The sequence below is a fragment of the Myotis myotis genome, unplaced genomic scaffold (assembly GCF_014108235.1).
Source record: "Myotis myotis isolate mMyoMyo1 unplaced genomic scaffold, mMyoMyo1.p scaffold_m19_p_10, whole genome shotgun sequence".
NCBI lineage: Eukaryota > Metazoa > Chordata > Mammalia > Chiroptera > Vespertilionidae > Myotis > Myotis myotis.
Genome location: NW_023416314.1, coordinates 737,212 through 856,356, shown reverse-complemented (window position 1 = coordinate 856,356; position 119,145 = coordinate 737,212). Strand labels below are relative to the sequence as shown.

General features: G+C 53.3%; 3 protein-coding genes and 2 non-coding genes across 14 annotated transcripts; 2 read left to right on the top strand and 3 right to left on the bottom strand.

Moving 5' to 3' along the window:
* The first annotated feature begins 472 nt into the window (after positions 1 to 472).
* Positions 473 to 32,156, top strand: ARCN1 (archain 1). Of its 2 annotated transcripts, XM_036324108.1 has the most exons (11): positions 478 to 628; positions 13,700 to 13,805; positions 14,792 to 15,055; positions 17,122 to 17,301; positions 17,435 to 17,640; positions 18,638 to 18,802; positions 20,944 to 21,109; positions 23,898 to 24,045; positions 24,342 to 24,450; positions 27,445 to 27,649; positions 30,199 to 32,156. In XM_036324108.1, the coding sequence occupies exons 3-11, from the start codon at positions 14,858 to 14,860 to the stop codon at positions 30,286 to 30,288; spliced, it is 1,467 nt and encodes a 488-aa protein (XP_036180001.1). In that variant the 5' UTR covers positions 478 to 628; positions 13,700 to 13,805; positions 14,792 to 14,857; the 3' UTR covers positions 30,289 to 32,156. The 2 variants fall into 2 exon arrangements, with proteins under 2 accessions (XP_036180000.1, XP_036180001.1); XM_036324107.1 differs by lacking the exon at positions 13,700 to 13,805 and having other exon boundaries at positions 473 to 628.
* LOC118665538 lies at positions 24,879 to 24,980 on the bottom strand. The gene has a single exon (XR_004970652.1). It is a non-coding gene; the product is annotated as a U6 spliceosomal RNA (small nuclear RNA).
* Positions 32,157 to 36,406: 4,250 nt separating the features above from the next.
* On the top strand, positions 36,407 to 87,592 carry PHLDB1 (pleckstrin homology like domain family B member 1). Of its 9 annotated transcripts, none has more exons than XM_036324098.1 (22): positions 36,413 to 36,501; positions 41,419 to 41,615; positions 42,523 to 42,646; positions 43,582 to 43,752; positions 53,003 to 53,128; positions 54,069 to 55,414; positions 59,885 to 60,166; positions 61,121 to 61,261; positions 61,366 to 61,503; positions 64,221 to 64,349; positions 64,664 to 64,819; positions 71,598 to 71,708; positions 71,845 to 71,934; positions 75,870 to 76,007; positions 76,140 to 76,242; positions 77,258 to 77,549; positions 77,653 to 77,743; positions 79,252 to 79,398; positions 83,409 to 83,525; positions 83,798 to 83,900; positions 86,358 to 86,443; positions 87,450 to 87,592. In XM_036324098.1, the coding sequence occupies exons 2-22, from the start codon at positions 41,556 to 41,558 to the stop codon at positions 87,588 to 87,590; spliced, it is 4,092 nt and encodes a 1,363-aa protein (XP_036179991.1). In that variant the 5' UTR covers positions 36,413 to 36,501; positions 41,419 to 41,555; the 3' UTR covers positions 87,591 to 87,592. The 9 variants fall into 9 exon arrangements, with proteins under 9 accessions (XP_036179998.1, XP_036179991.1, XP_036179992.1 ...); XM_036324099.1 differs by having other exon boundaries at positions 36,422 to 36,501; positions 41,536 to 41,615; positions 61,124 to 61,261; XM_036324101.1 differs by having other exon boundaries at positions 36,422 to 36,501; positions 41,536 to 41,615; positions 79,258 to 79,398.
* Positions 87,593 to 87,855: 263 nt separating this feature from the next.
* On the bottom strand, positions 87,856 to 99,658 carry TREH (trehalase). The gene is made up of 15 exons (XM_036324096.1): positions 99,128 to 99,658; positions 93,784 to 93,884; positions 93,521 to 93,665; positions 93,357 to 93,444; positions 92,236 to 92,336; positions 92,037 to 92,129; positions 91,799 to 91,915; positions 91,575 to 91,697; positions 91,290 to 91,339; positions 91,008 to 91,202; positions 90,347 to 90,564; positions 90,011 to 90,122; positions 89,733 to 89,845; positions 89,423 to 89,476; positions 87,856 to 89,198 (listed from the first exon to the last, which is right to left on the bottom strand). The coding sequence occupies exons 1-15, from the start codon at positions 99,214 to 99,216 to the stop codon at positions 89,058 to 89,060; spliced, it is 1,740 nt and encodes a 579-aa protein (XP_036179989.1). The 5' UTR covers positions 99,217 to 99,658; the 3' UTR covers positions 87,856 to 89,057.
* A 5,069-nt stretch (positions 99,659 to 104,727) lies between these two features.
* LOC118665518 lies at positions 104,728 to 104,834 on the bottom strand. Its single transcript, XR_004970637.1, has one exon. It is a non-coding gene; the product is annotated as a U6 spliceosomal RNA (small nuclear RNA).
* Between the last annotated feature and the right edge of the window lie 14,311 nt (positions 104,835 to 119,145).

The window sequence follows — 119,145 nt, the reverse complement described above, 5'->3', positions numbered from 1 at the left end:
TCCCCAGGAGGCAGCCAATAGATAAGACACCCATATCTCTGTCTTTTCCTCTCTCTTCCACTCTAAAAAATCAATGGAAAAATAGCCTCGGGTGAGGACTTAAAAAATAGTTTATTGTTTAAAGTATCACACACGTCCCCTTTCTGTGCCCATTGACCCCCTCAGCCCGCCGTCCTGCGCCCCGGGGCTCGGGGGAGGATTTTTAAAAACTGGATTGTCTTTGTGGTTGAGTTGTGAGAGCTCGTTATATATTCTGGACACTAGTCCCTTGGCACCCGGTTATTTCCAACATTAAATGAGATAATGGTCGTGAGAGGTTTATAAACGGTAAGAGTTCGTAGACTACGCGAGGGCGCTAACAAAGGGGAGGGACAGGCGCCCGGCTCGCGGCCCCGGCCAAGCCTCCGTCCTGCGCCCCCGCCCCCGCCCCGCGGCCGCCCCGCCCCCCGCCCTTTGACCCGCGCCGCTTCCGGTTGGAGACGTGGCTCAGGGCCGCCATCTTGGCAGTGGGTGAAGCGGCCGAGGCTCCTGTCAGGGGCAGCAGGTCCCGTCTCCCGGTGCGCCCCGTGCCGAGCCCGCCAGCCCAGCCCCGCGGAGCCGCCGCGAGCGCAGCCGCGTCCTCAGGATGGTAGGTCCGAGCCCAGGCCCCGCCGGCCCGACCCCTCCCGGGCCGGGAACCCGCCTTCCCCCGCCGCCCGGGAAGCAGTCCTGGGCCTGACCTCCCCGGGGTCCCGGACCCGACTCCACGGCCTCGGTCGCGGGGCCCGCGCCCCTCCCCCACCCCGGGCCCCTCTGCCGCGAGCCGGGGCCGGGTGTGCGGGAGCCTCCAGGGGTGCCCCCTGGACCCGCGCCGCGGCCATCGCGCCCATCCCGTCCGCCCGTGGGTGCCCGGGCTCGGCAGGCAGTGTCCGCCTTCCCTGCCCTCCGACCTCGGCTCGCCTCCCTCCTCGGTGTCCGTGGGCGCCGGGACGCCTTTTGTTTGTTCCGAAGAGGCACACGGGCGCGCTAGGGAGGAGGCGGGACGGAAGGCGTCACTTCGACCCGACTCTACGGACCCGAGTGTCCCCGAGACCTGCGCAGCCCCCCGAGCCTGTCGCGCGGAGGGGGTGCGGGGGCGCCGCCGCGGGAGACGGGGCGGTGGTGAGGCGCGCAGGCTGGGGCCGGGGGGCCGGGGGCCGGGAGGCTCCGGTGACGCAGGTGTGTGGCGGGCCCGGTGCGGAGGGGCCCGCGACCTGCCCTCCCCGGAGGCCTCGCGCTGTCCCGGCCGCTGTGCGGACAGAAGCCGCCGTGGGCGGGGCCGCTGCTGGGCGTGCGGGCCTTCACGGAGCGGGAGAAATGCTTCGGTTCCCAACGAGCTAGTAATTCATTTTTAGTGCACTTTTATGTCAGTCTTTTGTAGGGAGTTCTTTTTCTTTTTTATTCTATTTTTGTTAGTAGATTACTTGCTTTAAGCAGTGGTTCTCAACCTTCCTAAATGCCGCGACCCTTTAATACGGTTCCTCATGTTGTGGTGACCCCCAACCATAAAATTATTTTCGTTGCTACTTCATAACTGTAATTTTGCTACTGTTATGAATCGTCATGTAAATATCTGATATGCAGGATGTCTTTTCCGGGGTCGCGACCCACAGGTTGAGAACCGCTGCTTAAAGGCTCTTCCTACACACTGAAGAGAGCACGGTGTACAATCCGGTGCAATCGTGTTAAGTCCTATCGACAGCCTTTTACATGGGGACTGGATGGGGGAATTCATGCTTGGGCTTTTAAACACTGAAACTTTTTTTTTTTTAGCTTTAGGCATATAAACTGCATCAAGCAGGTTTGCCTCATAAGACTTTACTGTTGGACATAAAAATTTCCAAAATCTCCTCTTTTCATTTTCACTAGGAGGCTCAGTATTTGGATAATAATTTTTAAACTTCTTTTACATCCAGGTTGTATTTGTAGGGCATTTTAGAGCATATTCTAATTTTAATAGAAAAATTAAAGCATATATATATTTATATACGTAAAGGTAAATCTTTACAAAACGATGTTGGAACGTTCTTGGCACTTAGTACAGTAACTTCTCACTTAATGTCATCAATAGATTCTGGGACTTGAGGTGAAATGACATAAAGAAACCAGTTTTACTGTAGCTCCTCGATATAAACAGGAGTTAGGGTCTCATGGCATCTCATCAACATTTTAATGAAACAGTCTAGAATGAAACAATGTTATTTGGAGACCTATATTTTTAGTTCATTGATAACCAAGGGATGGTAAAGTTCTAGGTGTTGGTGATAAAGCATAAAATAAAAAACTGCATGTTATTTGGACACGTGTGCATATATATACAGTTGTGTCATGTTTAAATATGCATATGTCTCTGAATTATTTTGGACTTGGTATGAACTAGATACCCTAAGATTTGTGTATTCTGAAGAACATCATCTCAGTACATTCTGCTCTGTTGAGTCGTAATACTATTATTTCTGTGTAATGTTTTTGGATCCTATTCCTTTACAGAGTTATCCCTGGATAGTAAAAATGTCCAAATAAGGTGACATTTTATAATATTTTTTGGATCTAAAACTTGTTTGTGAGCCGTAACCGGTTTGGCTCAGTGGATAGAGCGTCGGCCTGCGGACTGAAGGGTCCCAGGTTCGATTCCGGTCAAGGGCATGTACCTTGGTTGCGGGCACATCCCCAGTGGGGGGTGTGCAGGAGGCAGCTGATCGATGTTTCTCTCTCATCGATGTTTCTAACTCTCTATCCCTCTCCCTTCCTCTCTGTAAAAAATCAATAAAATATATTTTAAAAAAAATAAAATAAAACTTGTTTGTGGAAGTTGATTTCCCCCCAAACATTTTATTTAAAAATTTTAAGTATCTAGAAAAGTTGAATTTTATAGTGAACACCCCTATAACCAGCTAGATTCTATAATTAACATTTCATTATACTTGTTAAATCACACATCTAATCATCCATTCCTTTATACATCTTCTCATTTTATGTTTCTCTATTTTTATATACATCTTTTTAAAAAGTGCATTTCAGAGTAAGTTGTAGACATCAGTTGATTATTTTTTAAGAATTCTTTATTATTGAAGGTATAACATATGCCCTTTTTCCCCTCTTTGAACCCCCTGCAGTTCCCCCTCTCCCCCCAGGCCTTCAGCACCCTATTGTGTGTGTCCATGGGTTATGCATATATGCATACAAGGTCTTTGATTGATCACCTCCCACCCACACAGCCTCCCCCGCCTTCCCTCTGAGATTCCGCACTCTGTTCCCTGCTTCCATGTCTCTGGATCCACTCCGTTCATCAGTTTATTTTGTTACTTAGATTCCACATGTGAGTGAGATCATGTGACACTTGTCTTTCTCTGACTGACTTTGTCACTCAGCATGATACTCTCCAGGCCCCTCCATGCTGCCTCAAAGGGTAAGAGATCCTTCTCTTTTACAGCTGCATAGTATTCCATGGTGTAAATGTACCCCAGCGTTTTTATCCACTCGTCTGCTGATGGGCCCTTGGGCTGTTTTCAGATCTTAGCTATTGCAAATTGTGCTGCTATGAACACAGGGGTGCATACATTCTCTCTGATTGGTGCTTTGGGTCTCTCAGTATATATTTCTAGAAGTGGGATTACTGGGTCAAATGGGAGTTCCATATTTAATTTTTTGAGGAAACTCCATACTGTTCTCCACAGTGGCTGCACCAGTCTGCATTCCCACCAGCAGTGCAGGAGGGTTCCTTTTTTCTCCACATCCTCGCCAGCACTTGTCATTTGTTGATTATTTGATGATAGCCATTCTGACAGGTGTGAAGTGATACCTCATTGTTGTTTTGATTTGTGTTTCACTGCTGATCAGTGACTTTGAGTATTTTTTCATGTCTCTTGGCCTTCTGTATGTACACTTTGGAGAAGTGTCTATTTAGGTCCTTTGCCCATTTTTTTTATTGGATTGTCTTCCTTTTGTTAAGTTGTATGAGTTCCTTATATATTTTGGGTATTGACCCTTTACCAGATGTATCATTGCCAAATATTCTCCCACACAGTGGCTCCCTTTTCGTTTTGGTGATGGTTTCTTTTGCTGTGCAGAAGCCTTTTATATAGATGTAGACCCATTTGTTTATTTTCTCCTTAGTTTCCTTTGCCCTTGGACAGTGGTTGGCAAACTGTGGCTTGTGAGCCACATGCGGCTCTTTGGCCCCTTGAGTGTGGCTCTTCCACAAAATACTGACTTCTGCGCATGGGCCACGAAGTTTCAATCCCACTGTACGTGCGCGCCCTCACGTGGCATTTTGTGGAAGAGTCACACTAAAGGGGCCAAAGAGCCGCATGTGGCTTGCGAGCTGCAGTTTGCCGACCACTGCCCTAGGAGATGTATTCGTAAACATATTGCTATGAGAGATGTCTGAGATTTTGCTGCCTATAGTTCCTTCTAGGATTTTTATGGTTTTTTTACTTATATTTAAGTCTTTTATTGATACCAGTTGACTTATGAAAAAAAAATTTATTTTGCCAAGCTGGGTCGCTCAGTGGTTGAGCATTGACTTATGAACCAGGAGGTCACAGTTCAATTCCTGGTCAAGGTACATGCCCAGCTTGCTGCTAGATCCCTGGTGTGAGATGTGCTGGAGGCAGTTGATCAGTGATTCTCTCTCATCATTGATGTTTCTCTCTGTCTCTCTCTCTCTCTCTCTCTCTTCCTTTCTCTCTGAAATAAATAATAAAAATAGATTTCCTTTGGCTTTAGTCACTGAAATTGGTACCAAACATCCTATGCTGTGAAGTCCTAGTAGAGAAATAAATGAACAAATGCAAAAACACATGGCTTATGATGACCTTGTTATAAAAAAAGAAATAGAAGTATAAAAAGGGCATCATTTTTCCGAGTTTTCTGTAAATTAATCAGAACATGTTCTTATTTTCTTAACATTTATAAAGTATTATAGTCATTTTTTTTCTTAGTGAACTTGATATTAAGTCTCATCGTAGCACCAGTCTGTAAAATATTTGCTTTTCTACAGAGTGCTGTTTTTTCTTATTTAAGTATAGGCATTGAGTAAACTTACTATAGTGTCCACGTTAAGTAAAAGTGATCACATAAAGTTCGGTTCCCAAAAGTTATTAGAAAGCTAGATTTGTTGCCCTAGCCAGTTTGGCTCAGTGGATAGAGCGTCGGCCTGCGAACTGAAAGGTCCCAGGTTTAATTCCGATCAAGGGCACATGCCTGGATTGTGGGCTCGGTCCCCAATGGGGGACTTGCAGGAGGCAGCCGAGCCATGATTCTCTCTCATCATGTATGTTTCTCTCTCTCTCCCCCTCTTCTTCCTCTCTGAAATCAATAAAAGTATATTTAAAAAAAAAAAAAGATAGATTTTGGGTTTGTATGATTGAACTACACATGATGGGGAAGAAACTGAAATCCTGTACAGTATTAACTGTTCCCAATTAGGGGATTATTGCTTTCTCCCCTCTTTTTCATTTATAATACAGCAACTGCACAGCTATTGTATTCTTGATGTATCTTTTTTTATTGTTTGAGAGGACAACAAAAAATGAAAGCGATTTTTTTGAGTTTCTACTGATTTGCCATTTATTTATTCTTCAAATAGGAAGTTCACTATAGAAGCTAAGAATGATGTCCTTTTATTTTTGTCCCCTACAAGCTTTTGTTTCAGAACAAAAACTTGTGATTAGCTTAAAACTCTCACTGAGTGAATTTTCAAGTTATAGGTTTTGTATATGGTCTGGATTTTATTTTAATCTTCCCTTCTTTTTTAAAATCTGTGATTACTTCATACAAAGATAAAATGGTCCTCCACTATCCTTAATATGATCATGAATTATGATGGAAAAAGTGGCTACTTAATTCTGGAAATGAGGAATACTGAAGCAAGGGATTGGAGAATGTCCTTGACATTTTTCTTTAGCGAATTGTGCATATATTTATGATGAATTACTACCTGTTATTCTTGGACCGCTATTATTGGTAGGGATGAAGGGATGATAGGCACCTATCTCTATCCCACACAAATACTATTCGAATACACATGATTTGTTTTGGTTAGGCAGTTTGCCATCTAGCAGCTTAACATTAATGTAAAATAGGTTCCAAAGTAGTTACTATTAGAGCAATGAGTGTGAAGTGGAGATATTGTACATTTTCTGTTGCTGTGAAGTTTTCAAATACTCAGATTTTTAGAATGTTAAGGATGCAAAGGCATGTTAGATTTCATATAAGCTAACCTCTAATTTAGGGATATTTCAAGAAGCAATTAAGTGACTTATTCAAGGTCATATAATTAGTAGCAGAGCAGAACAGAAACCTAATTCTCCTTGTTTCTTTACTCAAAGAACTTTCTGATCCATATAGTTAGGTCTGGGTAGGAGAGAGTTGTTATTTAATCCATAAACAAAGGACTAGCAAACACACACCATTGTATATATTAAGAGAAAAGCTGTTTGACAAAGCTCAACTCAATGTAGGATTTTTTAAAAATACATTTTTATTGATTTCAGAGAGAAAGGAATAGCAGAAACATCAATTATGAGAGAGAATTATTGATAGGCTGCTTCCTGCACGCCTCCCTACTGGGGATTGAGCCCACACCTGGGCATGTGCCCTTACTGGGATTGAACCGTGACCTCCTGGTTAGTGGGTCGATGCTCAATTATTGAGCTACACTGGCCGGGCGAGGAGAATTTTTTTTAACCATCCTGCAGAGATCATTTAACTTCTGTGACCTAGATTTTTTCCATCTTTAAAACAATCAAGGGCTCTTGAAAGTTTCTTATAAGTGTAAATCTTCTTTTCCCAAAATGTAAACAATAAGTGAAACAATTTTATGGGAATCATAGTCTTCCCCAAAGAAAATCAGATCTAGTTATAGTAGGAAACATTAATTTACCTTTTAGCATGTACTATATATTTTTATACTGTATCCTAATATATAAAAGCCCAGGGTTGTAACGACCAATCAGGAGGGAAGGCTGACGAACCCGGAAGTCCTTCAGTCAGCGCTGGGCTGCTGTGGTGACCCAGCACTGACTGCCCAGGGTGCTGAGACCCAGAGAGAGAGTCAGGGTCTGATCCGCGGCCTCAGTGGCAGCTGTTGATCAGTACTTGCCTCTCTCTCTTTCTCTTTCTTTCCAGGCTTTGCCAGCAGCCAGGCCTTTCTTTCTCTCCCAGCCTGGAGGGGCTGATGTTCAGCCCCACTGCCTCTCTGATCAGGCCGGAGATAGGCCCGGAGATGCTGACTGGCATAGGAACTGACCAATCAGAGCCAAATCTGGGTGCTGTGGGGAGCCAATGGCTGCCTAGGAGGTGGAGCTTTTGACGCTGACTGGCATTGAAACCGACCAATCAGAACCAAAATGACCAGCAGAGGAGGGCAGTTGGGGGTGAGATCAGGCCTGAAAGGGGGGGGGGGGCAGTTGTGGGCGAGATCATGCCGGGAGGGGAGGGCCATTGGGGGCAAGATCAGGCTGGCAGGGGAGGGCAGTTGGGGGCAACCAGGCCGGCAGAGGAGGGTAGTTAGGGGCGATCAGGCAGGCAGGCAGAGGCAGTTAGGGGCAACCAGGCCGGCAGGGAGGCCAGTTAGGGGCAATCAGGCAGGCAGGCAGGTGAGCAGTTAGGAGCCAGCGGTCCCAGATTGCGAGGGGGATGCCCAACTGCCAGTTTTCGGGCCTAAATCGGCAGTTGGACGTCCCCCAAGGGATCCCCTATTGGAGAGGGTGCAGGTTGGGCTGAGGGAACCCCTCCTTCGTGCACGAATTTTGTGCACTGGGCCTCTAGTATTATAATCATTATTAAACATCAGTAAACATTTATGTGAAGAGGAGTTTTATTACTTCAAAGCATTTAAGAAAATGAATATTAATTTAGAATAGGTTAAATTTATCTTGTTTAGAGAGGACCATACCTTCCAGCCATGCATAACTCAGCGAATAGAAAACTTAAAGCTTCATGGACCCTATAATTGTGGTATGTGGTGTCTTGGGTTTTTCAAGGTTTAAAGTCATACTTAGTGGGGGAGCATTTTGGTCTTACTTTGGGAGCCTTATTTTGCTTGAATGTGGATAAAGGAATGACCCAAAGAGAGTTTCAGAGCTTTCCTGCTTAGAACCTACTTTTTTGCCCATACTGTTCCCTCAATTCATCAAGCATAGTTTAAATGCTATTTCTTCTATCAAGTCATCCCTGATCTTACCATTTTGAAGTACTCTCTTCCTCCTCTGAATTCACATAGCACATTACTTGACAGTCTGCCTACCTAGTATTACAGTTTTTTAGGTTTATCTTACCCCTATTAGACTTTTTTTTTTCATTGAGGTATAACTGAGATATAACATACTCGTTTTGGGTGTACAATGTAATGTTTCAATATTTATATATTTTGGGAAATTATCACAAGTCTAATTAACATCTGTTATGATGCTAATTAGTTATGAAAATTTTTATAGAAAATTTGAATTTAAAATTGTTTATAGCCCTGGCTGGGTGACATAGTTGTTGGAGCTTCCTCCCATACACAAAAAGGTTGAGTTGCAGGTTTGAATCCCTGTCAGGGGACATGCCTAGGTTGCGGGTTCCATCCCTGGTCATGTTCGGGAGGCAACCAATTGATGTTTCTCTCCCCTCCCCCCCATCAGTAAAAAAAAATATCTTCTGGTGACGATTTAAAAAAAATTTTTATGTAAGATGAGGGTAGAATACCAAGCTAGTTCCTCTTAATATTCTCAAAGAACATCTAGTGTGTATAGTAGCTGTTCAATAAATATTTAGTTAGTTCTAATAATATTGCTAAAGTGAAATTCCCAATAAAACGAAGTGGATGAATTGCCCCTTTCCATAGCATACAACTTTCTGGTTATAGGTTGCCTTTTGTTCCTTTTTCCCTTTTATGTTGGCAATGATGTTATTTTTTATCTAAATTCTGTCTGTATGGTATGGAGGCATTTTTAATTTCGGCTACTGAAGAACTACCCTGAAACCTACAACATTGTTTCTCTCTCTTTTTTTTTTTTTAAATGTTTTTTTTTAAAATATATTTTATTGATTTTTTTACAGAGAGGAAGGGAGAGAGATAGAGAGTCAGAAACATCAATGAGAAAGAAACATCGATCAGCTCCTCCTGCACATCTCCCACTGGGGATGTGCCCACAACTCAGGTACATGCCCTTGACCGGAATCGAACCTGGGACCCCTCAGTCCACAGGCTGATGCTCTATCCACTGAGCCAAACCGGCTTTGGCTAAATATTTTTTAATTGATTTTAGCGAGAGGGGTAGAGAGATAGAAACATCTTTTTAAAAAATGTATATATTTTATTGATTTCAGAGATGAAGGGGGAGAGAAAGAGATAGACAGAAACATCAATGATGAGAATCATCAATCGACACACCCCTCACCCGGGATCAAGCCCACAACCCTGGCATGCACCATGACCAGGAATTGAACCGTGACCTATTGGTTCATAGATGATGTTCAGCCACTGAGCCACCCCAGCCAGGCAACATTGTTTCTAACAGGATTATTATTAGACTAGAGGCCTGGTGCACAAAATTCGTGCATTGGCGGGGGGTGGGGGTTCCTCAGCCCAGCCTGCACCCTCTCCAATCTGGGACCCCTCAGGGGATGTCTGACTGCCAGTTTAGGCCCAATCCCTGTGGCAGTCGGACATCCCTCTCACAATCCGGGACTGCTGGCTCCCAACCGCTCGCCTGCCTGCCTGCCTGATTGCCCCTAATCGCTTCTGCCTACCAGCCCGATCACCCCCTAACCCAGCCATGGGCAAACTATGGCCCGCGAGCCGGATCCGGCCCGTTTGAAATGAATAAAACTAAAAAAAAAAAAAAAAAAGACCGTACCCTTTTATGTAATGATGTTTACTTTGAATTTATAACAGTTCACACAAACACTCCATCCATGCTTTTGTTCCGGCCCTCCGGTCCAGTTTAAGAACCCATTGTGGCCCTCGAGTCAAAAAGTGTGCCCACCCCTGCCCTAACCACTCCCCTGATAGCCCGATCGCCCCCAACTGCCCTCCCCTGCCAACCTGATCCCCCCAACTGCCCTCCACGCAGGCCCAGTTGCCCCCAACTGCCACCCCTGCTGGCCTGGTCGCCCCCAACTGCCCTCCCTTGCCAGCCATCTTGTGGCTGTGGGTGCCGCCATCTTTGAGGACGTGGCAGTCAATTAGCATATTCCCTCCTTATTGGCTGTGGGAACTGCCATCTTTGAGGGTTTGGCAGTCAGTCAGCATATTCCCTCATTGGCTGTGGGTGCTGCCATCTTTGCAACGGTATGAGGGTCAATTAGCATATCCCCTCTTTATTAGATAGGATATTTTAGATATGGCCTTTTTATTTAAGCAGCATACTAATATATGTCTGAGAGTTCAATCTAAGCAGTACTTTCTCTAGATAGACATTTGATTTTATGTACGTAAGTTGTGCTATGGTTAGTATCCTTACTTAATAGGGACTTATTCCCTGGTCAGTGTGGCTCAGTTGGTTGAGTGTCATCCCATGCACTAAGAGGTCACCAGTTTGATTCCAGGTCAGAGCACATGCCCAGGTTGTGAGCTCAATCCCTAGTAAGGGGTGTGCAGGAGGCAGCCGATCCAGTGTTTCTCTCTCTCTCCCTCTCTCTTCCTCTGGCTCTAAAAATCAATTAAAAACATTTGTTCGTTTGTTTTTTAAAGCACAGGGACTTATTTATTTATTTTTTTAAAATATATTTTATTGATTTTTTACAGAGAAGAAGAGAGAGGGATAGAGAGTTAGAAACATCGGTCAGCTGCCTCCCGCACGCCCCCCAGTAGGGATGTGCCCGCAACCAAGGTACATGCCCTTGAATGGAATCGAACCTGGGACCCTTCAGTCCGCAGGCCGACGCTCCATCCACTGAGCCAAACCGGTTCGGCACAGGGACTTATTTTATTCCTTCAAAACCTAAGTTAGGGGACCATAACTTCCTAGGATTGTAGTTCTCAGCTGTGTGTGTGTGTGTGTGTAGGGCTGGCCCTTACAAGGATTACATTTACAATATGCTCTCATTTATTAGTACTGTTTCTCATTGCATAAAGTGATTCTCTATGGGCCATTTGAGAATTACTGTTTTAGGGGATCTATGAATTCCCAGAAATTTTAAGTCAAATTTTGTAGGGAATCTGTGTCCATTATTCGAATATCAAAATATTGACAAACCCATAAAAGTAAAAATTTGTTGCCTTGAAGTGACATAATTTTTTTTAATGAAATGCATTTCTTGGCAAGTTTATTATTAGTAATGGTGCTATTTTACATTGTGAATATGTGATATAAGTTGTATAATACTTTGGCTTATGGTTTCATCATATTCATTTGGCCCTCATAATAGCTTGTTAGGAAGGTAGTTAGATGATGCTCCATTTTATAGGCGAAGAAACTGAGTCTAAGAGAAGTTGAGTAACTTAAGGTCAGACAGTAAGTAGAACAACAAAAACTAGAATCCAGTCTTCTCGCTCCCAGTCATTTGGTTTTTCTAGTATATCAAAGTGGTTCTTTGCAAATTCAGAAGACTATTCTGATTTACTTAATTGTTGGGAAAAGGAGAAACCAATGTGAGCTTATCCTAAATATCTGAGCATTCTTCCATTTTCCTGATGAGAATATTAAGAAAAGTTTTTGTTCATTGGAATATATAAACTTTTAGGAGTGTAGCACAGATAGTCAAATGTATTCTTAAAGTATTTTAAAACTTACTTATCCCACTCCTAGGACTATATCCCAAGAAACCAGAAACACCAATCAGAAAGGATATATGCACCCCTGTGTTCATAGCAGCACAATTTACAATAGCTAAGATTTGGAAACAGCCTAAGTGCCCATCAGCAGATAAGTGGATTAAAAAACAGCGGTACGTCCGTACAATGGAATACTACGCTGCTATAAAAAAGAAGGAACTTTTAACATTTGCAACAACATGGATGGAACTGGAGAACATGCTAAGCGAAATAAGCTAGTCGGAGAAAGATAAATTTCACATGATCTCACTCATATGTGGGATATAATGATCAATATAAACTGATGAACAAGAATAGATAGATCTAGAGACAAATGGTAGCGGAGGAGGGGTTAGAGAGCAACCAAAGGACTTGTATGCATGCATATTAGCATAACCAATGGACACAGACACTGGGGGCTTGCCCTGGGTGGGAATGGCTGGGTGGAGGGGTGTCAGTTGGGGAAAAAGGAGACATATGTAAAACTTTAGACAAAAGGAAAAAAATAAAAGAAAAAACCACTTATAGATACATGTTTTATATAAAAATTCTAGAAAAGTGGTAATTCAAGAAGTGGACCTGGTGATTATGATGGTGATGCTTGTGAAGAATTTGGATACATTTTTTTCATGAATATAAGAATGGAAAGAAGTAATTATTTGTAAATTAAAATTTTTTAAAATATATTTTACTGATTTTTTACAGAGAGAAAGGGAGAGGGATAGAGAGTTAGAAACATCGATGAGAGAGAAACATCGATCAGCCGCCTCCTGCATACTCCCCGCTGGGGATATGCCCGCAACCAAGGTACATGCCCCTGACCGAATCGAACCCGGGACCCTTGAGTCCGCAGGCCAACGCTCCATCCTCTGAGCCAAACCGGTTTGGGCTAAAATTTTTTATTTTTTGTTAATTCTCACCCGAGGGTATTTTTTCCATTGAGGGAAAGGGAAGGAGGAAGAGAGAGCGAGAGAGAAAGAGAGAGAGAGACATTTATGTGAGACAGACTCATGCATTAGTTGTCTCCAGCATACACCCCGACTGGGGCTGGAAACGAACCTGCAACCCAGGTACATGCCGTTGACTAGGAATCAAAGCCAAGGCTGATGCTCTAACCACTTATCAACACTGGCCAGGGCTCAATTAAAATTTTTGTATAATTTTTATTTATTTATATTTTTTGTTAATTCTCACCCAAGGATATATTCCATTGTTTTTTTGTTTTGTTTTGTTTAAGACAGAGTGGGAAGGGGAGTGACAGAGAGAGAAACATTAATGTGAGAGAGATACGTTATTTGGTTGCCTCTGCATGTGCCCTGACCAGGGCTGGGGATGGAGCCTGAAATGGAGGACGTGCCCAGGAATGAAACCTGGGACCTTTCTGTCCACGGGCTGACGTGCTATCCACTGAGCCAAACCCGCTAGGGCAGGACAGTTGATTGGAGGTAAATCAATCAGTAAAAATAAAAATCTCTCAGTAGAGGGAAATATTTATACAAGATAACAATCACTTTTCCAATATAAATTATTTACTTAGCTGCTTGGAAATACAGTAAAGCATGATGGTAATTATTTCCTAAATAGCATAATTGATCAATAAGGACATTATGTTCTCCTTTGGTTATTTTTTATTTTTTTTAAATATATGTTACTGATTTTTTACAGAGAGGAAGGGAGAGAGATAGAGAGTTAGAAACATCGATGAGAGAGAAACATCGATCAGCTGCCTCCTGCACATCTCCCACTGGGGATGTGCCTGCAACCCAGGTACACGCCCCTGACCGGAATCGAACCTAGGACCTTTCAGTCCGCAGGCCGACACTCTATCCACTGAGCCAAACCAGTTTCGGCTCCTTTGGTTATTATAAAACTGTATTGATATATTGAAACTATAAGAATATTTATTTGAAATAACTAACTTGTTTTTTCTTCAAGCTCCTCACCTATACAAGACAGGTTTCTGTAAAGCTGGGAAGCCTCACCAGTAGGATGTTGACATTTCAGTGGTCGTATCTTAGCATTGAGGCTTCTTCCCTAATGTGTAAATAATCTTTCTGTTACTTGTACTTGTGAATTCTTGGGTTCCCTCACTGAAAAACTGTAAACATTGTACTTAATTTTCTTAATCCCCTACCAATGGCATTAGAGTTCTCCTCATCTTCCTTTGGTGCTTTATTTATTTTGTTTAATGAAATGCCAGACTCCAAAAAAAAAGGCTGTTGGTCTTGATCTTTGCCCAGTGACAAGACCTGTGTGGAACATTGAGTTATTTAGATTTTCATTTTACAGATTGTTTACATATCTGGAGTAGGATAGGGTGGGATGGGAAAGTTAATCAAAGAACAGGAGATAAATTTAAACTTGCTAGATTGGTTCCATATTCTAGGTAAAAATGAAAACAAAGGCCAGGGTCTTATAAACCTTTAGTCTGTGTGATCAGACCTCTGTTTTGGCTGTGGAAATCTCTGTTCTTAGAAAAAGTTCAAGCTATTCTTTAAAAAAATTTTTTAATGTATTGATTTTAGAGAGAGGGAGGAAGGGGGAGAGAATCATTGTTTTGTTGTTTGATTTATTTATGCATTCATTGGTTGATTCTTGTATGTGCCCTGATCAGGGATCAAACCTGCAACCTTTGTGTAGCTGGATGATGCTGTAACTAACTGAGCTACCCAGCCAGGGCTAAACTATTCTTTACGAGCCTGCCCAAGCAGAGAGCAGCCCAGTTCTGGAGTCACAGGAAGCCCGTTAATGTATTTATAGATTTGGAAAAAGTTATTTCTTTACTAAGTTTGCTTTAAGTATATTATTGAAATATAGGAATAATAGCTTCATTTTCCTCTACTTTAGCTTTGTCTTATGAATTACTATAATTAAAAGAACTATGAAGTAGAGTTTGAAAGTCATTCTAATAGTAGTTATGCCAGTAAATAACTGAGTATGTCATTCTATGGAAGATCTAAAAATGTTGAGAAAACAGATGTGAAGAAATAATTAATTATTACTTATTTGTTTGTGTGTTACTGGCAGGTGCTGTTGGCAGCAGCAGTCTGCACAAAAGCAGGAAAGGCTATTGTTTCTCGACAGTTTGTGGAGATGACTCGAACTCGCATTGAGGGCTTGTTAGCAGCTTTTCCAAAGCTTATGAACACTGGAAAACAACATACATTTGTTGAAACAGAGAGTGTAAGATATGTCTACCAGCCTATGGAGAAACTGTACATGGTACTGATCACTACCAAAAACAGTAACATCTTAGAAGATCTGGAAACCCTCAGGCTCTTCTCAAGAGTGGTAAGAGTCCTTCTGTAATAGTAGGTTACAGTCTTTTGCTTTAAGTTTTCTGTGTGAAACTGTTTTTACCGAAAGCAACTGATTGCATGCTCCATGCTCCCTCACCCCTCCCAGCAGCTTACTGCTACCGGCTCTATTCATTCAGCAAACACTTACTGAGGGTCCTCATGGGCTATAGGTTCCCAAAAGAGAATGTGGGCACTTTCCTTTCCTAGTTCTTAAGTGGTTACTGTAATCTGCCTTTGTTTGCCTGAATTATGGGATAATGTCCTTTACATAAGACTTACTAGCCAGTGGCCAGGCAGCCCAGGTTTGCAAAGGCTCTCCCCATGCCGTGGCCCTCACCATGATACCCAAGAGGAAGGTCAGCTTTGCTGACGTGTGGCAAAGGAAGAGCCCAAAAAGAGGTCAGCGAGCTTGTCAGCTAAACCTACTCCTGCAAAAGCGGAAATGAAGCCAAAAATGGCAGCAGGAAAGGATAAATCTGTAGACAAAAAAGTGCTAACAAAGGGAAAGGGGGGCAACGGGGTAACTGGCCGAAGTGGCTGACCAGCAACCTAAAGAAAATCTACCTGCAGGAAACCAGGAGAGCCCAGCCTCGGATGAAGCCGGAGAGAAAAAAGCCAGGGCTGGTTAATGTCATATACCTGTCTCATCAGGGTTCCTGTCTTCCCTTCTTGCACAATCCAGAGGGGTATTTTTATCACTTATTTTATAAATGCAAGTGGTTTTTTTTTTGTTTTGTTGATTTTTTACAGAGAGGAAGGGAGAGGGATAGAGAGTTAGAAACATCGATGAGAGAGAAACATCAATCAGCTGCCTCCCGCACACTCCCCACTGGGGATGTGCCCTTGACCGGAATCGAACCTGGGACCCTTCAGTCTACAGGCCGATGCTCTATCCACTGAGCCAAACCGGTTAGGGCAATGCAAGTTTTTAATAGCTCTAGAAACACTTTTTAAGAAGGAGGGACTTCTGCCCTAGCCAGTTTGTCTCAGTGGATAGAGCATCGGCCTGCGGACTCAAGGGTCCCGGGTTCGATTCCGGTCAAGGGCATGTGCCTTGGTTGTGGGCCCATCCCCAGTAGGGGGTGTATAGGAGGCAGCTGATCGATGTTTCCCTCTCATCGATATTTCTAACTCTCTGTCCCTCTCCTTTCCGCTCTGTGAAAAAGCAATAAAATATGTTTAATATATGTATATATACATATATATATTTTTTTATTTTTAAAAAAAGGAGGGACTTCTACCTCGTCCAATTTTTTTTAAGTGTAAATGCTTTTTTGAAAAAGGTGAAATCATTTGCTGGTTGTTTTTTGGTACAAACATCAGCATGTATTGGCTACCTCCTACACACATTGTACTGGGGATGGAGCCCGCAACCCCAGAATCGAACCAGCAACCTCCTGGTGTGAGTCGATACTCAACCATTGAGTCACACTGCCCGGGCTAATATGTCTTGAACATTTAAAATTCTATTCACATGTTTTTGGTAGGACTGTTTCCTAAAGAAAACCACTCCTAATCTTGGCTCTCCTTGTCAGAATTGTGTGCATCTGTAACATCTTCAGTGTGGTAGTCCAGCTTTCCTAGTAACTTTGTTAATGTGCTGGGAAAGATTTGAATTTGACTGTAGAGTATATGATATTAAATTGTGAATTAGTGGGACTTTGATGTAACAGCATATCAACATTTGAAGATATGGGTACTTGCTACTCTATTAAGGCAAATTAGCTTCCAATTTTTAAGCTGGAAAGTTACTGGAATAACTGTTTAGAAAAGAATCACAACTACATGATTCTTTATGTTAAGAATTGAGTACAAATGGAAATGTCTATACATATCCTCAAAACAATCAATAAAATCAAGTATGAATACAGTTTTAAAGCACACACAAAAAATACATTGATATAAATACACACAAAGACTTTATGCCAGAATCTTGCTTAAAATAGAGTTAGAAGGAGTTAATGAAGGGATTCAGGTTTATTGAAATTTGTGTAAAGAATAAGACCTGAAAAACATAACTGCTCATAATCTTTCTTTTCCATTGCTGTCCATGATTAGATCCCTGAATATTGCCGAGCCTTAGAGGAGAATGAAATATCTGATCACTGTTTTGATTTGATATTTGCTTTTGATGAAATTGTTGCCCTGGGATACCGGGAGAATGTTAACCTGGCACAGATCAGAACCTTCACAGAAATGGATTCTCACGAGGAGAAGGTGTTCAGAGCAGTCAGAGAGGTAAATAGTTTCTCCTCTGGGACTGCCAGTTTGTTTGTCTTTCTTTCATCTTCACTATCTGATTTTCCTGTTTTTATTTGTTGTATAGACTGTACTGAAAGCCACATCCATATACGTATGTCTCTTTTCGTAGACTCAAGAACGTGAGGCCAAGGCTGAGATGCGGCGTAAAGCAAAGGAATTGCAACAGGCCCGACGAGATGCAGAGAGACAGGGCAAAAAAGCACCGGGATTTGGGGGATTTGGGAGTTCCACAGTCTCTGGAGGCAGCACAGCTGCCATGATTACAGAGACCATCATTGAAACTGACAAACCAAAAGTGGCCCCTGCGCCAGCCAGGTAAAATCCAGGGTATCACCAGCAGCCCTAGATTGGCAGGTGAAGGCTGTGTGTGTCTTTTTTGGAGTGATACCAGATTTTTAGGCAAGCTGTAAATAACGAGTGACTTGATGGAGTAAGATGTAATACTGAATTTGTTACATTATATGGGGATAAAGGAGAAATCTGAATGTGGTGTTTTCCTTTTGTGCAAAGCAGAGTTCTTTTCTAAATTATACCATGACCTCAGTTTCCTCTGAGAGTTGCCCTATTTTGGGAGAGGAGGGAAATTTAACTGTTTATGGAATTTGGGTTTTAAATTTTTATTTTTATTTATTTTTAGCTAATTCTCACCTGAGGATATATTTTCCTTTGATAGTTAGAGAGAGTGGGAGGTAGGGAGGAGGCAAGAGAGGGGTGAAGGGAGGGAGAGGGGAAGGATGGAGAGGGAGAGTGGCAGACAGACAGATGGACATTAATGTGAGAGAGACACATTGATTGCTTGCCTCCTGCATGATCCCTGAATGGGGCCGGGGGTTGAACCTGCAACCCAGGTACGTGCCCTTAACAGGGAGTTGAACCATAGGCCCTTCGGTTGGGAGGGCTGAGCAACACCGGCCAGGGCAGGAATGTGGATTTTTGATCTGGAGTTCATGAATGGATTTCAAGGAGAATTTGTGACTGCATGAAATTATATGTAAAAGTTTATTAGTATACAGGTGTATTTACCTGGATGGACGATACAACGTTTTCATCAGATCATGCTTGCTTATAAAAGTATAGCTTTGGTCTTCAGGTACTTAAAGCTTACATATTAATAGTGACTCAGCTGCCCGTTCGGGCAGGGAATAGTCTAGTCTACTAACTACTAGGTCACTTGGGTTTTCCCCTTGAGTTCTTCACATTCCTCTTAAAGATCAGCTTCAGGGACAGCTTCAAAGATAGAAGGTTATTAATTAATTGTGGTTTTTTAAAAATTAAGTGTATATCTTTTCTTATTTTGTATTCTTCCACTTAGGCCTTCAGGCCCCAGCAAGGCTTTGAAACTTGGAGCCAAAGGAAAGGAAGTAGATAACTTTGTGGACAAATTGAAATCTGAAGGTGAAACTATCATGTCCTCCAATATGGGCAGGCGTACCTCTGAATCCACCAAAGTGTATGTTCCACCCATTAACATGGAAAGGTAAGTAGTAACCTTTTCAGTAAGAACAACCACATAATGTTTAAAAATATTTCAGTGACTGTAAATTCTTTCTTTCTTTTAATTTTTTCAGATTTAAAAGACTTACCTAGAGTATATTCTAGGTTATTAACATGAAGTCTTTTTTATTATTATTTTTTTTTTGTATACTTTAACCATGATTAGGGACTCTTAACTTCTCTTTTCAGTGAAGTTTAAAACTTACCTTTTGCCTGGTCGATGTGGCTCAGTGGTTGAGCTTCGACCTATGAATCGAGGTTCAATTCTCTGTCAAGGCACATACCCTGCTGCATGCCCCCCACCGGAGGAGCCCGCAACCCGGGCATGTGCCCTAGACGTGAATCAAACCCAGGACCCTTCAGTCCGCAAGCAGACGCTCTATCCACTGAGCCAAACCAGCTAGGGCTTATCTATTTTTTTGTGTGTTATCTTTCTGAGGAGAATAGACTATATCTAGGTGAATAAAAATACTGTGTATAGTCTGTTTTCTCCTTTTTATATGTAAGTGATAGCGTACAAGACATTTTCCAGTTGCTTTTTTCACTTGATTATTTTGGAGACAAGAATTTCCTTAATTTGAAGCTCCAGAGACGACATCGAAATGCATTGCCTTACCATAAACTGGATCTTGTACTACTACTTAAAGGACATCATTAGGTCAATTAGGACTAAATTGGCATATAGATAGTTCATTAGGTAAAAGTATTGTACCAGTATAAATGTGTGAAGTTAATAACAGTACAAAGGTTATGTAAAAGAATATCAATAGTCTTAAAAAATGTACTCTTAAGTATGTAGGGGGAAAGGCCATGATGTATATTATCTGCCTCTAAATGGTTCATAGGAAAAAATCAAATATACAGTATTTATGGAGAGAGAGTATGCAAACGATAAAACAAATGGGGTAAGATGTTAATCATGGATAAAATGACTATACATGTATTCCTGGTATAATTTTAATTTTTTAATATTTGAAATTATTTTTTCTTTTTTAAAAATTATTTTAAAATAGAAGCTTTTTAAGTGGTCATCCACTTTTCTTCACAACTGCCTAATACTTTTTTTTGTGGTTATGTATTTAAGCGCTGCCCTATTGATGGGCATTTGAATTGTTTCCAAACCTGCATTTTTTTGTGAATAACTTACTGTATTGTTTGCATGGGTAAGAATTTAAATGTAGGATGAGAATTGCTGAATTGAGGGTATAATGCTTTAATTTTTGATACATATAGGGCAGGGCAAAAGTAAGTTTACAGATTGTTGTATGGAAAATAATACAATAATCCTATATAATGGAAGGGTAATATTCAAACTGACCCTAACAGCAGAAAGACTGGGAATGACTGGTCACTATGACACACACTGACCACCAGGGGGCAGACACTCAATGAAAGAGCTGCCCACTGGTGGTCAGTGTGCTCCCACAGGGGGAGCTCTGCTCAGCCACAAGCCAGGCTGATGGCTGCCAGTACAGCGGTGGTGGTGGGAGCCTCTCCCGCCTCCTCAACAGCGTTAAGGATGTCTGACTGCAGCTTAAGCCTGGTCCCCGCTGGCAAGTGGACATTCCCCGAGGGCTCCTGGGCTGCCAGAGGGATGTCTGACTGCCAGCTTAGGCCCAGTTCCCCAGGGAGCGGGACTAAGCCAGCAGGTGGACATCTCCCAATGGGTCCCAGACTGTGAGAGGCACAGGCCGGGCTGAGGGACACCCCCTCCCCCCCAGTGCACAAATTTTTGTGCACCGAGCCTCTAGTTAATAAATAATTGCCCAGCCGGTGTAGCTCAGTGGTTGAGTGTCGACCCATGAACCGGGAGGTCACAGTTTGATTCCCAGTCAGGGCACATGCCCAGGTTGCGGGCTTGATCTCCAGAATGGGGAGTGCAGGAGGCAGCCAGTTCTCTCTCATCATTGATGTTTCTATCTATCTCTCCCTCTCCCTTCCTCGCTGAAATCAATAAAAATATATTTAAAAATAAATAAATAATATAAGAATTAACTGATTTGTGTGCTCACAGCTGTAGGCCTGCTTTTCCCCCACCCTGTATAGCAGCAGCACCTTAAAATAAGTTGTGGATGGCTAATCACCCACAACCTTCTTGAACAAATTTATTATTTTTCCTTATAGTGTGCACATGAAGATTGAGGAAAAAATCACACTAACCTGTGGACGGGATGGAGGACTACAGAATATGGAGTTGCATGGCATGATCATGCTTAGGATCTCGGATGATAAATTTGGCCGAATTCGTCTTCATGTGGAAAACGAAGATAAGAAAGGGGTGCAGCTACAGGTGTGTAGAGACTTCTGATAAGGGAGTATTAAGACTTTTGTTTGAATACTTAACACAGTCCTGCCAACTGGAGTTCCTCATATGAACCACAGAACACAGAAAATTATTACAGTTGTATAACTAGTGCCATTCTAGATGCATAGGTAAGAAGTTAATTTGTTGCATATAGTGGGTGCCTTGAGGCAATATATCTCTTCTCAAGCCGTTTGTGATTGACAGCAGCTCTATTTTATTTTTTTACAGCAGCTGTGTTAAAATGGCCTTTTAATGTTGGAATTGAATGGAAAGTCATTTTAAAATCTAATAAAAAGTAAAATCTAATCAATGGCTTCATACTAACAAAGGTGCAGAGAGACACTTATCTGTTACTGTTATGTAAAGAATAAAATTATTTAGGATATTACTTGAAATACAGTTTGTTTTTTTTAAAAAGTCTTTAAACTTAATAAGGAAGTATTTTATTAAAACAGATTATGATACCAAATTTACTCTTTCTGCCCTGTTTTAACTACCAATGCTTGTTTTATTATCTGAAGGGCAGTGTCTAATGGCATAAAATCCTTATGAAATAAATGTGCGTGTCCCACCTACCTGAATGGGTATGTGATGTCCTTTATATTATTACAGTTGTTCTTGTCAGGCTTTCTTTAGATGGTTGATTTTATTTCTCTTATCACAAGAATGTATTCTTCGGGGAAGGATGTGTTTTTGTCAACTTCGTGTTCTGAAGTAGTGCTTCTATTATTTGACACCAGTTTTGCTGGCTCTTAAAATACATGTAGGTTGTTACCCAAAAGTTATTTTTCCTTTTTTCTCCTAATACGACTTCTTTTTATTTTATTTTGTTGTTGTTAATCATACCTGAGGATATTTTTCCTTTGATTTTTTTGGGGGAGTGGAAGAGAGAGGGAAAGATAGAGATAAGCCTCAATGTGAGAGAGACACATTAATTGGTTGCCTCCTGCATGAGCCCCATCTGGGCTTGGGCCAGGGACGAGCCTACAACCAAGGTACGTGCTTTTGACCAGAATCAAACCCAGACCCTTTGGGCCACAGGCCGATGCTCTATCCACTGAGCCAAACCAGCCAGGGGTATGACTTCTTTTTAAAAGATTAGACCATCTTACTTGGCCTGAGTTTAGTGCTCTGGGCAAGATTTCAACTAAACTTTCCACGGAGCTTTTTCCTCTCTTGCCTCTTTAAGTATAAAGCCAGGACTGCTATGTGACCCAGGCAGCTGATCAACGTGTGACCCTTAGTTTTGTTTGTATGTTTGTTTTTTAATATATTTTATTGATTTTAGGGAGAGAGAGAGAGAGAGAGAGAGAGAGAGAGAGAGAGAGAGAGAGAGAGAGAAAGAAATATCAGTGTGAGAGAAACATTGATCGGCTGCCTCCTGCATGGCTCCTACTAGGGATTGAGCTGCAACCTGGGCATGTGCCCTGACCAGGAATCTAACCTTGGACCTTTGAGTGCAAAGGGGCTGATGCCCAACCAACTGAGCCACACCAGCCAGGACAAGCCTTAGTCTTTTACTTGGCAAGCTTACCCCACCATGAAGCTGCTCCCTGTGAAGTATTTTTGGAAAGGACTTCCTCAATTACAAAATTATTAACTTGTTTAGTTACAAATAAAATGGCTTAGAGTTGAAATCACTTTTTTAAAAAATATTTTTAAAAATGTCTTAAATCTTAAAAATCTTTAAGGAAGTGAAATCTTTCTTTAAAATCAAAAGGAGCCCTGACCAGTTTCGCTCAGTGGATAGAGCGTCTGCCTGAGGACTGAAAGGTCCTGGGTTCAGTTCTGGTCAAGGGCATGTACATTGGTTTCAGACTTGATCCCCAGTAGGGGGGCATGCAGGAGGCAACTCATCAGTGTTTCTCTTGTGGATGTTTCTAACTCTATCCCTCTTACTTCCTCTCTGTAAAATCAATACAAATATATTTTAAAAAGAAAAGATAGAATTGGTCTGGCTGGTGTGGCTCAGCGGTTGAGCGTTGACCCATGGACCAAGAGGTCGCTGGTTCGATTCCTGGTTGGGGCACATGCCTTGGCTGTGGGCTCAATCCCCATTGAGGGGTGGGAGGGAATGCAGGAGGCAGCCGATCGATGATGTTTCTCTCTCACTGAAGTTTCTATTTCTCTCCTCTCCCTTCCTCTCTCTCTCAAAAGCAATAAAGGGAAATATTTTTTTTTAATTTTAAAAATATATTTTTATTGATTATTTTGCAGAGAGGAAGGGAGAGGGATAGAGAGTTAGAAACATCGATGAGAGCGAAACATCGATCAGCTGCCCCCTGCACACTCCCCACTGGGGTTGTGTCCGCAACCAAGGTACATGCCCTTGACCGGAATTGAACCTGGGACCCTTGAGTCCACAGGCCAACACTCTATCTACTGAGCCAAACTGGTTAGGGCAGGGGTGGGCAAACTTTTTGACTCGAGGGCCACAGTGGGTTCTTAAACTGGACCGGAGGGCCAGAACAAAAGCATGGATGGAGTGTTTGTGTGAACTAATATAAATTCAAAGTAAACATCATTACATAAAGGGGTATAGTCTTTTTTTTTTTTTAGTTTTATTCATTTCAAATGGGCCGGATCCGGCCCACGGGCCGTAGTTTGCCCATGGCTGGGTTAGGGCAAGGGAAATATTTTTTACAAAAATAAAAAAGAATTGGAATGTTTTAGGCACCCTATTTGAGATGTTTCTATTATGAGCCATGGAAGGTCAGAGGAAATTTATTTTGTCTTATCTCTAAGCCTCAGAAACTCTCATTTTTCATTTCAGACCCATCCAAATGTAGATAAAAAACTTTTCACCTCAGAATCTCTAATTGGCTTGAAGAATCCAGAGAAGTCGTTTCCAGTCAATAGTGACGTAGGGGTGCTAAAGTGGAGACTACAAACCACAGAGGAGTCCTTTATTCCACTGACAAGTAAGTGCTTCTGGCTAGTCCCACCAAGTTCGTCTGCATTGAGAACTAGAAATAGCCCTGGCTTACACTCTTCTCTCCATTGTTGTAACAAAATCCTTTTTGAGAAAATGACCTGCTGCACTGTGTTTTTTTAGTCATTAGCTTTATTTTTTTTAGTGGCTTTAATGTCAAAACTGTTATTTAAGTAGTTTACATTCAGATGTTTAAGGTCCACAGCTGTTAGCTTTGATTTGCCATCTGAACTTTTCTCTACCGTTTTTTAATGTCCTAGTATGCCTGCTCTGTTCTCTCCTCAGTTAATTGCTGGCCTTCCGAGAGTGGAAATGGCTGTGATGTCAACATAGAATACGAGCTACAAGAAGATAACTTAGAATTGAATGATGTGGTTATTACCATCCCACTCCCGTAAGTGGTGTCCCCCACATAATTATTTCCTATATTGGGCTTATAGAGCTAGTCTTTTGGAACTTGTTTTGGAAGCAACAGTTAGCTGGCTGGTCATTCTAAGATACTTGCTTCTTCATAAGACCAGTTGTGAAAGAAGCCAGATATAAAAAAGGCTGCATGCTATATGGCTTCATTTATATGACATTCTGAAAAGGTAATAAATACTCTTGGGACAGAAATCAGGGGGTAAAGAAGAAGGTGTTTGTTTTGTTTGTTTGTTTGTTTGTGTTTTTTAGAAGAAGGCATTTGCCTGCAAAGGGGCACAAGGAACTTTGGGGGATGATGGAAAGAAATGCTTTATGACTTGATTGTGACGGTGCTTACAAGGTTACAGACCTTTGTCACAATGCATTGAGCTGTACACTTTATTTTATTTGTGTTTTTTTTTTAATGTGGAACGCTTCACGAATTTGTGTCATCCTTGCGCAGGGCCATGCTAACCTCTGTGTTGTTCCAATTTCTAGTGTATGTGCTGCCGAAGCGAGCACTGAGCTGTACATTTTAAAAGGCGTGTGGAGCTGCTTACTTGAAAACCAAACCATGCAAATAGCCGGTTGCCGTGCTAGCGCTCTTTCAATTTGTTCAGGTTGTAATGAAGATTCCAGGATTAGCCACTGCGCGCTTTCTGTTTGGTTTTGTAACTCTTTTTTTTTTTTTTTTTTTAAATATATTTTTATTGATTTCAGAGAGGAAGGGAAAAGAAGGAAGAGATAGAAACATCAGTGATGAGAAGGAATCATTGATTGGCTGCAACCTACACACCCCCTACTGGGGATCGAGCCCACAACCCAGGCATGTACCCTGACCAGAATCGAACCCGGGACCCTTCAGTCCACAAACTGACGCTCTATCCACTGAGCCAGACCAGCCAGGGCTGTTTTGTAACTCTTAAAGAAATTTAGCCCTAACCTGTTTTGCTCAGTGGATAGAGCATCTGCCTGTGGACTCAAAGGTCCCAGGTTCGATTCCAGCCAAGGGCATGTACCTTGGTTGCGGGCACATCCCCAGTGGGGAGTGTGCAGGAGGCAGCTGATTGATGTTTCTCTCTCATCGATGTTTCTAACTCTCTATCCCTCTCCCTTCCTCTCTGTAAAAAAAAAAATCAATAAAATATATTTTAAAAAAAGAAAGAAAGAAATTTAGTCCTAAGACTGAATTTTTCTTTTTCATTTTGCTCTCTAAACTTCCAGCTAAAGATGAGAGTGTTTTCAAGGGAGCTATTGATTCTTACTCTAAAACCAAGTCTATGTTGATTTCAGTAAATTTCTTAACCGCTTTATTGAGGTCTGATTGACATGTAGATACACTACACATATTTAAATTGTATAGTTTATTAAGTTTTGACATGTATATACCTGTGAAACCATCACAACAGTTAAGCTAATGAAAATGTCCATCATCCCCAGAAGTTGTTCTTGTGCGCTTAAATGACCTACTGTAGGTTCATCTCCTCCCCGGCATGTCCAGTGAGTGTATACTCTTACTGCTTTACCAGTGAGTCCCAGCTCTGTCCTCTACCTCTCAGCCCCCTGCCCCCATGAGCACCCAGTAAATGTATTTTTAGTGCATCTTCACTGTTGTGTTGCTTTGTTATTGTTTTTTTTTGTTTTGTTTTGCTTTTTTTGCTTTGTTATTGTTGCAGAGAAAATGGTACTTAGTTTTGTTCCCTTTTTGATAATTCAGGCCTTTACATGGCGAGGTCTGGTTTTAGTCATTCTTATTTCCATTTTTAAAAATATGCTTTATTACCAGTATCTCCTTTAATTGGGTAACCATCTTATTCTTCACAGTTTGGTTATTCTTTCAGAACAATAGATGGCTGCCTTGAACGATTGTAGGTCTTGGGCATGGGTAACAGGTGTGGGATTTGTTTTGTTAGGACTTACTTTACTAGACTATTTTTAGTCCTCTCCATCTACCCTATAATTGTGGTTATGGTGGTTTCCTGTGTCTTAGCTCAAGTTTTCAATAGTCTCCAACAGAGACCCTTAAACAACATTTTACCCTATTGTCTAGAACTGATCCAGTTAGAAATCAGTATCGGAATTGGAACAGAGCAAAGAGAAGACCATATATACAACTGGGGCCATAAAATTGATAGGGAAGAGTTCATTGTGTTATATTACCCCTAAAGTTTTCTTTGTCTCTACTATTTACCCTGCCCCTAATACAAGCATTGACTGTCCCTAGTGAGTTAAAAGATGGTAAATTTAGAATGTGTAGGGGTAGGCGACGCTGCCTGTCAGCATGTGTGGGGATGCAAAGTACATTCTAACTAGTTCTTCTGCAGATTAGATAACTGTGTAGTCTTTCTCCCATCCATTCGAATGTTGTCAGGGGGTAACCGTCTTTCACTTAACAGCCAAAGTCCACTTACCGGATTGTAAATCAAATAAGTCACTGGCTTCAATTACAGTAAGTTTGGAAACATTCTAAAATATTTTGAAAACATTCTCTCAAAGGTTCACTCCATTCTAAACAACTACATATTGGTGTTTAAAGTTCCCCCCCACTATTACCAACCTGTTCTTTCCCCATTGTCACCTGTACAGAGAGCTGCCTTTATTAAAATTCCTTCTTGACACAGCAACAAACCATTGGTGCAGATTTGTTAGAAATACATCCCACTTCATACATTTGTCAGTGTCATCCCCTGTTAGCTTCAGATCTAGTCCACATGTTGCAGCAGCCCACAGGCATATTTGCCAATTACCTGTGGTTGCATATACCTGGATCTACAAAGGGAATGAACAAGAGCCTGGGTGCCAGGACTTTTGATTCTTGAAGTTATTAGGGAACCTAATTTTTTCTGGCACAAAATGGTCTTTTCACAACTGGTCTTATAAAAGTGGGTAGAATTTGAGGAGCATAATCAAATTTGGGACTGGTTTTCCTTGGCAGAGTTCTTCCAGCTCTGGACAACTAACTTGACATGGATGTTTCTCATGACAGCTCTGGTGTTGGCGCACCGGTTATTGGTGAGCTTGATGGCGAGTATCGACACGACAGTCGACGAAATACCTTGGAGTGGTGCCTACCAGTGATTGATGCCAAAAATAAGAGTGGCAGCCTTGAGTTCAGCATTGCTGGGCAGCCCAATGACTTCTTTCCTGTTCAAGTCTCCTTCATCTCCAAAAAAAATTACTGTAACATACAGGTACCCCATTTTACTGGAGAGCCTATATGGGGAAAGTGGTAAGACAGATGCCATATATGTAGCATGGCTTTGTGGTCAGAGCAGAACATCAGAAAAGCTGGTGTCCCCGGCCCATTCCATTGCTGACTCCTTGTATGACCTTGGCCAAATTTCTCATCTCCTTTACCTCAGTTTTCCTCTCTAGATCAGACAAAGTAAAGACATTGAATATAAATACATATTTAAAAATTATGGGTTGTGCAAGATTTATATCTCTTCGTTGCCTATTTTTTACATAATTCATATATTTTTATTTTTTATTTTATTTTTTTAAAATATATATTTTATTGATTTTTTACAGAGAGGAAGGGAGAGGGATAGAGAGTTAGAAACATCGATGAGAGAGAAACATCGATCAGCTGCCTCCTGCACACCCCCCACTGGGGATGGGCCTGCAACCAAGGTACATGCCCTTGACCGGAATCGAACCTGGGACCTTTTAAGTCCGCAGGCCAACGCTCTATCCATTGAGCCAAACCGGTTAGGGCTAATTCATATATTTTTAAATCTTTTTTTTTTAAGTATATTTTTATTGATTTCAGAGAGGAAGGCAAAGAGAGATAGAAACATCAGTGATGAGAGAGAATCATTGATTGGCTGCCTCCTGCATGCCCCACACTGGGGAATGAGCCCACAACCCCGAGCGTGTGTCCTGACTGGGAATTGAACTGTGACCTCCTGGTTCATAGGTCAATGCTCAATCACTGAGCCACGTCAGCTGGGCTTAAAATCTACTTTTCAAAACACCCAACATGATTTTATAATGCCTTTGTATTGTAATTTGGTTTGAACCCAAGGAATGAAAAAGTTTTTTTTTAGAAGACAAAATTACTAAAAGTGATTCTATAATACAAATGGATACAATTTTTGGATTTTTTATGTCACAACTTCCCTTTATTATCATGAGCCAGTTCTGTTGCAGATCTTGTCTTTTAGGTAGGCAAAGCAATAGAAATTTGTGAACTGTTCTTTTGAGTTGTTTTTAACTCATTGTTCCTCCATTTTTTGAATTTGCATTACAGGGACCCAGTTTATATTATCGTGTTCCCCTCTGACTCATTGATTTGCTTATTATTCTGGCACTATCTTATCTTCCCAGATGGTCTCTGTCTCTCCTGTAAGAGCTCAGGAAGTTATAATTTCCTCTGTTGGATGATTCCAAGAGCAGTTCCCTCTCCCCTCTCAGTTATTGGCATAAGTACCTCAGTATTGGGAGCACATTGTTGAACCCAAGACATTAGATAGAAATGGGTACATTTTCCTGTTTGGGACCATTTGAAGAGTAGGACAGAATAATAGGCCTCTCAAAACCTCATTAGAAAATATAAATCAACTAGAGGCCCAGTGCACAAAATTCATGCACGGGTGGAGTCCCTAGGCCTGACCAAGCAATCAGGGCCGATCGGGGCCAGGTCGATCAGGGCTGGGCTGGAGAGGAGGTGATGGTAGCTGGGCTGGACGCCAATGCTGTCATCGTTGGCGCCTCACCACTGCATGATCCTCCCCCCCCCTTCCCACGCTGTCGTGCCGCCACTGTGGATCAGGGCCTGCTGACAAGGGGGAGGGACGGGGCATGGGAGGTTGGCCGCTGGCCCCGAGGAGGGAGCTGGCCCTTGGTCCCCCCTGGGGAAGGGGCCACATCTGCCACCACCCACCCCTGGTTTCCCGTCCCAGCTCGGGGGCCAGCCCCGGGGGAGGGACCATGGGAGGTTGGCCAGCCGGGGGAGGTTGGCTGTGGGAGCGCATTGACGACCAGGGGGCAGCTCCTGCATTGAGTGTCTGCCCCCTGGTGGTCAGTGTGCATTGTAGTGACCGGCCATTCCGGTTGCTTAGGCTTTTATATATATATCTAGTTCAAGTATTATGTTGGTGCCATTATAGGCACCGTTGTTATAGGTAATTCATTAAACTAGGCATTTTTTATCACTAAAAAGAAAAGTCTATCTCATTTGGAAGATCCACCTATATCTAGAAAATAAGTATGATAGAGCCAGCTTAGTTAGATTTTGAAAGCAAATCAAAGAAATAATTTTGAAGAGTTACATTATTTCATTTGGGGTCAAATGTTAATTGAGCATCCTGATAGAATGTCTATGAACTTCATAGATTTTATGTGGCAGGGTCTGGGCAGTGGCCACTCTTGATTTCAGAGAGGAAGGGAGAGAGAGAGAGGTAGAAACATGAACGATGAGAGCGAGTCATTGATCGGCTGCCTCCTGCACAACCCCACTGGGGATCGAGCCCACATGTGCCCTGACTGGGAATCAGACTGTGACCTCCCGGTTCATAGGTGGACGCTCAACCCCTGAGCCGCGCCGGCCGGGCCAGGTTGAGCGTGCTGATGGGGAAGAGTGATGCTGTAAGCTGCAGATGTGAAGTGTGTTTCTTGGCACTTCTGAGTCACTTTTAGTACTGCTTGGAGGAAATGTGATCTGTTGTAACTGAGAATTCAGTTAGCACCTTGGAGACTCCTCTTCCTGCTTTACCTTACTCTTTGTTTGTTTTCCTAGGTAACCAAAGTGACCCAGGTGGATGGGAACAGCCCAGTAAGGTTTTCCACAGAGACCACTTTTCTGGTGGATAAGTATGAAATCCTGTAATACCAAGAAGAGGAAACCGAAAAGGAAAACTCTCAAATTAATAAAGAAGAAGCCAACAGTGGCTGAAGAATTTTTTTTTTCCAAATCTACAAGCCATTGGAGACCCTTTTTTTCTAGTATAATGCACGGTTCTCGGCGCTCAAGGACCCTCAACTCACCCTCAGTGTTTCATGTCACAGACACATTCTTTGGCAAAGAAATGACACAAACAGAAAGGGAAAGGCTGCTAATTTCTTTGGCAGATTTTACTGGCCAGCAGGAAAGCAAGCTCCAGAGAATGCCCCCTGTTCAACCAACACCATCTCTGCTGGGCCTAGGCTGCTCCTTCATTTTATCCCTAAGTATAGGTAGTTATGTTTCATACTTAGTTTTTTAAAAGTTTTCTCTGCAGAAAATTTTAATCTTTCATACTCCTTTTCTTTACCTTCAGTTTTTTTCTTTCTATACATTCAAGCACTGGGATCATCTGTATATAAGTGTTGTATTTATTGGGTACTCCTAGACCAAGTTGATCTAATCCAGTCTTGATTTTTAGACTATACAGGTGAATTGTTTAAGGTGTTTGGAGTTTAGAAGTTAAAAGATGAGGGTATCTCATGTTCTTTTTCTATATCCATTTATTCTTCCACTCCTTTGACAAGTTGTTTTCCTTTTAGGCTGGCCCCTGCAGTTTAGACAAGTGCTGTGACTATTAAAGACAGCTGAGAATCAGTTTCAAATGGCCTACCTAGCCCCACTAAAAGACGTCTGGGAGGAGAGTGATTGTGTCCAGCTCGGGGTTTCACACCCACAGGCAACATGTCTGCTTCGGGTGCTACCAAGGCTTTCCGTTCTCCCCATTTTGGGTACTTCAGCTAAAACATAATAGTTCATGGTCTTTGTAATCCATTCATATTCCTCCGATTCACCACCTCCTTCCTACTGGCTGTTGTCTGTGTCATCAGTCCTTTCTTTTCTAGCAGAGACAAGGTTATGATTTTGGAGGGGTGGGTTCAGTGAGTCCTTGTGCCAATTCCATTGGCCCTAAACTATCCAGGAGACTGCATTGCCACCAGGTTTGTAGCATTTCAAAAGGCAGCTGATTATACTGGCATGTGTTAGGTTGCTGGCATCTACTCCCACTATCTTCTGGCCTGCCCAGCCTTTTTTCACCAGCCTGTCTGTCCCTGTCTCTGAAATCCATCCATTTCCTCTTCCAAGTCTTTGCCAATGAGTGTCATCATGTAGTAGTTTTTTCTTAGCCTCATCTTATCCATTACTTTTTCAACTGAGAGGACTACACCAGCCAGCCCATCTGTGGCCTTTAGCTCAGTATCGCGCCCAGAAGGGTTGGTGTAGCTGCTGGGGGTGGCAGCCACAGGCGGGAGGAGGCAGGGGACTGGATGACTCTGCACTGTCCGCTGGTGGAGAGCACCACACCCACTCGGAGGCGAAGAGTGTGCTGTACTTGAAGCAAAGCAGTCACTCACCAATGGTCATGGATGGAGTTGTTTGCCAAAGAAACATCTGGCCTTTCCCTTTCCCCTGACCGCAGCAGGGAAGAACCTTATCTCCAGCTTGGTTTCCACCTGGGTTTTCTTGTTTGTGTGTTTTTTTTTTGTTTTTAGGAAAGGGCCTGGGACAAGAAATTTGTCATGTAGTTAAATAGGCAAATCTTATTAATCTAGTTTTGTTTGAGAGTTGCTTGTCCATATGATTTTTTTAAAGTCAAGTTTAGTTTTACAAAAACTTTTTCTGAAATTACTTTTGGGGTATTATTTAAAATGAGAGATGTTTTGTAACCCTGTAAAATACATAGGGAATATAACATTCCAGTGTACACAGAAAAGGCAAATTCTTTAATCAAATAAATAGTATTATAAAATGAATTTGTTAGACTCTTATGCTTTGGTGTCTGCTTGTGGATTCAGGATAATGTAATGGGATCTAAGATTAAAAATTAATGATGTATATATTTTTAAGAGGAATACTCTCCGAGAGTATTAATTGCCTTTTAATTTATTGTTGAAAGTATTACAGATGTCCCCTCCCCCCATTAACCCTCTCCACCTTGCACCCGCATCTCCTGCACTTGAGTTGCTTTTGAATGAATCTAATACTACTCATGGACTTTTGGTCTTAATTCTTTCGGCAGTTGTAGAATAAGGAAACTGAGGCTTCATCTGTAAAGATAAAGGTTCGTGATATGTGAAGCCTTCTCCTCCCCAGTAGACTGGTAAGAAGTAGCAGGGGTGAGAGGTGAACACCTTGGGCGGTGTTGATAATTCCCTCTGAAGAAGCTTCACTTATTTAACTTAAAAACGAACATCAGTACATTGGGAGGCAAATTATTCTAATGAACAGTAAGTGGAATGAAAAAGGTTTTATCTTAATGGTGAAAGCCAAGATTCTGAATTCTTTCCCCTTAGAAAGTATCTGGTCTAATGTTGCTGAAATGTGGCTTGGCTCTGAGATTGTAACTTTAACCCAATGAAACGAAGCATACCAAACCCATGCCATACCCTGCCTGGCAGTCAGTCCCTCCATGGCAGAAGCGCACTTTTTGGCCTCTTGTGAGGGAGACTGGCACAATAATTAGGTCTGAGCATTATGCTTAATGGAGGAGGCTTGTGGTCCCCCCCCCCCCCCCCCCCCCCCGGTTTAATTCCACAAAGAGGAGGTAAGGGGCACACCTCCATTGTGGTCAGGAGTTTCTTTTTAAATAGATCTGTTACTCAGTTGCTCACAGTAGTTTCAAACCCTAAATCTATTGGCTTGTGCATCTCATGGGAAACTTTGTCCTCCATTAATTTGAAATTGATTTCCAGGGTTGAGATAGAATAGAGTTTCTTAAAAGTCCACCTTTTGCAGGCCTCATTGGAGGAAGACAGGAGAAAATACAAAAAGCCCCCACCCAAAAGGTAATTACAGACATTGTTTCTAGTTAGAATATAATAAATTCCAACTAGGAGCAATGTCTGTAATTACCTACACAGACTTTTTCTAAGGTAGACAAGTGTTAACGATAACTAGTGATAACTCCACATGGGTCTCAGGGCCGCTGAGGAATAGAGCTTGTCTTACAGGCTGTAGAAGAAAGCAAACATTCAGAATCCACTCCCTTTAGTCTGCACCTCTTTCACTGCAACCCTTTCCCCTGCTCACTTTGGGGAATATATTTGCAGCTGTAGAGCTTTCAGTCTGGCAGGTCCACAAGGAGGCCGATTGCTACGCATTGCTCTCACCCAAGGGCAGACAGCATCTCTACAAGTGTCAGTTTCATTTACCCTGGGGAGTTAGTGATGTGGAGGCAAGCCTTTAGGGAAAAGACTACCTTTTTTAAAAATTGATTTATTTTTTTAGCGAGATAGTTTGTTGTTCCACTTATTCATTCACTAGAGGCCCAGCAGTCGTGTTAGGAGGCGCCCCACCTCCCACCGTGCTGGCCAGGACCCTAGCCTGCTGTTTGGTTGTCTGTCTGGTCATTTAGGTCATGACAGCCCCTGGCTTTTTATATATTAGGATTGGACATTGCTCCAACTAACTGAGCCACCCGGCCAGGGGAAGACTCCCTTTCTAAAGGAAGCTGTTGCCCCTCTCTCAAACACAAGAGATAAGCAACCAGACAGTTTTTAGAATCTTGGGTTACTTCTACTACCCCCACCTAAAAGGAAATTTTTGGCCTTGCTTTTCCTACACAGGGGCTACATGGTTATTGAGGGCTTAGTCCGTTCTGGAAAGCTTCCATAGGTGCAGTGCGATAAGACTGATTACCAAAGAGGGGCTGTTTGAAAAAGGCATTCCCAATTCCAGACAATGAGGGAAATGGAAATAGCTCTTGTTCCCCATTCTTTTTCCCAAATGAATGCTTGTTAGGAAGGTCCTAACTTACAGGAGCCACGGAGGTAGGCAAGACCAGTTTCTGTCAGACCCAAATTTCCCACCCTGCTTGGATGTAGCTTCAGGATGAAGTGGGCTGTGTAATTCCGAGGACAAGCTGAGTAGAGAGCTCCTTGCAGCTGCTGAAAAGGTTTGACTTTTCCCCCAACTTGGATGTGGTGAGGGATTACTGGGCATCACACCTTCTCTAATGATACCTGAGTTCAGGATCCAGAGGCCAGAAAAGACCTTTTGGGTAGGGTGTGTACTAGTATCTCCAGGGGTTACTTGCTGTGATGAGCAATCCACTGTTCGGGCTGGAAGGTGAACCATCTGAGAGGAGGGACAGGGTGGGCCATGTGCCAAGCCACTGCTGAGTGAGGAGGGCCTAAAAAACCCTCTCCCTCCACACTCAGCGTGGCCCCGCCCCCGCCTCCACTTAGGAAAGTCTGAAGCATGCTTGGAAAGTTTTCTGTTTTTCTCTCTTCCTCCCCCTCTGCGAAGCTCCCAGCTGCTCGACCTCTTGCATAACTGAGAGCACTGAGGTTTGATGCACTCCAGATGTGGGGAAGGGTGGGGTGGCCTGTGAGGCGTGGGCCTGAGTCCCCTGAGTGCTCTAACTGTGGGAACTTAGGGCCCTGACAGCAGGAACTGGGACACACTGCACAGCCTTCAGTAGGGGGCCCTGGGCCGGGAGGATAGAGAAAAGCTGATGCTGTTTTAACTCCCTGCCTCAGCACCAGTTGCCTCTGTGGCAGGCGTGATGATTCCGAGATTCCTCCCCACCAAGACTTTCAAGAAGAGCTGGACACTGTGACTTACACGCAAAGCCTCTGAGGTTCCCAGTCTGAGCTCCTCCCTGCAAATGCTGGGTCTTGGCACATAGGACACACAGTTTTTTTTTTTTTTTTTATTAAGGTATTACAAATGTGTCCTCATCCCCCCCATTAACCCCTAACCTCCCCCCCCCCGTCCCCCCAGGACACACAGTTTTGGTTTTTCTTTTTCTCTGACTAGAAGAGTCTGAAAGAGTCTGAAAGTACTCTAGAGTCTGTTATGATCTGTCTCATGTAAGGTGGCCAGAGTCAAAATACTCTCATGAAGCTCCAACATGAAGAGGAATTGGAAGGGGCTCCCCCCGCATCCTAGGGGTGAGCTCTGGCCTCCTGTGTGGGGCCCCTGCTAAAGCTGGCCCTGCCAATGAGTGACCCGAGGTTCCTGCAGGTCAGCCTCCCCTCTGCTCCTGGGTTAGGCAGAGAGGGCACAGACTAAAGCCCATCCCAAAAAAGACAAGTTACGTTCTGCTCCACCCAGCTGCCATTGCTGCCGGCCTTGGGTCTTTCTGCTCCCTCCTGCAGCGTGGGAGAGTCTCAGGGGTCCCTCTGGTGCTGTTAAAGGGGTTCAGTCGAGCTGAGTTCAGCTCCCCAGGGCCTCCCAGTCAGCCTCTTGGGGCAGGAGCTGGCCTTGCCAGGTAAGGATCCACTGTCAGTGTTGGGTTTCGGGGTGGGGGTTGAAGAATGACTTCAGGCTGTTTCTAGGCTACTCTTAGGTGCTTAGACCCCCCTTTTCTCCCTTATTTTCTCCCCTGCTCCTACAGAAACCCAAACTGCTCTGGGATAGCACGCGCAACTGTATTCTACAGCTTGTCTGCCGATTGTCCCCGGGAGGTTGGGGTGGGGGGGGCAACATGAAGCTTGTGTTTTACAGCCTACGTGGCCCTTGCACATGTTTCTTGTGCCGATCTCCAGAGAAACCGTGAAGCCTGATGCGCAGGGTTATCGACCCCACCTACAGCTCTTCACGGTGGGACTTGGAAGAGGGTGAGGATAAGGGGTGACAGGGTCCCCGCAGCAAATGTTCTGGAGAGGGTGCGGAGTACGCTGAAGGGCCGGGACCGGGAGGTTCCCTGGGAGCCCATGGAGATCCAGGCATCTAAGGTTAAAACGGGGAAAGGTGGAGGGGGGCGGGGGAGAGAGAAACTGTCAAAAACACCCTCAGAAGAGCCTTGAAGCCTAGGGTTGGAGAGTGGTCAGAGGGGTGGGGAGGGGAGGGAAGGGTGCGGGGTGGTGGAGAGCCCAGCTGCAGAAAGGAACAAAGCGGTCGCTGTGCAGGCGAGGGTGGGGGTGCTGCTGTGGGAAAGGGGGGGTGGACCTTGGGCTCCGGACCCACAAGGGCGTCTTCTCCCGCTGGCCTAGCCGACCGGACGCGGGCCGGGGGCCGGGGGCGGGGACTAGCCGGAGGGGCGGGGCCGCTCCTTCTCCACCTACTCAGCGGGCTCCCGGGGAAAAGCAACAGCGTCCGGTCTGGGGCCGCGCGGCCTGGCCAGACCCGGGGCCGGCGCGCCCTCTCCTCGAGGTAAGGACACCCTCTCCCCCTACGCCCGCGGGTTCCGCGTGCTGCGCGGGCCCAGGCCTGGCGGAGCCCACAGATAAGCTCTGGGCTGGGGGGCCCGGAAGAAGCCCACGGGGGGGAGGCAGGGGACTGCGTGGGGCGAAGGGGCTCTGTGGGGAGTGGGCTCTGCCCCCCGCCCGCGCCGCCGCCAGGGGGAGCCCTAGCGCTCTGCCCCAGGAGGGGCGCTGGACCCACCCCGTCCAGACGAGCCGACGACACTCGGGTCCCTTCAGTCTGAGCCCCGCCGCCACCCCGCTGTTGCCCACGGCAGGACTGAGAGCCCTGCACCGGGAGGGGGCCCCCTGGGGCATCTCCGCTCCCATTCCGGTCGGGCCGCCCCGAGGGACCAGGAGGGGATGCGAGGCCGCTCGGACGGAGGCTGGGGGTCCGGGAGGGACTCCTGGGTGGACTCAGGACATGGGGAGCACGTCTGGGACCTCCCGGCCCCCCCGAGGCCCCGCGTTCTTTGGCGTCCGGGAGGCGGGACGGGGCACCGGGAGAGCCCCAGCGCCTGGCTACGCGCGGCCCGGATCCTGTCCCCGCGGGGTTCCCGCTCCGAGGAGGGTCAGGGCCTTCCGCCCGGCGGGGGCGAGCGGGGACCCGGGCGCCGGGCGCGGCTGCCTTCGGGTCCGTTAGCTCAGCGGTGCCGACGCTGCCCGAGGCTGAGTCATCGCGGCGGCCACACAGGCGGCTCCCACACGTCAGAGGTCCGCCCGCGCCCCGCGCCGGCACCCACGCGCGCCCGGTCTCTCTCGGCCCGGGCCGCGTGGAGCCCCCTGCACCCCGCGCCCACGCAGTCCCCGCGGCCCTCGGACACGCGCGCCCCTCCCTGCAGCTGCTCCGCGGGGCGCGGGGGGGTCTGGGCCGCGTGTCCCCCGCGCGCAAACAAGCGGCGCCTTCTCCTCGCTCCGCAGAGAAAGGCCGCTTGTCCCGGGCGGGCGGCGCCCAACACTGCGGCCTTGTCCCACCTGGCGGCCCCCGCCCGGGACGTGGGAGAGGGCGCTTGCCCGCCCGCCCGCCCGCCCGCGGCAATGAGGCCGGGGCCCCGCCTGCTGGCGCCTCCCCACGGCGGGGACCCCTGGCCGCCGCGGCCTCTGCCTTCCAGCCCCCGCGCCCCTCCCCGCGGTCCCCTCGGTGCTTCGGCCGCGGCCCAGACCCTCGGGGACCCCTCCCGCTCAGTCTCCCCACCTCCTGCCCCCCTCGCGCGCTCCTGTCCCGCTTTCCCTCCACGCACCTTCCCGCCCCGGGCTCCCAGCCTCAGTTTCCTCCTTTCCCTCGCCCTCCTCGGGGCGGCGGCGGCGCACGGGCCGGGAGGCTGGGGACCGGGCCGGGCGCGGAGCCTGTGGGGCCCGGAGGCGGCAGTGGCCCGGCCAGAGCGGCACCTGCTGGCGCCCGGCCTCGCCCACGGGGGTCACTCGCGGACGCCCAGCCTCTGCGCCCCGCGCCCCGCCCTCCCCGCCCGCCCGGAGCCCCCGCCGCTGGGGCTTTTTGGCCGCGAGGAGAGGCGGGGTTTCCCCGAAAGGCCCGGAGGCTCGGGGGCGGGGCGGGTGGGTGTACCGCCGGGTCCGGACGGCCCGTCGGAGGGAGGCCGGTCGGCCCCCCGGGCCCCGGGGTGCGGTCCGGGGGCCCCCAGGTGGCGGCTCCCCGCCCTCGTCAAAGCCCCGCCTGCCGAGCTCGGATGCGTGGGCCCTGGGGTACCTTTCCTCCCTCCGCACCTGACCAGGTGTCCCGCCGGCCACAGCCGCGCACCCCCATGCGCCCATCTTCCCTGTGCGCCTCTCTCCCTACCGCTCCCTCTCCTCTCCTCTCCTCTCCTCTCCTCTCCTCTCCTCTCCTCTCCTCTCCTCTCTCCTCCCCTCCCCTCCCCTCCCCTCCCCTCCCCTCCCCTCCCCTCCCCTCCCCTCCCCTCCCCTCCCCTCCCCTCCCCTCCCCTCCCCTCCCCTCCCCTCCCCTCCCCTCCCCTCCCCTCCCCTCCCCTCCCCTCCCCTCCCCTCCCCTCCCCTCCCCTCATTCCCTTCTCTTCTCGCCTCGCCCTGGTTCCCTCAGCCTCACCCCTTCACAATCTTTATCTTCACTTGAAAAGAAATTTAAATCTATTTTTATTGATTTCAGAGAGGAAGGGAGAGGGAGAGAGAGAGAGAAACATCCATGATGAGAGAGAATCATGGGTCGGCTGCCTCCTGCACGAAGAGCAAGCCTGGAACCCGGGCACATGGGCTCGAACCCGGGACCGTTCCGTTCGCAGGCTTAGACATCACTGAGCCAAACCGCTAGGGCGTTCACTTGAGAATTTTTGGTTTAAATAAGCGAACATACCCACAGCCGCCTCGCAAGGTAATAGTGACACGTTGGACGGATGAAGAAACCGAGGCGCACAGAGGTGAAGGGACTTGTGCAAGGTCATGAAACACAGGAATAACTTTATATTTGTATGTTGTTTATAGTGCTCTGCACCTCACAGCGTCTCATTTGATAAAAACCTGAATCTCCAGACAGTCTTTTTCTAAACTAACAGTTTTATGGAGGTGTGATGTATATACCATAAGATTCACTTAATTTAAGTGCACATTCGATTATTTTTAGTATATTTACAGAGTTGCACAGCCATCATCACGATTTAATTTTAGAGTATTCCTATTGGGCAAGAAAGAAATCTTGTGTCCATTTATTTATTAGTCCCTCCCCATTCTAGGCAAGCACTAAATCCCTACCTTTTTAAAAATCATTATTCCAGTTTTATAGAGAATGACCTGACAGAGACAAGTTAAGTAACTTGTCCAAGATCTCACAGCTAATAAATGATAAAGAACAGGATTAGCCCGGCCGGCGTGGCTCAGTGGTTGAGCATCGACCTATGAACCAGGAGGTCAGGGTTCAATTCCCAGTCAGGGCACATGCCCAAGTTTCGGGCTGGATCCCCAGTGTGGGGCGTGCAGGAGGCAGCCGATCCATGATTCTCTCTCATCAATGAGGTTTCTATCTCTCTCTCTCCCTCTCCCTTCCTCTCTGAAATCAATAAAAAATAAATATACACATATATAAAAGAACAGGGTTAGATGCTAAATGATGTGCCTTTCCCTCACCTTAATGTTTTGTTTTCCTTACCCCTGCTTTTAGAGAAATTACCCATTCTCAACCCATGGTCTCTTGCCTCTCCTCCCGCCCAGAATGCCGACGGGTTTCCCTGAGTTGAGAGTAACAGTATGGCACCCTCCGTCCCTGGAAAGTGTTTCCTGTCACCAGATGCTCTGGGAGGTGCCATGCCAAGTTGGCCTTGGTGCAGGTTAATGGCCTTTGCCTTCCCTCTCCCCAGGCAGACTTGGGGTGGGCCCAGGCGCTGTTCTGGCCTGGCCTCTCTTCCCCCAGCTGGGGTGGAGATGGTGGCCGAGATGACACCTGGCAGGTGGAGGCTGGGAGGGTGAAATTGGTAACTGCCCTCGGGCCCACTGCCGGGGCAGACCCTCCCTGGAGTGTGGCTCCTGCCCCGACTGACTTCTCTCGGCACCCGGAGAAGCTGGCAGAGAGTGGAGGGGATCCCGTCGGCAGCCATGTTCTCCTCAGCTTCCCAGGACATGTCAGCAGCAAACACGTCCTTCCATCAGCAAGCTGGTCGAGGGACGGGCACTGGGGCGCACATTAGTCCCCAGAGGTGCTCCTTCCTGTTCTCAGGTACCAGACATGTGACCAGAGAGGAAGAGAGGGTGGGCTCTGGAGGCTCGGGCTCTGGGTCTATTTCCCGCCTGGCCCTAAGGACCTACGCTTCCTACGGCACCAACTCATTTCCGGCCCCGAGTCCTGTATTCCCAGTATTAGTCACCACTGAGGTGTCTGTGTGCTTTTCTGATTCCGCTGGGGGAGATTGCTTTCTGGAGAAGAGGGTGCAGGAGTTGAGACTTACAGAGATAGAAAGAATGGTTGAGTTTTCCTTTTTCTTTTTTTCTTCTAAAGATATCTTTCTTGATTTTAGAAAGGAAGGGAGAGGGAGAGAGAGAGAGATAGAAACATCATTGACGAGAGAGAATCACTGATCAGCTGCCTCCTGCACGCCCCACACTGGGGATCAAGCCCACAACCGGGCCTGTGCCCTGACTGAACCGTGACCTCCTGGTTCATAGGTCAACGCTCAATCACTGAGCCACACCGGCCGGGTGAGTTTCCCCAGCAAATATTTATTAACGTTCTGGTTGAATTTTCTTGTTTCCTTTAAGAAAAGATCCTGGCCTTCGCCGGTAGCTCAGCTGGTTAGAAGGTTGTCCAGATACTTGAGGTTTCAGGTTCAATCCCAGGTCAGCACATACAAGAATCAACCAATGACTGCATAAGTGGGACAGCAAATCTCAATTTCTCTCTCTCTCTCTCTCTCTCTCTCTCTCTCTCTCTCTCTCTCTCTCCCTCTCTCTCTTTCCTTCCCTCCTTCCCTCCCTCCCTCCCTCTCTCTCTCTCTCTTTATTTCTCTCTCTTCCTTCCTCTCCCTCAAATCAATAAATAAAGGTTAAAAAAAAAGAAAAAGAAAGAGAAAAGATCCTAATGAGGCCACCTGGGAAAAGAGACAAAAGGAGGAGAAAGGGGGGAGCTCCTCGCTCAGCCCTGCTGCCCACCTGGTGCCCTCTGGCTGCCAGTGTCCTGGGAGGGGCTCCTTGGGTTCCCCTGCTCCCACTCAGGTAGATTTTCCCACTCTGCTTCCGCTCCGGTGTCTGAGGGTCCTCAGCGGCCACAACCTGGTGCTGGGTGTCCGCGGTAGGGAAGCACAGAAATGCAGGCTGGGCCTTCTAGGGCTCTCTGTGGTTCTGGGGGCAAGGGCCAGGCCTGGTGTGGGGCGGGAGCCCTGCTGTGGCTGGAGATACATTGCCCCCCCCCCCGCCCCCCCCGCGTCTCCTGCAGCATCAGGAGCTGGGAGTGAAGATGGCAGTGCCGCCCGCCACAGAGCCCGCCACAGAGCCTGCCCCTTCCCCTTTCCTGCCCTGCCTCCACCTCACCTGCTGTCTGCTGTGTCCCCAGGATCTCGAGAGATCAAGACCATGGACACGCTCACCAGAAACCAGGTGGGCCCTGGATGCAAGACCCCAGCAATGGTGCAGGTGAGCTGGGTCGGCCCTGGGGCAAGAGGGCTGTTGTTGAAGATGAGTTCGGCTCCTCTGTCCACCCGTGGTCCCAGCCCAAGAATGAGAACAGCAGTTCCTCTCTTGCTTCCCACGCCCAGAGCCTGTCAACAGCCAAGTCTTTATCTGAACCGGGTTAATGGGTTTACCCAGAAAATACCCTTTGAAAGCCAGGAAGGGTTTTCAGTTGGACTCTGAGCTGTATTTCCCTCCTTAATCCCGCCTCTGCCCTCTCATGATTTAGTTTAACAGAGACAAGCACTGGCCAAGTGGATTGCCACAGACAAGTCTGTGAACTTACCTTTTTTTTTTCTGTTAATCCTCACCCAAGGATATTTTTCCATTGTTCTTTTAGAGAGAGTGAAAGAGAGAGGGAGAGACAGAGAGAAACATCGATGTGAGAGAAACACATCAATTGGTTGCCTCCTGCATGCACCCTGACCAGGGCCAGAGCTGGGGAGGAGACTGCAACCAAGGTATGTACCCTTGATCAGAATCGAACCCAGGACCCTTTGGTCCTCAGGCTGATGCTCTATCCACTGAGGCAGGGCATGCCGGACAAGCCCTGATTGGCCCTCCTCTCCAGTACCCCCTCCTCTCACCCAGGGCCTCCCCACTCCCCTTACTTTCTCCGTGTTTCTGTCTTAATAGACAAAAGGGGCAGTTAAGCCAAGACTTGAGATAAATCTGGTGGGACGAGCTAGTGGCCTAGATTCAGATCTAATGACACTATGGTGGAATAGTGCTCTGTGCAAGATTGTGTGCTAACCCTCTCCCCACCTCAGAGTCCTTTGGAGAGAGTGAGGCCAGCGAGGGTGCTGGAGGGAGTGCGGCTGGGCGCTGAGGTCTGGCCAGGGGTCTCACCTCCCGCCCGCCCTGCCCGCAGAAAGGCCCCTTGGACCTGATTGAGACGGGCAAAGGGCTGAAGGTGCAGACGGACAAGCCCCACCTAGTGAGCCTGGGCAGCGGGCGGCTCAGCACAGCGATCACCCTGGTGCCGCTGGAGGAAGGTAAGTCAGGCCCCTCTGTCCGTACATCCCTGCCCTGGGGCCCAGGCATGTGCTGGAGCCCTTCTGCTATCTGCTGGCAGTGGTCAGCTCCCCCAAATGGGAGGCGGTGCCACCCCCCAGTTTGCTTCTGGCGTCTGCCTCCCGACGGCCTGCCCCCTCTGGTTGATAACCTGGCTCCATGACAAGGATTAGAGATCCTTTAGACACAAGGAGGAGCGCGCTGAAACAGGAGAGCACAGTGCTCTTGGCAACCGGGATGGCCCAGGAGCGAGGGGCCCGCGCCCGGGCGGTGCCTGGCATGGGAGCAGGCACCAGTGCAGAAGGGAGAGATGGACGTAGGGGCAGAGCTCCCATGCAAGATAAGGCCCTGGCACAGCCCTGCACATCTCGGCGTCCTCTTCCCTCCTGGTTGCACTGGTTGCCTGGGTGATGCGACATTCCCCACATTCTGCGAATACCAGGCCTGGGGGCTCTGCCAGGGGAGGGTCTGCGCAGGCAGAAGCAGTGAGGGGAGAGGCCGCACTGGAGAGAGAGGGAGTGAGGGAGGGCAAGGGCTGCAGGTGGCAGAAGGAGGGAGAGAAGGAGAGAAGGAAACTTAGAAGAAAAGAGAGGGGAGGATGATGAAGGAGATGACCAGCTGGGTGGGGGGCGGGGTGCCTAAGGAGGGTGTGCAGGAAAGAAGTGCCCTTCTCTGCTCGGCGTGGGGTCTGGATCCTGCTGTGCCCTCTGGGTCCCATCTTTGGTCCAGACTTTTCTCTGCCTGAGAAGAGCTCCTACCACAGACTTTCCCCCACGCAAAGGAGCCCAAAGGGACAGTGGGGCAGGGACCCTTCCTGGAGTGGGAGGTGGAAGCCCATTTCCTTCACAGTCCTCCTTGCCCTGTCTGCCTCCTGGGGTGGGCAAACCCTCTGACTCAGTTTGCCTCCTGTCTTTAGGGAGAACGGTGATTGGCTCTGCGGCCAAGGACATTGCCCTGCAGGGGCCGGGCCTGGCTCCCGAGCACTGCTACATAGAGAACCTGCGGGGCACCCTCACCCTCTACCCGTGCGGCAATGCCTGTGCCATTGACGGGCTCCCTGTCCGGCAGCCCACCCGGCTCACTCAGGGTAAGTGACACCTAGCAGAGGGGGTCCTGGTTTAAAAGCTTGTGCGTGACAGGCGCAGGAGAAGCCTGCAGGGTGGTTGCCATGGTAACTGCCCTGTTGGAGGTGGGGTGTTCAACTGCATCTGATGTGCCCGAACAACAGCCCAGACCCCGACTCTGGCAGCCAGACTTGTCTTCATCCTGCTTTTCTTCTCTGGCCACCCTCACCCTTCCTCCCTCCGCCCTCGGGAGAGAAGCGAAGCCCGTTCCTGCGATCACAGGGCATGGGGAGCCTGGTGGTGGTCGCCAGTGGTTGTTAGGCGAGAGCCTTCAGAGCAGTGTGGGGGCACAAGGGCACTGTCCCGGATGCCAGGGGGAGCTGTGCTCTGGGAAGCTGGAGAGGTGGGGAGAGGAGGACACCCCCGACAGGGATGGGGAAGGGCGAAGTCTGGGGACATGCCCACTCCTGTTAAAAAAATGTCCCCTAGGCAGTCTGGCTTAGTGGATAGAGCATCAGCTGCGGACTACAGGGTCCCAGGTTCGAATCCCGTCAAGGGCACGTACTTCAGTTGCAGGCTCCAGCCCCAGTGGGGGCACGTGCAGGAGGCAGCCATTCAACGTGTCTCTCTCTCATTGACGTTTCTCTCTGTCTCTCCGTCTCCCTTCCACTCTCTCTAAAAATCAATGAAAAAGTATCCTCAGCCCTAACCGGTTTGGCTCAGTGGATAGAGCGTCGTCCTGAGGACTCAAGGGTCCCAGATTCCATTTCCGTCAAGGACATGTACCTTGGTTGCGGGCACATCCCCAGTAGGGGTCTGCAGGAGGCAGCTGATCGATGTTTCTCTCTCATCGATGTTTCTAACTCTCTATCCCTCTCCTTTCCTCTCTGTAAAAAATCAATAAAATATATTTTAAAAAAAGAAAAAGAAAAAGTATCCTCAGGTGAGGATTAACAACAATACCAAAAAAGAAAAAAAATGTTGACAGTAGCTTTGGGGTCATGAATATGGTTAGCACCCTGCTTCCCAAAGCAATAGGCCATTCTTTGTGTGAGCTGGCTTTGGAAACTGGACCCCAGTTACTATGGTGACCAGCAGACCAGGAAGGGGTTGGCCCAGGTGGCACTTGGACAGAACCAGTGTGTTTGCCCTGGGCATCAGTGGAAGGGAATGAGAAAAGCAGGTGTGGATGGGGTAGAGGTGGGGTTCGCAGGAGGCTGTGAGCTTTGGCTGACCTGGCTCTGAGCAGGACTGGTGTCCTGGAACCACTTTCTGGGGACTCTCCCCTCCGACCAGCTGGAAGCTCCTTTGCAGTGGAACCCCTCTGTGCCCCTCTCTCCTCTGTGCTCACTCCTCAGGGGCTCTAAATGCTCCTCCCCTCACAGCTGACCCAGGAGACCCAGCCTGGCCCTCCTCCCTTCTTCCTGCCCTTGGGCGTGTGTTGGGGGACAGTGACTTCGGGAGCAGGCCCAGCAGCAGCAGCAGCAGGCAAGCCTTGTGTCCTCCGGGGCTCCCGCAGTCTGACTGGATGAGAGGAGGAGCCCCATGGATTGGGACTTTGGCGGTGATGCCGTCTGATAGTCTTCAGTCTCAAAGAGAGCATCTTCCCAAGACCTGGGCGCCTGGAAGTGAGACCGAGCAGCAAGGGGAGGCAGGAGCAGAGCTCGGAGGAGGCGAGAGAAAGCCCAGCCCTTGCTCCCCAGCTCCCAACCCCTCACACTCATGGGCAAGAACATCCCCCTGTGTGGTGAGCGGGTGGAGGAACGGAGGCCCCGTCTGGCCAGTGCCTCATTTAGTTTCCTGAGAGGAGGGAGGGCCTGGGCCCAGATGGAATTCTCAGGCATTTCCTGTGACCCCCATGACCCCCAACTCTTCTGTAGCCAAAAGCCTACCCTGCCAATTATATACCCTCCCACTCTCTTCTGACCCCAACCCCCTTCCCTTTTGCTCCCCCCATCCCTACAGCCTTCTTGTCCGGGCTTGCCTGTCCCAGGAGCTGGGCAGCCGGGGGAGGGGGAGGCAGAGGCACAAAGGAATGGGTGTTCTTCTCCCCAGCACCCCCTCCCCGGGCTCCAGGCGCTGAGGGTTTCCTTGTCTCATCTCTGGAGCAAGGCACCCAGCCCGCCCTGCCTGGCCCCACTCCGGACATTCTTGGGAGTGCGTTTCCCTGGAAACTGGGGGGCGCGGGGGTGGCGTGTTCTCTGTGTGTCTGTGTAACGGGTGTGTTTATGCATCTCCGGATGTTTGTGGCTCTGGGCTTACGTAGCTCTGTGTTTGTGTCTTTCCTTGTGTTTATAGATGAGGGTGTTCAAGTGGGGAACAGGAGTGAACTTGGGACAGATGGCACCAAAGTGTCCATGTGTGTGTTCCTATGTGTACGTGAGGACCCACTGGCCACATGCCTATCTGGGTGTATGCGCAAGAGGATCACTTTCCCTGTTTGTTCCCCGATCTAGCCTTGGTGAGGGTACCCTCATCTTTGAAAAAGAGAAGGCTACCCTAGAAATAACAAGGAGCCCGCTCTGGCTGGGCCAGGCCTGAGGTGCATCATTCCGGGCACTGTGCCCAGCTATTTAGGGTGGCACACACCATGCCTGGCAGACATGGCAGGGACAGGCTCTCCCAGCAGGAGTATGCCTGGGCCACGGGTGGGGGTGGTGAGCAGGAAGCAGATGCCAGCCTTTAGCCAGAGCTTTGGACATGGGAGCCTGGAGTGAGGGAGCCAGGAAGATCCTGATTCCACTCCCATTCCCCGGGAAGTTGGGCACATCCTACACTGCCCTCTTCTCTACAGAGCAGGAGGTGGAGCTGGGAATAGGACCAGGAAATGAGGAGGGATCTCCATCTGGGGCTAGGCTGCCCTACCCTGGGACCCAGGGCCAGGCCACATGAAAGCTCTGTGAGGAGACCGAGGAGGGGAGCCCCTCGGAAGCCACACACTCAGGGCCAGGCTGTCTGGACAGCAGGCCCCAGCCACTCCCAGCTTTGCTGCAGCCCAGCCGTGTCTCCCGTCTCCTTCCCTCCCTACGGCCCTCACTGCTGGGCAGGGGCCTGTGTGAGGCCAGCCTGGGCGGCGCCCTGGGACATGGCTGGGGAGCCACACTCCTGGGTTATCTCGCTGCCTCCCTCTGGGATCCAGGACACTGAGCCTTTTCCTCTCCCACCCAATGGTCAGTTATTCCTTCTGTGAAATGGGATTGAAGTCTCCAACTGATAAAGATCTTGACTCATGAAGCTCAAAGGAAGAAGAGAAAAAGCAAAGGCTGGGAGCTCCCCACTTCTTGTGCCTGCCTCCTCCCTCTTTCTCCCGCAGCGGGCACCCTCCCAGTCGCCTGGGTCTGCCCCTCTGGCCATCACAGTTTCCAGACGGATGAGTCACTCTTCCTGAGGAGATGTTTAAAGGCTTCCCTTTCTGTGCATTTGCCCTACATGGTCCTTCCTTCTTCCTTCAGAAGGGGAATCAGACACATGTGCACATGTGAGCGCATGCATGTGTGTGAGTGCGTGGGTGTAGTGTGTGGGTGTGAGCGTAGTGTGTGCATGTGAGTGCCTATGAGTGTAGTGCGTGGGTGTGAGCGTAGTGTGTGCATGTGAGTGCGTATGAGCGTAGTGCGTGGGTGTGAGCGTAGTGTGTGCATGTGAGTGCCTGTGAGCGTAGTGTGTGGGTGTGAGTGCATATGAGTGTAGTGTGTGCTGTGAGCGTGTGGGTGTGCATGTGAGTGCCTGTGAGCGTAGTGTGTGGGTGTGAGCGTAGTGTGTGCATGTGAGTGCCTGTGAGCGTAGTGTGTGGGTGTGAGCGTACTGTGTGCATGTGAGTGCCTATGAGTGTAGTGTGTGGGTGTGAGCGTACTGTGTGCATGTGAGTGCCTATGAGCGTAGTGTGTGGGTGTGAGCGTAGTGTGTGCATGTGAGTGCCTATGAGTGTAGTGTGTGGGTGTGAGCGTAGTGTGTGCATGTGAGTGCCTATGAGTGTAGTGCGTGGGTGTGAGCGTACTGTGTGCATGTGAGTGCCTATGAGCGTAGTGTGTGGGTGTGAGCGTACTGTGTGCATGTGAGTGCCTATGAGCGTAGTGTGTGGGTGTGAGCGTAGTGTGTGCATGTGAGTGCCTGTGAGCGTAGTGTGTGGGTGTGAGCGTAGTGTGTGCATGTGAGTGCCTATGAGCGTAGTGTGTGGGTGTGAGCGTAGTGTGTGCATGTGAGTGCCTGTGAGCGTAGTGTGTGGGTGTGAGCGTACTGTGTGCATGTGAGTGCCTGTGAGCGTAGTGTGTGGGTGTGAGCGTACTGTGTGCATGTGAGTGCGTGTGAGCGTAGTGTGTGGGTGTGAGCGTACTGTGTGCATGTGAGTGCCTGTGAGCGTAGTGTGTGGGTGTGAGCGTACTGTGTGCATGTGAGTGCCTATGAGCGTAGTGTGTGGGTGTGAGCGTACTGTGTGCATGTGAGTGCCTGTGAGCGTAGTGTGTGGGTGTGAGCGTACTGTGTGCATGTGAGTGCCTATGAGTGTAGTGTGTGGGTGTGAGCGTAGTGTGTGCATGTGAGTGCCTGTGAGCGTAGTGTGTGGGTGTGAGCGTAGTGTGTGCATGTGAGTGCCTATGAGCGTAGTGTGTGGGTGTGAGCGTACTGTGTGCATGTGAGTGCCTGTGAGCGTAGTGTGTGTGTGTGAGCGTACTGTGTGCATGTGAGTGCCTGTGAGCGTAGTGCGTGGGTGTGAGCGTACTGTGTGCATGTGAGTGCCTGTGAGCGTAGTGTGTGGGTGTGAGCGTACTGTGTGCATGTGAGTGCCTGTGAGCGTAGTGTGTGGGTGTGAGCGTACTGTGTGCATGTGAGTGCCTGTGAGCGTAGTGTGTGGGTGTGAGCGTACTGTGTGCATGTGAGTGCCTGTGAGCGTAGTGTGTGGGTGTGAGCGTACTGTGTGCATGTGAGTGCCTGTGAGCGTAGTGTGTGGGTGTGAGCGTAGTGTGTGCATGTGAGTGCCTGTGAGTGTAGTGTGTGGGTGTGAGCGTACTGTGTGCATGTGAGTGCCTGTGAGTGTAGTGTGTGGGTGTGAGCGTACTGTGTGCATGTGAGTGCCTGTGAGTGTAGTGTGTGGGTGTGAGCGTACTGTGTGCATGTGAGTGCCTGTGAGCGTAGTGTGTGGGTGTGAGCGTACTGTGTGCATGTGAGTGCGTATGAGCGTAGTGTGTGGGTGTGAGCGTACTGTGTGCATGTGAGTGCCTGTGAGCGTAGTGTGTGGGTGTGAGCGTAGTGTGTGCATGTGAGTGCCTATGAGCGTAGTGTGTGGGTGTGAGCGTACTGTGTGCATGTGAGTGCCTATGAGTGTAGTGTGTGGGTGTGAGCGTACTGTGTGCATGTGAGTGCCTATGAGCGTAGTGTGTGGGTGTGAGCGTAGTGTGTGCATGTGAGTGCCTGTGAGCGTAGTGTGTGGGTGTGAGCGTACTGTGTGCATGTGAGTGCCTGTGAGCGTAGTGTGTGGGTGTGAGCGTACTGTGTGCATGTGAGTGCGTATGAGCGTAGTGCGTGGGTGTGAGCGTACTGTGTGCATGTGAGTGCGTATGAGCGTAGTGCGTGGGTGTGAGCGTACTGTGTGCATGTGAGTGCCTATGAGCGTAGTGTGTGGGTGTGAGTGCATATGAGTGTAGTGTGTGCTGTGAGCGTGTGGGTGTGCATGTGAGTGCCTGTGAGCATAGTGTGTGGGTGTGAGCGTAGTGTGTGCATGTGAGTGCCTATGAGTGTAGTGTGTGCTGTGAGCGTGTGGGTGTGCATGTGAGTGCCTGTGAGCGTAGTGTGTGGGTGTGAGCGTAGGGTGTGCATGTGAGTGCCTGTGAGTGTAGTGCGTGGGTGTGAGCGTAGTGTGTGCATGTGAGTGCCTATGAGTGTAGTGTGTGCTGTGAGCGTGTGGGTGTGCATGTGAGTGCCTGTGAGTGTAGTGTGTGCCTGTGAGCGTAGTGTGTGCATGTGAGTGCCTGTGAGCGTAGTGTGTGCTGTGAGCGTGTGGGTGTGCATGTGAGTGCCTGTGAGTGTAGTGTGTGGGTGTGAGTGCCTGTGAGCGTAGTGTGTGGGTGTGAGCGTAGTGCGTGCATGTGAGTGCCTGTGAGCGTAGTGCGTGGGTGTGAGCGTAGTGTGTGCATGTGAGTGCCTGTGAGCGTAGTGTGTGCTGTGAGCGTGTGGGTGTGCATGTGAGTGCCTGTGAGTGTAGTGTGTGCTGTGAGCGTGTGGGTGTGAGTGGTGTGGCAGTGGGCAGGGCTCAGCAGGTGGAAACACTGCTTGGTGATCCTCGGAGGAGGTGACCTTTGATTTCAGTGTCTCCAGGGGCTGAGCGCGCAGCTAAGAGGCGGTGCAGCGGAGTGTCTGCGTGGCGCCTGGGCCTGGGCGGGTGTGGGTGTGCGTCTGAGAGCAAGGGTGCGGGGCTGTGAGCCTGACCTGGCGCGTCTGAGAGACAGTGTGCACCTCGAGCTCCTGCTGTCCAGAGGCCGGGTCTCTGGGACTCGGCCCGAACCTCGGCCTCCAGGGGCTCCCCGAGGCGCCGCCGGCGGGCGGTGGCTGCGGTTGGGAGGAGCCAGGGGCGGGCGGGCTTGGGAAGGGGCAGCGCCTGGGTCTGGCCGGGCTGTGGGTGAGCTGCTGCGAGGGTGGGAGCAGGGGCGGCAGAGGAAGGGGGCGCGGGGCTGGGGACCTGGGCGCAGTGGCCGCTGGGTCCGAGGCTGCACCCTGGGCGCTCCGTCCAGTTCCTCTCGGTGCGTGGACCCGGTCCGCCCCGCCCGGCATACCCCCACCCCTGCGCCCCGCTCCCCCTGCGCCCGCCCCAGCGCCCGCCCCGCCCCGCACCCCCCTCAGGCTCCGCCATCACTTCCTCTCCCCGCCCCTCCTTTGTCCCTCCCCCGCTCCCTTCCCCGCGCGGTGGCCGGCCCGCCCCTCCGGGCCCTGGTGGCGGTGCCCGCCTCGCAGCTGGTGGGTCGGGGCCGGGAGGTCGGCGCCCCCCCCCCCCCCCCCGCCCCAAGGCCGGGCCGGGCTGGGAGGGCTCGAGCCCGGGGGGCCAGCGGTCCGAAGGTCCCGGCTTAGCGGTGAGTCCTCGCCTGGCCGGCCGCAGCCCCCAGGCCTGGGGCGGGGAGACCTCGGGCGGGGAGGGCAGGGGCGGGGGACCCGCTGGGGAGGGGTCCTGGGGGCCCCGATGAAGTGTGAGCCCCGATGCTTCTGAGTGGGAGTCTGGGGGCGACTTCACCTTCCCCAGCGCGAGGGCAGGGACCGCTTCTGGAGCTGAGGGTTAGGATGAGGGGCCAGCGCTGTGGCCAAGAGGGGTCTCTGATGGGAAGGACGAGGGCCCTTCCTTCCACCTTCCCTGCGCCCCAGCCTCCCTTTGGCCGGCCCTCCTGTTCCTGTGGCCAGCAGGGCAGTGGCTGGCGCCGGGAGTGAGTGTGAGCCGGTGTGAGAGTGTGTGTGATGTTTCCCTTCTGCATCGCTCAGAGGTGGGACCCACCCTCTCCTTTGCCCCCCCCCGCCACAGCTTTGCCTGGATGCGTGGGTTTTTGGGCTTCCTGGGTGGGCTGGCCTTGCAGGTGCGGCCAGGAAGGCAGAGAGGAGGGTTCTCCCCAGACACAGGCTGGCCTAGCCCGGGCATAGGACTGAAGTTGAGGCAACTACGGGGGCCCCTGAGTGCAAATAGAAAGTTAATTTGGGCAGGAGCTGGGCTGCCCTCAGTCCTGCTGCCCTCCTGCTCATCTATTAATACAGACCCAGCTCTGCTGCCTGGCATCGCCTATTTATAGTCCAGAGGCCGCACAGCCACACCCCCTGCATGGAGGAGGGTGCGGGGCAGAGGGGGGCGGGGCTGAGGGTCCCTAGGTGCCCACAGCCTCCGTGGGTGGGCCGGGCACTGGTGGGCAGTCAGTCTAGGAGTGAGTGGGCCTGTAGACCTTGAGCACTGGCTGGCGGGGGGGGGGGCGGGGGGGCTTGGCAGGACTGTTTTTGAAACAGCTGCGGGGTGAGTAGGCAGGCGGGTGGGTAGTTGGCTGTTACTTATTCCCGTTATGATTACTCTGGGGTCAGCTCCTCTGATTGGTGGCTTTGGCAAGAAGGCTCCCCCTCCAAGCACCCATTAGCCTGGAGAATGGCTGGTGCCCACCTGCCTGGGAGGGCCTGTGGGTGTGCCAGAGAAGGGGGTGGCTTTGTCCACTATGGTTATCTGCTCTGGGCTTCTCAGTCTGCGAGGTCTCCCTATCCCTCAGGCAGTGCCCTGGGTTCCAGCAACATGCTTCTCAGTGGGGGGTCTGCTAAGGTGCTCCCGTGGCCTGAGATGCCCCATGACCTCGTGGCCTGCACTGTCTCAACGTCTAGGAATGTCGGTTTCCCTGCCATTCTCGGCTCAGACTGGCATGAAGCTTGGGGTGCCAAGTGGCACCAGATTGGACAGATAGGCGGCTGGGGCCAGGGCCAGGGTGTGAACAAATTGGAAGGGTGGGTGATAGGAGCACCAGGTCCCTCTGGCACCTGCATGGCCAGGAGGCAGGGCTCTGCCACCAGGCTCAGGCACCGGCAGGCACACCTGCTGCTGGGCACACCCCCGGGCCCCTGGCTACGTTTTCTGGCTCCTGCGTGCCCTCCCCTCCACGCACTCCCTTCCTGAGCAGGACTGGGCTTGTGCTTACCGCCTGGGGATGTGCGTGGGGAGGCTGGGCCCCTGGGCTGGGCTGGGCTACGTTCCAGGGGAGACGCAGGAAAGGAGGGTGTCAGATCAGAGGGAAAGGGTGAGGCCACGCCCCCTGGTTGAATCTCAGGCAAATTCTGGCCCCTGAGGGGGCATCGCAGTTCCTCCCGTCTCCTACCTCAGAGTTTTCTGTGATCCTGGAAGTGGCTGCCTCTCGAGCTTACCCTTCCACCCAAGGGGCCTGGTCACTGTTGGCCACGTCGGGACACAGGTGCCCATGTTCCCTGAGGAGGTCTCTCTGTGGACAGGGCACTTCCACGTGCACACAGTGCCTCTTCTGCAAGGTCGGCGTGTCCTCATGTCTCTAAAGAGAAGACCAGCCTCGGGGCGGGAAGTGACTTCGCCTGTCAGAGGAAGAGTTAGGACTAGTCCTTGGGCCTGGGGACTCACAAACCAGTGCTCCTTCCACTCTGCCGTGTGCTCTGGGCCCAGCCGGTGCCTTTCTCAGGCACAGCTGCCTCCGACGTGGATAGGGGCACTGAGTGCAGGCGGGTGGCTCCCTGGAGCCTGGGTGCGCCTGCTAGTGGGTGAGGGTGCCTCCCCGCTGCCAGCCGTCCAAGCATTTCCTTTCTCCGAAGGCTGCATGTTGTGCCTGGGCCAGTCCACCTTCCTCCGGTTCAACCACCCCGCTGAAGCCAAGTGGATGAAAAGCATGATCCCGGCAGGGGGCCGGGCCCCGGGCCCCCCCTACAGCCCCGACCCAGGTAGGGCAGGAGGTTGGGTGGGTGGTCCCCCCTTGGATGGCCCTCCTCCTGGCCCCCCAGCCCCTGGCAGAGTCAGGGCAGGACAACACCCATGGTCGGGCTTGCTGCCACCTGCCATGGCCACTGGGAGAGATCCAAGAAGTGCTGCTTGGCTCGAACCAGGGAATCAGATGCCTGGGCTGCCAGTCGCTCCCTGGTTAGCTCCCTCCGGCCTCACCTAGCCTCGCCGCCCAGTCCCGCTGCTGTTGGGGGCAGTGGTTTCAGTCACTGGTGGGCTGAGCAGGGCTGGGGCAGGGCGCAGGTGGGCTCTCGCTGGCATGGCTGCCTGGGCTCATCAGAGGGCTGAGCTGGTCAGCCTGGCTTCTAGGAACCAGCCCGCAGTGTCAGCCCCTCCCTTGCCTCTGATTGGACCAAGGGGTGCAGCATACATCCCCCGTTCAGCCCGGGAGGCATGGTGGGTGTTTTTTCCTGGGTCCTGGCTGCCGTGTCTGCAGCCCCTTAGGTCCTTACTGGACTGGGATCCAGCTCCATAGCGTGCCCCACCCTGCTGCAGAGGGTCCCCCCACCCTTCCTGCTAAGAGATTTAGGAGGTTGGGGAAACCAAGGCAGGGAGGAACCTAGACTTGGGGTGAGTAGGCAGCGACCAGCCTAGAGTGCCTGGTGTCATTGCTGACTCTGTCCTAAGTGAGAACGTGTTAGCCAGAAGCGTCCTACCCGTCCTCCTCCTTACAGCGGGGAACCGGGCAGGGACGGGGAAGGCTGAACAGCAGGGCAGCGGCACAGCCGCCCAGAACCCAGACCTCCCAGCTTCTCCTCCCGAGTCTTCGCAGCTCAGCTCAGCTCAGCTCAGAGGAGGCGGGGGATGCCTTGCTCTGGCACTTAGGGACCTCCCCAGAGCCCGAGGCCAGGCCTGAGGCATCCTTGCGTTTCCCTCTCACAGAGTCAGAAAGCCTAGTGAACGGGAACCACCCCCCGCAGCCTGCAGCCGAGGGCCCCGCGGCCTACGCCAGCCACAGCTCCCTGGTGAGCTCGATTGAGAAGGACCTGCAGGAGATCATGGACTCCCTGGTGCTCGAGGACCCCGGCACCGGCGGCAAGAAGCCTGCTGCCACGTCCACACTGTCACCGATGGCTAACGGGGGTCGCTACCTGCTGTCGCCCCCGACCAGCCCCGGCGCCATGTCCGTGGGCTCCAGCTACGAGAACACCTCCCCGGCTTTCTCTCCACTCTCCTCACCAGCCAGCAGCGGGAGCTGTGCCAGCCACTCGCCCAGTGGGCAGGAGCCAGCCCCTCCTGTGCCCCCGCTTGTGCCTGTGCGCTCTTCCAGTTACCATCTGGCCTTGCAGCCCCCACAGTCCCGGCCCAGTGGGACCCGCCCCTCTGAGAGCCCCCGGCTGGGCAGGAAGGCGGGGCATGAGCGGCCCCCCAGCCCCGGCCTCCGGGGTCTGCTGCCAGCCAGCCCCACTGCTCCTGTCCTGGCGGAGGCCCACAGAGCCACCGAGAGCCCCTGGCTGGGTGGGCAGCTGCCCGTGGTGGCCATCAGCCTGAGTGAATACCCAACTTCTGGTGCCCACAGCCAACCCACCAGCGTTCCTGGCAGTCCCAAGTTCCAGCCTCCAGTCCCTGCACCCCGAAACAAGATGGGTGTGCTCCAGGATCGCCCCCCCAGCCCTCTCCGAGAGCTGCCGGGCCCCGAGCGCGGGTTGGCAAGCAGCCCCTCACGCCAGTCGCTGGGCCGAACGTTCTCGGACGGGCCAACCCCCCGCACCCTGCAGCCCTCTGAGAGCCCCCGCCTGGGCCGCCGGGGCCTGGACAGCCTGCGGGAGCTCCCTCCCCTGAGCCCGGCTCTGTCCCGACGGGCTCTGTCCCCCCTGCCCTCCCGGTCCACCCCAGACCCCAAGCTGACCAGGGACGTGGCAGAGAGCCCCCGGCCCCGGCGCTGGGCAGCCCACGGCACTTCGCCAGAGGACTTCTCACTGACACTGGGGGCGCGGGGCCGTAGGACACGGAGCCCCTCGCCCACCCTCGGGGAGTCCCTGGCACCCCGCAAGGGCAGCTTCAGTGGCCGGCTGAGCCCCGCCTACAGCTTGGGCTCCTTGCCGGGGGCTGTGACCCGACAGAGCCCCCGTGCCCGGAGGAAGCTCTCCAGCGGGGACTTGCAGGTGCTGGTCACCCGGGAGCGGAAAAACAGCATCACCGAGATCAGCGACAATGAGGACGACCTGCTGGAGTACCACCGGCGGCAGCGCCAGGAGCGGCTCCGGGAGCAGGAGATGGAGAGGCTGGTGAGCAGGGCGGGTGCCAGGGAGGCTGCTGACCTCCACTGCGGGGTCCCCCAGACGTGGGCAGGCCAGCGGGCGGGGCGGCTGCAGGCCCGCTGCTCATGCTTCCTCCAGGATGCACCGTGGGGACTGGCCTCCAGGCGCTGGTGCCTGAAGAACTTTCTCTGACGCCTGTAAGGCTGTATTTTAAACTCAGGCTAATTTTGCACTTACTCCATCACACAGCTTTTGTGTTAATGCATAAACGTCCTCCTCGTTTAGCTGAACAATGGAAACTCTAGGACAGCGGTTCTCAACCTGTGGGTCGCGACCCCTTTGGCGGTCGAGTGACCCTTTCACAGGGGTCGCCTAAGACCATCCTGCATATCAGATATTTACATGACGATTCATAACAGTAGCAACATGACAGTTATGAAGTAGCAACGAAAATAATGTTATGGTTGGGTCACAACATGAGGAACTGTATTTAAAGGGCCAGAAGGTTGAGAACCACTGCTCTAGGAAAACACACCACATTTATGGTTGAGGCCTCGGCCCTCCCGGTTTGAGAAGCAGGCCTAACTGAGAAGGCAAGGCCAGGGGCAGATGGCTTTTTCTGGGTCGCACACTTCATAGAGCTGGGATTGGAGCCTGAGGCTCCTGTCTTTCCAAGTCTTGTTCTTCTTTTTTAAATATATTTTTATTGATTTCAGAGAGGCAGAGAGGGATAGAAACATTAATGATGAGAGAGTTCTGGACCGGCTGCCTCCTGCACGTCCCCACACTGGGGATCGAGCCTGCAAGCTGGGCATGTACCCTGACCGGGAATCGAACCCTGACCTCCTGGTTCATAGGTCGACGCTCAACCACTGAGCCACACCGGCCAGGCCCACGTCTTGTTCCTTAGAAAGGCATCTGGTCCTTCTTTCTTGCTGCCCTTTGACATCTAAATGTGTGGAGCTGCTCACCCTGGCCACGCAGGGTCCCCTGGGACGTGGGGGGCAGGGAGGAGGAGGAGAACGGGGTACAGCCTGTGTGATTGTGCTGTGTGTGTTGGGGTTCGGATGTGGTGTGGGCAGCTGTCCTAGAGAGAGCATCTAAGCCACTGGGTGCTGGGATCCCCCAGATGGCACCGGGCTCGAGGGGCTCTGGCTGGCGTGTGCACTCACACACATGCACAGGAGAGGGACCCCCCAGATGGCACCGGGCTCGAGGGGCTCTGGCTGGCGTGTGCACTCACACACATGCACAGGAGAGGGACCCCCCCAGATGGCACCGGGCTCGAGGGGTGCTGGCTGGCGTGTGCACTCACTCACACACATGCACAGGAGAGGGCCCCCAGATGGCACCGGGCTCGAGGGGCTCTGGCTGCGTGTGCACTCACTCACACACAAGCACAGGAGAGGGCCCCCCCAGATGGCACCGGGCTCGAGGGGCGCTGGCTGGCGTGTGCACTCACTCACACACATGCACAGGAGAGGGATCCCCCAGATGGCACCGGGCTCGAGGGGCGCTGGCTGGCGTGTGCACTCACTCACACACATGCACAGGAGAGGGATCCCCCAGATGGCACCGGGCTCGAGGAGCTCTGGCTGCGTGTGCACTCACTCACACACATGCACAGGAGAGGGATCCCCCAGATGGCACCGGGCTCGAGGAGCTCTGGCTGCGTGTGCACTCACACACATGCACAGGAGAGGGATCCCCCAGAAGGCACCGGGCTCGAGGGGCGCTGGCTGGCGTGTGCACTCACACACATGCACAGGAGAGGGATCCCCCAGAAGGCACCGGGCTCGAGGGGCTCTGGCTGCGTGTGCACTCACACACATGCACAGGAGAGGGCCCCCCCAGATGGCACCGGGCTCGAGGGGCGCTGGCTGGCGTGTGCACTCACCACATGCACAGGAGAGGGATCCCCCAGATGGCACCGGGCTCGAGGGGCGCTGGCTGGCGTGTGCACTCACATACATGCACAGGAGAGGGCCCCCCCAGATGGCACCGGGCTCAAGGGGCGCTGGCTGGCGTGTGCACTCACATACATGCACAGGAGAGGGCCCCCAGATGGCACCGGGCTCGAGGGGCTCTGGCTGCGTGTGCACTCACTCACATGCACAGGAGAGGGATCCCCCAGATGGCACCGGGCTCGAGGAGCTCTGGCTGCGTGTGCACTCACATACATGCACAGGAGAGGGATCCCCCAGAAGGCACCGGGCTCGAGGGGCTCTGGCTGCGTGTGCACTCACACACATGCACAGGAGAGGGCCCCCCCAGATGTCACCAGGCTCGAGAGGCGCTTGCTGGCGTGTGCACTCACTCACACACATGCACAGGAGAGGGATCCCCCAGATGGCACCGGGCTCGAGGGACGCTGGCTGGCGTGTGCACTCACACACATGCACAGGAGAGGGCCCCCCCAGATGGCACCGGGCTCGAGGGGCGCTGGCTGGCGTGTGCACTCACCACATGCACAGGAGAGGGCCCCCCCAGATGGCACCGGGCTCGAGGGGCGCTGGCTGGCGTGTGCACTCACACACATGCACGGGACAGTGGATCTTGCCCTTTCTTGTGAGCACTAGAATAGGGTTCCTGCGGGAAGGGGGGCAAGGGCCCTGCATTTGGTTTGCGGAGGAAAATCAGAATTGAGGAGGTTTGCCCTGGCCAGTGTGGCTCAGTGGATAGAGCGTTGGCCTGGGTTCGACTCTGGTCAAGGGCAGGTACCTTGCTTGCAGGCTCCTCCCTGGCCCGGGCCCTGATGGGGGCCTGTGCAGGAGGCAACCCATCAATGTGTTTCTCTCACATCGATGTTTCTCTCAGTCTCTCCCTCTCCCTTCCACGCTCCCTAAAAGTCAGTGGAAACATAGCTTCGGGTGAGGATTAACAAAAAGAAATTGAGGAGGCTTGTCCGCAGCGCCTTTCAGAAGAGGTTGGGACAGCTTTGGATGAAGTGAGGGTGCTGGGTGGGGAGCGGTGAGGCGGGATCCCCAGGCGGCGGCGGAACGCCTGACCCGTGCACACAAAGCTGTGTTTAGCAGGTACGCGCCGAGCCAGACAGACCTGAGACCCAGAGCTCCTCCCTCAGGCAGCTGGAGGCCCCTTCCCGGCAGATGGGCTGCTTGAGCCCTGGCCCAGGGAGTGTCCCCCTGGGGCCGCCCTGGGGGCCGTGAGCCTGGCCGCACGAGGGGTGGCCCAGCCTCCCCCAGGAGCACACCTCCCCGCCAGCCCTGACCTGCCGCTTTAAATCTGGGAGGCCGCCCGCCCGCCCGCCCCTCCCACCTCCCCGGGCTGCTTGTCGGGGTGCTGGGGCAGGGGCGAGGCGCCCAGCCTCCTGGGTGTGAGGCTCTGCCTGGTTGTCGGTGTTTTCCTTTGCCATGGAGCTAGGCGAGCGGCGGCCGGGCAGCTGGGTGAGTGTCTGGTGGTCGTGGCCAAACTGGACACGGGAGAGGCACCTTAGGCGGGGGTGGGGGGTGGAGGTGGGGGGGGGGGGCGGCGGCAGAACATGGGGGAGGCTGGAGGTTCTGAGCGGGAAAGGGGGTTCCAGACCTGAAGCGTGATTAGACCTTCCTTCAGATCCTAGGCCCTGAGAGGTATCTTGGGGGACAGTGAGGGGGGCAGGCTCTGTGTGGGCGCAGGGAGGCCCAGGTCCCAGGTCCCGGGTCTGTCTGGCAGGGGTCTGAGCACAGCTCCGGGTGAGTGTCAGGCCCCTGGGCCTGGGGTCTGCCTCCCGTGGTGTCTGCCGCCCGCATGCTGGCCTGCGTGTCTGCGTGCGTGTGGGCCAGTGTGCGTGTGCGTGTCGGGGCAGGCCCAGGGCACTGCCGTGTCCTCCGTCAGGGCTGGGGTGTGGGGGTGTCTGTGCCCCTCAGGTCTGTCCTCCCCTTTGAGGGCTGGGGTGTGGGGGTCTCTGTGCCCCTCGGGTCTGTCCTCCCCTTTGAGGGCTGGGGTGTGGGGGTCTCTGTGCCCCTCGGGTCTGTCCTCCCCTTTGAGGGCTGGGGTGTGGGGGTCTCTGTGCCCCTCGGGTCTGTCCTCCCCTTTGAGGGCTGGGGTGTGGGGGTCTCTGTGCCCCTAGGGTCTGTCCTCCCCTTTGAGGGCTGGGGTGTGGGGGTCTCTGTGCCCCTCGGGTCGTGGATCTGCATGTATCCGTGCCAGCGTGAGCACCTTGGTGTTTATCTGTGTCTTGCTGTGGCCTTGTCTGCTCCCCAGTGTGTGTTCCCTTTGTGTCTGGGTGCACCCCACTGGGCAGTGAGAAAGGAAAGGGAGGGAAGATGGGGGGGGCTGGCCATGTAGCTGGGATGCAGCAGCCAGCCTGCTCCTGCTCGCTTCTGGGGTCCCCTCGTTCCCTCTGCCTCCTCAGAGCTTGGCGGGGAATGGGGGGCGCTTCCCTGATTTGTCTGAGCCTCAAGCCCTAGAACCCTAGTTCTCTCTCCTGGGAGACCCTGCCTGCCCCAGCCCCACAGGACATGCCTCCTCCCCTCACGCCCGCTCTGTCCATCTTCCCAGGAGCGGCAGCGCCTGGAGACCATCCTGAACCTGTGTGCGGAGTACAGCCGGGCCGATGGGGGGCCTGAGGCCGGGGAGCTGCCCAGCATCGGGGAGGCCGCTGCTGCTTTGGCACTGGCCGGCCGGAGGCCCTCGCGAGGCTTTCCAGGGGCCATTGGGGCCTCCGGGCGGAGCAGCGAGGAGCCTGGAGGTGCCCCTGCGCGGCTGTGGGAGACCATAGACCGCACGGAGGAGGAGAACCTCAAGGAGGAGTGCAGCAGCACCGAGAGCACCCAGCAGGAGGTGGGGTGGGGGGGCCGGGAGCACCAGCAGGAGGTGGGGTGCGGGGGCTGGGAGCACCAGCAGGAGGTGGGGTGGGGCGGCCGGGAGCACCAGCAGGAGGTGGGGTGGGGGGGCCGGGAGCACCAGCAGGAGGTGGGGTGCGGGGGCTGGGAGCACCAGCAGGAGGTGGGGTGGGGCGGCCGGGAGCACCAGCAGGAGGTGGGGTTGGGGGGCCGGGAGCACCAGCAGGAGGTGGGGTGTGGGGGGGCCGGGAGCACCAGCAGGAGGTGGGGTGGGGGGGCGGGGAGCACCAGCAGGAGGTGGGGTGGGGGGGCTGGGAGCACCAGCAGGAGGTGGGGTGGGGGGGCTGGGAGCACCAGCAGGAGGTGGGGTGTGGGGGGGCCGGGAGCACCAGCAGGAGGTGGGGTGTGGGGGGGCCGGGAGCACCAGCAGGAAGTGGGGTGGGGGGCTGGGAGCACCAGCAGGAGGTGGGGCACGGGGGGGGGCTGGGAGCACCAGCAGGAGGTGGGGCGCCGGGTCCCCGGGAGCACCAGCAGGAGGTGGGGTGCAGGGGGCTGGGACTGGGAGCACCAGCAGGAGGTGGGGTGTGGGGGGGCCGGGAGCACCAGCAGGAGGTGGGGTGCAGGGTGGGCCAGCGGCAGAGCAGGCAGGCATTTGTGGTGGGTGCCAAGGCCCAGGGAGGAGGAAGTAATTGAAGGATTCGGTTTGGGAAGGGATGGGGCTGGGAAGTGTAGAAAGGAGGCAAGGACCAGCGGGCGGTGCCGATGCGTTTGCCAGGCTATAAATATGCTCTGGGACCTGCCTTCCCTGGGCCCCACCCGGCCTGGCACTCGGTGGTAAAGCTTATTCCGAGTAAGTGCATCGGCATTGTCCCCTTGCAGGGAGGGAAGCTGCTTTCCCTGTCCCCCTGCCCCAGGGGACCCTCATCCTGGCTGACGCTTCCCTCCCCTCCAGCAGGAGGACGCGCCCAGCGCCAGGCTGCAGGGCGAGGTGCTGGCCCTGGAGGAGGAGCGGGCGCAGGTGCTCGGGCGCGTGGAGCAGCTCAAGGTCCACGTGAAGGAGCTGGAGCAGCAGCTGCAGGAGTCGGCCCGCGAGGTGAGCCTCCTGCAGGGCTGGCGGGATGCTGCAGAGGCCCTAGGAGCGGTTCGGGCGTGTCTGAGCGCCTGGACCGGCCCTGATGTGGACCCGGTCGCCCCCAGGCCGAGATGGAGCGGGCGCTGCTGCAGGGCGAGAGGGAGGCCGAGCGGGCGCTGCTGCAGCAGGAGCAGAGGGCGGCGGACCAGCTGCAGGAGAAGCTGCTGGCCTTGGAGACGGGCGTCCAGAAGGAGAGGGACAAGGTAACCACACCTGGCCGGGCTCGGGGCCGGGCCGGGCCTGGGAGAGGAGAAACGCCTGGTGGGGGAAGGGGGGCCCTGGCCCCTTACTTCATCCTCTAACCTGCCCACCAGGTGGCCTCTGTGTCGCTTTGGGGAGGGGCCTTGTCCTCCGTGGAAGGTAGCAGCTCGGAGGTCCCCGCGGGCTGGGCTGGTTCCCTCGGTCTGGGGTCTCCTCTGGCTGGGTTTCTGTGCTGTCCCGGGTGCCTGCCATTCTGGGCCCTGCTAGGAAGTACCCAAAGCCCTTCTGGGACAGTGAGCACAGCCGAGGGCCTGGTGCTGGGAGCGATGCAGGCTGGGGTCCCCCACGCGTGCCTGGTGCGCAGGCGGTGGTCTCCGGGAGTGAGCCCTCAGGTCTCTGCTCCCCTGAGCCTCCAGGATCTACAGCTGCAGCCCTGCCCCTCTCAGGTTTAGTGCCAGCCTGCAGGGACCATTCTGTCCCCGAGGGGCCGTGCCAGCCACACCCAGGATGGCCTACAATGTGCCAAAAGCTCTCAAGTGGAGAGGGGCCATTTATTTTTGGACTGACAGTATTTTTCTAAGAATTCATCTCCTCCTGCATTTTTTTTGAGAGTGTCTTTCTCCTTCCCCTCAATTTGGAAGCTCTTACAAATTCTTTGACAACCACCTCCCCTTCTTGAATTTTGGCTCTAGGCCCCAAAACCACACTCCCAAATTCTGTGCCAAATTAACTCTATGCTTACCAAACAGGCCTGCACTAACGTGTCCCGTCCCCCCCCTCCCTCCACTGTCCCAGTCACTGTCCTGGGCTCTGTGCATGCCCCTAACTCCAGTGCCACCCGGGCGGGGAAGAGCTATGAGCCATGCCACTTCTGCACTAACTCCACGGGCTTTGGGCCTCTCCCCTCTAACGCTGCCTTCTTCCTTTCTGGGTGTGGACCCCAGGGTTTTGATCAGAAAAGAATGGGCAAGGGGCACAGCTCAACCTGACTCCATGGGCACCGGCAGGAGGGTGCAAAGTTGGGGGAAATGGTTGATGAGGGCCTCTCACCCTGCAGAGCCCTCCCCTTTGGAAGGCTGGTGCTGCCCCTGCAGACGGGTGAGGGAGGCCTGCTGCCCCCAGCACCTGCCCGCCTTCCTCCAAGCAGGGGGTCAGGAGGCCAGTGGTGTGGCCTTGCTGTGGAGCTCCCTTGGGGGCTCCCCAAATGCAGACCTTCGGGCAGAGGGTGGGAATGGGGGCCTCTCCCTTCCTGCCCCAAGTCGTCCAGAACACAGGGCGCTGTAAAGGTCGAGTCCGAGGATGGGGAGGTGCTTGGACCCCGACTGAACTGACCAGGTCCTCCTCCCCAGGAGGGAGGTGGGTTATAGGGGGCCTGGCCGGGCTCAGCATGGGGTCTCATTCCCGGGGAAGCTCACGGTCCAGAAGGAGCCTGCCCAGCCGCATTGCTCCTGTACCCGGTGTGGCCGGAGGCCTGGCCTTGGCCTCTCAGAGCCCCGTTATGTGAGGCCCCACTCTCGCTTTGGGATCAGTAGTCAGTTTCTCCCCTGCCTGCCTGTCCTTCGGAGGTGACTCACCAGCGCCTCCCGTCCTGCCCTGCCCTCAGGGGTGTCATCTCGCCCCAGACAGAGCCACCCACCTCCTCTCTGTATCCACGGCTGGGGCACCGGTTACCATGGCAACTCCTGAACTAATTGCAGCCCTCAGCCTGCTGCAGTTCAGCCTGTGGTGCCAGCACTCACCCCACCCCGGGCAGGAGGGAGGAGGCCACGGGGTTGGGCTGGGTCCCCTTTGCCGCTCACCGCTGCCATAGCTTCACATCCCCTGGATTTCCCTCACCACCTCCACCCATCTCCCCCCCCCCCCCCCGTCCCCCCCCCCCCCCCCGGGGTAAATTTTGGTCTCAGGCAGGAGAGTGCAGGAGCTAGAACAGTAGTTCTCAACCTGTGGGTCGCAACCCCTTTGGGGGTCGAACGACCCTGTCACAGGGGTCGCCTAAGACCATCGGAAAACACATATATAATTACTTATTGTTTTGTGATTAATCACTATGCTTTCATTATGTTCAATTTGTAACAATGAAATTGGGGGTCACCACAACATGAGGAACTGGATTAAAGGGTCGCGGCGTTAGGAAGGTTGAGAACCACTGAGCTAAAAGCTCCCATTTGGGCTGTGGAGCCACCTTTGGCCTTGACTGGTTTGGAGAGAAAGCAGAAGGCTTTTTCTATCTTTTTTTTCTTAATATACTTTTATTGATTCCAGAGAGGAAGGGAGAGGGAGAGAGAGAGAAACATCAATGATGAGAGAGAATCATGGATCGGCTGCCTCCTGCACGCCCCACACTGGGGAGGAGCCCACAACCCAGGCATGTGCCCTGACTGGGAATTGAACCCGGGACCCTTCAGTCCGAAGGCTGACGCTCTATCCACTGAGCCACACCAGCCAGGGCATAGGGCTTTTCCTTAGGCCCTACCCCACGTGTCTAGTTGAAGGGACTTGGAGAGACCAAAATTTCTGCCTGGGCCCACCCCCCCCTCAGCTCCTGCTCCGCCCACTCGCCCCCTTTCCCCCTGTTCCCCTCTGCTCGTCCTCTCTCCTGCCCTGGCTGTTCTCTGCTGTTACTTGTCTTGTTTTCTCTCCTCCCGCCCACGCCCCTCGCCCTGCTGCTGCGCGGAGTTGAGGAGTGTGTGTTCTTTCTCCCCTGCCCGCCCGCGACCAGGAGAGGGCGGAGCTGGCCGCGGGACGCCGGCACCTGGAGGCCCGCCAGGCGCTCTACGCGCAGCTCCAGAGGCAGCTCGATAACTGCCCCGAGTCAGTGCGGGAGCAGTTGCAGGAGCAGCTGAGAAGGGTCAGTGTCATCAGCCCCCTCCCTGGCCCCGAGGGCCCCTGCCCGGAAGAGAGGAGAGCGTGGGACAGGACCACCTGGGCCCTGCGGTACCTGCCAGGACGCCAGGGTCGGTGCTTTGGTTTGGAGGGGACCGGAGGATGGGGGGCTCTCTCTCCTTCCGCGGTTCCAGGTGGTGATGCCTGTGAAGGGGCCTAGCCAAGCCAAGGAAAGGGGGGGGATGGGACAGAGCCTTTTCCCAGTTTCCCCGGGTCCAGCCCCCCAAACTCGAGTGGGATTTCAGGCACCACCCAACCCCCGTGTCACTGTCGTTCCAGGAGGCTGAGGCCCTGGAGACGGAGACGAAGCTCTTCGAGGACCTGGAGTTCCAGCGGCTGGAGCAGCAGAGCCGCGCGGAGGAGGAGCGGGAGCTGGCCGGCCAGGGGCTGCTCCGGAGCCAGGCCGAGCTGCTGCGCAGCGTCGCGCGGAGGAAGGTGGGCCCGCCGCTCCCGCCTCCTGCGGGGGGTGGTGCACAGCGCTGGGGGGGGCTAGCGGCCGGTGACCTGGCTTTGACTCCCAGTTGATGGCCTTGTGAATGTTAACTTCATCTTCTGAGCCTCAGTGTCCTCATCATCAAAGGAGAAGAATAATAGGCTGTTGGGAGAATTAAACCCAGGTGCTGTGAAGACAGTAGGATATGATCATAGTAAGCTCTCAGCCAACTATCACTAGTGTAGGTTTTTTTTAAATACATATTTTATTCATTTCTGAGAGGAAGGGAGAAGGAGAGAGAGAGAAACATCAATGATGAGAGAGAATCATTGATTGGCTGCCTCCTGCACACACCCATTAGGGATCAAGCCCACAGCCTGGGCGTGCGCCCTGATCAGGAATCAAACCAGCGGCCTCTTGTTCCTGGGTTGATGCTCAGCTGCTGAGCTGCACCCACGGGCAGTAGCTGTGGTTGTGAAGCCAGACTCCGGAGTCGTGTGTGGAAGGTCGATGGGCTCCCCTTCTGAGCTGGGCGCTGCGGGCAGTGAGAGGGAAGGAGAGATGCAGGTGGGAGGAGGCTGAGCCTCAGGCTCCTCCTGCCTAGGAGAGCCCTCTCTGATGGGAGTGCTGACTGGGATCTGGGTGTGAGGCCCCGCCTGAGGTCCTGGAGAGGGAACCCCGGGTCCCAGTTTGGCTCAGCCCTGGCTCACTGAGCCCTAAAGCAGGGGGATTGGCCCTGGCACCCCGGCTTGTCCCCGAGCTCCAGGGGCTGTGATCACTTCTGATCTCAGGGGCGATGGGGTGGAATGTGTGTGTGAGGGTGGGGAGTGCGTGAAGTTGGGAGGAGGCCCGCATTAAGCCAAGGTTAGGAAGACATCAGGGAGGAGAATGGGAAGATGGCTGGGGGGCTTCCGAGCCTGTGGCTGAGCCTTGCATGCCTGTGCACACGCACATGTGTGTGCAGTTCTCCTGGCTGGGATGAGTGGGTGGGATGGGAGGACAGTGAGAATGGCAGGGGTGTCGAAAAGTGGTGAGTTGGGACTTGACAGCTATCCTGGGTTTGGCGGTGAGTGGGGAGCCACTGACTTCCCCCGGCGTTCAGATCCCTTGCTTCTCTCCCATGCTGCTCTGCCTTACAACTGCGTCCGCTTCCAATGTGAGGCAGGTGAAAGGCAGGAAAACAGTTCTCACTTCCCAAGCCCACGGGTGTGTGAAAAGGCCTCGTGTAAGCTCATTCCGACCTTAGCTTAGGGTGGTCTCAGTCCAGTACTCTCACCCGTTTTATTTTTATTTTTAAAAAATATTTTTATTGATTTCAGAGAGGAAGAGAGAGGGAGAGAGAAACATCAATGATGAGAGAGAATCATTAATCAGCTGCCTCCTGCATGCCCCCTACTGGGAATTGAGCTTGCAACCTGGGCATGTGCCCTTGACTGGAATCAAACCTGGTACCCTTCAGTCCACAGGCTGACACTGTATCCACTGAGGCAAACCAGCTAGGGCCTCTTATTCTATTTATATGCAGAGTTGGGCAAAAGTAGGTTTACAGATGTTTGTATGGACAGTTATACAATAATCCTTCCTATAAAAGGCTAATATGCAAATTGACTGAATCTCTGAATGACTGGTCACTATGACGTGCACTGACCACCAGGGGGCAGATGCACAGTGCAGGAGCTGACCCCGGGTGGTCAGTGTGCTCCTGCAAGGGGAGCGCTGCTTAGCCACAAGCCGGGCTCACAGCTGGCGAGTGAAGCGGCGGTGGCGGGAGCCTCTCCCACCTCTGCAGCAGCGCTAAGGATGTCTGACTGCTGGCTTAGGCCGTCAGTTGGACATCCCCCGAGGGCTCCCAGACTACAACAGCGGCAGGCTGAGCTGCGGGGGACCCCTCCCCCCGAGCGCATGAATTTCGTGCACTGGGCCTCTAGTTAATAAATAATACAGGAATAGACTCCGTTTCACGTACTCACAACTTTTGTACAGGTCTGTACACCTACGTTTGCCCCACCCCATACACGGAAACCAGGGTTCAGAGAAGCTCCAGATTTGCCCCAAGCCTCCCAGCTTATAAGCTTCAGAGTCAGGATTGGAACCCAGGCCTGCCTGGCCCCAAAGCCCTGTTCCTCCCCACGACGCTGCACGGGGCTGGGGGCTGGTGCTCCTCTGGCCTCTTTCCCTTTCCTGCTGGAGAGCACACGCCAGGGAGCCTTGGAGCGGCTAGTCCCATGGATTCCAGGTCTGGGTGGGCATAAGCTCCAGAGAATTTGGGAGGGTGGGTATATTGGACCTCTGGTCCCTCCCACTCATGCCCACCCAGGCCCCCAGGAAACGAGGGCTCTGCCACTGGGACCCAGGGTCATACTCTCCCCTGTGCGTCTCCTTGGGAGCCTTGCTCAGCTGTCTTCTTGGCTCCCAGTGTCCCCACCCCCACCCTCCGCCTGCCCCCAGCCTCCGTCTGTCCTGGTGCCCTGGGCTTCCCTGTCTTCTCCAGTGGGGATCAGAGTGGCTCAGAGGATGGCTTTGGAGTCCAACTGACCTGGTTCTCATCCGAACTCTACCATTTACTAAGTTACCTTACCTCCTAAGTATTCAGTGTTCTTATCAGTAAAATGGGCACAAAGACACCTGCCTCAGAAGGCAGTTAAAGGAGGTCATAGCCCAGTCGGCGTGGCTCAGTGGTTGAGTGTGGACCTCCTATGAACCAGGAGGTCAGGGTTTGATTCCCAGTCAGGGCACATGCCCGGCTTGCGGGCTTGATCCCCAGTGTGGGGCATGCAGGCAGCAGCCGATCAATTATTCTCGCGCATCATTGATGTTTCTATCTGTCTCTTCTTCTCTCTTCTCAAATCAATAAAAAATATTTTTTTAAAAAGGAGGTAACAAATGCAAGCATTTAGCAGAGTTCTTGGGCCCTTAATAGGTTCTCGGTAAACTGGAAACAGCAGATCTTGCTGCGAGGACCACCGCCTCCTCTGCTTCAGTCTTTTCTAGGCTGACCCCAGATTTAGGTCGACTTCCTTCTTCTCTCCCCCTCCCATGTCTTGCTCTTCAGGGTTGTTAGTGGTTTAAGACCTCTCTTTCAGGAAGCCCTCCGGGATTAACCCAGCCATTTTCCCAGCCCCTATCCTTTTCTCTCACTTATTATCCTTTTTTTTTTTTAGCTCATGCTTGTTGAGCCAGGCATTGTGCTGAGTCCGACTGGGGATGTGGAGGGAGAAGGGACACTTGCCATGCTCTTGGGTCTGACACCCTGGGTGGTGGTGATGGAGATGTCTATTCACAAGTAATAGTCACACAGGCAAATGGTGATACAGAAGTGTGAGTCCAGAGGAGCAGAGAAATTGAGTGGTGATCAAGGGAGATGTTAGAGAAAAGACAGCAGTTGGACCAGTCGTGGAGGGTGAGTCAGCTCTCGATGGGCGCAGGAGGCAGGCAGGGCTCTCTTGGGCTGCAGGGACAGTGGGAGCAAGGCCCGAGGACGCAGCTTTGCAGTGGAGGGTACAGCGGGCCGAGCTGAGAACGCAGGGCTCAGGTGGGAGGGGCTGAAAAGTGTAGACCCCGATCTGGGCACCCTTGAGTGCTGGCTGAGGAGTTTGTGCTCCATCCTGAGAGTAACGAGGAGTCACTGAAAGAGTTTCAGGAGAGGAGTGATCTAACTTTACTCGTGGATTTTTTACTCGTGGATAAAGAAATTATTCAGCCCGGCCGGCGTGGCTCAGGGGTTGAGTGTGGACCTATGAACCAGGAGGTCACGGTTCAATTCCTGGTCAGGGCACATGCCCCGGTTGTGGGCTGGATCCCCAGTGTGGGGCGTGCAGGAGGCAGCCGATCAATGATTCTCTCTCATCATTGATGTTTCTATCCCTCTCTTGCTCCCTCTCCCTTCCTCTCGAAATCAATAAAAATGTATTTAAAAAATTAATTCAAGTAATATATGTTCTCCTTAAGAGATTAGAAAATTCAGCCTTGGAGAAAAAAACTAAGATGGCGGCATAGATAAACACCGGGAAATTTCTGCTTCCCACAACAATCGATAAATGCATCAAAAACACAAGGTGGACATCATCCAGAGCTACAGGAGGGCTGGCTGAGTGTAAATTCTACAACTAGAAGGAGAGAAAAGCACACTGCGAGCGGGAGGAGCTGCGGAGGTGGCGTGCAGAGGTACGGGGGCGCGCGCGGAAAGGGTCTGGCACCTGAGGACACGGCTGTCTTTTTGAATCCGGAGGGAGACACAAGCTCCCGACAGCTCTGAAATCCGGTTCCGGGAAGTCTCTGGGGACCCAGGGCTCATACGGGGAAATACTGGACTGTCTGGCAGCGGGCGAGCTTGAGAGCGGCTTTCCCTCAGAGGTGCTTGCAGCCGTTGCCGGGACACTGGGACTCGCGACTCCTTAGGGCAGGGCTGAGGCTCCGCCATAGCTGCTTTCTCAGCCCTTTGATTCCTTGAGACCCCGCCCCACCCAGGCTGCGGCAGAGGCTTTTGCATATGAATGCCCCGGCCATTTGCAACCTGTAATTACCTAACCGCAGCCGGGCCAGATAGACTCAGAGCTTCCAAGAGAAGGCCCAGGCCCCACAGCGGCTTGCATTGCTACACAGCTGAGCATCATCAGGGCAGCTGATTCTCGCTGCCAATTGCCCTGGAGGTCAATTCCTCCCAGTGATCCTACAACAACCAAGGCATAGCTACAACAAGACTGTGCACAAAGCCCACGAGGGGGTGCACCAAGAGTGTCCACCTCAGGTAACTGGGGAGGCTGAGCTACTGGGCCCTACAGGACACCTAGCACACAAAGCCACTCTATCAACACAGGGAAGCAACCAAAATGCGGAGACAAAGAAACAGGTCACAAATGGCAGAAATGGAGGAAAGCAAACGATTGGATATAGAGTTTAAGGCCACGGTTATAAGGTTTTTCAAGAATTTTATGGAAACCGCCGATAAATTTAATGAATCCCTCAATAAGTATAGGGAGACCATGGAGGACATGAAAAAGGACCAACTAGAAATTAAGCATACACTGACTGAAATAAAGAATAATTTACAGAGATCCAGCAGCAGAAAAGAGGATCCCAAGAATCAAGTCAAAGATTTGAAATACAAAGAAACAAAAAATACCCAACCGAAAAAGAAAAAAGAAAAGAGATTCCAAAAATATGAAGATAGTGTAAGGAACCTCTGGGACAACTTCAAGCGTACCAACATCAGAATTATAGGGGTACCAGAAGGAGAGAGAGGGCAAGATATTGAAAACCTTTTTGAAGAAATAATGACAGAAAACTTCCCCTACCTGGTGAAAGAAATGGACTTACAAGTCCAGGAAGCGCAGAGAACCCCAAACAAAAGGAATCCAAGGAGGACCACACCAAGACACATCATAATTAAAATGCCAAGAGCAAAAGATAAAGAGAGAATCTTAAAAGCAGCAAGAGAAAGACAGTCAGTTACCTACAAGGGAGTACCCATACGACTGTCAGCTGATTTCTCAACAGAAACCATGCAGGCCAGAAGAGAGTGGCAAGAAATATTCAAAGTGATGAATAGCAAGAACCTGCAACCAAGATTACTTTATCCAGCAAAGCTATCATTCAGAATAGAAGGTCAGATAAAGAGCTTCACGGATAAGAAAAAGCTAAAGGAGTTCATCACCACCAAACCAGCATTATATGAAATGCTGAAAGGTATTCTTTAAGAAGAGGAAGAAGAAAAAGGAACTCTTACCATTTGCCACAGCATGGATGGAACTTGAGAGCGGATAAATACCACAGGATCTCACTCATTTGTGGAATATAATGAACAACATAAGCTGATGAACAAGGACTGATCCAGAGACGGAGAGGCATTGATTGGACTCTCGGGACTTGGAGGGAAGGTAGGGGAGGGTGGGGGTAAGGGGGAAAGATCAACCAAAGGACTTATATGCAAGCATATAGGCCTAACCAATGGACATGGACAACGGGGGGGTGAGGGCATGAGCGGGGGTGGGGGGCGTGGGGGGTAGAGGGTAACGTGGGGACAAGGACACATATGTAATATCTTAATCAATAAAAATATATTAAAAAAAAAAAAAAATTCAGCCTTGACCGGTTTGGCTCAGTAGATAGAGCGTCGGCCTGCGGACTGAAGGGTCCCAGGTTCGATTCCGGTCAAGGGCGTGTACCTCGGTTGTGGGCACATCCCCAGGAGGGGGCGTGCAGGAGGCAGCTGATGGATGTTTCTCTCTTATCAGTGTTTCTAACTCTCTATCCCTCTCCCTTCCTCTCTGTAAAAATCTCAATAAAAAATATATATAAAAAAAGAAAATTCAGATAAGCAAGCAAGCAAAAACAAACCTCAAAGGCCACTTTAGACAGGTATTGGTGGCGTGTGGGACAGATCAGAAGCTGAGAGTTGTCAGGAGGAGGCTGATGACGAAGCCCAGGCTGGGGAAGCATAGGCCTGGGTTTGGATGGTGGCGCGGAGGTGGGAGGGCGGGCGGGGGAGAACGTCCATATCTGTGAGGTTCTGCACGTGTTGACTGGGTGGGTGGAGGGAGGGGAGATTTGAGGATGTGGGTTCTGGCTGGTGTGCTTGGTGGCACAAGGGTCACTCACTGGTCAAGGGAGGGGTGGGGGCAGCTGACCACAGCAGCCTGGGTTGTCCTGGGGTGAGTGGAGGCCAAGCAGAGAGCTGGTGGATTCTTCAGTGAAGCCTACGGTCTGGGGAGACAGCTGAGCCTCACCTTGGGCTCAGCCCTGGGGAGCCAGGGCCCGACTGACCACCTTGGTCCCCTCCAGGAGCGCCTGGCAGTGCTGGACAGTCAGGCCGGGCAGATCCGGGCTCAGGCCGTGCAGGAGTCTGAGCACCTGGCCCGGGACAAGAATGCCTCCCTGCAGCTGCTGCAGAAGGTAGCTGGGGACGGGGGGGGGTGGGGGTGGGGGTGGGGGTGGGGTGGGAGGGTGCAGGGCTCCCCCTTTGCTTGCTGCATCTCCTCCCTGCGTCACCCCCACTCCTTTCTGATTCTCTGCCGCTTTGGGTTTGCAGGAGAAGGAGAAGCTGACGATGTTGGAGAGAAGATACCACTCACTCACGGGAGGCAGGCCTTTCCCGAAGACCCCGTCGACCCTCAAAGAGGTAGTGGTGGGGTCAGCCCAGCTTCAGGCCGAGGGGTCTGCCTGGGAGGTTCTGGAGCAAGGCGGCACTTTCACCCCAATGGCTGAGACTGAGGATGGGGCCTGTCCCGGACAGAGATGGGAGTGGGAATGGTCCTGAGGCTGGGATTTGACTTGATGGCTATCAGCTGCTGCTGCTGCTGTCACATCTTCTTTTTTTAAATGTATTTTTAGCCCGACCAGCATGGCTCAGGGGTTGAGTGTCGACCTATGAACCAGGAGGTCAAGGTTTGATTCCTGGTCAGGGCATAGGCCCGGGTTGTGGGCTCGGTCCCCAGTGTGGGGCATGCAGGAGGCAGCTGATCAATGGTTCTCTCTCATCATTGATATTTCTATCTCTCCCTCTCCCTCTCCCTTACTCTCTGAAATCAATAAAAAGTATATATAAAAATGAAATATATTTTTATTGATTTTATTTTTTTAAAATATATTTTATTGATATTTTACAGAGAGGAAGGGAGAGGGATAGAGAGTTAGAAACATCAATGAGAGAGAAACATAGATCAGCTGCTTCCTGCACACTCCCTAATGGGGACGTGCCCACAACCAAGGTACATGCCCTTATCGGGAATCAAACCTGGGACCCTTCAGTCCGCAGGCCGACGCTCTATCCACTGAGCCAAACCGATTAGGGCGTTTTTTTTTTATTGATTTAAGAGAGGAAGAGAGAAAGGGAGACAGAAACATCAGTGAGAGCCCGGCCAGCATGGCTCAGGGGTTGAGTGTGGACCTATGAACCAGGAGGGCTTGTTCGATCCTTGGTCAGGGCACATGCCCGGGCTGCGGGCTTGATCCTCAGTGTCTGGGGCGCGCAGGAGGCAGCCGATCCATGGTTCTCTCTCATTCGGGCTGGGCTGGGGGGCTGGGTGGAGTGTGAGGGGTGAGCACTCACCAGGGCCCTCTCTGTAGGCTGACCTGCTCATCCCCGAGTCCTCAGGGCCTGTCCCCGGGGTCATCTGGGGCGGGCGCCTCCTCTGCCCCCTTTTCCCCACCCGCTTCCGCTCAGCTCTGCTCCAGGGCACAGGAGGCCATCTCAGCTACTGCCTGCTCTGCCTGGGCTCCTCCCTGGGGCCCCGTTGAAGGGCGTGTGGCAAATCCCCTGGCCAGAGTTTGCAAGTTTGAGTGAGTTCGATGTGCAGCCCGTAAAAAAACGAGAGCACTCATTTGCATATAATTTGCATGTATTCTGCATGCCATTTGTCAGTTCTCACAGACACTGGGCCCTCTAGCGTCTGTGCTGTCTGTTCGTTTTCTATGACCCTGGAGGCAGCCAGCCTCCGAGCTAGGCCCAGGCTCCCTGCTGTGCCCCCAGCACCTGGGCTTCTAAGGAGATGCTCAGGGGGTATTACAGTCCCGCCCTCCCACCCCACAGTCTGTGCTGGCATCTTTCCTGCCCCCGCCTTCGGTGCTTACGGTGGGCAGGTGAGAGCCCCGCCCATACTCGGGGTGTTGTCTGGAATGGAGTGGAGGCCCTGAGGTGTGACGTTTGGGTATCTGATGCCTCCCCTCTACCTTGCCCCCCCCCCCCCCCCCCCCGGCACCAAGGGCCCTGGCCTGGCAGAGGCACCCGCGTGGACCTGTGCTTCTGCCGCCTCCCCCGGCTCCTGCCTGACAGTGAGGTGCCAGCCCCTGAGCAGGCCCACCTGTGCCCCGGGGCCGCCTGGTGGGTCCCTGGATGCCCCTCGTGCCTGGGCTGGGAGCGGGTTTGTCCTCAGGGTAGCCGTGAGGGAGAAGGGCACCTGGATAAAGGGGTGGGGTGGCTCCCTCTGGCCCAGGCCTGGGGGCTTCCTGCAGTCCTGGCAGCTGGCAGAGGGCAGGCTGTGCCCTGGCAGGAGGGCGTGTGTCCAGAGGGGTCTGAGCAGCCTCTGCTTCTGCACGCGCATCCCTGGCCCGTGGGCAGGACCGTCTCTGGGGTCCCAGTCCCATTAGCCTCTCATATCCCCTCCTGCGCCCCGGCCTTCCCCCAGCGCGCAGGGTGCTCAAGCAGCTAAAGGGGATGGGGGCACCTCGCCCGTGCCCACAGCCCTGTGCCAGCCCCGCCTTTGCAGCCTCTGCCTCCCAGGACCGATTCCCACCTGCTGCCTTCCTGCTGGCTGCCCTCTTCCTCCACTGCCCTCCCACCTTCCCCGAGGTGGGTGGCGTGTCCCTCTGCCCTCAGCCCACCGCGTGGCTCTGTCTGCTCGCCCGCTCCCAGCTCAGGGCCAGCCCCGGGCGTGGTCAGTGCTGTGGGCCTGGTTGGCTGGCCTCCCGGCTGGGATAGACTCATGTGTGTGTCCTGGAGTGGCGCCCTGTCTCTCTGCCCTCAGCACTTTCACGACAGCCCTTTCCTCCCCTTTCTGCTCCTTTTCCTCCCTTCCTTCCTCGCCTTCTTCCCGCGCCTCCTGTTTCTCTGACATGACCTTCCCTCCGCTCCTCCCACCCTCCCTCGCTTTCCCAGCTGGAGAGGCCGCTGCCCCCCGCCGTGCACTTAGAGCAATGGTACCAGGAGCTGATGGCCGGGCTGGGGACCCCCGTGGCCGCCTCCCCTCGCTCCTCCCCCCCCCCTCTGCCCACCAAAGCCTTTCGTCAGCTGCAGGTAACCCCCTCTTCACCGCCCGTCCCTCAGCCTGTGCCTCTCTGCTCCGAGTCCTCCTGCCACACATGCCACCTGAGACGGTGCCACCTGAGACGGTGGGGTCAGCCCAGCCAGGGCGGCCTGGGGCCCCTGGACCTGAGGGGGCACTGAGGCTTCCTCACGGCAGCCATCCTGGCATTTTTCTAAGCCGGCGGGCCAGCTCTGTGAGGCCAGAGGTGGCGGTGGGACTGCCTGCCAGCGGGAGGGTGGGGCGGCCTGGGGCTCTGCTCCGTTCCTGCGCCCGCCCGGGCCCCACGCACCCCTGAGCCTGTTGCACTAGAGTCAGTGTGGCCTGGAGAGCACAGCATTTTGCTCTCCTGTCTTCCCGGGGGTCACTGGGGGCAGGACAGAAGGAACAGAGACTTTGAAGTGAGAGCCCTGAGGACAGGCCCGAGCCCCCTGGTGCTGCCGTGGGGGAGGGGCCGCTGGAGCTGGCTGTGGGGGGGAGTGTTTGGATAGGCTCCTCCCAGCCCCCCCGCTGGCCTGCCGTGGTGCCCAGGCCCCACCACTAAGCTCCATGTCCCCTTGGGAGAGTTGGGTTCGTGGATGTGGGGTGCCTCTCCAGACACTGGGGCTCCGAGGAGATGAGTGGGAAGGAGCGGAGCCTGAGGATCAGGGTTCTTGGCTCCGAGGCCTTCCTCCCCCGCGTGGATGCTGTGAGCGAGCGTGGCCGCCCCTTAGCCTGGCCGCTCCCGTCCTTTCGTAGAGAGGAATCCGAGGCCCAGGCCACACGGCTGGTAGTGGCCGAGCTGGGACCACAGGGAACCCCGGCCACCCACTGGCCTTCTGTACAACTCTGCCCAGCGGGTGTGGGCCCCTCGCATGGGTCCATTTACCAGGTTCTTCTGAGACACAGGGTTGGCCAGGGACTGGCCCCAGGAGGCACAGCCTGGCAGGCTTGGCAGCTGCCAGTACCTGCCTGTTAGGCTGCCCAGGAGGCTCCCTGCTGTTGTCATCTGGAGACTGGCCTTGGCCACAGCCGCCTCGGGGCCTGGGGTGGAACAGTGGGGGCGCCTGGGGTGGGTGGAAGAGTGGGGGCCTGGGATGAGGTGGAACAGTGGGGGCTGGGGGCCTGGGATGAGGAGGAACTGTAGGGGTGCCTGGGGGAAGGGGGGAACAGTGGGGGCTGGGGGCCTGGGATGAGGAGGAACTGTAGGGGCGCCTGGGGGGAAGGGGGAACAGTGGGGGCTGGGGGCCTGGGATGAGGAGGAACTGTAGGGGTGCCTGGGGGGGAGGGTGGAACAGTGGGAGCCAGGCCACTAGGCAGCATCTCTCCTCCCCAGGTGTTCCGCTCCAAGATGGATGGGGAAGCCCCCAGCCCCCCTGCCCACACCTGCGGCCCCCTGCCCTCCTCCTCGGGCTCCTCCTCCTCCTCCTCTCAGCTCAGCGTGGCTGCCTTGGGCCGCAGCCCTTCCCCAAAGGTCTGAGGCTGCTGTGCAAACAGGATGGGGGGGGGGGTGCTGGAGACCCCATACTGGGGAGAGGCCAAGGCCATCGTGGAAGCCTTTGGGGGTCTCCTGAGCCTCAGGTCCCAATGCCCCGAATCCCTCCAGAGCGCGCCCCTCGCCCAGAACGGCCCGGGCAGCCTCCCCCGCACCCTGGCGGCCACGCTGCAGGACATCGAGACCAAGCGCCAGCTGGCCCTGCAGCAGAAGGGTGAGTGCCCCGGTCTGCCTCCCCTTCCCCCTCCCCCCGCACCTTTCACAGGTTGTTTTCTTTAATGGGGACCCCGACAGCAGAGAGGACTTAGACACCTACGGGGAGCCACCCTGGGTGCTTCTCAGGGGCAGGGACCCTAGGGGGTGGGGTGCCGTGAGCGCTTGCCTAGAGGGCCCCATAAGCAAGGGAGTGGATTTTGACCGAGTGGGGGCTGCATCACCCTGTCTGGAGGCAGGGGGTGGACTTGACCCCGGAAATCTCCTGAAGATACTGCTCTGTGGCCCAGGAGGCTTGTTGCTTGAGGGCATTTTGGTTAGCCCACGTCTGCCCCTCTCTCCTCCCATCCCCTCTGTCTCCACCTTCCTCTGCCGGGCCCCCCACAGTCCAGCTGCTTCCCGCCGAGCCCCTCCCCGCTGCTGGCCCAGCAGGTAGACGTGGTCACGGACGGTGCTCTGGCTGGGCAGCTCCGCCCCGGTGTCTGCATGGTGCACTCTGTCCAGCCCCAGTGCCCGGCGGCAGCTCCCGGCTGAGCTGGGCTGGGTGTCAGCTGCCTCCCCCCTCAAGCTGAGCTCTCTCCGGCCTCAGCTGTGCTCCCAGTCCCCGCCCCCCCCTTCCTGCTGCTGTTGCTCCTGCGTCTGCGTTGTGGCTGGTTCTGCACGGACTCCCTGGTGCCCTCTCTTCCTCTCCCTTCCCCAGCGGGCAGGGCAGGCGCATGTGCCCCCATCTGCAGGCCTTGCTGCCAGGGCACCACCTGGGCAGGCTCAGTGCCCTGTGGGCTCAGGATGCAGAGAGCTGACGCCAGGCGGTGCAGCTGGGCCAGATGGGCCTGAGCATGGGCAGGGCAGCTGCACCCAGTGCCAGGGCCTCGGGGGGCAGGGGGGAGGCTGGCTGGGGCCGATGTAGGTGCCCTGCGCTACCCTCTCCTGCTCGCTCCTTCCGTCTGGCTGCGATGCTGCCAGCATCCTCCCTGGGTGGTGGGCTGCCCCCTGTGACCCACCTGTCCCTCCTGCAGGGCAGCAGGTGATTGAGGAGCAGCGGCGGAGACTGGCCGAGCTGAAACAGAGAGCGGCGGCTGAGGCTCAGTGCCAGTGGGATGCCCTGCACGGGGCACCCCCCTTCCTGGCAGGCCCCTCGGGCTTCCCCCCCCTCATGCACTCTATCCTGCACCACCTGCCGGCGGGGCGGGAGCGCGGGGAGGAGGGCGAGCACGCCTACGACACGCTGAGCCTGGAGAGCTCGGACAGCATGGAGACCAGCGTCTCCGCGGGCGGCAACTCCGCCTGCTCCCCGGACAACATGTCCAGGTACCCGCCCCGCCCCATCGAGCCCGCGGTGCCGGCTCTGCGTCCCCCACACGGGACTCGCCACCCCTGCCAGATGCCTCCTCAGCCTCCCTTCCTTCCCCAGTGTGAGCAGCCGGGAGGTGGGGAAGCTCGAGGAGATGGAGAAGATGCTGAAGGAAGCTCATGCGGAGAAGAGCCGCCTCATGGAGTCCAGGGTGAGGCAGATCTGGACACGCAGCCCGAGGCGGGGGTTGGGGGGGGTCCCAGCATCGCCGCCCGCCTGCTGAGGGCCAGCGCTTTTAGCCGTGTCACCCACATGATCCTGGCAAAATTCCCTTGAGGAAAAGAGTTGAGGGACAGGGAGCCTTGGTGAGATTCATGTTCACAGCTTGTAGGAAAAGAGGGGCAGCCCAGGATCCGCCACCATGGCTTTCCTGGGTGGGAATTCCATCTGTGTGCTGACTTCTGTGGACGCTGTGGCCTCCATGGGACTTTTTAAAAAAAATATATTTTATTGATCTCAGAGAGGAAGGGAGAGGGAGAGAGAGAGAAACATCAGTGATGAGAGAGAATCATTGATTGGCTGCCTCCTGCACGCCCCCTATTGGGGATGGAACCCACAACCCCAGGCATGTGCCCTGACCCTGACTGGGAACCGAACCATGACCTTCTGGTTCATAGCTCGACCACTGAGCCACACCGGCCGGGCAGGGACTTTTGATTCCTGTCTACCTGAGTGGCTGTCCTTCCTCCTGGGATGTTAGGAAAAGCAGCAGGTGGGGGTGAGGAAGCGGGAAGGGAGAAGGCATATGTCCCAGGCAGCGCAGAGGTGTTGGCGGGGGTGGGGGTGGGGGTAGGAACCTTGGGGTGTAGTGGGGGCTGAGGGGAGCCGTGTCTCCTTCAAGTTGGCCTGGAGCTGGGACCACACCAGAGAGGGACCGTACTTCACCCTGCACACAGCCAGGCTGAGGAGCCCAGGCCTGGAGGGAGTTAGACACGGGAGCTGCAGAAGCTGCCCCAGAGCGGGCGAGTTCACAGCGCCTGTGGCAATGGAGAGCAGGGACATTTTGCTGAGGTTTAGGCGAGAAATGGCAGAGGGGATAATGGTATAAAAGTGATGATCGTGATTCAGACATAGACCATCACGGGCGTGCTCTGTGGTTCACTATTGGTGTTAGTGACTAAAGTCTTTCCCGGTGGCTCTCATAGGCGCGTTCCCTCCTCCGGAATGTGGTTGGAGTACAGATGTTCCTCACGCGGACTTTCCAAGAGCCTTGGCGGTTAGGGAGGGCCTCTGAGTGTATTCACTGTCAGAAGTTGTTGAGATTCTCCGTGTTTTAGGAATTCAGCTAAAACGACAGGAGCCCATGGATTTATCGAGTGCGTCCCTCCTGCTGGAGCCAGTGCTGGGCATTTAGATAATGAGCTGGTTTAACTTTCACTAGCGTCACAGGAGCAGGCACTCTGGCCCCGTTTTACAGATGAGGCGGCCGAGGCTTAGGGTTGACATCTTGTCAGGGTCCCCGGGTTGGCAGTGGTGGCCAAGCCAGGCTTTAAGCAGAGCACGTCCCTCAGCAGCACGGCGTGGGGGCGTGGGCGTGAGGACCAGGCTCCTCAGGCCAGGCTGCCCTCTGCGCGGGGGCCCTGCGCCCGCCCTGCTCCGCGGGGGGCTGGGGGTGGAGGCAGAGGGCAGCGTGGGCGCTGACCCCCGGCTGTGGCGAAGGAGCAGGAGCTGGGGCTGCGGCGGCAGGCCCTGGAGGAGGAGCGGCAGCGGCGGGAGCACGTGGAGCGGAGGCTGCAGAGCGAGAGCAGCCGGAGGCAGCAGCTGGTGGAGAAGGAGGTCAAGCTGCGGGAGAAGCAGTTCACTCAGGTGCGAGGCTGGGCTGTGGCGGGTGATGGGCTGAGGCGGGGCAGGAGGGGCAGGGACAGGCCAGGCCCCTGCTGGCGGGAGCGCAGCTCTGCTCTGGAGGAGGCTGCTGTTGGCTCAGCGCAAGCGGGTTCCCCAGGACACGGTCAGGCCCCAGGAGCAGAGACCCAGGGGGCTTGACCCAGCCAATGTGATGTGTGTGCTTGAGCGGGCGTGTGCACACGCATGTGTTCATGTGTGCAGGCATGTGGGAGGGCAGTGGGGGGTTGTGGGGACATCGCAGCCCTCTTGCTGACATCCAGGGTCAGAGAAGATGGTCTGAATAGGCCTCTCAGAGGTGGGAGCGGAAAGTTGAACCAGAGCGGCTCCCGTGGCCTCTCTTGGGGCCTGGTCTCTGCTCCCCAAATCTGTGCTGTCCCTCCTTCCCGCTTCCCCGACGACCTCCTGTCCCTGCGGCTTCATGGCTCCAGGCCCCACAGTGGACGGCCTGGCTGTGCTGATAGTTTCCGTCTCCAAGATCCTAGTCTCTCCTCGGGACAGGAGTCCGTCCTCGTACAGACACCAGCTCTGGGCTCTTTCCTTGCTCAGGAGACGAGCAGAACATTTAATTAACTGATTAATGCGCTAGCTCGAAAGGCAAGTCCAAGTGCTTTTAAAAAATATGTCTGGGGGGAACCAAGATGGCGGCGTAAGGTACAGACCTGTGCGTGCTGCCTCCCACAACAACATCGAGACTACCAACTATAAAACAAACAGTTGTCATTCAGAACCATGGGAAGGCTGGCCCAGTGGAAGCTCTACAACTGGAAGGAAAGAAAGAAGAGCATTGAGACTGAGTAGGCTGTGCAGAGGCTCCAAGAACGGAGGTACGGAGTCGCGCGCCAGGCTGGCTGCAACTGGATGCGCGGTTTTTTTCAATTAGAAGGGGATGCAGACTCTCAAATCCATTGAGACTATTTGGGGCAGAATCTTGAGGTCCCAGATCCCTACGGGGAGAGGCGGGACAGAGAGCGAGAGTGGCTGTGTCGCGGAGCTGCTTGCCGGCACTTGGGGACGCGAGCCGCTGAATCACGGAGAGGCGAGAAGACGCGGAGATGCCATTGCCCCTTGCTCCGCCCTGATGATTCCCGGGGACCCCGCCCTACTCAGTTTACATCCCCACCCAAGCTGTGCCAGTGGCACAAAGAGAACCACCGGAGCTTTTGCAGCCCAGCCCTGCAGAATGCAGATTTCAGCTCCTCGCATACATAAGGGACACACTCAAGAAGCAGAATCAGGTTCGGAGGAAGCCAGAGATGGACACAGCTGGGCCAGCGACGTGGAACTGCTGTACCAGCAAACGCACAGGCAGGTCCACCAGATCCAGTCTCACATGGGACGCTGGGAGACGGCAGACAGGCAGTCTGTGCACTTGGTAGAAAACGAAATCCAAGCAAGCATACCATATATTCAGCCACCAGGAACGCCTGGAGATTTTGTCCAGCAAGGAGCCGCCCAACAAAGGACAGAATGCCAAACTTCGTGTTGCTGAGACAGCTCCCGTGAGGCCGAGGCAGCCCCCGTAGGGCCGAGGTGGCCCCCGTGGGGCTGGGACGGCCCCCGAGAGGCTGGGACGGCACCGGTGGGGGTGGGATGGCCCCGGTGGGGTTGAGACGGCCCCGGTGAGGTTGAAACAGCCCCGGTGAGGTTGAAAGTGGCCCCGGTGAGGTTGAAATGGCCCCGGTAAGGCTGAAATGGCCCCAGTGAGGCTGAAACGGCCCGGTGAGGTTGAGACGGCCCCGATGAGGTTGCGACGGCCCCAGTGAGGTTGTGATGGCCCCGGTGAGGTTGCGACTGCCCCGGTGAGGTTGCAACTGCCCCGGTGAGGTTGAAACGGCCCCTGTGAGGTCGAGACGCCCCCTGTGAGGTTGAATTGGCCCCAGTGAGGTCAAGATGGCACCGGTGAGGTCGAAACAACCCCGGTGAGGTCAAAATGGCCCCAATGAGGTTGAATCGGCCCCAGTGAGGTTAAAACGGCCCTGGTGAGGTTGAAATGGCCTCAGTGAGGTTGAAACGGCCTATGTGAGGTCGAGACAGCCCTGGTGAGGCTGGGACGGCCCCGGTGAGGTTGAATTGGCCGCAGTGAGGCTGTAACGGCCGCGGTGAGGCTGTAACGTACCCGGTGAGGTCGAGATGGCCCCAGTGAGGCCGAAACGGCCCCTGTGTGGTTGAAACGGAGGTGAGGTTGAGACGGCCCCGGTGAGGTTGAGATGGCCCCGGTGAGGCTGAGACGGCCCCGGTGAGGTTGAACCAGCCCTGGTGAGGTTGAAACGGCCCTGTGAGGTTGAGGCGGCCCCTGTGAGCCTGAGACGGCCCCTGTGAGGCTGGGAAGGCCCCAGTGAGGCTGGGACTTCCCCTGTGAGGCTGAGATAGCCCCTGTGAGACTGAGACGGCCCCTGGAAAGCTGAGAAAAATACCACATGAACTCACTCATTTATGGATAATAAGGACCATTATAGACTGATGAACAAAAATGGATACAGAGGCAGAGCAGCATTGAGCAGAATGTCAAAACTACAGTGGGAACCCTGGGGAGTATTGGGGGGTAGGTGATCAACCGAAGGACTCATATGCATGCATATGAGAATAATGAATGGACACAAGACACTGGGGGGTGGGGGAAGCCAGGGGAATGTCAAGGGGGGGAAAAAGGAGACGTGTAATACTCTTTGTAATACTTTAAGAAATAAAAAAATATATATATATTTTTATTGATTTCAGAGAGGAAGGGAGAGGGAGAGATAGAAATATCAATGATGAGTGAGAACTATTGATCGGCTGCCTCCTGCACACCTCCTACTGGGGATTGAGCCCGCAACCTGGGCATGTGCCCTGCCCGGGAATCGAACCCTGACCTGGTTCATAGGTTGATGTTGAGCAGAGCATTGGCAGGCAGAAGGAGGAATGAGGTTGGGAGGGAAATGTCCCCATGTCTCTGGTCCCGGTCCTTGCCCTGTGGGGGCCAGGGACTCAGGCTGGGTGTGCCCAGGCCTCCTGGGTGGGGCCTGGGACCTGCCCTGTGGTGACAGCAGCCACAGCTCCTGATTCCCAGACCCCAGGGGTAGGCTGCTCAGGTTGGATTTGAGAAGTGAGAAAAAATAATCAGGTCATGGCTGGCCAGTGCGGCTCAGTGATTGAGTGTCGACCAATGAACCAGGAGGTCACAGTTTGATTCCCAGTCAGAGCACATGCCCAGGTTGTGGGCTTGATCCCCAGTGGGGGGTGTGCAGGAGGCAGCTGATCAATGATTCTCTCTCATCATTGATGTTTCTATCTCTTTTCCTTTCCCTTCCTCTCTGAAATCAATAAAAATACATTAAAAAAAGAAAAATAATCAGAACTGTGAGTTTCACTTCTGTGTTTGGGATCTTTGGCCAGGGCCTAATTCCCCTCCTGCTGGTCCGCGGCCACTGTGGGCTCTCTAGCCCCTGCCGTGGGCTGAGTGCGCTGGGGGCGGTGGGCCCAGGGGAGCCCCATTTTGGGGTGCCTCCTGGAAGGTGTGCATTTGTTTTTTCTTTAAACAATCTGTGACGTTTCCTTTCGTGCCATTCTAATGTTCTTCCCAGAAAGGACGAGCAGAGAGGAAGCAGGTACAGACTGGAGTTAGTCTTGGAGTTTCTGAGGTGGAACAGACCTCGGGATTAGATCGTTCAAAGCCCCATTGTCCACCTAAGGACACTGAGGCCCAGAGAGGTGCCCTGGGACGTCAGAGACCAGCTTTCCTGTCGGCTTCTCTTCCCAGAGCCTGCTCACAGCGGCCTCTTGCTTTATTCCACTCAGCCCCGGAGGGAGAGGAGCAGGGCGGCGGGCAGGGAGGGGGGGACAAGACAAGTATGGCTGCCCTCTGGGCCACTGCAGAGCCACGGCCACGTGGGCGAGGGAGGGAGGGTGCAGGCTGTGGGGTGCAGGACTGAAGCTCGGATAAGGAACGATGGAGCAGCAAGGAGACTGTGGACCCTGCCCTCTGCTCGCAGGCGCGACCCCTGACCCGCTACCTGCCCATCCGGAAGGAGGACTTTGACTTGAAGACCCACATCGAGTCCTCGGGCCACGGCGTTGACACCTGTCTGCATGTGGTGCTCAGCAGCAAGGTGGGCGTGGCCTGGGTGCTGGGCGTCGCCTGTGTGCGGGGAGGGGACCAGGGTCGGAGGCCCTCCTGGGCTTGGTCCTGCCCTGACATCGAGGTCTGGCTCAGGGCCGGTGTTCCAGCTTGAAGAGATGCTGGGGACAGGTTCCCGCGCGCCCCCCCCCCCCCCATACAGGCATAGGTGCTGGCACTTCTGTGAAGGTTAGGGTTCGAGGTTCAGGGAAGGAAGGGTCAGGGCGGGGCATTGGGTCCTTCCTCATTCCTGCCTCCCACCAGGTCTGTCGTGGCTACTTGGTCAAGATGGGCGGCAAGATCAAGTCGTGGAAGAAGCGCTGGTTCGTCTTCGACCGGCTCAAGCGCACCCTCTCCTATTATGTGGGTGAGTTCCCACACGGCTTCCCAGAAGCAGGCCCTGGGCTCACCCCGGACAGCTGGTCTTCCGGAAGAGGCCAAGCCCCAGTGGGGGCCACAGGCTCACTGGGTCTGCCCTCTCCTCCACCCCTGGCAAGTGTGCAGAGTGTCCCTGGGTCACCTCCATGGATTGGTCTATTCATTTACTTATTAAAACAATTTTTTAAAATATATTTTATTGATTTTTTACAGAGAGGAAGGGAGAGGGATAGAGAGTTAGAAACATCGATGAGAGAGAAACATCGATCAGCTGCCTCCTGCACACTCCCCACTGGGGAAGTGCCCACAACCCAGGTACATGCCCTTGACCAGAATCGAACCTGGGACCTTTGAGTCTGCAGGCCGACGCTCTATCCACTGAGCCAAACCGGTTAGGGCTAAAACAATTTTTTTTATTGATTTCAGAGAGAAAGGGAGAGGGAGAGAAATATCAATGATGAGATTAAATCATTGATTGGCTGCCTCCTGCACGCCCTCTACTGGGGACTGAGCCTGCAACTGCTCATGTACCCTGACCAGGAATCGAACTGGCCACCTCTTAGTTCCTGGGTCGATGCTCAACCACTGAGCCACCCAGGCCAGGCTCATCCATTTATTTACTCGGCAGCTGCTAAGCATCTGGTAAGCTCCAGGCACTGTTCTCGGCGCTGGTGATCCGCAAGGCGGCCGCAGCCCTCTCACGGAGCTTGTTGTCAGGAGGCAGCTAGAGCGTGATGGCTGGCTGGGCACTGGTCCTGGCGCCTGGGGCCCATTCATTTACCTCATGAGCGCCTGCTGTGTGCTGGGCACACACTTGGTCTCTGGACTTGACGGAGGGTTCAGTTCAGCCTAACCTCCATACAGAGGAGATGCACACAGTGGCGGCCCTGGCAGTGGGTCTCCCACATTCCTTAGCAGTTTGCCGAGGGAACGGGCTGGAGGCCATCCCAATGTGTGTGCAGAGCGCACTTTACAGGAACATGAGCAGCTCAGCCTGGCCAGGGGGAGCTTGGGGGTGGAGCCGGGGAGGGTGTGAGACAGGGCCAGAGGGACCTGTCAGCACCAGCCTGTACGTGGCCACCGGAGGGGCAGCCAAGGAGGCAGCGGTGCCCGGGCGGAGCCGGCAGAGACGCTGTGAGCTGTTTGCCGAGGCCGCGGATTAGAGTCGCCTCGGGAAGCTCAGGCCTCAGCATCAGGGGCAGAGGGTGTGCGGCCCAGGAGGGGCTGCAGCGGGACCGGGTCGATGACTTGGGCCGGAGAGGAGACGGGTGGGGAGGGGGCGCACTGCCAGCCACCGCCACCTGCGCAGCGACTGCCCGATGCCCGCCTTTGTGCCTGTCTGTGGTCTCTCCTTCACGTCCCGGGCTCGCTGTCCAGGATGTCGCTTGTCGGGCCTGGGCAGCGTGGGCCCCCAGCCACCTCCACTGAAGTGAGCCTCCTCCTTCCTGCCACCTGCCCCCAGATGCTCAGCACTTCCTTCCACTTTGTAATGTTAGAGTCGAATAGGTGAATGCGTTCATATAGTTCAAGATCAAAACACAGAAAAGGTTTAAATTGGGAATTACGCCCCCACTCTCGAGAATTGATTTCTTCTGAATCCATCTAGTGTTCCTCTTGTTTCTTGTTCATTCTCACCTGAGGATATTTTCCTATTGATTTTTAGAGAGAGTGGACGGGGGGGGTTGGGGGGGAGAAACATGGATGTGAGAGAGACGCACCCGACCAGGGCCTGGGATGGAGCCTACAACTGAGGTACATGCCCTTGACTAGAATCGAACCCAGGACCTTCGGTCCATGGGCTGATGCTCTGTCCGCTGAGCCACACCAGGTAGGGCCGTCGAGTGTCGCTTTAAGGGAAGCGGAACAAGCAGACGTGCACAGAGGGGAGCGCACCCCTTGTTTTCCTGAGAGTGTGCCTTAGCGGCCTTCTGCACCCGGAGTGTCCGTGTCCGTGTCCGTGTTTATATCCGGCTGCAGGTTAGAGCTCCTTCTGTCTGCAGAGCAGACGTCTCTGGCTGTCCTCACAGCTGCGGGGCCCGCACACGTGGGCTGGTTCGCCAGCCCTCCCCCTCGGGCACCTGGGCGGTTTGCAGTCTTCTGAGTACAGACACGCTGCGGGGAGCGGTGCCAGCGTGTTACTCTGCACACGTGTGAGGTGCATGCTCCTAAGTGTGCTTATTGGCTCAAGACAAACGGGTCGACACGGCCAAACCACCTGGTCTCCAGTTCAGACTCGCCCCTGCCTTCTCCAGACTTGACCAGAGTGGCTGTGTGACCCCCGATCGGGGTGGCGGTGTCCCGGTGGAGTTCTCACCCACCGTCCTGTGGCTGCGCGTGAGCCTGCGCGCCCCCCCCCCCCCCCCCCCCGTCCCGGGGCCTGGGCACCACCCCCTCCTGCGTCCCCCGCACCCCCAGCCTCTTCAGCGGGCCCTTGTTTCCTTTGCAGACAAGCATGAGACGAAACTGAAGGGGGTGATCTACTTCCAGGCCATCGAGGAGGTGTACTACGACCACCTGCGCAGCGCGGCCAAGGTGCGGGCGCCCAGGGCCTGCGGGCACTGGGCAGGCTGGGAGCGAAGGCCTCCACCGGTCCTGCAGTCTCGGGCCGCCCCTCGCTCCCTCTGTAAACTCCCCCTTCCTTCCTCCTCCTCCCCTTCTCCAAAGAGGTTTCAGCTTCACTCTGGTGACCGAGGTACCCTGCCTATAGACCAGTGATGGCGAACCCATGACACGCAAACTCATTTTTTTGGTTGATTTTTCTTTGTTAAATGGCATTTAAATATATAAAATAAATATAAAAAATATAAGTCTTTGTTTTACTATGGTTGCAAATATCCAAAAAAACTTCTATATGTGACACGGCACCAGAGTTAAGTTAGAGTTTTTCAAAATGCTGATACGCCGAGCTCAAAAGGTTCGCCATCACTGCTCTAGACAGTAACTACAATTACCGCATTTTTAAATATATTTTTTTATTGATTTAAGAGAGGAAGGGAGAGAGAGGGAAACATCAATGCTGAGAGAATCATTGATCGGCTGCCTCCTGCACGCCCCACACTGGGGATTGAGCAAGCAACCCGGGCCTGTGCCCTGCACGGGAATAGAACCATGACCTCCTGGTTCACAGATCAATGCTCAACCCCTGAGCCAGGCTGGCCGGCCACCTGCGCCGCTTCTGCAGCGAGGAGAACGTGTGAGATGAAACAGCCCTCACAGGAATGGCCCTTGGTGTCTGATCTGTGAAATTCTTTTGTGCCTGGGGTTGCTAAGGACCAGGGACCCACCTGGAAGAACATGACTGACAGGTCCCAGGACTGCGGGGCGAGGAGGGGACATCTCAGCTTGGACCACAGTCACACCAGGGGCCCAGGAGCATCAGCTTGGTTGGTGGAGGCTAGGCTTTGGGTCCATGTAGGGCCCAGCCCCGAGCCCCAGGTCGTCATGGGGACAGGGCGGGGCAGGGCGGATGGGGAGGCGGGCTGGAGAAAGCTGCGCGTCTGGGTGGCTCTGTCTTAGATGCTCCCCTTTCCCTCCACAGAGCCCGAACCCGGCCCTCACCTTCTGTGTGAAGACGCACGACCGGCTGTACTACATGGTGGCCCCGTCGGCAGAGGCCATGCGCATCTGGATGGACGTCATTGTCACCGGGGCCGAGGGCTACACTCAGTTCATGAACTGACGGGGGGGGGGGGGGCGGGGAGGGGGGGGGCTTCCTGGCCCTCAGGCTGGCCCAGGGCCCAGGGCCCAGGCCTGACCTCCTGCTCTCTGCTGGCCCTGGACACAGTCACCCCCTGGCCCAGGCTGCCTCCAGCGGTGCGTCCCGAGGCCCTGGGAGGGCCCAGCGGAGCCAGGGCTTTGGGAGCAGAGGCCTTTGTCCTGCTGGGAGGTGCTGAGCTCGGGCCTCCTGCAGAAGCAGAACCAGCCAGGGCTGGGGGCGGGGCGGGGCGGGGTGGGGCGGGGGGTTTCCGCAGCCCAGGAGCCCGGAACTTGGAATAACCCTGCAGGGTCCTGCCCTATGTGTTCTCTGTGTCAAGGACAATTACGGTACCAGAATCTGCCAAAGATCCCCTCTTGCCTCAGCCTCCTTTGCAGGGGCCGTGGGGGCCCGAGCAGGGCTGCCTCCAGAGTGGGGTGCAGCTCAGGCAGTGCTGCTCAGGCCCTGCTCTCACCCCATCGTCCGCCCGCATTTGTACTTTTATTACTTTGCTCAAGGGCCAGAGGCCTCACGTTTTATCTTTGAGGGGTCAGCCCCATCCCCTTTTTGCAGAACCATCACCATGGTCACCATAGTAACTGTTTCACTGCCATGGTTACATACTAATTGCCGTGGCTGTGTGGCTCTGCTCACTGCTGAAGCTGTGGCCCATCTGAGGGTACGTGCCATCATCTCTCCAGCCCAGGCCCTTAGGCATCTCATGTTGGGGAAATGGGACCTCACACCTCCCTCCCCAGCCCGTCCCCAGGCCAACGCACAGCTGCTGGCCCCGGCCAGCCCTCTCCCGTCCACTCGTGCCTTGCTTAGAGCCAGAGGGGATGAAGTCAGGGTATCTCGGCCCCGAGGAGGAGGAGGAGGCTGGAAGGGCCTTCCTCGGGTTCTGTGCGGGGCTCCCTGAGGAAGCCTGAGCCGGAGAGGAGCTCAGAGGAGGGGACCCTGAAGTCCCGCCTCCGAAGGGGATGACCATGGAGCAGAGGACGAGGCCTCCGGCGGCCTGGCTGCAGTCCTCCCGCCTTAACACTAAGCCCAGCTCCCCGCCCCCTCCAGTGCTGGGCCCGGGTTCGGGTCCAGGCTGGGTGGTTCTCAGTATTTGTAAGCATCTCAGCAGAACAATAAAGTATTTGGCGTGTGATTCTGGGGGGCTGCGTTGTGTGGGGCACTGGCTGAGGCTCACGGGGTAGGAGAGTTGGTTCTGCCCCACAAAGCAGGATTTCCACCTGGTGAAAAGTTCCAGGAGGGACCCAGGGGCCAATCCATGGCCTCCAGAGCCCTCCCCTGCCCCCTCCACTCGGAGGACTGGCGGGAGGCCCAGGAGGGCATGGGATCCCCAGGGATGGAGAAGGACGAGGCCGAAGGCAGGGACGCCTGCACACGTTTAATGAGGCGGGAGCTAGAGCCGCAGGAGGAGCTGAGGCCGACGGGGCAGGGCCGTCACCGCAGCAGGAGGCCGAGCAGAAGGGCAGCTGCGAGGCACAGGGGCTCCAGGAAAGCTGCCTGGGCCGCAGAGCTCAGCCGGTCGCCGTAGTGGTCCAGGAGCATCAAGGCCATGCCATTGGTCCAGCCGAACCCCTCCTGGAGAGAGCGTGGCCAGTGGCGAGGCCTCGGGGGAAGGCCCCCACGTCCTTCCAGGCAGGTGTGGGGTCCCCTGACCTAAACCCCGAAGGTCTAGCCAAGGGGTGCCAGGCTCCTCCCTAGGGACCCTCCCCCATGGGAGAACAGGCCTAGAGTGGAAGGTCAAGGTCAGTTGTGGGGAGAGCAGAGCCCCGTCATTCCCTGTAGGGTGTGGGCCCACTCACCTGGACTTCATACTCCCCTCCGCCACCTGGCTGTCCACCACTGCTGATGTCATACTGGGGACAAGAGGACAAGCTGTCCCTCACGACTGCAGTGCCCAGGAGGAGCCACTGGGGGCCGCCACTGGGCCTGGGGTTTGCAGAGCCAGACAATTCCCCCTCTCACCACGGGAGGCGCACTGGCGGGTCTGGCTCAGGGCCAGCTCACCTGAGTCCCCCACCCCGGCAGTGCCCGGGAATGGCCACTGGGGGCCGCCACGGGGCCGGGGCCTGGGCTTTGCAGAGCCTGAGGGGGGGCCCAGGGCCAGCTCACCTTCTCGTACATGGCTGACGTCTGGGAGTAGACACGGAAGTTGGTTTGGATCCAATTCTGCGCCAGCTGGAAAGCCACCTCCTGGGTCCGGGGTGAAGGAGACCTGGCCAGACCTAGGACACCCCGAGGAGGGCCTGAGGATGCAGAGCCCATCCCAGGGGCGCAGAGGGGGACAGGGCTGGCCTGTGCCCTCCTTCCTGGGACCGGGGGCCACTGGCTCTGACCGCGCCTGCGGCTGGAGAGAGAGGACCCTGGGACACGCCCATCCCTGCTCCTACCTCGGATGACCAGGTCCTGCAGGGGAGCCCAGGCGTTGGGGTAGTCCCACTGCTGGCCCGACTTCCGGAGCGAGGTCGGGACTCCGTGCTGGTAGGTAAGGACCTGGCTGTCCTGGAAGGTTCCAGAAGGCACTGTGACTGCGGGTGGGGCTGGTGGGGAGCCAGGAGGCAGGGCCCCCCTAAAGCAGAGGTTCCTCTCCTGGGCCTTCCCGTCTGGGCTCACAGCTGCCCCCTGGTGGCCGCAGTGGGACCCGCAGCTGAGACCCAGGAGGGCGTGGCGGCCACTGGCCAGAGCTCCCTGCTGGTTCCTGAGCCAGCGCTGCCCGCCCCCCTCACCTCCAGGTACTGGAGGGCCTGGTCCGCCATGGAGGGGTCAGAGAAGCAGCCGGCCCAGAGAGGAGCCAGGTTGGACGGGTAAAACTCGTGGTTCTTCTTTCCATGTTCGAGGTCATAGTCAAACCAGGCCCCTTTCTCCTGGTCCCACAGGACGGCCTCCAGGGCGGCCAGGCGCCGGGCCCGCAGGTTTCTGTACTTTGTGGCTTCAGCCTCATTCCCTGGGGGACACGTGATTTAGATGGAGTAACGGGCCTGCCCTTGGCCTCCTGCTGTGACCCTCAGGGGCCAAGAGGCCATGCCCACCTGGAGCCCGCCCCACCTCAGGCTCCAGGACCCGAATTCCCTGAGCAAAGGGGCCCTAGAACTCCCGGCCTGCACGGCCCTGTCCCGGGCTCATCCTCCGAAGGGCACTGGCTCGAAGGGCCGCCGCGGGGAGAGGGGAGGGGTTTGGAGGTGAGGACTAGGCACGACCTGCCCCGTGAGAAAATGGGGGAGTGGAGATGCGCGTAGGCCCCTGTGCACTCCCACCTGGGCTGCACGAGGGGGCAGGTACCATCGGGCTGCAAAGCGGGAGGCCCTTCACCCAAGTCCTCCTTCCCGCTCCTCCTGCCCAGCTGCTCACCCAGGTCCTCCACCCAGCTCCTCCTGCCCAGCCCCTCACCCAGGCTGGCGTGGAAGCTGCTCATCAGCCCCTCCGCCTGGCACAGGAAGGCGTTGAGGTCCACAGGCACCAGCTTGCTGGTCCGGATGCTGCTGAGCGAGCTGGGGTCCTGGCTCCCGATGAGCCAGCGTGAAGAGAAGTCCCAGCCAGACTCGGCCCCCGCCTTGAGCTCAGCCCACAGAGCCTCCCGGGCCCCTGTGAGGGGGGACAGAGGACAGAGGACGGGCCTGACCCAGCGGCAGGCCCCAGCCCCCAGCCCCCAGTCCTCCCTCCGCCGCTCACCTTCGGGCACCACGCCCGCCAGCTCTGCGTCCTTGCTGTAGGACTCTGGTCTGCGAGAGGAGAGTGGGCAGCCTGGCACGGGCGGCTCTGAGCCCTTGATGCCCAAGCTGGGGCCTGAGCCCTGGTGACTCAGTGGACCTGGGCCCACAGCCCTGATGGCCCACAGCAACCAGTCTCCCCATCTGAGAGGGGAGCCCGAGCCACCTGCCCCCCTGCCAGGGGCCTGATGACACTCGCACAGGAGGGAAGGCATGGGGGTGGAGAGACCTTCCCGCAGGGCCTCACCTGGGTCCCCCGTAAGGGACGTGGTAGCGACTCAGGATGTAGCTCTTCCCCCCGAAGCTCACAGAGACATTCCTCTTCTCAGCCCAGAAGTCCAACTCCAAGGCCAGGGTCCCGATGTTGTCCCTGGGGCAGAGCCAGGCACCCCTCAGGCCGGGCGCACCTCCCATCCCCCCTGGGGAGGCCTCAGGGACGGGAGCCCACGGGCAGCCCGAGGGGGTGCCCACCGGAGGAAGGCGGTGTCGTTGGTGTGAGCCACATAGCGGGCCATCATGAGGGTCAGGAGCGGCGGCTGGCTGCGCTGCAGGTAGTACACGCGGGCCCCGTTGGGAACATGCCCGTAGCTGCCAAGGAGGAGGTTGCTGACTGCTCCTGCCCGACCGACCACCAGAGCCAGGGCACACCCAGCTCCAGCGCCCGGCGCTGCTGGTCCTCCCGCCCCCGCCTGCAGGGCGGCCCCCTTACGTCTGCACCAGGTCCAGGAAGTTCTGCAGCATGCCCCGCACCGTCCCCTCCATCTCCGACAGGAGCAGCCCCTCCATCACCCAGTAGGAGTCCCTGGGGAGGGAAGGCTCCGTCATCCCAACCAGACCTCACCCGTCGCTGCCCTGCACGCTCAGGACACCCCGGCTCGGCTCGGGGCTCCCCCCACCTGGGCACTCACCAGTAGTAGAACTCGCGGAAGCGCCCGCCGGGCACGATGAAGGGGTGTTGTGAGTAGATCAGAGAGAAGCGCTCGGGCTGGCGGAGGACCTCTGGTCTCACCTGGAGCAGGAGAGAGGGCGCAGGGAGCCTGGACCCCACCCCTGCCCCAGGGCCTGGGCTGCAGGAGCTGCTGGGGGCTCTGCCCAGGCCTGGCTGCCGGGAGCCTGGTCTGCCCCACGTGCGGCCTGGCGTCCCTGCTGTGCTTGGTGGGGTGGAGGAGCCGACCATGTGCCTGGCACCAGCACATGCTCGCCAAGCAGCGGCCACTCTTAGGACCCAGGTGGCGGCCTGTCTCCTCCGGCTCCTTTGCCCCCCCCCCCCCCCCCGAGTCTCTGCTCCCACCACCAAGCCAGGCCCAGAGACTCAGGGTCCCCCATTCTCTGGCCATGACCTCTCCCCAGTGGGTGGGTGTGCATGGGCGTGGCCGAGGAGCAAGTGGGACCCGGTGGGGCCTGCTGGTGTCTGTCAGGCATTGGCACTGCTTCTTCCCTGCTAGTTCTGCATGTGAGCGTGGTTTTAGGGGGCGGGGTTTCGAGGGGAGCAGTGCTTGAGGCTCAGCTCCCGTGGGTGCCGGCTGAGGGAGCAGCACATGCCAACGAAGGAGCCCAGAGCCCCCTCTGCCTGTGGGTGCCAGGGCCTGGGCTAGGTGCTGTGCATTTTGGGCCAATCACTGCCCTCTCTGAGCCTCAGACAAAGGAGAGAAAGTGCCAACAGGCTGTGCCAATCGCAGGGCAGCAGCTACGTGGCCTGAGGGCCTCCGGAAGAGTCCGGCAGGAGAGGGAATAGCCACCCCGTGGGTTAGAGGCAGGACTGGGCAGCCTGGGAGGGCGGGGCAGGCTGGGTGTGCCTGGGGGCGGCGGGGGACTTCAGGGAGAGGTCAGGGGTTAGAAGGACATGTCCCCCTGACCCCTCTCAGAGATTCTTTATACAATTCTAATCGCTCTAGAACGCCGCTGTTCTGGGACCCGGGCCTGGAGGCTGTGTTCTCCGGGACTGCATCCGGATCTGGGCTCTAGGGCAGGTGGCCTCCCAACTGGGCACCCCTCTCAGCGCCATCCCCTGGGCTCTGGGCCCTGATACCTTCTTTCCCAGCTTCTTCCAGAGCTGGTGCAGCTGCCTGGCCCAGGAGCGCAGCTTGGAGTCCGCGATCTTCTCTAGGAATCGGGGGCTGGAAAGACAGGGGCCGGCAGGGGTCAGGGGCAGCCCCACTGGAGGGCCCTCTCTGCTCCTCGTCCGGGTTGTACCTGTCTTTCCAGTCCTCAGGGACCCAGGGCTGCAGCTCCTGCCCTGTGGCCTGGAAGTGCTCTTGGAGGAAGGCCTGCAGCTGCGGCCTGGGGACGCTGTGGTTGTGGGTGCTGGCCAGCGTGCGGAAGTGCTGCAGGACTTGGTCTGGGGCGGAGACACAGGGGGGATTCGTGGGAGCCGTGACCCCCTCCCTGATGGAAGGTCTGGCTCCTGCTGTCTTTGGTGGGAAATTCAGGAGCAGGTGGGGTCCCGGGCGCCTTACCTGGAGCGGAGGACAGCGGCATGTCCACGAACTGCTTGTCGTCCTGGTAGAGCTTGGCCATCTGCACTTGGTGCAGGAGCTCCCCGTGGCAGTAAATCTGGCTGCAGAGAGAGTCAGGGAGGGGCGGGTCAGGCCACGTCATCTGGGGAGAAGAAAGGCCAGATAGCTCTGGGCACAGTCCCCCACGGACACGGGCTGTGTGCGCCTGAGCACAGGTGTGGGAGGGCTTTGCGGGTGCTGGTGACATACAGGCTAAGAGAAGTAGGAGGGTCTTTGTGCAGCGAAGGACAAACCATTTTCTGAGCCCACAGTGGTTGTTGATTTGGAACAGTAGAGCACTTGGTGGATGAAAGATTAGCACTTTTTAAAAATATATTTTTATTGATTTCAGAGAGGAAGGGAGAGGGAGAGAGAGAGAGAAACATCAATGATGAGAGAGAATCATTGATTGGCTGCCTCCTGCACGCCTCCACTGGGGACTGAGCCTGCAACCCGGGCATGTGCCCTTGACTGGAATGAAATCTGGGACCTTCCAGTCCGCAGGCCGATGCTCTATCCACTGAACCAAACTGGCCAGGGCTATCATTGCTGTTTCTACCTCTCTCCCTCTCCCTTCCTCTCTGAAGTCAATAAAAATACAGTTAAACCAATAAAGATAAAGAGGGCTATCGGAACTGGGACGATCCCCCGAGGAGCTAGGAGTTCCAGCTCCACAGCAGGACCCACAGCCCAGGGTCCCACTGTCAGGAAGAGAAGTCCCCATGACTTCTGGCTGTGAAACCAGCTCAGGGGGTGGCTGAGTGAGACGAAGGGCTGCTGGAGTCCCAGGCACTCCTTTTAAAGGGCCAGAACATGGGCTTACTTGCTCAGAGCCCCAGCATTGGGGCACCAGAGACATATGGGGGGAACTGAGTTGTCTGGCATTAGGGTGAGAGCTGGAAGGGCAGCTTTCTCGCAGACAGAAGTGCTGGCAGAGGCCAGTGTTTCTTCTCTGAGCCCTCCCAAAGCTGGCAGGCAGGCATCACATCTGAGTCTCCATCATCCTGGCTCACACTGTTAGCCACACCCTGGGATTCTCTGAGTCCCTGCCCACCCAACTTTTGGGCCCAATCCAAGCCGTTTCTAGTGACTCTTCCATACAAATAGCCTGTCTTGGCTCATGCTTTGCATTTCCTAAAACCTCTCAAACAAGCAGCATCTAGCCTGAGCATGCCCCGTCCCTCTCACTAAGTGGCCCCAGGCCCAGCACTGGCAGCAGCCGACTTTGGTTGGCAGCTTGACCTCTCTTGGGCACCTCCAAGACCAACACAAGTAGCAGCCATCTGCAGGTTTCTTTATAGCTCATGCCAGGTGGCCCTGGGACACAGATAGTGGTCGACCTTTCTTGGCTTGCACCTTTGTTTTAGTTGCTCATTCCAAATGTCTATCAGATCATTGTGCGGAGAATGAAGGTGTGTTCCTTGGTCTGAAGAAATGTAACTCTGGGGTCCAAATCGTTGCACTATCTCTTGTTCTGGTCCTTATAGAATAGTTTGAGCATTTGCATCTACCACCGGGCATTTGAGGCCAGTCCAGAGGAGGCGTTCCTGTCGGGCCCGTTTGTGGCTTCTGAGTCTCCCACCTCAGTCCGGTGCCGGCTGCACGCATTCCTTCCCCCAGGAGTCTGCCCACAGCGTCTGCAGGCGGCCCTCTTGTTGGCAGACAGACCATTCTTGTTAGCATTTGGTGCTTCAGCAAGTGCACGTGGAATCTTCTAGATCCAGCCATCGCTGCATTGCTGCAGCCTCCCAGTGCCCATTGTTTTAGGAACCCAAGTGGCCATCTCACACGAGGACACAGATACCGACTGGCTGGCGCAGGTACCTGCTGATGAAGGGAGGGGCTCTTCTGATGGGCATCCGTGTCTTCCGCTTTAGTGCAGCCCTCAGGTCCCCATGACGGTTCCATGGGACTGTGCCACATGGGGCGTTGCTTTATAGACCAAGTTTCCATTGACCTTCTGCCAGACCCTGTGGCCAGGCCATAGCCACTGACTAAGGTCAGTCAAACCCAACACAGTGGCCACCAGGATGTCACTCAGCTCCCTAAGCAGATTGGGTTTTATCATCTTTAATCAGGTTGGCAGCCTCGCAAGCAGTGAGCTCGCTGCTCCCCTGGCCACTGCCGTCCACAGCCAGCGGCTCCCGGCTCCCGGCTCCCCTGGCCACTGCCGTCCACAGCCAGCGGCTCCCGGCTCCCCTGGCCACTGCCGTCCACAGCCAGCGGCTCCCGGCTCCCCTGGCCACTGCTGTCCACAGCCAGCGGCTCCCGGCTCCCCTGGCCACTGCCGTCCACAGCCAGCGGCTCCCGGCTCCCCTGGCCACCGCGTCCACAGCCAGCGGCTCTGCCAGCCCGCTGAGAGCTGGGAGAGGGCACACTATTCAAGTGAAGGGCAGTGGGATCCGGCAGCTCCTGGTGGTTCCACAGTCAGGCCAGGGGAAGAGCACCTGCTGCTGAAGGGACCGCGATGCCCCCACCCCTAGGAGCTCGCCCCACACGACCATGCATCTCATTCCGGTCTCTTCCGGCCCCTCCCTGTGGAGCAGGTCGCCCGAGGCATTATGGGCATTTCAGGTTTCAAGGTGACCTTACGTCTTTCAGTCGCAGGAGTGGCTTCCATTGTCTGATAGCAGGCTAGCCACGGCCTCTCCAGTAGCCATTCTCTAGTCCAAAGTCTCAGCAGCCAGGCCGGGAGGTGCCCCAGGTGTCTGCTCCGTGCCAGCCTGTGCGCCCAGAGGCTGTCTGTGTGGACTCTGGCAGCATTAGGTTATCACCGTGGTGTCCAGTGAACATTGCCTGACAGCAGATCTGTCAGCCTTTTACTTTATGGCACTTGTTTTACTTTTTAATTTTTTAAAATATATTTTTGTTGATTTCAGAGAGGAAGGGAGAGGGAGAGAGAGAGAGAAACATCAATGGTGAGCGACTGTCTCCTGCATGCCCTCCACTGGGGATCAAGCCCGCAACCCAGGCATGTGCCCTTGACCGGAATCGAACCTGGGACCCTTCAGTCCACAGGCCGACGCTCTCTCCACTGAGCCACACCAGCGAGGGCAACACAGCCTGCTTAAACACTCCAGCTTCCATCTGCACTTCCACTTTAACCTCATCAACTCCTGCATCCCGCACCCTCTCCATCGGACTGTCGCCCCTTTCAGGGTGGCCTTGGTCACCACAGTGCACGGGGGTCTTGCGTCACGGAGTCCAAGACGCTTCTCCACGCTCTGACCATCTGCCCACTCACATGCAGTAACCTAAGGGACTGGACCCTCTCATCAATATATTTTAAAAAAATATATTTGTATTAAAAATATATATCTATATATATTTGTATTGATTTCCAAGAGGAAGGGAGAGGGAGGGAGAGATAGAAACATCAATGATGAGAGACAATCATTAATTGACTGCCTCCTGCAGGCCCCACACTGGGGATCAAGCCCACACCCCGGGCCTGTGCCCTGACTGGGAATCAAACCGTGACCCCCACACTCAACCACTGAGCCACAATCAATCATCAGCAAGTCCGATCAGCTCAACCTTCCAAGTAGATCCCATACTGGACCACTGCTCGCCTTCCTGGTCCTACCACGGAGGCCCCAGCCCCGGCCCCTCCCCGGAGCCCCGATCACCTCCCGTGATTCCCACGGGTGCCCAGCCGCCCAGGCCTCTTCCCGGTCCCTGCGCAGTGGCCTCAGCGTGAGCTGCATCTCCAGGCCTGGGCTGTCTCCTCCCAGAGCCACCCGGTGGCTCCTGCAGATTCTGCTCTGCATCGCGCCTCAGACGCCCCTCCTGCCTGCAACGCTCTCCTCTCCGCGCCCCCACGAGCGGCTCCCTGACTTCCTGCTGCTTTTACTTGTGCTTCTAGCACCGGTCCCTGTTACTCCTTTCCTGGCTGGGGAGGTGGGGCTCGTTTTTCTTGTTCACGGAGCAGCCCCAGGGCGAGTGAGAGCTCAGCAAACCTTGTCCGATGGGAGCGACCTGCGGGCTGGGGAGGCAGACAGGGCCGCTCACCCCCAGGAGTTGCAGGTGGAAGCCATGGCCCCCGAAGGTTTAACTTGTCCTTTGTCATAGGGGTCAGAGGTCAAACCCAGGAGCTGTCTCTGACGCCCCTCCCACATCCAGGCTCGGGAAGTTAGGCAGAACACTTTCTAGAACATTCCTGAGGACAGCCCCGTGCGGTTCAAGGAGCAGCTTGGAGGGAGGGTGGGGAGGAGGCTTGGACGGGCGCACAGGTGACCTCGACCAGCGCTCCCTGTGGGCGGGTGACGCTCCCCACACTGGGACCATGCCCAGCACAGCCTGCTCCACAAGGAAGCCGATCTCCTCTCCTGCCCTGCCCTCAGGCCTGAGCCCCATCCCACCCCAACCCTTGACCCTCAGCCTCCCCCACCAGCCCCAGCGCCATCCCCACTCCTACCTCTCACAGGGGTGAGCAGGTCCCACTCCTACCTCTCACGGGGGGGGGGGGGGGGGCGGGGGGAGGCAGGTCCCACTCCTACCTCTGGGGGGGCAGGTCCCACTCCTACCTCTGGGGGGGCAGGTGCCCACTCCTACCTCTGGGGGGGGCAGGTGCCCACTCCTACCTCTGGGAGGGGCAGGTGCCCACTCCTACCTCTGGGGGGGGCAGGTCCCACTCCTACCTCTCACGGGGGGGGGGGAGGCAGGTCCCACTCCTACCTCTGGGGGGGGCCAGGTCCCACTCCTACCTCTGGGGGGGGCAGGTGCCCACTCCTACCTCTGGGGGGGGCAGGTCCCACTCCTACCTCTGGGGGGGGCAGGTCCCACTCCTACCTCTGGGGGGGGCAGGTGCCCACTCCTACCTCTGGGGGGGGCAGGTCCCACTCCTACCTCTCACGGGGGGGGGGGGAGGCAGGTCCCACTCCTACCTCTGGGGGGGGGCAGGTCCCACTCCTACCTCTGGGGGGGGCAGGTCCCACTCCTACCTCTGGGGGGGCAGGTCCCACTCCTACCTCTGGGGGGGCAGGTCCCACTCCTACCTCTGGGGGGGCAGGTCCCACTCCTACCTCTGGGGGGGCAGGTCCCACTCCTACCTCTGGGGGGGGCAGGTCCCACTCCTACCTCTGGGGGGGGCAGGTCCCACTCCTACCTCTGGGAGGGGCAGGTCCCACTCCTACCTCTGGGGGGGGCAGGTCCCACTCCTACCTCTGGGGAGGGGCAGGTCCCACTCCTACCTCTGGGGGGGGCAGGTCCCACTCCTACCTCTGGGGGGGGCAGGTCCCACTCCTACCTCTGGGGGGGGCAGGTCCCACTCCTACCTCTGGGGGGGGGCAGGTCCCACTCCTACCTCTCACAGGGCGGGGGCAGTGCCTCCTGGGACCCCAGACCCAGGCCCAGCAGCAGCAGCAGGAACAGCTGGCAGGCGCCTTCGGGCATGGTGGCTGCAGCCAGTGGGCGAGCTCAGGCAGCTGCTGCCACTGGGGCACTGCCAGGCCCACCTGCCAAGGCAGCAAAGTCCACGTCTGAGGCGTGGCCACCGGAGGGGCAGCCAAGGAGGCAGCGGTGCCCGGGCGGAGCCGGCAGAGGGCAGGACGCTGTGAGCCGAGGCCGCGGATTAGAGTCGCCTCGGGAAGCTCAGGCCTCAGCATCAGGGGCAGAGGGTGTGTGGCCCAGGAGGGGCTGCAGCGGGACCGGGTCGATGACTTGGGCCGGAGAGGAGACGGGTGGGGAGGGGGCGCACTGCCAGCCACCGCCACCTGCGCAGCGACTGCCCGATGCCCGCCTTTGTGCCTGTCTGTGGTCTCTCCTTCACGTCCCGGGCTCGCTGTCCAGGATGTCGCTTGTCGGGCCTGGGCAGCGTGGGCCCCCAGCCACCTCCACTGAAGCGAGCCTCCTCCTTCCTGCCACCTGCCCCCAGATGCTCAGCACTTCCTTCCGTCCCTTTTGAAAATTTTTATTGTGGTTTAAGTACATGTAACACAAAATTTGCCATTTTAACCTTTTTGTTGTTGTTAATACTCACCCAAGTATATGTTTTCCATTGGTTTTTAGAGAGAGTGGAAGGGAGTGAGGGAGAGAGAAGAGATAGAAACATCAATTGATTGCCTCCTACATGAGCTCCAACCCGGCCGGGGATCTAACCTGCAACCCAGGTACATGCCCTTGACCATAATTGAACCCATGACTCTTCGGTGCCTGGCAGACACTCTAACCATTGGGCAACACTGGTCAAGGCTCACCGTTTTTACCATAAGTGCACAATTCAATTCAATTCATGCCTCATTCACAATGTTGTGCAATTATCACCATCATCTATTTCCAAATGCTTTTTTATTTTTTATTTTTTTAAAATTGTTTTATTGCTTAAAGTATTACAGAGTGTTATATGTCTCCTTTTTTTTTCTCCCCTTGACCCTCCCCTAGCCTCCCATGCCCCCAGTGTCTTGTGTCCATTGGTTATGCTCGTGTGCGTGCATACAAGTCCTTCGGTTTCCAAACGTTTTTAATGATCCCACACAAACACGCTGTAACTATTAAGCAATAACTAACTCCCCACCCCTCTCTCCACCGCCCTTGGAAGCCATTATTCTGCTTTAGGTCTCAACACATTTGCCTGTTCTACGTATGTCATGTAAGTGGCATCATACAGTGTTTGTCCTTTGTGTCTGGCTTATTTCACTTAGCAGAGTAAAGACTATTCCATTGCATGCACATCTCTCTCCAGCTGGCGTTGGACCCTGGGTTGCCTTCACCTTTTAGTTGTTGTGGATCCTGCTGCTCTGAACATGGTGTAAACGACCTCAGAGACCCGCGTTCAGTTCTTTTGAGTGTGTGCCTAGACGCAGGATTGCTGGGCCACATGGTGATTCGGTGTTTAATGTTTGAGGAGCCACCAGACAGGGTTCCACAGCAGCTGCGCGCTTTACGCTCTCCCAGCAGTGCGCAGTGGCCCCAGCCTCCCGCTCCCCAGCGCCTGCTCTTTTCTGTGCATGTATTTGTGTTTCGCTGTTTTGCTGTTTTTTCTTTTCTTTTAAATCCTCACCCGAAGATATGTTTCTATTGATTTTTAGAGGAAGGGAAAGACAGAGAGGCACACCGATGTGAGAGAAACACATCAGTTGCCTCCTGCACGTGCCCGGCCAGAGCCCTGCCCGGGAGGAGCCTGCAACCGAGGTGTGTGCCCTTGATTAGAATCGAACCTGAGATCCTTTGGTCTGAAGGCCAACGCTCTGTCCACCGAGCCCACCTGGCTAGGGCTGTGGTTACTTTTAAATAACAGGCGCCCTGATGGGCAGGGAGTGATGCTGCATTGTGGTTTTGATGTGCATTTCCCTAACATTCATGATGTTGAGCATCTTTTGTTGCTTATTGGCCGTTTGTCTGTTTTCTTTGGAGAAATGTTTGTTTGAGTTTTTTACCCATTTAAAATCTGTAGTAAGTTTTGAAATTGGGAAGTGTGAGTTCTCAGACTTTGTTCTTATATATTTTTAAAAATATATTTTTATTGATTTCAGAAAGGAAGGGAGAGGGAGGGAGAGAGAGACATCAATGATGAGAGAGAATCATTCATCAGCCGCCTCCTGCACGCCCCACACTGGGGATGGAGCCCACAACCCGGGCCTGTGCCCTGACCGGGGATCGAACCCTGACCTCCTGGTCCATAGCTCGAAGCTCAGCCGCTGAGCCACGCCGCCGGGCGTTCTTAACATTCTTTAAAAAATTTGATTTGAGAGAGAAAGAACATGGATGAGAGAGAAACATCAGCCAGGGACTGAACCACCTGGGCTTGTGCCCGACCAGGCGTCCAACCAGCGGCCTTCCCCCGCGCAGGACAGGACGACGGGCCACCCGAGCCTGCCGGGCAGGACCCACTTCCTGTGAAAGACGGTTTCGCTACTTCGGGCACCTCACATTCCCACAGGGGTTAGGCGACGGCCATTTTCATTTCTGCAAAACAGGCTGTTGGAGTTTTGAGAGGGACCGTGTTGAATCTGTAGATCACTGTAGATATTAGTGTCACCCTAACAATAGCTAGCCTCTTACCCAGGAACTTTAGGAGTCTTCCCCTTTATTGCGATCTTCTTTCATTTCTTTCAGCAATGTTTTGTAGAGTTCAGTGTACAAGTCTTTCATCTTTTTGAATAAATGTATTCCTGGGTATCTTATTGTTTTAGATGCTATTGTAAAATGAAATTGCTTAAAAAATTTTCTTTTTAGACTGTTCTGATTGCATAGAAACTCAAATGATTTCTGTGTGTTGATCGTGTACTACAGCTTTGCTGAATCCGTTTATTAGATCTAGTTGCTTTTCCTGTGGCTCCTTTAGGGTTTCCTATCTATAGAATCATGTCACCTGTGAATAGACATATCCTGCCTTTCCAATGTGAGTGTCTTCTGCTTCTTTTCCTCGCCCCGTTGCTCTGCTGGAGCTTGCGGCACGGCGCGGAAAGGCGGTGGTGATGCAGACATCCTCGTCCTGCTCTTGATTTTAGGGGGAAGCCTTCAGTCCTTCGGCATCGAGTGTGGTGCTAGACATGGGTTTTTAATAAAAGCCCTATATTGTTCCAAGGAAGTTCCCTTCTATTCCTACTTTTTAAAATGTTTTTTATTATGCAACGGTATTGGATTTGGTCTAATGCCTTTTCTGCATCAATTAATAATCCTGTGGGGTTTTTCTTCATTGTCCTATTAATAGGGTATATTTAGTTGATTAATTTTTTTATATTGAGCCAACCTTGCATTCTTGGGATAAATCTCCCTGGCATGGTACAGACTCTTTTTTACATGCTGTTGGATTAGGTTTGCTGGTGTTTAGTTGAGGATTTTCACATCATATGCATAAAGGAGATTCGGCTGTAATGCCTTTTCTTGTGATGTCTTTATCTGGCTTAGGCATTAGGTAATGCTGGTCTCATAGAATTAGTTAGAAACTGTTTTTTCCTCTTGTACTTTTGGAAGAGTTTGAGAAGGATTGGTGTTCATTCTTCTTTAAATGTATGGTAGAGTTTGCCAACAAAGCCATTGGTCTTAGACTATATTATGGTTTTCCGGTTTGCAGATAAATTGAAATAATATAGTGTGTGTGTGTGTGTATGTGTGTGTGTGTGTGTGTGGAGAGAGAGAGAGAGAGAGAGAGAGAGAGAGAGAGAGAGAGAGAGAGAGAAGGAGAGACCAACTTTAAGGAGTTTGCTTACAAGTCCAAAATCTGCAGGACAGGCCCACAGGCCAGAGGCCAGGAGGAGCTGCGTTTTAGCCAATGGGCAATTGCTGGCAGAACCCCCTCTGCCCCTGACGAGGTTGGTCTTCTCTTCTAAGGCCTTCAAATAATGGAATGAGGCCCCTCACACTGCGAAGAGCAATTGACTCAGGCCTATCGGTTTAAAAGTTAATCTCATCTAAAAATACCTTCATAGCCCTGGCCAGTGCTGTTCAGTGGTTAGTGTGCTGTCAACTGATCGATGTTTTGTTCTCACATTGATGTCTCTCTCTCTCTACCTCTCCCTTCCTCTCGCTCTGAAATCAATGAAAAACATATCCTTCAGTGAGGATTAAAATTAAAATAAATAAACAAATAATACCTTTGCAGAAACATCTAGATTCTAGAATAATCTTTGACTAAATACCAGGGTACCTTGGTCTAGATAAGTTGGTACATTAATATATTCATCAAATGGAATTTTTTTTTGTTAGGAGATTTATGGGTTTTTGTGTGTGTGTGGAGTTTATTCATTTATTATTATTATTTTAAAATATATTTTTATTGATTTCAGAGAGGAAGGTAGAGGGAGAGAGAGATAGAAACATCAATGATAGAACCTGTAACCCTGGCATGTGCCCTTGACTGGAATCAAACCCAGGACCCTTTAGTCTGCAGGCCAACGTTCTATCCACTGAGTCAAACCGGCTAGGGCTGGAGTTGTTTTATTTTTATTTTTAAAATTTTCAATTACAGTTTGCATTCAAAATTATTTTGTATTAGTTTCAGGTGTATAGCATAGTGATTAGACAATCATATACTTTAAAAAGGGTACCCCAATATTTCCAGTATCCACTTGGCACCATACAGAATTATTACAATATTATTGAAATATTATTGACTATATTCCCTATGCTATATTTTATATCCCCAGGACTACTTTGTAATTACCAATTTGTACTTTTTTAAAAACTTCTTAATCTCTTTACCTTATTTATCCAATCCCTAATCCCTTTCCCCTCTGGCAACCACCAGTCTGTGCTCAGTGTCTATGAGTCTGTTTCTATACTGTTTGTTAGTATATTTTGTTCTTTAGAGTCCACATATAAGTGAAATCACATGGCATTTATCCTTCTCTGACTGGCTTATTTCACTTAGCATACTGTCCTCAAGGTCCATCCATGTTGTCACAAATGCTAAGATTTCATTTTTTTTATGGCTGAGTAATATTCCATTGTATATATGTGCCACGGCTTTTTTATCCACTCTTCTACTGATGGGCCCTTGGGTTGCTTTCATATCTTGGCTAATGTAAATAATGCTGCAATGAACATAGGGGTGCATATATTTTTTCAAAGTAGTGCTCTAGGTTTCTTCAAATATATACCCAGAAGTGGAATTGCTGGGCCAGAAAGCAGTTCCACATTTAATTTTTTTGAGGAACTGCCATACTGTTTTCCATAGTGGCTGCACCAATCAGCATTCCCACCAACAGTGCACAAGGGTTTTTCCCCTCCACATCCTCACCACACTTGTTGATGTATTGATGTGAAGTGACATCTCATTGTGGCTTTAATTTGCATCTCTCTGATAAGTAGTGACATCAAAAATCTTTTCATGTGTCTACTGACCATCTGTATGTTCTCTCTGGAGAAGTGTCTATTCAGGTCCTCTGCTCATTTTAAAATTTGAGTGTTTGTTTTTATGGTGTTGAGTTGTATGAATTATTATTTATTTATTTTATTTTTTAAAAAACCACGGAATGCTTCATGAATTTGCATGTCACCCTTGTGCAGGGGCCATGCTAATCTTCTCTGTATCGTTCCAATTTTAGTATACATGCAGCCAAAGCAAGCACGAGTTGTATGAATTATTTATAATTTTTGGATATTAACCCCTTATCAGATGTCTCATTGGAAAATATAAGGTGCCCCCTGTAGAGGGCACCTGGGAAGGCACATGAGCTGATTGTCAGCTGAGTCCAGTGGTATCGGCATGTCCTGGAAACATACCTTGCCAGAGGCAGGTGTGTTGTCAGCCTGACCCTTAGCTTAGGCGGCAGGGGGTGGGTGTCATTATCTAAGTTCAGCCAGGCGCCAGGAATGGACACAATTATCCAGACTCAGCCAGGAGTGACAATTACAAAGAAGCCACAAGAATGAAGAATTGCAACTTGATCTCTAAGCATGATTTCACATAATTCCCTTTGTCTGAAACTCTAGTAAAACTTACTGATATCATGCTGTTTATAATAAACACGCTGCACTAGTTCTGGGTCACTGTCTCTCCATCTGAGAACAGTGTCCCACCTGGTCCCAGCTTTCCCTACTGTCTCTGTGTCTGTCTCTTTCTTTTTCTCAATCCCCCATCGCCCCTACTAGGACTCATCTGCTCTCTAGCCGTGCTGATCGCGGTAAAGAGAGAAAACTTATAGCCCGCCCCCGCACCCCCCCCCAAATGTATATACACACTCTGAATAATTATAAAGGCGATGTTATTAAAATGCATTTCATTTTCAAAACTGAATTATCAGTTGTTAAGTGTGTATACACTTCGGGAGGCACCCTTATCTTCTCCCATTCAGTAGGTTGTCTTTTCATTTTGTTGATGGTTTCTTTTGCTGTGGAAAACGTTTTTAGTTTGATGTCATCTCATTTGTTTATTTTTTTATTGTTTCACTAGTCTCAGGAGATACATCAGAAAAAATATTGCTAAAAGATTATCAAAGATTTAAAAGAAAGCCCACTGCAGGGGAGAACATATTTACCAATGTTATCACCGATAAGGGTTTAATCTCCAACATTTACAGAGAACTCATGCAACTTAACAAAAGGAAGATAAACAATCCAATCAAAAAATGGGCAATGGACCTAAATAGACACTTTTCAAAAGAGGACATACAGAAGGCCGAAAGACATATGAAAACATGCTCAAAGTCACTAATTATACGAGAGATGCAAATCAAAATGACAATGCGGTATCATCTCACACCTGTCAGAATGGCTATCATCAACAAATCAACAAACAACAAGTGTTGGAGAGGATGTGGAGAAAAAGGAACCCTCCTGCACTGCTGGTGGGAATGCAGACTGGTGCAGCCACTGTGGAGAACAGTATGGAGCTTCCTCAAAAAACTAAAAATGGAACTGCCATTTGACCCAGTGGTCCCACTTCTAGGAATATATCCCAAGAAGCCAGAAACACCAATCAGAAAGGATATATGCACCCCTATGTTCATAGCAGCACAATTCACCATAGCTAAGATTTGGAAACAGCCTGTCCATCAGCAGATGAGTGGATTAGAAAACTGTGGTACATATACACAATGGAATACTACGCTGCGGAAAAAAAGAAGGAATTATTGCCATTTGCAACAGCATGGATGGAACTGGAGAGCATTATGCTAAGTGAAATTAGCCAGTCAGAGAAAGATAAATATCACATGATCTCACTCATTTGTGGAATATAGAGAACAACATAGACTGATGAACAGGGACAGATCCAAAGACAGAGAAACAGCGATCAGACTATCAATCCCCAGAGGGAAAGTAGGGGAGGGAGGGGGTAAGGGGAAGAGATCAACCAAAGGACTTGTATGCATGCATATAAGCCAAACCAATGGACATGGACAACAGGGGGATGAGAGCATGAGTGGGGGAAAGGGGGGCGGGGAGGTTGGGGGTTAATGGGAAATGAGGACACATTTGTAATACCTTAACCAATAAAGAAATTTTAAAAAATTATCAAAGATTTTACTGCCTATGTTTTCTAGGAGTCTTATGGTTTTGAGTCTTATACTTAAGTCTTTAATCCATTTTGAGTTTATTCTTATATGTGGTGTAAGAAACTAGTTTAATTCCATTTTTTATATGTATCTGTCCAGTTTTAACAACACCATTTATTAAATAGCCCGTCATTTCCCCCATTGTATGCTCTTGCCTCCTTTATCAAATATTAATTGACCACAGAGGCATGGGTTCATTTCTGGGCTCTCTGTTTTCTTCCACTGATCTATATGTCTATTCTTATGCCAGTTCTATACTGTTCGGATTATGATAGCCCAGGAGGATAGTTTAATATCAAGTAATGTGATACCTCCAACTTTGTTCTTCTTTCTCAAGATTGCTGTGGCTATTTGGGGTCTTCTGTGGTTCCACACACATTTTTGAATTACTTGTTCTAGTTCTGTGAAATACACCATTTGTGTTTCGGTAGGAATTGTATTGAATCTACAGGTTGCTTTGGGCAGTATGAACATTTTAGTGATGGTAATTCTTCCCGTCCGTGAGCACAGTGTATGCCTCCATTTATCTGTATCTTCAGTTTCTTCCTCCGGAGTCTTAGAACTTTCCTAGAACGGTCTTTTCCCTCCTGGTTAAACTTATTCCCAGATTTTTTTTGTTTTAAGCAACTGTAAATGGGATTGTTTTCTTAGCTTCCCTTTCTAGTAGTTCATTGTTGGTGCAACAATATTTATTTTGTATCCTGCTCCTTTGCTGAGGCTCCCGTCCCCGAGGCCTCCCCAGGGGGGATGGGAGGTGCGCCCGGCCTGAGGGGTGCCCGGCTCTGCCCCAGGGACAACATCGGGACCCTGGCCTTGGAGTTGGACCTCTGGGCTGAGAAGAGGAATGTCTCTGTGAGGTTGCGGGGGAAGAGCTACATCCTGAGTCGCTACCACGTCCCTTACGGGGGACCCAGGTGAGGCCCTGCGGGAAGGTCTCTCCACCCCCATGCCTTCCCTCCTGTGCGAGTGTCATCAGGCCCCTGGCAGGAGGGCAGGTGGCTCGGGCTCCCCTCTCAGATGGGGAGACTGCGGCTGGGGCTGTGTCTTAGGAAAGGAGTCCTGGGCTGTGCCCTGAAGCTAGTGTGGCCTGCACCACCTCCCCCCCCCCGCCCCCCCCATGCCACTGGCCTGGCTTTTGAAGACCCAACAGAGGCTGCAGCAGCGAGTGCCGACGTGGGACAGTGGGTGGCTGAGAGACCAGTCGGGAGCCGAAAACCAGGATCACAGGCTTTATTAGGGGAAAGAGACCTGCCGGGCTGTCTCGCAAGGAGAGATCAGCAACCCACGCAGGGGTGGGCACGCCTTTTGAGGGGCGGAGTGGGAAGGGGTGGGGACTTGTGTACTCGGCGCGCGCTGATTGGTGGCTCGCTGCATGGTCCATATAGGACAGGGCTTAGGGTATTAGGCAGGTGTGGATGGGTGGCTCACTGCATGGTCCATATAGGACAGGGCTTAGGGTATTAGGCAGGTGTGGATGGGTGGCTCACTGCATGGTCCATATAGGACAGGGCTTAGGGTATTAGGCAGGTGTGGATGGGTGGCTCGCTGCATGGTCCATATAGGACAGGGCTTAGGGTATTAGGCAGGTGTGGATGGGTGGCTCGCTGCATGGTCCATATAGGACAGGGCTTAGGGTATTAGGCAGGTGTGGATGGGTGGCTCGCTGCATGGTCCATATAGGACAGGGCTTAGGGTATTAGGCAGGTGTGGATTGGTGGTTCAGTGCATGGTCCACATAAGGTACATGGTTAGTCACGCAGGTATTTCCGGGCTGCAGGCTACGTCATACTCCGCCCACCAGCTGGGGGAAGGGAGGGTCTATCGGTGACCCCTGGGCAGGATGCCCTGGGTTGTGTCCCGCTCTGGGCTTTCCCTGAGGCGGGAGAGACCCCAAAGGACCAAGCGGGCAGGCAGGACACGAGGAGACGGGGGACCCGGCCTGCAGAGGCGAGCGGGGATCTGTCCTGGCAGGGAGCGGAGGAGCCCATGATGGGAGGACATGGCGGAGGGCAGGCCGCCCTGGGCTTGTTTCCTGCACTTGGCACCAGTCTGGGCACCACAGCCATCCGCCTCGCAGGGCACCCCTTGGCCAGGGCCTGGAGCTGAAAAAGGGCGCCTCAAGTCCTCTCCCCCTGCTCCCGCTCCAACCTGCGGACCAAACCACGTTCTTGTTGCCCTCAGTGGTGCTGGCTGGGGCTTGGTCACGAGGACGCCTGCACCCAGAGTGGGGGCGCCGGCACCCGGAGTGGGGGCGCCGCCTGCACCCGGAGTGGGGGCGCCGGCACCCGGAGTGGGGGCGCCGGCACCCGGAGTGGGGACGCCGGCACCCGGAGTGGGGGCGCCGGCACCCGGAGTGGGGGCGCCTGCACACTCCTCTGAGTTTGCAGTTGCTGCATCTGTGCACGTGGCGGCAGGTTTGCAGAAAGGGTGGAGGTGCCTCTGGGCCGGGCACCAGCGTCGCTGCTGCCTGTGGTCGGCTCTGCCCAACCTCTGTTCGCACCTCAACCACTGTGACTTCCCTCCCGTGGGGCCCGGGGTGGGGGCCCGCCCCACTCACACTACTAGGCCTCTCCCTGTGGCCACACGCCTGCGCCCGCCCGCGCCAGTCAGCACAGCGCAGGTGCCCCCTGCCGCCCCTCCAGTCTCTCTCTCTCTCTCTCTCCTCTCTCCCTCTCTCCCCTGGAATCTAGGGACTAGCAACGTTCGCTCCCTGAGAGACTTTTTTTTTTTTTTAATATACTTTATTGATTTTTTACAGAGAGGAAGGGAGAGAGATAGAGAGCTAGAAACATCGATGAGAGAGAAACATCGATCAGCTGCCCCCTGCACATCTCCTACTGGGGATATGCCCGCAACCCAGGTACATGCCTTTGACCGGAACCGAACCTGGGACCTTTCAGTCCGCAGGCCGACGCTCTATCCACTGAGCCAAACCGGTTTCGGCGAGAGACTTTTTTTTTTAAAATTTATGTACAATTTATGTTCATCACAGAATTTTAAAAAATACATATTTTTTATTAATTTCAGAAAGGAAGGAAGAAGGAGAGAGAGATAGAAACATCAGTGATGAGAGAGAATCATTGATTAGCTGCCTCCTGCATGCCCCACACTGGGGATCGAGCCAGCAACCTGACCTCCTGGTTCATAGGTCGATGCTCAACCACTGAGCCACACCTGCCGGGCTCCCTGAAAGACTTTTAAAACAGCGCTGGTTCCAGGAGCCCCTGCGGACGGGGAGAGCTGGCGCGCAGTCCCGGGGAAAGGCCTCGGTGGGTTAATGCAGGGGATGTGGGACCCTTCGTTACCAGACGTCCCAATCTTTCAAAGTAAAGGGGAAACACATCTTTTTACTTAAAATGTCCCAAATTTTAAGTGTCCCAATGTCCCAGATTCTAACTGGAAACCTGGGGTGAGTCCTCCGTGCACGGGTGGAGTGGTGAGGGGGAGAAGGGGCCCCACCACAGGGCCGCCCCTGCCCCTCCGAAGTTTCAGGCCCCACCCGTGAACGAAGCCTCAGCCTGGTGCCCCTTTGCACGGAGATTCTCTGTTCATAGTGACATCGCTCACCAAGCCACGCGTGGAAAAGGCGGCCATGCGGGAGGCGTCGCGGAACCCGTGGCTGGTGCTTCTCTGGATCTGGATCCGCGCGGCCACGCGGCGGCCCCTGCCCGCGGGAGGGCCTCTCCCCGGTCTCAGCACTGAGCCTGGCGCTGACTTTCTCCGCACCCACGAGCAGGCGCCTCGGCAGTGGGGAAAGCCACGCTTTGAAATACTCTTTCAGCTTTGATTTTGCAGCGAAGCCGCACGCTGTGGGGAAGGACTGAGCAGGGACCGAGAGGCGCTCACTCAGCAAGCGCCCTGCCTTCCCAGGCCCCCGCCCGCCCGCAGAGGCTGTGCTGCTCAGGCCCGACCCAGGTATTTCTTGGAAGAAGAATGACTCGTTTCCTTCTCAGTTCTCAGGGTAGTACTGTGAGCAGCACTAACACAGGTTGATTTCCCAGGCTCCCCTGAAGTTCGAGGCGGCCGGGGACCCACTTTTGACAAATGAGGAAAGTCACAGGAAGGGACTCCTGGGAGAGCCCCTCCAGGAAGAGTTCGCTGGAGCTGCTCAGTTGGTTGCCATTCAATCCCCGGTCTGGACACATAAGGAAGACAAGCGATTGATGTTTCTCTCTCTCTCCCCTCCTCTCTGTAGGCATGTCCTCGGGTGAGGAATGAATGAATGAATGAATAAGTGGGAAAGATTCAGCTGGCTTTGCACGTTGCCCTCTGCCCTCCCCACTCCTTCCTGCCTTGGGCACAGGTGACATGCTTGGAATGCAGAGGCCACCTTGCACCACCAGGCAAGGAGCCTGAGAATGGAGACCACATGCTTAAGGTGGCAGAGCCGAGAGATGGAGAGAGACGCGCTCCACGGCCCCTTTGAGCCATGACTCTGTGCTCTGGGCTCTGGTTATATGAGAAAAACAAACCCCAAGCCACTGGCTTTCAGGTTCCTGTCACCTTTGACTGAAAGTCTCTAACAGGCCGTGTGAACATCAAAGCCAGGCCCCAGCCTTCCGCTCCGTGGCGGTGCAGACTGCTCCTGGAGCCTCCCTGGGCAGCAGCGCGAGCTGAGCGCGTGCTGGAGGGAAGGTAGCACTTGCAGCTTCGGAGGTGCTGGCGATGTCCTGCCTCCTGACCTGACACATGCGTTGCTTACAGCAACCTGTGCCACACACTTCCCTGTATTGTGCTGTAGTTCATAATACACATATTTGAAATTTTAAAAATAGTCCATCTGCCAGGCCCACGTGGCTCAGTAGTTGAGCGTGGACCTATGAACCAGGAGGTCAGGGTTCGATTCCGGTCAAGGATCATGCCCGGGTTGTGGGCTGGATTCCAGTGTGGGACTTGCAGGAGGCAGCCGATCAATGATTCTCTCTCATCATTGATGTTTCTCTCTCGCGCTCCTTCTCCCTTCCTCTGAAATCAATAAAATAATAATAATAAAGAGCCCGTCGCCTGCTTGGTTTGGCTCCCTGGGGCATGGTCTGCAGCTGCAGGAGGACAGGGGCCAGCCCGAGGAGCCCTCTCGGACACAGGTCCAGGTCCGCAGGGGAGGAGGCCTGGGGTCTGACTGGTCCCTGGGGCCCCAGCACCGAGCTGTGCTGCTTCTCCTCTTAGATCAGCTGCAACCTGCAGACCAGCAGCTTCCTTGTGAGAACTAAACAGGTGGGGAGCGAGCTCGTCTTTTCCACGACAGCCAGGCACTGCTGCGCAGGCGCCGTTGCAGCCCACCACCTGCACCTGCTCTCCTCCTCAGTGCGCAGGCGCGGCCTCACCTGGGCGCCGCGCCCCACCAGGCACCCTGCACCTGCAGTCCTACCCCGCCCACTGGGACCACCTGCCTGTGACCGCGGAGGCCAGGGCTGCTCGGAGTGGGGTTTCAGACGCCGACCCTCGTTCTGCCACATTTGGTCTCCATGAGCGCAGGCAAGTCATGTGATCTCTTTGAGCGTCAGTTTCCTCATTGGAGAACTGGGGGTGGCTATATCTTAGGTTGCTGTAAGAACGAGATGGTATGTTTTATGTACGCAGATTGTCAACCAGGGGTAGCACCTGTGTTATGAATGGGTAGAGGTGCCCCAGGTACCTCCATTCCAGCAGCTCAGGGGCCGGGAGGACTGTTTCACTCCTCTGTGCAGACCTCAGGGCACACAGCTGACAAACTTTCCAAGGGGCCGACAGAAGGTGCATTTAAGGTACCAACCACCAGGCCTTACCTGGGAGGACCCCCTTGCCAGCCAGTCCCCGCAGGGATGCTTCTTCAGGAGCCCTCATGTGCTGAACCTTGTATGACACAGATCTGTGGCCGGAGGCGGGGTAGCATGTACCTGTCTGAGCACTGCTTCCAAAAATGCCTGGAGGCAGACAAGCAGAGCCCAGCCTCAAGGCAACAGAGTAAGACTATCTGGGGCCCTCCTGCCACAGTCTGGATGAGTCCAGAAGAGCCTGCTGCTTGGCTCAGCCACTGGCATGAAAGTGAAGATGGATGAGAGCAACCACTGAAAGCAAGTCCATCCAAAGGTCCTCGCTCAGCCAGAGGAGTGAAGATTCTGTCAGAAATGTGGGGACTTCATTATAGCAAACATGAGGGGCTCAGACTCAGGCGGGAAGGGGGGGACTCGTTATTCCTCACGGGGAAGGTAATGCTGTGTGGACACCCATCCCCTTCTTCACAGCCTTGTCAGTGTGGAAATCCATTCCAAACCCCAGCTTGACTGAGCAAACGCTCCCTGCAAGCTCCTCACAGCGAGGCCAGCGTGTTGAGACTGCTCACTGGAAAGTCAGGCTCCATCTCTCCCCACAGAGGGCAGCCTCCGCACCCATGGCTTCCGCTGACGGGCAGGATTCCTCAGCATGTTCTCTGCCCTGCAGATCCTTATAAGAGGGATGTGGTTTGGTCAGCCAGCGGCAGAGCTGGGGGGCGGGGTGGCGGGAAGGATCTGATGTGGCAACTTCCAGGTTTGGCTCCAGACTTGGCACCCAAGTGAAGGCTGCTCAGGCGACGTGAGGGAGGAGGAGTGTCTTCTTAGGGTCGAGTCTCATTGGTGTGTGTAATACAGACCAGCCCACAGCATAGCTCCTACCCACCAGGCAGACACAATACCTTGTTCCTTCAGATCAGGAAAAACTCAGAGCAGATGGAAAAGTTCAGAGTATAATGATAAGAAGCATAGGTATGCCTACCCCTTGCTTTATCCTACTTTCTTCAGATTTTGTTTTGAAAACTGAAACATAACAGATCCAACTGACACATCCTATCTGCCTGTCCTGCTTGCACTCCTGCCCCCCAGGGGAAAGTGTCCCCCGAATTTTCAGCTGGCCATCCCATACATGTCTTTATGCTTTTACTGTATGTATTTACAAACAATGGATAGCATTGCTTTGCATGTTATTTTTTATTGTCGTGAATATACATAACATCAAATTGACAGTTTTCGCCATTTTTAATCTTGGTTTCAGATCCTTACTTTTCATTACCTTCAGTACTTCATGCCATTCCCTTCTGGCCTGTAGTTTCTGATGAGCAATCAGGTGTCAGCCTTATGGGAGCTCCTTTGTAGGTAACAAATTGCTTTTCTCTTGCTGCCTTTAAGATTCTGTCTTTAATTTTTGACATTTTAATTATGATGTGTTTGGGCATGGATCTGTTTGGGTTCTTCTTGCATTGGACTCTCTGTGCCTCCTGAACTTGTGTGACTTTTTCCTTTACCAGGTTAGGTAAGTTTTCTGTCATTGTTTCATCAACCACATTCTCTATCCTTTTCTCCCATTCTGCCTCTTCTGTTATTCAAATATTATGTTTCATGTTGTCCCACAGCTCCCTTAAGCTGTCCTCCTATTTTTTAAATTGTTTTTTATTTTTGGTTCTCTGATTGATTTTTTTCAACCTTGTCTTCTAATTCAGATTTGATCCTCAGCTTCCCCTAATCTCTGTATTCCTTCCAATGTGTTATTTGTGCTGTCATTCTTTATTTGTTTTCATAGTTACTGTATCTTTTCTCATGCTGTTTAGCATCTTTACCATCATTATTCTGAATACCATATCAGATAAATATCTTATCTCCACTTCATTTCTCTCTTCTTCTGGAGAATTCTCTTATTCTTTCATTTGGGGGTTGTCTCCTCCAGTGCCAGGAAGAGAAGTCTCCATAACTTCCAGCTGTGAAAACAAGTGGGGATTGTGACTGAGTGATACTGAGGCTGCTGGAGTCCCAGGCAGTTCTCTTAAAGGGCCCACGTGTGGACTTACTCGGACACCCTCCCTCTAGCTCCAGCGCTGGGGCAGCAACTTGAAAGGCACAAGAGACATATGAGGAGGAACTGCATTGTCCAACATCACAGTGAGGGCTAGGGTGGGGTGGTGGTGGTGCACAGCTTTCTACCAGACAGAAGTGTTGGCAGAGTCCATTGTTCCTTTTCCAAGCCCTCCCCATACAGAGCCTGTCTTGGCACATGCTTCAGATTTCTCTAAAATCTCTCAAACAGGCAGCATCTAGCCTCAGCATGTCCCATACCTCTCGCTAAAAGGCCCCAGGCCCAGCACTGGCAGTGGCCAGCTTTGGTTTGCAGCTTGGCCTCACCTGGGCACTTCTAAGCCCAGCACACGCAGCAGCCATCTGCATATAACTTTGTAAGTTATGCACGGTGGCCCTGGCAGAACACAAGTGGCAGCTGACCTTGGCCTGCAACTTCCAGGATACCCCAGAGCCAGTGCACGTGGACAGCTTCTGACCACATTAAACATTGATGTGAGAATATCAAGGCTCACCTATAACAGGAGGGTATACACAGCCCACATAGGGAGTGCATCTTGATGCCCAACTTGGGTGACCAGGGAGGCTGTGCCACTAGACCAGCTGTGGGCAAACTACGGCCCGCGGGCCGGATACGGCCCGTTTGAAATGAATAAAACTAAAAAAAAAAAAAAAGACCATACCCTTTTATGTAATGATGTTTACTTTAAATTTATATTAGTTCACACAAACACTCCATCCATGCTTTAGTTCCAGCCCTCTGGTCCAGTTTAAGAGACCATTTGGCCCTTGAGTCAAAAAGTTTGCCCACCCCTGCACTAGACCCTACAGATCACCTACTACATTAAGCCACTCTACCAAGTCTGGGAGACATAGCAGCTCTACGTAACACATAGAAAAAAACACAGGGAGGCTGCCAAAATGAGGAGACAAAGAAGCATGTCCCAAATGAAAGAACAGAGCAGAAATCCAGAAAAAGAACAAAATGGAAACAAGCAATCTGCCAGATGCAGAGTTCAAAACACTGGTTATAAGGATGCTCAATGAAATTAGGGAAAGTGTAGAGGAACTTAGAACTTCAACAAAGAGATGAGAAACATAAAAACAGAAAAAACATAAAGAACCAGTCAGAAATGAAGAATACATGTACTGAAATGAAGAATACATTACAGGGAATCAATAGATTAGATGAAGCTAAGAATCAAATCAGTGATTTTGAATATATGGAAACAGGAATCACCCAATCAGCACAGCAAAAAGAAAAAAAGAATTAAAAAAGTGATAGTGTAAGGAGCCTCTGGGACAACATTCACATTATGGGGGTACCAGAAGGAGAAGAGAGCAAGGAATGGAAACCCTATGTGAAAAAATGAAAGAAAACTTCCCTAACCTGGTGGGGGAAATAGACATACAAATCCAGGAAGCTCAGAGTCCTGGACAAGATGAACCCAAATAGGTCCACACCAACACATCATAATTAAAATGCCAAAAGGTTAAAGACAAAAGTTAAAGCTGCAAGTAAAAGGAGTTACTTACAAGAGAGTGCCCATGACTGTCAGCTGATTTCTCAACAGAAACGTTGCAGGTCAGAAGGGAGTGGCAAGAAATGTTCGAAGTGATCAAAAGCAAGGACCTACAACCAAGATTATTCTACCCAGCAAAGTTATCATTTAGAATTGAAGGTTAGGTAGAGAGCTTCACAGACAAGATAAAGCTAAAGGATTTAACTGCCACCAAACCAGTATTATATGAAATGTTAAAGGGTCTTCTTTAAGAAGGGGAAAAATGAGAAAAACGATGAACAAAAAAGTGGCAATAAATACATATTCCTCAACAATTGAATCTAAAAATCAAACGAACAAGCAGAACTGAGAAATTTTGAGGGTTGTCAGACGGGAGGGGTGTTGGGGGGCTGGGTGAAAAATGTGAAAGGATTAAGATACACAAATTGGTTGTTATAGTATAGTCATGTGGAAAGAACAGAGCAAAACTCTGTTAAATTACAGCATTGGAAATACAGTCAATATTTTAATAACTATCTATGGTGTCAGATGGGTGCATGATTCATTGGGATGATCACTTAGTAAGCTATGTAATGGCCAATCACTAGGATGTACACCTGGAACTAATAATGTATGCCAACAGCAATTTAAAAATATAACATGATTTTTCAAAAGTATATTTCTTCTTTTCCAAATATACAGTCAACCTAGTAAATAGTCACAAGTCCTTTTGAGGAAGTTTAGAAGGGGGACCCAGCTTCCCTTTTATTTAGAGCAGCGGTTCTCAACCCGTGGGTTGCGACCCCTTTGGGGGTCGAACAACCCTTTCACAGGGGTCGCCTAAGACCATCGGAAAACACATATTATATATACATATTATATAATTACATTACATATTGTTTTTGTGATTAATCACTATGCTTTATGTTCAATTTGTAACAATGAAATTGGGGGTCACCACAACATGAGGAACTGGATTAAAGGGTCGCGCCATCAGGAAGGTTGAGAGCCACTGATTTAGAGGTTCTGTGACAGTGAATTGGCTCAAGCCTCAAAACTTTGGAGTTAACAGACTGGCTCAAGTCAGAATTCTGCTCACCAGATCTAGAGCTTTTCTATGCATACACATCTAGTAAAACATCAGAAGACTGCCATCTATTCAGTTCTAGTCAATTAGCTAAGGACAAAGGTGTCTACAGATAAGGGCCCCTCTTCAGAACTCCCAGAAGCCTTCTCTTTGCATGTTAATTGCATGCTCATAATTTTAATTCTTATGTATGCATTTGAGGGCCTATTGTTGCTAATTGCCAGAGCCTCTCCCTGGATTTCTCCATGACTTGCTTTTCCGTTACCTGCAGTTTATCCCATGGTACCACTAGCAGAAATTAGAATTACGATACTGTACTGTATACCATGGGTTACTTATGTCCCATATTCCCTGCCCCCTCTTCACCAATCCCCATAAGCTATCATTGATCTCATCAAATATTACCCAATCCCAGAATCTTAGTCTAAGAATCTATTTCCTGAGGTCACTTCTGGTCTCAATTACTGTCCGAGTCCCAACACAAAACAGAGGGGGATCTGAGGGCAGTTTATTCCCACATGCCCTATTTACAAAGGGAGATGTGCAGGAAAACCCAAGTGAGCGGAGGGGAAAAAGATCCCAAGGCAAAGAAATCCCCAGTACAGTCTGTAATTAGATTAAGTCTTGCACAGAGTGTGGCAAAAGTAGGTTTACAGTTGTTCATATGGAAATACAGTAATTAATCCTATCTAATAATAGACAAACATGGTAATTAACCGTAGCTCCAACATGCTTCCCATTGGCTCAACAGGGCAATATGCAAATTAACTGCCAACCAAGATGGCGGCTGGCAGCCAGGCAGCTGAGCTTGCTTGCTCCAGTGAAGGAGGAAGCCAAGGTTCCCCGCCTGCCGCTGCCGGCCTCTGAGCTGCAGTCTGTCTAAGAAACAATGTTGCAATTATAGAACCTAAACAAACCCCAGAAACCTGCTTTCAGCCAGGCAGGCTTCAGCCAGCAAGACCGCAACATTGTTTCAATTATAGAATCCAAACAAACCCAGATCCCTGCTTTCAGCAGCTGAGGTCTCAGAGCTGCAGCTGGGCTTCAGAGCTAAAGGTGAGCTAGATTCCCTGTCTGGGGGTTCCAAATCTGCTGTTGGTTTCTTTCACTGCTGACTAGAGATATACAGGGTGTCCCCCCAAAATGTATACACACTTTGAATACCTACTAATTCCAATGGTTTTAAGCATAAGAAACAACAATGGAACTGTTATCTGTTAAAAGTGTGGGCACAGGCAGTTGGACATTCCCTGAGGGGTCTCAGATTGGAGAGGATGAAGGCCAGACTGAGGGGCCCTTCCCTCCACCCCTACCCCAGTGCACGAATTACGTGCACCGGGCTACTAGTATATAAAAAATAAACTGTTTTTGCACCCTGGTCCGTTTGGTTGGGTGTCATCCCATGCACTGAAAAGTTGCTGGTTCAATTCCTGGTCAAGGCACAAACCCAGGTTGGGGCCTACCCCCCTTCCTCTCTAAAAAAAAAATGCTTGCCCCAGCCAGTTTGGCTCAGTGGATAGAGGGTTGGCCTGTGGACTGAGGGTCTCAGGTTCAATTCTGTTCAAGGACACATGCCCAGGTTGTGGGCTCATCCCCAGTGGGGGACTTTCAGAAGGCAGCCGATCAATGATTCTCATCATTGGTGTTTCTCTCTCCCCTTCTCTGAAATCAATTAAAAATATATTTAAAAAAATAAAAGTTTTGCCCTAGCCAGTTTGGCTTGGTGGATATAGTGTCTGCCTGTGGACTGAAGGGTCCCAGGTTTGATTCCGGTCAGGGGCACATGCCTGGGTTGTGGGCTCGATCCCCAGTAGGGGGTGTGTGGGAGGCAGCCGACCCATGATTCTCTCTCATCATTGAGGTTTCTGTCTATCTCTCCCTCTCCTTTCCTCTCTGAAATAAAAAATATATTTAAAAATTAAAAAAAAAAGTTTTGCCCCATGAAAGTATTTCTTTGGGGGCGGGGGTGTCGTATTTAGTTTTGTCTGAATTTC

Excerpts from the sequence above, each read along its gene's own strand:
- ARCN1 (XM_036324107.1), top strand. Across the intron at positions 15,056-17,121 it reads TCAGGCTCTTCTCAAGAGTG|ATCCCTGAATATTGCCGAGC; the intron begins GTAAGAGTCCTT and ends GTCCATGATTAG. Across the intron at positions 24,046-24,341 it reads GTCCTTTATTCCACTGACAA|TTAATTGCTGGCCTTCCGAG; the intron begins GTAAGTGCTTCT and ends TTCTCTCCTCAG.
- TREH (XM_036324096.1), bottom strand. The coding sequence starts at position 99,216 with ATGCCCGAAGGCGCCTGCCAGCTGTTCCTGCTGCTGCTGCTGGGCCTG. Across the intron at positions 91,698-91,798 it reads AACGACACCGCCTTCCTCCG|GGACAACATCGGGACCCTGG; the intron begins GTGGGCACCCCC and ends GCTCTGCCCCAG. Across the intron at positions 89,846-90,010 it reads GCAGGACCTGGTCATCCGAG|GTCTGGCCAGGTCTCCTTCA; the intron begins GTAGGAGCAGGG and ends GGGGTGTCCTAG.
- PHLDB1 (XM_036324098.1), top strand. The coding sequence starts at position 41,556 with ATGGACACGCTCACCAGAAACCAGGTGGGCCCTGGATGCAAGACCCCA. Across the intron at positions 53,129-54,068 it reads CCCCTACAGCCCCGACCCAG|AGTCAGAAAGCCTAGTGAAC; the intron begins GTAGGGCAGGAG and ends TCCCTCTCACAG. Across the intron at positions 76,008-76,139 it reads GCCGCAGCCCTTCCCCAAAG|AGCGCGCCCCTCGCCCAGAA; the intron begins GTCTGAGGCTGC and ends GAATCCCTCCAG.